Source organism: Vigna umbellata, chromosome 3 (assembly GCF_029865625.1).
Source record: "Vigna umbellata cultivar VRB3 chromosome 3, Vumbellata_1.0, whole genome shotgun sequence".
Classification (NCBI taxonomy): Eukaryota; Viridiplantae; Streptophyta; class Magnoliopsida; order Fabales; family Fabaceae; genus Vigna; species Vigna umbellata.
In genome coordinates this window covers 2,121,471-2,247,548 of record NC_142167.1, presented here as the reverse complement: position 1 = coordinate 2,247,548, position 126,078 = coordinate 2,121,471, and the positions used below count along the sequence as shown (strand labels likewise).

The window sequence follows — 126,078 nt, the reverse complement described above, 5'->3', positions numbered from 1 at the left end:
CCTCAATCTTTAAAAAACATTCATTTTAGTCGAAAAAACGAACGTTTTGAGGACTAAAACGCGGACTAAAAACAAAATTTTGAGGACTAAAACGAACGTTTTTCTAAAGAATGAGGACCAAATTGTATCTTACTTTGGAAGAGGGACGAAATCCAGAAACGGCCAATAGTTTAGGGACTAAAAATATATTTAACCTTTTTTTTTTATTTGGCTGTGTAAAGCTTAGTGGTGAACTTTAACTCGTGATCATGGATTAATTTAATAAGTTTGGTGTGGTAAAATTATGGCTTGAAACCGACCAGCATGATTATAGAAAAAATGACAAAAGAAATTAAATAGTCTTTTATAAACTTTCTTTTTGTACATTTGATTCTTTTATAAAAAAATAATAATTTACTTTTCTGTATAGGTTCGAGATCTACAAAATATTTCTTCAAACTTTTTTTCGGAGTCAATTTAGATTATTTTGAATACTCTTAATTAAAAGGTACCCTTAAGTCAGAAAAATCATTAATTTACAATAAATATAAGGGTGTTACTCCTTCCACCACCACCACCACCATTTCTCCCTCCATCTCTCTTACCTTCTTTAAAAAAATTTTAATTACAAAAATAACTTTTTTTTAATTACAAAAATAACTTTTATTTTATTTTTAATCATATTTATTTACTTTGAATTCAAACCCTATTTTTTTATCCACTCACTCTTCACTTAGTCCCACCACCAACTCTCCTTCTCTTTCTTTTAGATTCCCACCCCCAACTCCACCACATCCATCTTCTCAAAAATAATAGATCAAAACATATAAATTACATTATTAAAATATCTTTAAAATTAATATAAAAAATAAACTAATAAAAATAATTGAAAAATAAACGTATAATCTTTAAACTGATGTGACATCCGTCAACCGATGTTCAACATCTGTTTAAGGCAAAACAGATATCGATATTCGTTTTCCAATTATTTTAAAACAATATTGTAATAATAGAAAATTTTAAAAAATTAATACAATTTACAACATCAACTAATCCACACTTTGATAAGCAAAAGTTACGTGGATCGAACTGTCACACTAAAGAAATAGAAGACTTTTGGGAATGATTTGAGCATTAGTCTCTTTTGTATTCACAAAAGATGACAGTGTTTTTCATAATAAACATTGTTTTTATATTTAATAGTCTCATGTTGAACTCAAAATTTAAACTAGTCTGAGTACTCCTTTCACTTTGAAACATTTTTTATGGACAAAACTTTAATGGAACACTACAAAAAAGTGTTAATTAATGGATGTTATTTTTTTTTTCAATTTGCAGAAGTTTTATCTTCTGTAAATCGATTTTCGATATTTTTTAAACCCGTACGGTTAGAGTCGGTACAATCGATTTGTAAAAGTTTTTTACAATTCTTGGTATCAAAGTTATATTGTAAAAGTTTTTTTTTTGAGGATGTTAACCTCTTCTGTTAACAATTATTATTTTGTGAAGGTTTGAAATCGTTTATAATAGTTCATTTACATACATAATTTTTTAATTTAATAAAGTCTATTTTTTATAATAAAAAATAAATAAAATATAAAATTGTAAAGTACACAAAATCAATCAAAATTAACTTTATTTATAATTTTAAATTAAAATATATTTATTGACAATTATAATGTAAATTCAAAAATACATAATTTAAGAAACATTAATATTGAAGTCTTGTATTTTAGAAAGAATTAATAGAAGGTGACACAAACTTATTGCAATATCTCATAATGCTCTCAGCTTAATATTCTTTCAAAGACCGGAAAAAATCATTGATATCACAAGAAACGACCAAAATTCATATTTTTCATGCATTTTTTGTTCATAATTTGCAGCACCCGTTATTGACTTCATTCTTAATCATAACTAATTTATCATATAAAAATTCTCATAATGTTCAGTATTTATTATCATATAAAAATTTCTCATGCTTATTATACCATTCATTGCTAGAACAAAAGGAGAAAAAAAAGATAGAAAATTTTTTCTTGAAAAAGTACCATTAATATAAACTAAAAACAAAATATCAACTTATTCAAAACAAAAATAATTATATAAGTGTTGTCGTCATCATCAAGCTTTGCAAGACCAAAATCAGATATCTTAGGATTTAGATCTTTGTCTAACAACACATTAGTAGCCTTTATGTCTCTGTGAACAACTTTTAATCTTGATTCTTCATGTAGAAAAGCCAAACCCACTTGCAAATTTAAATGCTTTAACTCTGTCAATAAAATAGAACTAAAGTTAGATACTTCATACATATTAAAAAAATATTGTGTTTTATTGGAATAAAATCTTTTATCCATTAAAAAAAATTATCCTACTAAATGAAAATAAATATTGCTTTTAGTGAATATGTTGTGTAAAATTGTTACGTTATCAGATAATTGAAAATCATATTTACTATGACTTTTAAAATAATTATCATCAAAATGAGAAAATTTATCATTGATAGAACATTATAAAAACGTTTTATATTGTTGTGCATATCCTATTTTCTTGTAAAATTTATTTGAAATCTAGGAGAAAAGAACAAAACAGCCACTTACATTTAACCATTTTATAGTTTGTCACTTTATTCTAGATAATTACCTTTTGCTAATGAATTTTTTTTCCTAATATGAAGTCTCCAAGCAAGTACAACAAGAATGACAAATATTATTGCAGAAACTGCTATCGCAATTGCAACCCCTACAGTCATGCCACCTGAATCTGTTAATGATAATTAGAAAAGAAGTTCGGATGAATTGCAAATGATACAGTTTTATGGTAGATATTTGTCTTTGCAATTTGAGAAAGTAGTTTCATTGTATCTTCGGCAATGAAAAGCAAAGTCAAGAAAATGACTTTGGAATATTAGTAGCTAGGAGTAATCGAAGAAGACCACGTAAGATGAAGCTACTGTTGTAGTCATCTATATATAGAGTGAGAATATAAAATAAAAAGGAAATATACAAAAAGTAGAATTGAACTTTGGGCTATTTAGTCGAAGAAAAATATATGAAATTATTGACTACATATACAAAGAAGAACTTTGGAAAAGGTCCATAAAAATGATAAAAGGGGTTATTTAAACCCTAAGAAATATTTGAATCTAATTGACATTCATAAAAATAAACAAAAAATTATAAATTAAAACTATTTTTTTACATAAATTAAGTTTTTTTAAAAGTATACATATTTATTTTTGAAGTGTTTGTTAAGAAAAATATCCAAACTGGTTCATAAAATGTCAAAGTCTACCATGTCGGCTAATTGTATTTGATTAGAATGGAAACGGAGAAAGTAAAACGATAACGAAGACTTTTCCAATAGCAAGAAATTACACTGAAGTTGGTTTGAGAGTTATGAACAATTATAGAATCAACCTTTAAACGAGCTTGGTGAAGAACTTACGTTTTTCAAGGATCACTTTAAGATTCTCACTGTAGACATCTTTTAACGTGTGATCGAAATCTTATATGTTAATGGTTGTGATGAGATAAATATCTACGTATTTTTAATGATGTTAAATAACTAATTATTTAAATTAAAAATATGAAAATAAAAAATAAGCGAGAAGAATAACTTAAATAGATATTAAATAGTTATAATATTAGTGAAATTAAGCTATGTGTTATGTGTTGCTTGTATGTATGGCAGTAGAGATATGGTTTGAACCTAGCTTTGACCAAAAAGTGGATTTTTATTTTTTGGCTGTATTGTATTTTATTTTATTTTATTTTATTTTTTTCTCTAATTTTTTGGGTTGGGCCGAAAAACCTAAAGCCCAAACAAAAGGCTCAAAAGAAATTTTAAACTACTTAACTTATTATACAATATCCAAAAAAAAACTTATACTATTAAACTCATAATATAAGATCCAAAATAAACATATTCTTGATGAGATGATAAGATTTGAGTCTTCCTTCCAAAGATAACTTTAACTCTTTTTTATCTACTTGGCTATAACGGGGAATATATACCATCATAAGTGGACAAAAAAATTACAACAAAGAAAATATTAGAGGAAGAGATGAACAAAAAATATACATAATAAAAATGAATCAAAGAGAATATTAGAAGGATTCTATTATTAATACATATTACATCGATTACTTTAAATTTGATTTAAATCAAAAAGTCTAAGAGGCTCTATTATTCTATTACATTGATTATTTTAAATTTAATTTATTACATTGAATATTGAATGAATAGATATAATATGATATTAGTTTATCAATGTAATATGTGTTATCAGTTCATTTAACAACTAACAAAATAGGTTACATAAAATTTTAAAATAATTTGTTTAGTATGAAACTCCATCTTATATTTTTTTTATATAGAAAAGCCAATATAATATAGATTATCTAAAATAATTTGGTACAAAAAGTACTTTAGATATAAACTCAATTCAATTCAGGAATTGAATAATATAATTAGATACAGATGATTTTTCATTTGTGAATCCAATCAAAATCGGATCGAGTAACGGAATTATAAAAATCAAAACCAATGATAATAAACTAATTCAACGTAATACATACATACATAATATATATATATATATATATATATATATATATATATATATATATATATATATATATATATATATATATATATATATCATAGTTATGGTTTAGAAAATAGTGTGAAAGAAAAAAAAAACATCCTCCTAATTTCTTTTCTCCCAATAAGAAGAATCAATATGAAAGAGGATATAAATCTGCAGCTGATGAAGACGAAGCAGTCCATGGCCCATCTTTTGATGAACTATTTCCATGGGTTTCACTGCTATCAGTTTCTTCCATTTGAGAGTAATATTGTCTTATAACCTCTTGCTTCTTTTCATCCATTATTTCAGATGAATCTAAAATAAATTCTGGTATCACAGCTTTTCCTTCAAGCATGCTAAGTACTGATGACATGGTAGGTCTAAGGTTTGCAGTGGCATTTGTGCACAGAAGACCCACTTTTATCATCATCATAACCTCTTTTTCATTGAAATTTGATCCTAACCTTCCATCAATAAGCTCCATCAGATTCCCTTTCTCTTTCAACAAACGTGCCTGTCAAACAAAATCCAACATATCAAGCATGTGAAAATACCATAAAAGGAGAAAATTGAAATACAAAAAAGTTATTAAGGACACAAGTTGAATGTAACACAGCATGTAAAATTATCATATCTAAAAGTTGAATTACATGCCAAGTAACACAACATAAATATAGTGTGCAAGGAATAATTTGATTGACACAAACAACTGTAGAAAATAGAAGTTACCCAATCTAAAAGATGCAATGCTTCTTGCTTGGGTCGAGGGATGGTATTATTCTTTCCAGTTACAATTTCCAAGGCAACCACTCCAAAACTATAGACATCTGCTTTATCAGTTAAATAACCATGCATGGCATATTCTGGTGCCATATATCCACTGCATAATTCAAATCCATATTCATATCAAATTTCTTAAATCAAATCATGTTTAAATTTTGTTATCTGAACTATCATAACAATTGTTGTTTGTTTTTTTTAAAAAAAAATCATAAAAAATAACATTTTTAGAAACTGCAATCGACTTACTAAGTCCCAGCTATTCTTGTGCTTATGTGGGTATTATCCTCATCATCAAGCTTTGCAAGACCAAAATCAGATATCTTAGGGTTTAGATCTTTGTCTAACAACACATTAGTAGCCTTTATGTCTCTGTGAACAACTTTTAATCTTGATTCTTCATGTAGGAAAGCCAAACCTCTAGCTATACCAACACAAATCTTGTACCTGGTTGCCCAATCCAATCGCATACAACATTCTTCATTTCCTTCATACATCAATACCATTTAGTCATTTAAATATTAAAACTAAGTTACAGTAAATTAAGGAAGCATATTTGATGATTATGAAAACAAATACTTACTAAATAAAGCATGTGCAAGGCTATTATTTTCCATATATTCGTATATTAGCAACAACTGATCTTCCTCAACACAACAACCGTAAAGTTTAACAAGACAAGGGTGTTGCAAAGCTGAAATCAACCCTATCTCATTTATAAACTCACGGTTCCCTTGCTTAGACTTTGATGAAAGCATCTTAACTGCTATTCTTGTGCCATCTGATAAAGTACCCTGCAATTACGAAATAGTTCAAAAATTTTGTAAGTTTTCTGTATTATGTAATATATTATTTATAAAATTGCAATAGATCAATCAGAGTAGCTGTGAGAAGTTATGTAATATATTGAAGGGTACCTTGTAGACAGGACCAAAGCCTCCTTCCCCGATTTTATTAGAAATATCAAAGTTATTCGTTGCAACTTTGATTTTACGCATAGGAAATAATCCCATTTGCAAATTCAAATGCTTTAACTCTATCAATAGAATAGAAATAAAATTAGATACCTTATACATCTCGAAAAAATGCTTTGTTTTATCAATATGTTGATAAAGATAAATGTTATTTTTAGAGTTTGGTTGTCATACATTGTTATCAAATTATAAATCACTAATACTATAATTATTAAGGCAATGATTATAAAACTCAACACAAGTGTCACACATAAGAGGTTGAGATTGAAAGATAAAAAAAAAAACTATTTTATGCTATTAGTGTACAACTTTTTTTCTCTTATTTTAATCTCCAAAAATCATACCAAACTGGAATATTTGATGCAATTTTTTTAAAACAAATCACAACAAATTGTATTTAGTGAATATGCTGTATAAAATGTTTACATTTTAACCTAATTACGAATGATTTTTACTATAAAAATAGTTATCATTAAAAGAAGAGCTTACACTCAGTAGTTTATGATTTAAGATCATTATAGAAACAGTTTATACTGTTGTGCATATACTATTTTGGTGTAAAGATTTTAATGGAAATGAAATGTCAAAATCTATTTGAAATCTATGAGATAAGAACAAAACTAACACATATTTCACCATTTATAGTTTGTAACTTTATTATAGATAATTACCTTTTGCTAATGAATTTCTTTTGCCAATATGAAGTCTCCAGGCAACTACAACCAGTATGACTAATATTATTGCAGAAACTGCTATCCCAATTGCAACCCCTACAGCCATGCCACCTGAATCTGTTCTGGAACTGTTTACTAATAATTGCAGAAGAGCAATAGGTGTCATTTGATACCTTAAATGGAAAATTGGAAGAAAAAAGTGACAGAGACAAAGTGAGTTACCACGAGTGACAGATATAGCTGATATAAGAGGGCCATATACTGATCTATATGGGATAGCAGTTGTTCCTTTTCCAGCCCAATAAAAACGAATCTCTAAAGTCCTATTAGTAACAGTAGTTGAAATTCTTTTTGTGATGTTCTTCCCAACTCCTCCTGCTTCATTTGCAATATTGAAATCCTTCAATTCTAGCTTTCCCTGCAATAGTTTCAATCCAAACCTTAATGGATTTTGACTTCTGTAGTTCTTAAAACATAGAGTCTAAACTTTGAGTAATTCTACAAGTGAAGTCAAATACACTACAAAGACGGCTATAGTACCTGAATGTAAACATCAAATATACGTCTTCCAAGACTGCTATATGTGTTATCATCAGTGAACATGATCTCTGCAAAATGCAGCAATACCGTGTACTCTCCATTTTCCAGACACGTTCCGTAATAAGTCAAGGAAATGGGAGATACACGTGCTGTCTGATACAATGCGGAATCAGTCATAGAAAGCGTCTTTTGACTTTGCTGAATATAGTCTTCTTTATTATTACCACCCAAGAAATGACCGGTATTGCTAAATGCCCAGTTTTCTTTGGGCATTTTAGATGTTGCTGCCCCTGATGAATCCACGTCATCATCATATAGTATACCCTCACTGCTTGTCTCTTGTCCACCACCACAATTTATATGGAAATAGTCAAAGGCTGTTACAAGACAGACTTAGAAGAATATTTGAAAAAATGGTGTACTGAAACTTAGTATAATATTGTTTAACAGTAAGAAAGCTTGAAGAAAATACTGAAACTTACATCTTGTACAGTTTGCTGTTGTCAGACAAGTAACAGGTCCACTGTAGGAATATTAAGACCAGACCAAACACAAGTTAGCAAAAACATTGAACCACAACCTTAAGCCACTTCTTAGACTGATTTACGGAAAAAGAAATCAATATTTTTCTAAACCTGGACTGGATTTTAATCCAAACCAACTTTAATGGTGCTGCCTTACTCAGAAAATAGGAGTACATATATATATATATATATATATATATATATATATATATATATATATATATATATATATATATATATAACTTACTTTTGGCTCATTGGGAAGCTTGCAAACAAGTTCCTGTAGCATAAAAGACATGATTAACACAATATCTTGATAAATTACAGACAAAAAGGATAAAATATCACAGTTCTTACACTCCTGCAATCTCTTGGCATGCCACGGTGGAGTTTTTATCGGTGAAGTTGTTGTATGAAAGATCTCTATAAATACATGTAAAGTGCAATTCAGAAACTAAGAAAAAACCAATGGGAGGTAAAATAATTAAAGTTGTTGCATAATTAATAAAAGATCTCTATAATAAATATTTTATTTTTGTAATTAAATTAATTTTTTTATAAAATGATTTTAATTAAATAATTTATAATTATAATTATTAAAAATTAAAAAAAATTATATTTCATTATAAATTTATTTATGTTTACTATAATAAATTTATTTAAACAAATATTTATTATAAAAAAATTATTATAATTAATTTATTATAATGAAATAAAATAAGTTTATGCATAAATTTTCCATAAACAAAAATGCTTGAGATGACTCATAGAAACTATCACAAAATACTTTGCACGGGTGATGGTGCCAACAAAAATGTGAAAATATGTCTGACACCAAGGTAGTTGAAAAATATAATTCGTACCTTTAGAATATTATTTATTTACAATAAGAAATTCTTAGGTCGTAACTAACATTATCCATGAATTTTACCGATGAATCTTACTTATAAATAAATTATCTATGAATATTATCTACTAATAGGATCAATAGGTAATTTCTTATCCATCGAATTTGTAGGTAATTTAAGTTCGAATGAGAAAAAGAATGCAAATGAATGAAATAAGGAAAATAAATGTAGAAATAAGATATGTGTGGATGAAAATTTTGAGTGTGGATGAAAGAGACAAATGTGAGTGAAGAGATGAGTATGGATGAAATATGAGTAAGAAATTTATAAATGTGAATAAAAAAAATGAATGTAATAAGACATATATAAAAATATTATGATTGAAGAGATTTATTATCTTTAAATTTGAATCTTTAGATAAAATTAGCAGTCCATGTTCATTATGAAAAATATATATAGTTTTATAATACATAATTTAGTATAACGTTTGTTAAATCCATACTAAATTTTATTTTTTATGATTAGATATGCAAAAGTCAATGTTAACTTAAATAAATAAAATATTAAAAATAAATAAAATTAGTGTTTGTTAAGTAAACATTAATCTTAGTATATATATTTTATATTTAATGTCTGTTTAGCCAATATTTATTTAAATAAATAAAATTAGCATTTAATAAATCGATATTAATATTATTTATTTTTAATATTTTTTCATTTTTTTATTATTGACATTTATTTTGTTAATATGGATTTAAATAAATATATTAAAAGTAAATAACTTTATTTATTTATAATATTTATTTTATTATCTGTATAGTTAATACCTTCATATATTATATTGAATAAATATACATATTATAAATAAATAAATTTAATGTTTACAAAACTGGCACACATATTATTTATTTATAATATTCATTAAATTATACTGATTCAAATATTTATTTAATAAAAAAATTATATATTTTTATTTGTTCTTTAAATTATTTTTTTGTGTCATTTTACAATCAGCTATACCCTCACTAATAATATTATCAGTAATTTGATCATTCTAATATTCGAGAACTAAATTTATATTTTTTCATATGTATATAAATAAATATTTATATCAATGGGAACAAATGTATTCGCATTTAATCTGTGGTGTTGCGTACGGTTTAGAAGTACCCAAATATTTCATTATATATTTCCATTATTCTTTTTTATATAAAAAATATGAGTAACAAAGAATGTTTAAACTGTTTAAATCTATAAAGCATAAAATAGGGTTTGAAATAAAACTCACATAGAATTAACTGCTGCTATCCACGCTGGTAGGGGCCCACTAAATAGGTTTCCAGTGAAATATCTGAGAAATAATTACAAAAGAAAAGTAAACTCTGTAGTAGAAAAATGCTAAGCTAATAATTTCACCCTCTTTTCTTTTCTTCCTTTTCTTAAAACAAGAATAATATTTTCTTGAAAATTATGAAATGGTGTTATTAAAATGCTGTTGCAAATGTCCAAACTGAAATTAGCTCCCAAGGTGCCGCTAACACGTATTATTGTAAAAATAATGTAAAATTTTTTAGACAGTATTGTAAAGAAAATAATGTAAAAATTTATTAGATTTAGAAAAGATAAAAGAATAAAAATCATCAGAAAAATATAACCATTACAAAAATATATTTAACAGTATAAAATATAAGTTTTATCCACACCAAACAACAACTAAAATTAACTTACACGTTGCCCACTTTTGATAGGTTTTCAAAAGTATCTGGAATCTCTCCCCTTAATTTGTTAAAGCTTAGGTCTCTGAAAGAAATATCACTCAAAACAAGTCAAGAAATGATAATAAAATATTGATATATATTTGTTTAGTGAACATTAAGATATTTGACGAATATATTTAATCTGGCTAAAACATAGGTCAACTATTTATGAAGCTAACTTAGCTGAAATTACTTTGATAGACTATTTCAAATAAATAGCTAGGATTTTAGCATATAAATCAATACTAAATTACATTGAAGAGTTCACACTGGAAATAGATTGATTGCATGAATAAACACTCACAAGGTTTGCATATTATGATTGTCAATGTTTGTCATGCTTCCAAGATATGGAGGTAATTCGTCATTAATTTGGCAATTCCTTAGTATCCTACAAAACAATATCAATTTTGTGAATTTTGCAGCAAAAATAGATTAACACTACTGGGAAAAAAAAAAGAAAGAAAAGAGTAATAAAAGGCAATTAATTAACTCACTAACAGTGTTTTCAACTTTGTCATATTATTAATTTGTGGGAAAGTGGAATCTGATCCATTAATCAAATCAGTAATTCTCCTGCATTCAATATTTTGATGAAAATAAGAAAATGGTTTGACAATATTAAATCATGATTACTTTATGAAACATTGTACTTACAAATCATTTAAGTTTTGCAGAAATGAAATTTCAGAAGGAATTGGCCCACTTAAACCACTGCCTTGAATTTCTCTGTACAATAAATATACAATTCAACAAATATTAATTAAAATATGACAAAAATTACATTTTAATTCAAACATCAAAGTGTTCTTACAATATTTCAAGATTTGTCCATCTTTGAATAAAACTGGGTATCCTTCCAGAGAAGTTATTGTCATTAAGACGGCTGCATGTTAACAATGGAAATTGAAAATGAAATAAAATTCAAAGAAGCTAAAAAAGCAACAAAATTCAAATTAACCAATGGCAATAAAATGAAAAATTACAGCTCTCTCAATGATGTAAGCTTAGCCAAAGTTTCAGGAAGTTCTCCAGTGAAGTTGTTAGAAGTAAGATGCCTGTTGGAATAATATAAATGCATTAATGAATTTGTCAATAACATGGTTTTCGAGATAAATAAAAAACTTGGAAAAGATATTTGGATAACTACTTATTAATTTTTATCAAATATATCTTAACAGTTATATTTATTGTAATTTGTATATTAATTAACCATATAGACTTGTGTAGATTATACATAAAAACTACAAACATAATGAAATTTGTTTTTGGATAATGCATGGCTTACAATCTTTCAAGGTGAGAAAGGTTTCCAAGATCCGATGTAATATTTCCAGTGAATTGATTGAATTCAAGGACCCTATATTCAGTAGTATAGTAAGTTATAACGAACAATAAAAATTCAAAAGTTGGAAATTAAGATACTCTTGGATAGCCAAAAGCTTACAAACTTTCGAGGGTTGTGATGTTTCCTATCTCTTTTGGGATAGCACCAGTGAGTCGATTTCCATAAAGAGAACTACCATGGAAATGGAAGATATGAATTAGGTAAATGTTTTCAGAAATAAATACAATATTTATAAATTATATATTAAAAAATACTAAAGAAAAAGTAGAACAACGAAGAAATGTAGAGAAGAGAAAATAAAGGAATACATATTGCGAAGTTTAGAGAAACCCCATGCAACAGGAAATGTGCCACTAAGATAATTGAGAGTGAGGTCACTGTCAAAATAAAGAAAATTAGAAAAAAGTAATTGTATAATATTGTAGTTGGTGACAAATGCATACAGAATTGAGAAAAACTAAAAGAAAAAGTAAGATAGGATAGTGAATGAAGCAAATTTATTGTCATTAAAGGAAATCGAATGTTACATACATTTCTTCAAGGTGAGGTAGCCTTTTCAAATCAGGTGGGAGCGTGCCTGTAAGATTTTGTGATTTCAACAATCTGCCAATTATTCATGCAAAATAAAGAATGGAAATAATTAGAAAACATTTATGAAAAATATTTTTTTTTTCATCATAATTATATAAACTATAATAGATTTTTTTAAAAAATTTAAATAGTAATTTAATTTTTATAATTAAGTCTATGATTTATTTTGATTTTTATATTTTTTTATTTAATTAAGTCATAGTATTTTATTAAATAGAACTAATTTGATCTATTGTGTTATATTGACATTAATGACTTTTTAAGATGTCATATATCAAAATTTTATTGATTTTTTCTTTGAAATCTCTTTGATTTTTTTTATCCATCCACTATCTTACAAAACAATATACAAGTTTAAAGCAACCTCTTGAAAATGGTAAATAATAGGAATAACTCGCATCAGTATATAAATAATCTTACACTAAAAAAATAAAAATCAGAGAAACTACTCTATATATTCACGTATAAGGTTTGATGGTTGAATAAATGAGGTTTTCAAATTTGTTCCAACTAGAGGTTATTTTGGGTTCCATGAATCATGAATAGTAATTTTGTCTCTGAAAATTGAACTCTTTGAAATATCGCTTGTTTCCCTTTCTTTACTTATGTGAAACATCAGACTTTCCACAAAGTGCGTTTGCTAACTTCCCTTTTGAGTTATATCATTAAAAAAATTAACCAAGAAACCCTTATACATTCATCTATATTATACAAATAAAGCTTATAAAACAAAAATTCAAGAACAGTGAAATTCATTTAAGATTCACAACTTCAAAATGGGGATAATACATGAACAAAATATTGTCACAACGCAACCAGTTCTGACACTCTATATGTTTCAAAAAGTTACATATTCCCTTTGAAAATTCCAGTATGACTTCATTGTAAAAGTGTAATTGTCACAATTCTAACAACCAACGTAAGTGTTTATTAGGTTTTTTTAACGTAACTAGACAAATTTAATTGCCTCATGCAAAATGTTAAAAAATTATGTAAATGTGCAAGTCGTTTCGGTGACATGTATCTTGCTTTAGATCTACAAGAGACAAGACAAAACAGTAAAAGGAACAACCCTTCCATCTCCATCATTTGAAGGATTATTAATCAAGGATGTCAAGAAGTGGGGTTCAACATTTCCGTCAAGGAAACACATATCTTTCATCTCAACCACTGTTCAACCCTCTTTTAGTGTTTTCTCTTCACGTGATTCTTTAACAATGATCTCTTTATCCACTACCACTATTCAACCCTTTTCTAGTGTTTTTTCTTCAGGTGGTTCTTCAATAATGATCTCTTTATCCATTAGATATCAACAATGTATTTTTCAGCGACCATTTAAAAGAAGAGAGTTATATAGAGCAACCTCCCTTGTTTTTTGCATAGGAAGAGCCTTTTGGTTGGTTTTATTTCGTCTTCTATGTCGTCTTCATAAATCATTAACAATTTGGTGTCACTCGAGTGTAGAAGCAGATATTTTCACTGTCTTTATTAATTATATTAAGAATAAACTTAGTACATACGATTTGTATGTATCAACTTGAAGGAGAGTCTTAGATATATTATTTTTATCTTTTATCTTTAGTTAGTTTGTTACTATTCCATATTTGTATTTTGGACTTAGCATATTGATGAGGGCATTTTTATGCCCTCCTTTAACCTTTAATATTGAATTCTTAATTGGTTTTTGTACTTTAATAGAATATTTTAATTGAGTGTTATAATTGAATTTGTTTAACATGAGACACAAAAACATGTTAAAAATAGCTTTTTAGTTGCATGAATGTTCTTTGGATATTTTGAGGTGTATTAGTGCAGGTATAGCTAAGTAGAGCTTATTAAGGTGTGAAAATAATTTGGTTAAAGTTTCATGACATCTTAAAGATAAATCCAATAATAGAAAATTATCAAATACCATAAGAAGTCAATCCAAACATATCATGAAAAAGTGAAGAAATTTGGTTATGTAAAAAAGAAACAACATGCAACAAAAATTGGATCTTGCGATTTTCTCTATTTTTTCTACTTAAAAAGCTTTGATAATTGATAAATGTTTATAATTAAAGATAATTTAGGAAAAATATATCTTAAAATATTTTAGTTGATATTGTTAAATAATTACCTTATTTAACTATATAATAAATATCAAAAGATAATATTTGCCAAATTTTTTTTTAATCTAGCAAATATCTTCTCAGATATTTGTAGATCTCCACAACAATCAAATATGTCTTGAAGATATTGGATTATTTATAACATAATTGGAGGAAATTACATTATCATAAAGAAGATTACAACAATAGAAAAACATGAAACAAAGCTCAATCCAATTTTTATATAAAAAGACTTATGAACACACATTAGTGGAGCTTAGGAATCCTTTGGAGGTTCAAATTTTGTCCTCTCTCTTCTCTAATGTTCTTCACCCTCTCTTCTTTTTTTTTTCATGTTATTTCATGGAGTGTTAAGCCTCTAGGTTGATTCTGATGTAATTTCTTAATTGGATTATGAGGTTAGATGAATAAATTGGATTGTTCTTTTTTATTCTTGTGATTTATTTTTATCTGTCTTTTGTTTCTTAATCAAGTAAAAGTAATGATTTTTACATTATGCAAGTTATCATGGTGTGAAATCTACATAACATACCAATCATGAGTCCAAGGGGTTTTATTTTTAATTGAGAATTTACTTTGATTAAAGTTAGAAACTTTCATGTAATTGAATGTGTTTTATCTAATAATTGAGAATGTATTTTGATTAGTGGTAAAAACTTTAACAAAAATTAATGAAGAATGTATTTTGGTTAATTAGCTTTTTACTTGATATAAGAGGTAAAAGAATAAACATGATTAGGCATAGTAATATTTAATTGAGAATGTACTTTGATTAAATTTACTATAATTAATTTACAAAGTTCTTGTTTTTAATTGAGAATGTACTTTGATTAAAAGTGACAATCCCAACAAATTAATTGAGAATTTACATGATTAATTAGAAAATCTAAGATAATAATTAATTAAACAATAATCTTTAGATAACCAATGATGAATCCTATTTTGAAAAAGTAGTGAAATCAACCTCTAATAGATACTGAAATACTAAGAGAGCGAGTATAAAACATAATTACAGGTATACATGTTATCCGGTGGGGATGGGGACGAAATATTTTTCTGGGATAGGTATGAGATAAATGAAATTAATCCTTTCCCACCCTTTTGCCATCCCTATTTATCAATTAGCATTACAAGAAAATCACATATTATCGAATGACCTAATTCTCCGGTAATAGAAAAAATCCATCAATTAATCGAGTTTACCAATGGACTATCGTCCCTCAAAAAATTTGTCGGTAAAGTTTATCGATAGATGGCGAAATTCATCCGTAATTATCAACAACCACAAATTTGTCGGTAAGTGTCCGTTGGTAAATACGTGATAAAATATGTGATTGAGTCGTTTTTTCTCCTCCTCTTCTTTCTCTTTTTTCCTTATTTTTTCATCTTCTTCCTCTTCTCTTCCTCCTTTTCTCCAAGTAAAGTCGTCGCCATTGTCACACCACCAATGACACGTTCAACTCATCATCCTCCTTTTCTTCTTCCTCCACCTTTTTCTTTAACTCTAGCAACCACCATTGCACCTTTCATCATCACATCACCAACACGCTTGTATGTTATCGTTAGGCCGACATCGCTTCACCACCAAGTTGCCAACGCGTTACCACCTAGCCACCAACACATGACCATTGAGTAGTCAATAAGTCACCTTCTCCTCCTCCACTCCACCTCTTACTCTTCTCCTCTTTCTGTTCTTATATTCTTGTTTTCTTCTTCTTCTCACTTATCTCTCTTACAAAAAGCTCTAATAATTGGATAAAAAATTTGTTGTCTAAATTACTAATAAACTTACAAACAAACAAAATACCGTCAGTAATTATAATGATAAGTTATCGATAAAAATATATATTAATAGGGTAAATTGCTACTAACCAAAGTTAGTAAATTAAATAGTGAAATCCCTAAAAAAATGTGTCCATATATTTGAGTTTATCAATGAATACATTGTTGTAAGTAATAATTTGTTAAAATTGTAATGTAATAAACTTTAAATTTATATTTTTTTATAAATGAAATTATTTATTAATTTAATATTTATAATTTATATTTTTAAGACTGTCAAGTTAAATAAATAAAAAATAATTATAATGGTAATCTAATCAAATTGGTTATCGTTTCAAGAAACTCAAAAGAAAACTAAATGATCTTGGTTACGCCTTCATAATCTTATGGACTACTTGTAATCGATTCTTGGACATAACCATACCCATATGCACATAGACGCATAAATCAATGAAAATGGCATAAAGAACGTACACACATGAGAACTTATAGGATGTGTGTAGATAACTTGTCTAGAACTCCTTCCGTAATAAAATAAGTTTTTCTTATAAATTGAAATTTAAAATAAAAATATTTATGCGAAAGAGTTTTTACAAATTAACTTATATATAATACGAAAAAGTTAGTTTATTTATCTTCCTCTGTTTTGCTTTTCTAGAAGTACTTCCAGAAAAATAAGAAGTTGAATATATAATTTAAAATAAAAAATAACTTCGGGACACACACGGGTAAAAAAAAGATTAGAAAACGCTATATAGACTTCGGTTTTATAGAAACCGAAGTGTATAGACCTATATGCTTCGGCTGCCCCGACACCGATGCCTAAAGCCTGCTACTGCCTCGGTTCTAAGCTAAACCGAGGCGTAAAACTCTGCCTAGACCTGCTCCACCTGCCAGATGGGACTGCCCCGCCTTCTAGCTGTTCTGATGTACAACTACTGCTTCGGTTGTACTCAGTTATATATTCTCTCTGATACTGGGACCATGCTAGTGGCTCGTGGTATAGTTTATGAGACAGCCACTATAGTGCATGGTGTACAACTTGCAGAAGATGAGGTCAAGGTCACGATGGATGAAGTTGTCGTACCAGATGTTGTTCTTCTTGTGCCTACAGATGAGTTCTTCATTGTGGAAGAGGCATTTAAGTCCTTTGTCGCCTGGCCTAGACATTTGGTTGGTGATGTATCTGATCCCCCGGTAAACACTCGTACTATATACTTCTCAATTTTAATATTTACTTCTAATTGACGTTATAACATAAACATTTTTTCATGTAACAACAAATAGGTCAAGAGGGAAGTCCTACACTGAACAAGACTCATTTATCTGAGGACGACCCTCTTGGTGCATTAGACGAGCTTGCTAAAATCATTTCAGATGCGCCAATGACCGTACACTGGGATTCTACTACATTTAGAAGAGAAGCTCAGATCCCATTATACTTGCATCAGCAAGATGTTAGGGAGCTTGCGTCGGGGAGAGAAGATATTAATATTACACTCATTTAGCTATGGATGATGTAAGTTTATGAGAACTTTTTTATATAATTATTTTTTTTATCAAGTTACTTATGTCAGATTATTTCTTCATTTTAGGTATATGTTTGATGTTAGTAACAAGAAAGGGTTCAACGATGTATATGGGTTCATTGACCCCTCTATGACTCATGAAAGAAATAAATTTGATGATATCCAAACATACATCACCACCTTGGAATGGGGAAGGAGATATATTTTCTCCCTTATATACTTGGGTAAGTGAAGTTTGTTAACTTTAAAGTTTCATTTATTAATTTTAGTATATGACAATTAAGTTATTACCAATTTCAGGTGTCATTAGCAGCTACTTGTTATCTCCATACCGGAGAACACTACTATCTGGTTTTGTTCATTGCACAAGTCTCCTCCCAACCCTCTTAGACATATAGTAGATTGGAAAGAACCTCAATGTTTCAACTTTCTTTGCTATATAAATGTATGCTAAAGCAAATTTTTTTAATAGTTCCCTTGCAACACATATGACATTATCTGGGAGAACTACTGCTACAGCTAAAAAGCTTGCATGGGTTGTCCTTAAGGTTTGGTATTTTAGTCCATACTTTATTACATTTGGTTCCATTCAAATGATGTTACTTAACATTTTATAATTATGATGATATATTGTAGTGTAATAGACAAATGGGGTCATATGAATGTGTGATTACGGTAATTCTTACCATTATTTAAGCATCATTTTAATAACAAAATGGACTCCTTTCTAGCTTGTAACTTGCTTAATCCTCTAATTTATCTTAGTTTTATGAATAATTGTGTTTTGGGCTACTTTGATGTAATTTCATCTACAATCCCCTATTTTGTAGCTAATAATGTGCTTGGAAGAGTCTCCAACAATGTATAGAGCTGAACCAACCACAAGAAGCTAGTAGATCTACAGAAAAAGTGAAAATGATGCAGTGTTGAAAAGTCAGGTCGGGCCCCCCTGGTTCAGGGGGGCTGAGCGCCACCTGCACAGAAGCCAATTTCTGCGCGCCAGTCGCGCCCGGGCACCCCAGGAGGGGGGCCAGGAGCCACTTTCTGCAAGAAGCTTGCGCCCGGGCGCCCCAGGAGGGGGGCCGGGCGCGACTTTTACTGATGTGGCAGATTTTAGCTTATTTAACTCAAAAACGCAAAGGGGTTTGGGTCTTTTGGTTCTTTGGAGGTGCATCTCACTCAGAGGAGAGCTTGGAGGGCTGCTAGGGCTCGTGGGAACACTCCATTCTTCCTCTTGGGTTCTTCATCTTCTTCCATGGCCATTTTGTAAGCTTAAAGGCTCTCCATGGAAATGGAGAGCCAAACCCATCTTGTTGGGGATAGATGTAGCCTCTGAATTCTTGTGTATTTGTTGAATGATTTGATTATATATATGCCTTTTCTATCAATTGCTAGTATTCTTGTTTCCGATCTTAAAGCTTGCATGTAATAGGAATGTTCATGACTTGATTTTGGGGTTTCATGGATTATGGGGACGTAAGATGAAACCTTGAACTGAAACAAGAGTCTTTGTGGTCATTGATTCTAGGGATGGAAGATGATTCACATGTTGTCTTAAGATCCTAGCTCTTTAATGCGGGTTTGCTTGTTAGATTGTCCAAGGGATTAGAGTTTGATAAGGAAAACCTAGGCTCTTTCACCTAAGGGATTAGGGCTAGAGTGTTTTAGTGGATTGACTTTAGTAAATTGATAGAGAGGAGATGAAATTGGTTATACACAAGAGTGCATTGGTGAAAACTAACTTTAACAATGTCATTTCATACCATTTCTAGTCTTTTCCATTTCCAAGTATCTTCATTACCAAAAGTCCAACCTTGTAATTACTTGTGAATTTATCTTTTTGCACATATTCTTAAATGATGAGTTGTTCTTGAGTCTAGATGAGTTGTTAATCGCACAATTTTCTAGTATTACGAGTCTCTTGGGAAAACGATACCTGGTCTTACCACGGTTTATTACTTGAACGATTTGGTACACTTGCCAAAGAAAATCTTCATCAATGTGGTTATTACGTCATGTTTTGGATTATGACCATTATTCGTGCACATTACACCAGTGGATGGAAAACGGTAATATTTAGGTTTGAATTTTATTTTCTCTATAGTTAAGATTTCATATACACTAATTGAAATCATTGTGTTTTATGCAGAGATTTAATAGGACTGCTCCAATTCCAGAGAAGTCACTTCAACCTGTGAGGAAAACACTCGCTAAATATGTAATTCATTTATATAATAGTATGAGTAGATATTAGGATATAGTAAGTTCTAAGTTTATGTTTCTAAGTTGGTTTATGCTTTTCTACATTATTATTAGTTTAACTTTGTACATTGCATTGATTTATGCTTCAAACTTGATTTATGTTATACATTGGATTGATTTATGCTTCTAAGAAGTTGATTTATGATTACATTAAATGTATTTATGTTTTAATATAATTTTCATTCAAAATATACGCTTTAGGATTATTTTGGACGGTTCTGGCTGTAAAATTATACGCAGGTTTGTTTCTGTAGTTGGGAATGTTGCAGAAACAGACCTGTTCTTAAAAAAAAAAAGACAGGGAAATATGTCTCGGTTGTGGCAATAACTGAAGCATAAAAGCAACCTACGACATCGGTTTAGGACCCAACCGAAGCATAAAGTCAGGCAAAAAAAGAAAAAAAAAGGACCATACTGCCTCGGTTCAGGTCTCAACCGAGGTAGTATGTGCACATCTACTGCTTCGGTTCACAGGAAACTGAGGCATAAAGCCTTGTAAAAAATAATAATAAAAAAAAAGAAGTACTGCATCGGTTGGGTATATATGAACCGAGACGAAATCCTTCAACTTTTTGCCTCGGTTCGTAACTGAGATATATAAGTCTGGACTTTTTGCCTCGCCTATATATGCCTCGGTTGAGGAACCATTGTCAAAGGTGGAAAACAACCATTGTCGCCCTGACTGCACTAGTGACAACAGTACATTCCAATTTCCTTTTTCTTCCTAACAAAATACCTTTATCAGCTCATCATCCATGTTTTTTATTTTATTTCACTTCAACGTAATATGTTTCAACTCTACCTCTTATCATTTCTTCTCTATTCATTTTTATCCCCATACTTCTCTTCCTTCTACCAAATAATGACTTAACATTGATGTTGATATTAGAAACTAATACAAGTGTAAAAGTTGCATAAAGAAATCCAAAACATTACTAAATTTAACTTTTGCATAAATATTTGTCATAATTTCTTTTACATAATTTTCTTGTCCAAATTAGTTTAAGAAAACTATGTAAACCAATTTTTATTTACTATAAAAATATAATTTTATTTTTTTGTTTTATAAATATTTTTATAAAACAATAACGAGCACATATAAGTCTTCTAACTTTTACGCTACATTTATCGTCCCACATTATATTTATAGAAAGCGAGTTGGGATGACACAAGACTTTTGAGTTAATATATTTGTGGGATCGACACGTATAAATTAGAAAAGGTGACAACAAAATTATAAAGTCTTTTGTAATTTAGTAATCCAAATTTGAGTATTTTACAAAACTAAGGATTCATTGCAAGTATAATAATTAAAAAAAAACTTAAAAGACTAATAATTTACTATTTATTATACAAATAAATAAACTACAAAATTTATATTGAAATAAATTATAAAATAAAATATAATAAAAAATGAATAAAAAATGTTTAATCATATCGAACATATACAAACAATATAAAACAATAATAAAAAAATTTAATATAAACTATGGAACAGATTATAATAGCTCACAATTTAGACATACTGCACCTACCCACATTTTTTCCTATACTTCTACGTCTTTTTTAGATTCCAAAACTATTTTGTACATTTAAAAGATTTTACAATTTATTTTTTTTAACGAATTTTGAAATTGGTTAAAAAAGAATTCATTGAAAAATTTTCCAAATTTTTAATAAATTTTAACATTTATTGAAACTTTCAAAAAAAAATTTCAACAGATATTAAAATTTGTTAAAGAATTTTTTAAAAATTTCAATAAATTTTATAATTTATTGAAAAATTTTATTTTCTGAATATGAAGTTACATGAAGAAATGCGTGGAGATGCATAAAAAACCATTCCACTATATAATGTGGGGTTGCAGCCCAACTAGTATATCAATTTATCATAAGTAATTTTTACCATAAAGTATTGCAACTTTAGTTAATTAATGGGTCTTCACTAATTCCTGTTATCCATTGAGCACAAACACAGTTTTCTTCCTAATGAGCGTAAACGAAGATCAACAACGATTGAAGGACCACTTAGTGTCGAAAGAAAGAAACTCATTCACCTTATGAGTCTTACTCAGTTCACAAGATGAGCTTCTGAAGAGGGATTGAATTCAACTTTTTTTTTAAAATAATATTTTTAATTTTTTATATGTGAGAAATTTTCAATATAACTAATTGCACAAACCAATTCAGATGTAAATAGGTCTAAAAGATCAAAGCTGGTGAAAAAGTCTCAAACTTTGACAGGAAAGGGAATAGCTTAAATAAAGAAACTTACATTGAAACAACATGGCAGAAGGTGTCATCGGGGATAGCGCAATTGCATCTGACAGTGTTGGCTTTCTCACCGACCGGAGTTACATTCCAGGGAGGTTTATTACTGCATGGATCTATATTTGTATCCCAGTTCTTGTTACCAAGGATGTTGCCTATATCTTTCAGAGCTTTCACTATAAATAACCAAATTTCAAAGGGCTATCACCAAATAACTTTCTATATATATATATATATACACACACATTTCGTACCTTCGTCTGGGTGAGTGATATTTTGTCCAAAAGCAAGGGATGTGAAGCATAGCAGAAGGAGTGAAAGGAAGAGAAATTGAGAAGGAGTGATCTTCTTCATGCTTATTCACTACAGAATTAGGAACATGGAGTATTTGTCTTCATGCTGATTCAGTACCAAATTGAGAATAGCTGAAAAGAAGTTCGGATGAGTTACAGATGATAAAGTTTCAAGGTAGATAAAACATGGAATATTTGTGTCGGCAATTTGAGAGAGAAAGTAGTTTCATTGTATTTTCTGGCATGAAAGTAAAGTGAAGCAAAATGACTTTGTATTATTTGTAGGAATAATGGAAGACCGCTTATGATGCACTCTTGTAGTCATATTTCATGTTGATGAGAAAAGAAAAGAGACAATTTAAAAATGAAAAATATACAAAAAAACAAAATTGAATATTTAGCTATTTAATAGAAGAAAAAAATAGATTTATCATTATGAGAGATCAAGCTAAGGTTTCAGATACTTTGGAAAGATCCAGAAAAAAAAAAGATCGAAAGGGAAAGAATTTAAATCCAAAAAAATTAATTTGAATATAATTTTAAATAAACTTCTTTATAGACATTTATAAAAATATAAACAATTATAAATTAAAACTATTTTGACATAAATTAAATTTATAAGAAATATACATATTATTTTTGAAGTCTTTGTTAAGAAAAATATCTATACTCATTCAGAAAGAGTCAAAGTCTACCTAGTCGTATTTTCCATGCAATTATTGGAGTGCATTTTTTTGATGTGCAATTATTGACATAAACCAAACTCGTGATTTTCTCACTAGAGTAATAAAAGACAAAAAAGCCTAGTAAAAATATGAGTTTTTAACGCGCCTATTATGTTTCGGTTGAATAAAACCGAAGCATAAACTGATACAGTGATATTTTTGAAATTTTTGCTAACGTGTATGCCGTGGTTCTATTTTAACCGCGACCATAAGTGGTATACGGTCTCGGTTGCCCTCATAACTGAAGCCATAAAGTCTGCAATAATTGACAATAAAAGACTTTTCACCTGCCAAATATCTGTGCAGGGGATTTGACTGTGGTTGTCCACAGAACCGAGGCCAAAAACCCCTGGCCCTATTGACATTCCCGCCTGCACTCTAACGTTTTAAATGACTGATTTTTGTGAAAGGGTATATGGCCTCAGTTGCTTGCAGAAACCGAGGCCATAGACCCACTTCCTAATGTCTTTTCAGATTTCCTAACTTGGTAAAATAATTCAAATATATATATTTTATTGGTTTTTGACCGCGGTTGCTAGGGAACCGAGGTAATAAACCTCTTTTGCCGCAGTTGGGCGCGTAACCGAGGTAAAATGCCTAATCAAATTTTCAAAAATGCCATTTAAAATTAATTTTAAATATTTTTCTGGGGACTATAGACCACGATTGTCTGGAGCACAGAGGTAGTATCCCCCCTACTGCTTCGGTTCATTTAGAACCGAGGTAGTAGCCTTTGTCCAGGGTAAAAATTCGCGAAAGCGCGAACAGTTCTTCTTCTCCTGCGATTTCTCTCTCCAACTTCTTCTTCTACGCCACCACGACCTTTCTTCCTTCTTCCTTACGCCACCGTTGCACCGTCGTCGTCACTGTAGAAGGATTTTCTTCCTCATTTTTCATCACGTACGTTTGTATCTGATCAAATTTGGCTTTGGTTGCCAGAGTTTTTTCGTTTTTTTTTTAGTTTTTGGGTTGGTTTTATAAGTTTTTTTATTGATTATTAGATTATCAAACTTACGTTTTGTTGTATTTTTTTGCAGGTATTGTGTTTTTTCTTTTAAATTTGTTCCGTTTCAGACTACGAGTTGTTCCATCTTCTCCATTATTGTGTGGTTTTTCACGCTCCCAGGTTCGTATTATTCTGTTTATTAATTTTCATTTTGTTAATTTTTAAATTTTTGTAGGTTGAATATGAATAATTATGTATGATTGAATGTTTGAATTGATAATTTGAATGCTTATTAATTGTTTGATTGTACTACAAGAAAAATGTCATTTACATACGGATTATTATATACGGATCTTAATTCATAGATATAGATTCTGTTATATACGGATATTTATATACGGATTATAAAATAAGTAATAATAAAAAATTAAAAAATTAATTAACCTAAGACAAAAGGCAACTACTTTTAGTGTCTTGCTCCAAGCCACATTTTCATTCGTGCATCTTCAACCATGCGTATTTTCACCTCTCCGTTCAACCACATTTCATTTTCATTCACTGCCTCGCGTCTTCTTTGTTTTCTCTCAAGAGCAGTGGTGGCTTTGAGATTTGAGCGAGAGAGAAGAGAGAAGAAGAGGAACTGTGGAGAAGGAATCTGAGCGTTTGAGAAAAAGAGAAGAGTGAGAAGGGTACCTTGAAAGCAAAAGCAACGAAGTTGGCGACGACGGAGCAACGGAGCGGCGGAGCAGCGGATGGGGCTTTGAGATTTGAGCGAGAGAGAGAGAGAAAGAGAACTGAGAAGGAGATATGAGTGAGAGAGAAGAAGAGGAACTGAAACCATTATATTTTTACGGTGCAGTAATAGCGTGTTTAGGCACCGTTTCTGCGTTGAGGCGAAGCGGTATCCCTTCATGACAGTTTTATGTCTCGTGTAGCTTAGACAACCGAGATAGTAGCACTTTCAGGCACCAATTCCCCATTAACCGAAACATATAAGTTTCCATTAATTACAAAACGCCACCGCGTTTGAATATGTTTTGGTTTTTTTAAAACCGAAACGTATTGGACGCGCCTTTAAAAGGTTTTTTTTACTAGTGTATGAATGACTTATTTAAAGATTATTCGACGATTGGTCGTAAGTAATTATGAGATCTAACAATATTCGAGGAATTAATTAAGAGTAGTAATGAATCTAAAAAATACTCAATGAGATTAACGAAAAATTACTATAAACCCAATAAATATTGGCATTATACTTTGCAAGATTAACTTACTTAACAAAACTTAATTTGATGATTGAGATTTAACAGTTATATATATGTGTATAAAAGTACATTCTCTTCCCTTTTTGTGAGTGTGATTAACGGTACTGTAATTGTAAGAAAAAAACATGACTCGTGAAACGTACAAAGTATTAATGAAAGTGTTGTACTGATGTTGTACTGATGTACAAAGTATTCATGACAGTCGGACACCATTAAATTCTGTCGTTGATAATGCAGTAGGTTTCATGTCCCTGTCGCAAAGTTTCCATTTTCCAAGAATTTTCAAATGATGAGTTTTGTTTTTGTTTTTTATTTCTGTAATATTTCAACCAAAAAATATACATATATAAATCATTTAAAAAAATAAGTTCGAAGCTCACAAAAAAAATTCTTTTTTAATTACATTTTATTATTTTATATAACTCAAAAACCGCCAAAATATGAATTTTCTTCACTTAATCAAATATTTACAACTTTTTACTTTAAGTATTTTAGAATTAAATCTATTTTTTATCTTAAAATTATTTCTTTTTAAATTTAATTATAAAATATTTCATCCACACACTTTAAAAATTATATAAACATTTTCTAACTTGTTACATATAACAAGTAGGAAACTATAATAATTAATCTTCACATTTCTTTTATTGAAATAATGTCTTATATGATTTTTATAGAAACTAAATTTTATATGAAAATAGAAAGTATATTTAATTTTTTACTTTATTTTAGAATTCATAATTGTCCAAAATTTTGATTGTTAAATTTGAAAAGTGTATAAATATAATCTTTTTAACTCAATTATGTTAATATTTTTTTTGTGTCAAACATGTTTTAAGCTATTGTTTGAGTTGTTTATATGGTTTGACTTGTTTCTGATTTAATGTTGAAATAACTAGAAAACACTAGAAGGGGTTGAATAATGTTGTGAAAACTTTTTTGTCAAAGGTCGTTTAACAACTTTGTTAACGATTAACTGGTCTAACATAGGTTGTCAGAAACTTGATTTGTAAAGTATTGTTTAAACTGAAAGTTCAGAGATAATTTTTTCAAGCATTTTAGCAAAACTACTATAGTCTTTTGAGAAAGACAACTCTTACGAAGATAATGTTTAGTGACAAGAGTTTTTATAAACGATTATGTTAACAAGTAACCGTAGAGTTTATAAGTAAAATGTTTTCAAAGCTAAAGTAATAAACACAATTATTTTATAACTGGTTCACTTAGTTGAGCTACATCTAATTCTCCTCTAAGACCTCTTAGAGAGTTGCACTATAATATTCAACAAGAGTACAAGTGAGTATTCGCAACATTCTTGGTTACACCTAGTCAATCTCAATAAACCACCATTACACTAACTAGAACCAAGTATCACTCATCCTGGTTGTGCATTATTCTTCACCTCTTTTGGTATCTCTAGACAATCTCAGTATCTTCCTGATACGTTGTCTAGTTAGTTTCATCCGCTCCTAATTTCCCTAGACAATCCTTGTATCAACCTGATACACTGCTTAGCTAGCGTTTAACTCAACTGACTTAATCATCAAGTGTTTGAATTATCTTCAGAATGTGCAATTATCAGATTGCTTATAAGTTTTAGAAAATTACTCTAATGAAGAGGATGCGTATACAATACAATTCAATCTAATAGACTCTGTAGGATTTCTCTTTACTTACAAATGTAAGCTTATAATTCTATGAAGCTTGAGAGTGTGTTTCTTTCACTCAGCAAATCTTTTTTTGGAACATTGTTCATAGCTTTCAGCACATTTTCCAAAGCATCATTTTGTACATTATTTGAAAGATAGAGTGAGAGTTTGTGTAGCATTGTATAGCAATGTATAGCAAGAGTGTTTTAACTAGATTCTCTTATGACATGTTGATGCGTTTACTTTATTGAAATGTCACTTGATAGTGCATTTACTAAGATATCAACACGTGTACTAAAGTTTTACATTAAACATTCAGATTTCATAAGCTTTTTCACAATTTGCTTCCTTTTCAACAATATTTCCAATCATAAAATTCTCTTAGATAGAGTTATCCTGTTCTCAGGACCTTAAGTGCAAACAATAGTTGGTTTTGTGTTCTCTTGAATATGATCTATTGCACCATTAATCACAACTCAAAATTATCAATTGGTTATGTTGGCATAGGCTACATAACATTTATATTATTTTTACTAGGTTGTGCACCTTATTTATTCTAAAAAGATAATTAACACATCTATTATTGTTGTTGTCCTTTTTATTATTACTATATAGTTGGTAAAGAGTGTAACACATTATGTTAACAATCATTGCAATAACTATTAACAACCTTATGATAATTAATATATAAGATCCCAACTATGGTATCGAAAATAGTGTGAAAACAAAATTACACCCTTCTAATTTCTTTTCTCCCAATAAGAAGATCAGTATGGACAGGATATAAATCTGCAGCTGATGAAGAAGAAGCAGTCCATGGCCCATCTTTTGATGAACTATCATATCTATGTGTTTCATTGCTCTCATTTTCTTCCATTTGAGAGTAATATTGTCTCATAGCCTCTTGCTTCTTTTCATCCATTACTTCAGATGAATCTGAAATATATTCTGGAATCACAGTTTTTCCTTCAAGCATGCTAAGAACTGATGACATGGTAGGCCTAAGATTTGCAGTGACATTTGTGCACAAAAGACACACTTTTATCATCACCATAACCTCTTTTTCATTGAAATTTGATCCTAACCTTCTGTCAACAAGCTCCATCAGATTTCCTTTCTCTTTCAGCAAATGGGCCTATTAAACAAAAGCCAACACCAAAGCATTTGAAAATACGGCAACAGGACAAAAATTCAAAAATACAAACAACATTATTAAAGGACACAATTTGAATGTAACATAACATGTAGAATTATCAAATCTAAAGTGGAATGACACATGCAACACAACGTATGCAATGTGTAATTTGATTCACAGAAACAAAAAAATAGAAGTTACCCAATCTAACAGATGCAATGCTTCTTGTTTGGGCCGAGGGATGGTATTACTCTTTCCAGTTACAATTTCCAAGGCAACCACTCCAAAACTATAGACATCTGCTTTATCAGTTAAATAACCATGCATGGCATATTCTGGTGCCATATATCCACTGCATAATTCAATTCCATATTCATATTAAATTTCCTAAATCAAATAATCTTTAAATTTAGTTATTTTGAAGTATCATGACAACTTTACTATGTTAAGAAATTTCATTTACTTACTATGTCCCAGCTATTCTTGTGCTTATGTGAGTGTTGTCTTCATCATCAAGCTTGGCAAGACCAAAATCAGATATCTTAGCGCTTAGATCTTTGTCTAACAACACATTAGTAGCCTTTATGTCTCTGTGAACAACTTTTAATCTTGATTCTTCATGTAGGAAAGCCAAACCTCTAGCTATACCAACACAAATCTTGTGCCTGGTTGCCCAATCCAATCGCATACAAGATTCTTCATTTCCTTCATAAATTAGACATCAATACCATTTAGTCATTTAAATATTAAAAATAAGTTACAATAAATTGAGAATATATTTGGCGATTATTATGAAAACAAATACTTACTAAATAAAGCATGTGCAAGGCTATTGTTTTCCATATATTCATATACCAACAACAATTCATCTCCCTCAACACAACAACCGTAAAGTTTGACAAGACAAGGGTGTTGCAAAGCAGAAATCAACCCTATCTCATTTATAAACTCACGGTTCCCTGCTTAGACTTTGATGAAAGCATTTAACTGCTATTCTTGTGCCATCCGATAAAGTACCCTATAATTACAAAATAATACACAATTTTTTGTGAGTTTTCTGTATTATGTAATAGGTTATTTATAATATTCATAGATCAATCAAAATAGTTATGAGAAGTTATGTAATATGTTGAAGGGTACCTTGTAGACAGGACCAAAGCCTCCTTCTCCAATCTTATTAGCAATATCAAAGTTATTCGTTGCAACTTTTATTTGACGCATAGTAAACAAACCCACTTGCAAATTTAAATGCTTTAACTCTGTCAATAAAATAGAACTAAAGTTAGATACATCATACATCTTGAGAAAATGTTGTGTTTTATTGATATGTTGAAAAAATATTATTTTAAGACTTTAATTATGATACCCTATAGTCCAATTATAGATGACTGTTAACTTGTTAAGGTAATAATTATAAAAGTCAACACACTTGTCACACATAATAGTATAGTTGGGATTGGAAGATGTAAAAAAACTATTTTATGTTGTTAGTATACTATTTTTTTCTCTTGTTTTAATTATCAAAAAATATACCAAGCTGGAATAACGTCTTTTATCCATTAAAAAAGTTATACTACTAAATGACACAACAAAAATTGAATTTAGTGAATATGTAGTGTAAAATTGTTATATTTATCAGATAATTGAAAGTCGTGTTTACTATGACTTTTAAAATAATTATCATCAAAATGAGAGAATTTATCATTGATAGAACAACATTAAAAAAATATTTTATACTGTTGTGCATATATTATTTTCTTGTAAAGATTTTTATGGAGATAAGAACAAAACAAACACATATTTCACCATTTATAGTTTGTCACTTTATTCTAGATATTTACCTTTTGTTAATGAATTTCTTTTGCCAATATGAAGTCTCCAGGCAAGTACAACAAGTATGACAAATATTATTGCAGAAACTGCTATCCCAATTACAACCCCTTAGCCATGTCACGTGGACCTTTGCTGGAACTGTTTACTGATAATTGCAGAAGAGCAATAGGTGTCATTTGATACCTTAAATGCAAAATTGGAAGAATAAAGTGACAGAGACAAAGTGAGTTACCACGAGTGGCAGATATAGCTGATATAAGAGGCCCATATACTGATCTATATGGGATAGCAGTTGTTCCTTTTCCAGCCCAATAAAATCGAATCTCTAAGGAGTTATTACTAACAGTAGTTGAAATCCTTTTTGTGATGTTCTTTCCAACTCCTCCTGCTTCATTTGCAATATTGAAATCCTTCAATTCTAGCTTTCTCTGCAATAGTTTCAATCCAAACCTTAATGGATTTTGACTTCTGTAGTTCTTAATATATAGAGTCGAAACTTTGAGTAATTCTGCAAGTGAAGTCAAATGCACTACAAAGACTGCTAGATGTGTTAATCATACCTGAATGTAAACATCAAATATACGTCTTCCAAGACTGCTATATGTGTTATCATCAGTGAACATGATCTCTGCAAAATGCAGCAATACCGTGTACTCTCCATTTTCCAGACACGTTCCGTAATAAGTCAAAGAAATGGGAGATACACGTGCAGTCTGATACAATGCAGAATCAGTCATAGAAAGCGTATTTTGACTTTGCTGGATATACTCTAGTTCATTATGACCACCCAAGAAATGACCGGTATTGCTAAATGCCCAGTTTTCTCTGGGCATTTTAGATGTTGCTGCCCCTGCATGATCCAAGTCATCATCATACACTATACCCTCACTGCTTGTCTCTTGTCCACCACCACAGTTTATATGAAAATAGTCTAAGACTGTTACAAAAGAATAAAAAAAAAGTCAGATTTTAGGAATGCAATACTTGTTTTTATTTTATTTACGGAATTTAAATTTTATTGTTAAGTATGGGTTGTGTTAAAGAAGATGAGATCTTAATTTTTATTTTTTTTTGATGAGCGGTAAATTATATTTTCTTGATAGAAGGACGAGCTAGATTTGTTAGATAGGTTTTGGAAAGGAATTTGTTGCAAGGGCTGAGTGTAGGAGCTAGAAGGGTCAGGATAGACCTAATAAATATATATATATATATATATATATATATATATATATATATATATATATATATATATATATATATCCCTTGATTTTGTGTACGGTGAAATTGGATAATATTCCAAGTAGAAAAATGTATTGAACATGTGATTTACATTAATCATGTATGTGTTTCAAAAGTAACATAAAAAAATACTTATAAAAAAATAAAGTATAATAAATAATTGTGTTAATAAGGATAAATATTATCTTAAACTCATAATGAATTATTACAGTAATTACTTAAAATTTAATATAGTAAATAACTAAAATTAAGATAGAATATTCAACAGAATATTTGATTCTCTTTTACTATTCCAGCTATTAAATTCATTTTGAGGTTTGTGAAAAATGAATTAGAAGAGATGAGATTTAATAGAAGTCTATTGGATACTTTTGCCTAAATCACGATTTGTAGGTTGATGAACATCCAATTCACCTATTCGAGAATGCCTCTAAGGAATAATCTTAGGAGAAGTAAAATTTAACAAATTTTGGTAAATAAATTATCAAAGAGACCAGAAACGTGGAAAGACAATTTTTTTTTTTATCGTTTGTTAAGTGAGCTTGCTTAGGTCAATTTTAGCTGAGTTAGAGTAAACTTAAATGAGGAAATGTTTAGCAGAGATTTTATTAGTAGTAATATGATTTATTACTAAAAATATGGATAAACTTAAATGTGATCATTTTTACTACTTTTTTATTAATAGTAATATGTGTCACCTCAATGACGAAATATTTAACAAATTTTATGAGTAGTAATATTTGATGTTTTAAGATAGAAAATATCAGTAGATTATCATTTGAGTTATGATTTGGGTTATATTCTCGAGATATTATGACTTGGTGAAAAATCAAAATGTAAGTTGATAAGTTTTTCATATAAAGAGTGTGTTTTGCTAATAAATTGATATCAAGAACCACCTAGCTTGAGTGTCTAAGTGGAAGAAAGAGTCAAAGAGTTTGAGTAAGGTGTTCAACCTTGTAAACAATACCTCCCTCCCTAAGTTGACAAAGGTAGTCAATCATAATAATTAGAGTCTGAAAATGAAGACTCTTCTGGACTCTCAAAAAAATTGAGAAGTGGTTGAAGATGGTTTTCAAGAACCAGTCAACATCATGAATTGATCGAATGTCCAGATAAAATCATTAAAAGATGCGCATGTAAAGGATAAGACATCTTTGTCCTATACCAAGTAGTGAATGAGTCGGCTTTGAAAAGATAGTAAATGTTAAATCTTTAAGAAGCATGAGACATTGTGGAAAAAACGTATAAGAAAAATGATTGTGTAAAGTAGGTTCAGTATCAAAATTCCAAGGAAGAATTGGAGAGCATGAGCATGAAAAAGGTAAAGAGTAAAGAGTAATCAAGTATATATCTCGAATTGAAACAATGGTGAATCAACTCAACAGAAACGGAGAATTATCATGAAATCTAAAGACTTGTCAATGGTATAGATTGAAGAGCTTGTTAGGTCATTATATATATATATATATATATATATATATATATATATATATATATATAAATGACATGTGTAATTGTTTAATAGTAACTTAGCTTGAAGAAAATATTCGAACTTACGTCTTGTACAGTTTGCACTAGTCAGACATGTAACAGGTCCACTGTAGGAATATTAAGAGAAGACCGAAAACGAGTTAGCAGAAACAATCAACCAAACTTTTAGCCACTTTTCGGACTGATTTAAGAAAAAGTATTAATTTTGTTTTTCTAGACATGGAGTGCATTTTAAACCAACTTTAATGGTTTCCAAATTCCCAAACCTTACCCAAAGAAAAAAAATAATATATATTACTTACTTTTGGCTCATTGGGAAGCTTGCAAACCAGTTCCTGTAGCATAAAAGATATTATTAACATTAATACACATATCTTGATAAATTTGGAGATAAAAAAGAAATAAATTATTTGAGTTCTTACACTTCTTTATTCTCTTGACATGCCACGGAGGAGTTTTTATCAGTGAAGTTGTTGTATGAAAGATCTAGATCTCTATAAATACATGTAAAGTGCAATTCAGAAACAAAGATAAAACCAATCGGAGTCTTGCAAATTGGAAGAAATGCATTCTTTGATGTATGTATAAAATATGACTCTATTCAAACAGTAGTAAAGGAAGAAATGTTTATATGCTACAGATTCAGCAAATGGCTGTTTATAACGCCAATCCTCTCTTATCGGTCACTGAAAAGTAATATAACAAGATAATAGAAAAAAGTGGCACAAAGATATGATTGGCTCAATTAATATCTTTCTTTTGAAAAAAATATTAATTAGAATATTATTGAAAATAATTCAATATTGTATTTTTAAATCTCACATCAAATAGAAATATCAAAGTTAAATAGTATGAAAGAAAAGTCTCATAAACTCATTACATTAAGATTTTAAATTAAAGATGTTAGATATATTATATTTATTTTTTATCTTTTAGTTTGTTATTATTTGTTATTTGTATTTTGGACTTAGTCTATATTTCTTCTATTATAAATAGATGTCCCTATGTGTATATTCAACACAAGAAATATTAAACTACTACATAGTTTTCACTGTATTCAACAAAGTAATGTCAAACTTTTCATGTGAATTAGACTTATTAAGTCATAATAGTTCATCATGGTGATCACTTAGATCATTATAACCACTAGTGCAAAATCCACTTTCAACATCACATGTTTAATGTCAAACCCCCAAAACAATCTAACATTTAAAATAACCGATGACATTTTTGTAAATAAAATCATGTCATCGACAACCTCATTTCCGACATCATAACTAAATTTTGGACATTGATGGATCTCTAGGCCGACATCTAAAAGGAAATAGATGTTGGCCAATCAAAGAACATACATCTAAAGTTGTTGAGTCATTAAAAACCTGAGCCGAAAGGATGTTTAACTGCATATCTATATCAATTAGACATTGATGGTAAGAGGTCTAACGTTTATTATTCAAATTAATAAAAATTGAGCAAGAAGTTAGTATAATGGACTCATTAAATGTCAACCGTTTAAGTTATTCGATGAAATGATAGTTAAACCCTAAGTGAAACTTAGTTTCCGATTGAGATTGATGTAGTTTGTTATGAACATAGTACGAATCAAAACTGGATAAATGAACATCCCATCAATGAAGAGTATGAAAAATATATAAGTTTATGAGTTCTTGCAATATGTTCAAGAACATACAACTTTTGTGAACAAAACATATTTTTATCCTTATATTCATTGTTTTAATCAAATACCTTTGGACTTGAACAACATGTATAATCATCTCTTCATCTATGATATAATAAGAACTTGGCATAAAAAAATTAATACACAAACTTATAATGTGACGATGAATAGATTATCTTCACCAATAAATGAATATAATTTAAAGAACATGAACAAATTTTAAGAAGAACTCATTCGTATGATTATCTTAAAAACAATTAAGAGTAATATATTCAATCTAAATAACAAAGAATGTCTAAACTGTTTAAACGAAGAAAGCATAAATTAGGATTTGAAAAATAACTCACATAGATTTACGTCCTCCAGCTACCCACATAGGTAGGGGTCCAGTAAGTTGGTTTCCAGTGAAATATCTAAGAAACAATTTTAAAACTGAATTATGTACAAGTCAAATGCTAATCATCACTAATCTAACCACTGAAAAAATTAAATAAATTTGGAGGTATTTCTTTTAAAAGAAAAAAAAATGAAACAAACATATATGAGAACTTATACAACATTGAGTATCATGAAAAATATATTTAATCCCGAAATTTTAGATCTATATCCTTATTGGCAAATTACATATATACATTTAAACCACCAACATAGTAGAACTCAATAGATAAAACATACTAGCTAATTACACAAATGTCAAACCAAAGAAACAAAATAAATTCGAAGCAATGTCATCCAATAAATTTCAATTTTGCTCATGAAATTCTATCTCGATAGTTTTTTTTTTCAATCTCAAAAATAGTTTATGTAGTATTTAAACAGTAAAATAAAGTTTTTAGATAGTATTTTAGGGAAAATAATAAACACAATTATTAGGTTTAGGAAAAGATAAAAGAAAAACTTATGAAACATCACAAAAGTATAGCCATTGCAAAAAAAAAAATATTTAACCCTATACAATAAATAAAAATATATTTTTCCACACCAAATAGCGACTAATAAAATTAACTTACACGTGTGACAGTTTTGATAAGCTTCCAACGTTCTCTGGAATCTTTCCGCGTAATTTGTTAAAGCTTAGGTCTCTGAAAGAAAAATATCATCCAAAAATACGTTATTAAATGCTAAACACAAGAAATAATAAAACATTAAGATACCTTTTTGGTGAACATTAAGATACGAATATAATAACAATAAAATCTGATGAAAGATTAAATAAACTATTCTCGGAGCTAACTTTGCTCAACTATTTATTTTCAATTACTTTGATATGTTAATTTTCCGAAAGACTGTTTCAAATAAATAGCTAATATTTTAACATATAAATTAATACTAGAAAATTGCATTGAAGAGTTCATATTGGAAATAGATCGCATGAAAAAACACTCACAATGTTTCAATGCCTGTCATGTTCCCAAGATACGGAGGTAATTCGTCGCTAATTTGGCAGTTCCTTAGTATCCTACGAAGCAATATCAAATTTTGTGACTTTTTCATTTAAACGTGTACACCTTATAAATCAATCTCGTACGGCAATGGCAAAAAATTAATATTAATAGTAATGAAAGAAATTAATTAACTCACTCACAGTGTTTCCAACTTTGTTATATTATTAATTTGTGGGAAAGTAGAATCCGATCCATTAATCAAGTCAGTAATTCTCCTGCATTCAATATTTTGATGAAAATAAGAAAATGGTTTGACAATATTAAATCATGATTACTTTATGAATCATTGTACTTACAAATCATTTAAGTTTTGCAGAAATGAAATTTCAGAAGGAATTGGCCCACTTAAACCACTACCTTGAATTTCTCTGTACAATAAATATACAATTAAACAAATATTAATTAAAATATAACAAACATTACATTTTAATTCAAACATCAAATCGTTCTTACAATATTTCAAGATTTGTCCATCTTTGAATAAAACTGGGTATCCTTCCAGAGAAGTTATTGTCATTAAGACGGCTGCATGTTAACAATGGAAATTGAAAATTAAATAAAATTCAAAGTGGCTAAAAAAGCAACAAAATTCAAATTAACTAATGGCAATAAAATGAAAAATTACAGCTCTCTCAATGATGTAAGCTTAGCCAAAGTCTGAGGAAGTTCTCCAGTGAAGTTGTTAGAAGTAAGATGCCTGTTGGAACAATATAAATGCATTAATGAATTTGTTCATAACATCATTCTTGGATAATTAACTATTTATTAATTTTTATCACAAACATCTTAAAAGTTACAATATTTATTAATCATATACACTTGTGTACATTATACATAAAAACATCAAACGTAATGAAATTTGATTTTGGATAGGCTTACAATCTTTGAAGGTGAGAAAGGTTTCCAAGATCCGGTGTAATATTTCCAGTGAACTGATTGAATTCAAGGACCCTATATTCAGTGGTAGTAAGTTATAATGAACAATAAAAATTCAAAAGTTGGAAAGAGAAAATGTATGATCTATTATTGGATAGTAAAAAACTCACAAACTTTCGAGGGTTATGATGTTTCCAATCTCTTTAGGGATGGGACCAGTTAGTCGATTTCCAAGAAAACAACTACCATGAAATTGGAAGACATGAATTAGATAAATGTTTTCAGAAGAAAAAACAATATTTGTAAATTATATATTAAAAGCAGAAAAGCAGAGAAAAAGAAAATACATAATGCGAAGTTTAGAGGAGCCCCATCCAACAGGTATTGTGCCATTAATATAATTGCGAGTGAGGTCACTGTCAAAATAAACAAAATCAAAAGAAAGTAATTTATTGTTCTTAAGAAAAATTGATTGTTACGTACATTTCTTCAAGGTAAGGTAGCCCTGTCAATTCAGGTGGGAGCGTGCCCGTAAGATTTTGTGCTTTCAGCCTTCTACGATTATTTATACAACATAAAAAATGAAAATAATTAGAAAATGTATGAGAAATTATGTTTTTTTTCATCAAGGGTGATCATATTCAGTATAAAAGAGTTCTTTTTTTTTTCAAAACTCATGTTAAACAAAGCACTATGATTCTAAACCTTACTGATATGTCATTACATAAAAATATTATTGAAAAAACTATTATAATTTTTTTAAAGAAAATAGAAGAAATTTTCAATACAAATAATTACGAAAACCATTTCAGATATAGTTTCATAGTTGGTCTAAAAGATCAGAGTTGGTGAAAATATTTCAAAATTTGACAGGAAAGGGAATACCTTAAACAAAGAAACTTACATTGAAACAACATGACAAAAGCCGTCAATGGAGATAGAACAGTTGCATCTGACATAGTTGGCTTTGTCTTTGTCAATACTTACATTCCAGGGAGGTTTATTACTGCATGGATCTATATTTGTGTCCCAGTTCTTATTACCAAGTATGTTGCCGATATCTTTCAGAGCTTTCACTATAAATAACCAAATTTCAAAGGGCTATCACCAAATAACTTTCTACATATATATATATATATACACACACACATTTCGTACCTTCGTCTGGGTGAGTGATATTTTGTCCAAAAGCAAGGGATGTGAAGCATAGCAGAAGGAGTGAAAGGAAGAGAAATTGAGAAGGAGTGATCTTCTTCATGCTTATTCACTACAGAATTAGGAACAAGGAGTATTTGTCTTCATGCTGATTCAGTACCAAATTGAGAATAGCTGAAAAGAAGTTCGGATGAGTTACAGATGATAAAGTTTCAAGGTAGATAAAACATGGAATATTTGTGTCGGCAATTTGAGAGAGAAAGTAGTTTCATTGTATTTTCTGGCATGAAAGTAAAGTGAAGCAAAATGACTTTGTATTATTTGTAGGAATAATGGAAGACCGCTTATGATGCACTCTTGTAGTCATATTTCATGTTGATGAGAAAAGAAAAGTGACAATTTAAAAATGAAAAATATACAAAAAAAACAAAATTGAATATTTAGCTATTTAATAGAAGAAAAAAATAGATTTATCATTTTAGACCATGAGAGATCAAGCTGCGGTTTCAGATACTTTGGAAAAGATCCAGAAAAAAAAAGATCGAAGGGGAAAGAATTTAAATAAAAAATAATAATAAATATAAATATAATTTTAAATAAACTTCTTTATAGACATTTATAAAAATATAAACAATTATAAATTAAAACTATTTTGACATAAATTAAATTTATAAGAAATATACATATTATTTTTGAAGTCTTTGTTAAGAAAAATATCTATACTCATTCAGAAAGAGTCAAAGTCTACCTAGTCGTATTTTCCATGCAATTATTGGAGTGCATTTATTTGATGTGAAACTGGCAATGGAGAAAGCAAAACAAAGCTACCGAAGACTTTTCCACAGCAAAACTAGGTTGGTGATTTTCTCACTAGAGTAATAAAAGACAAAAAAGCATGTGCAAGAACATCGGTTCTTGAATGCCAAAACGAAAGACAGTCCCTTGTCTGTTGTTCTTTTGGCAAAGGACAAGACCGCGGTAGTTTATTTTTTGGTGTCGGTGTTGTCTCAGATTTTAGTAAGTAGTTTTTTTTAGGTGTTGCTGATCCTGTCTTAATTATAGGAGTGAATAGTTATGTTACGTGGACAGTTAAGGTTTTCTAACTTTTTAAAAGTTTTTAATGTTTTTTTTATTTTATTTTATGTAATGAATAAGTAATACTTGTTGAGTCTTATAGAAAAATTACTAAAGATTGCTGTGACATTGTCGAGCGACCTGTCAAGAAAAATCTAAAAAGCATGAAATAAGATTTAAGTTTTATCAAATTTGGGCAGCATGGATGGAAGCTTACTTAGAAGCTCTCAATGTATGGAGGTCACTCGAAGAGGATTATGAAATTCTTGAGTAATCCAACCATGACTCAATGTTATAAAATATATCGACAAAATCACGAGCAGTATTTCCTGAGGCGTATAGAGTCATTATCCTTAAGGACTTATTCATGGTGTATTGCGCAAGTCCTACAACAGGAACTTCTCAGAATATCTCTGAGGATCTCAGAACTAGCAAAGAAGATTATAAAATAAACCCAAAATAATTTTAGAAGAGGAAAAGAAGAAAGTAGAATCAGAAAAGACTGACTTGGGTGTTTTTGGAATGGGAAAAGCTCTCTATTTATAGAGTTAGGAAAGAATAAAATCAATAAAAGACAATAAAAGCCATTAAATATTTTACCGTTAATGAATTTAAACGTTATTGGCAATTAAAGTTTAAAACGTTATTGGCAATTAAAGTTTAAAACGTTATTGGCAATTAAAGTTTTGAACGTTGTAATCCAACGTTTTTCTTTTGCAAAAATCTAACATTATTACAACAATCCCCCACTTATTGCAAAAGAAAAAGATAAGAAACTTTTATTCTGGGTCTCATAGGATGTAATGCATCTGACCTGGTATAACAAGTTATATGAACCAGTCTTAGATTGAAATACTTAGTAGTTGATATAGCAAGCTTTATGAACCAAAGACACTTGACGTGTGTTAGAAGTTTATCAATCACAATACACTCCCACAATCTTTGTTGTTATCGCTGTGTTGCGCTTAATAGGCCATGCACGAGCCCGGTATTCATGAGTGCTCTAGAGATCATGCCAAGATCACATGCAAGCGGCCCCACTCGACACTCATATAGGTGATTTCATCAAGTGTATGCTGCAAATCATACACCACCCGTAAGAGATATGAAAAATCATTAAAAACTTTGTTTAAGCTAAAATTCTTTCACCACATAGAATTTTAACGACAAAGTTTAACCTCTCAATATTGTAGTCTCTAGCACTTTCACACACACCATAGGAAGGGACATAATTGATTAAAATCAATTTAGTGCTATCAGAACTAACAAGTGACTTGTTTTTACCCATATAAACCTTATTCATGGGATCTTCAATCACAAAGGTTGGGTTACCACCACTTGTTTGTTTGCTGGTGGCTTAAGTCTCATTCCCCTTGATGTTTCTAATATCATTTGTCTTCCTAGGGTTTTTGTCAAAGGATCTACTAGATTCCGTTTTGACTTCACATAGTCAATGAAAATAGTTCTTTAGCAACTGCTTCACCAAATTGTGTCTATATTATTTTCATTGTAATTCTTGTTTTTAGTTATAATTATTGCCGATTGGCAATCACAGTGTATTGATACCGATGGGGTTGGTTTCATTCCTAATGGAATTCTCGCTAAGAAGTTTTTCAACCACTCAGCCTCACTATCAGTCATCTCAAGAGCGACAAACTCAAATTCCATTGTTGATCTTGCAATAATTGTTTGTCTGGCTAATCTCCATGTAATCGCACCACCCCAAGTGTGAATACATAACCACTAGTGGATATTCTCATCTGAATCAGAGATCCAGTTAGCATCACTGTACTCTTCTAGTACAGTGGGAAATCCACTATATTTAATTGCATAATCCATTGAACCTCTTAAATATCGCATAAGCCTAGCAAGTACATTCAAATGTTCTTGATTTGGATATTTAGTGTACCTACTCAGTCTACCTACTGCATAAGCAATATCAGGTCTAGAAAAGCTCATCAAGTGCAATAAGCTTCCAATTATCTGGGCATACTGAGGCTGAGACAATGATTCTCCTTTATTTTTTATTAATTTAGAATTAGCATCATAAGGGGTACTCACTAAAACCTAAACTTCTTAAGAAATTCCTCAATATATTGTTCTTGGGATAGTAATATACTATCTTCCTTCTTTATGATTCTAATATCTAAAAACACATTGGCTTCACTCATGTCTTTCATTTTACACATGAAATGACATATTCTCTACTTTCTACCACATCAATTCATAACTCACATGTACCCATTCCAAGATTTATATTTGGACAACCAGGTGTGTATATATATATATATATATATATATTATATATATATATTATATATATATGTATATATATATATATATATATATATAAAATCCAACAACTATTCCATTAACACACTCAAACCAAATTGGACTACATTTAGTCATTCAAATAATATTATACAAATTTAAAATATGCCTTAACCATAATCTGGACACTATAACAACCAAGTAGTTCACATAAGTATGTTCAACAATTTTTATCACATAATATTTGCGCAACAGTAATATAAATTTTAACATAAATAACCAATTTCCACCATTTAAAAAAAACTATCTTTACGGACATTTTGAACATGTTATATAAACTAATATATGAATATGAATAATAATCATATACTAATCAACGTCACCTTCTAGCATGAACGTGAAGCCATAAGCATTTTAAACTAATTCAAATTAATAACAGAATTATCTACTTAAATTATATACTCGTATATGTACATAACAATAACACCCATTCATCCATCCAACTACATCGGCCAAAGATGACACCCATTCTTTTAATTTTTAATAACCCTTGAAAATGTAATTTTACACTTAAAACAGCCACCAAAATAACATAAATCAGAAATATCATTAGCATTCAGCACACTACCTCTGTATCCATTTTATTCTATTTCATGTTACTTTAAATTTACCACCAGCTATCTATTCTACCGTCTCAAAACAGTCCAATAAAGTTGCAAAACAACAGTGTTTTATGAAGCATTTTTATACTAAAACATCAAGGTTTTTTTTTTTGTTTTTGAAATTTACGTTAGCCCAGTGTAGCAAACCAACACAATAATCATATCAATTCTCAATCACCTAACTAAAATTCACATGGCATCTAACTCAAATTCACATGGGTTGCGTACCAACTTATATCAAAACAGATATGTTTCATTAATTCATACTCGTCATTTGAACATCCCCACAAGCATTCAAAGAGTACAATTTCAATTCCTGAATCATACAGCATAGGAAAAACCATAGAAAAACGTAGCCATTTTCAAATAACAACCATCAAACAACGAAAGAGACGGGTAGCTTCCCATACCTTTTTAATTTTGGACCGTAACTGATGTGTAAGTCCTTAAGATTGTTGTATAAAAGTGCTGACAAAATCACGAACAGTATTTCCTGATGCGTGTAGAGATACAACACGAACTTTTCAGAATATCTCTGAGGATCTCAGAACTAGCAAGGATCTCTACAAAAAATATAAAATAAACCCATTAAATATTTTACCCTTGGGACACTTAATAAAATGAATTGAAACGTTATTGGAAATTAAAGTTTTGAAGCATTGCAATCCAACGTTTTTCTTTTGCAATAATCTAACATTATTACAACACTCAAATCATGAATCATGAACACAAAAATAAAATTAGAAAGCCTAAGGCAAAGGCATCTCTTTTATTAACACAACATCATTCAATTTAGATTTGACATATATAAATCATACACAAAAAATTAACGATAATATTTTTAAAATTAAATTATTAGAATTTAAGTCTAATCTTAAGTGATGAACTTTGATTTGTACATGTGACTTTTATAAGTTAAATATAAATTTACATTTATTAACTACATTTTAAATGTTAGATTTACGTATAATTTACATTAAAATTTATTTAATTTTATGTGTAGGCATTGAGTGAACCTTAATTTCTGATTAAGATTTATGTTTGAAAAAAATATTTTTTCATAATTTGTTTATAAGTGTATATTATAAGTTTATGCATAAATTTAATATAATTTCAGTTCAAACAATTTTGCATTGTTGTTTGAACGAGTGACCGATCACTTTCATTTTGTATATTTTAAAGATCAAAGTGAAATATTGTCAGAAGTTTTATCAAATTTATTTGTTAGCAAATTATGACATTTTTTTTCTAATGGGTTGGATCTCACCTTGTGATAATTAAAATTTGATAATAATGAAGCTTGTTACAAGATAGTATGACTCAAAGTTGGATGAATGCATTAGCGTTGTTGAAGAATATGAAAATGCAGTTTATGAGATACTAAAATATGCTCAAAAGCAAACTATCTTTGTGAAAGAGATATATTATTGTTCTTGTGTTCGTTGTTTAAATAAAATACGTCAGGATTTAGAAGAAACATGTGATCACCTATTCATCGGTATAATAAGGAGTTACACAATTTGGACATGGGATGAAGAAGTATTAAACAATCTCATGACATCACAAACAACAAAATATATGAAAGAATAAATGAATTATTATTTAGGGAATATAGTATATGATGTTGGTTCAGTACGTATAATAGTTTGATATTATGTATGCTATTTTGTGAAATTTTTTGTCTTCAAATTGAATGATCACGTTGTTGTTTTGGTGCATCTTAGAATAGTTGTTTTGCATGTTGGTAAAGTAAAAATGTGTTTAACAATGGTCCCGTAGGTGGGTTCAGTGCATATAAATATGGGTTCATGTTTTATAGTCTCAGCACTGGAAAACTCTTAAAAGAAAAAAAAAATGGAGTAATTCTGGGATTCATTTCTTTTTCAATCATCACGTAAGTGACATGATTTGCAGGAATCTATGAGTAATTCTCATATTTGTCCATGTTACATTTCATAATTCCCAGCATACAACCTTTATTCGATTCCAATTTGGTGCTTCTTATTACGATAATACAAACTACATGTTTGCAGGGTTTGAAACAAAGCTACAGAATAAGGCGAAAGCATATGGTGGTGTTCATCCATGACCGTCAAAGTGGTTGAAGACGAAGACCATATCCGGATCCAAGAGGGAACTGTCCGGTTCCATGAAGCATGGGAGAGTGTATTCGGATCCATGAAGGTTGTACCCGAATCCAGGAAGCAATGTATCCAGATCTCTTCACTCACAAGACACACGTATCCTAATCTATGTGTTTGCCGTATCCAAATCCACGTCTTCTCATTTCCAGATCTCTTTATTATTAATTTTAATTTGTTTTCTCTTATTATTATTATAAAAATAATAATAAAATATTTTTTTATATTAAAAAATAATTTTTATTTTTATTCTCTTTATAATAATTTTTACAATTGTATATAATACTAACAATTATCATTTTATATTATTTTTATTACTAAATTTTTTTTGTTAATTTTTAATTTTTAACAATTAAAATATTTTTTATCGGTTTCATCAGTCAAATTCTACACTAATTTTTACAAATTTTACTTAGAAATCCACTCTCGCTTATTTCCAAATCTTTTAACAATCAATTCACTCTCAAATCCCCTCAAATTCATCTACTGCCTCTCTTCTAAGAGTAAATTTGGAAGTAAACACTAGTAAAAAATCGGGTTTTTACAGCGCACATTATGCCACGGTTCAACGAAAACCGCAGCATAATGGTGCGCGGTGGCAGTTTTGTAAATAAAACGAACATATATGCCGCGGTTCTACTGGGAACCGCGGCATATACCCCAGTCAACCATTGCCTTTGACGCCACGTATGAATAAAAAATTAAATAACAGAGTATATGCCGCGGTTCTCTGCACAACCGCGGCATATACCCAGCCAATTTATTGCAGGTGCTGACTGGGTCAGAGAATTTCAGAAGTTACAGGGGGTATATGCCGCGGTTCCCCAGAGAACCGCGGCATATACCCCCTGTAACTTCTGAAATTCTCTGAAAGGCAGTTGGGGAGACAGTTGTGTTGAACACGTTTCAGGGGTATATGCCGCGGTTCTACGAGCAACCGCGGCATATTCTCCTATCTGAAACTAATTTAATGTTTATTTGAAATATTTCGAGGTATATGCCGCGGTTGCCCGCTGAACCGCGGCATATAGTTTGAAAATAATTTCAAAAATGCCATTTCTGATAATTTTTTAAATTAGTATATGCCGCGGTTGGACGTGAAACCGCGACATATTCCCCTTTTATACCGCGGTTAAGTAGTGAACCGCGGTAGATTCCCCCGTTCAGAGTTAAAAATTAAAACTTGGAACAGTGTCGTCTTCCTCGCGCGTTCTCTGTTTTCTTTCGCGTTTCTTCTCCTCCGAACCACCCATCACCTCAGATTTCGCGTTTTTCACCGTTTAAACTCAGAATTGTTCGGTCATTATTCATTTTTGACGATAAAAACGAGTTTTAGCCGATCAAAATCGTGATTTCGTTGCGTTTTTCACCCTCACCGCCGTCGTTCCTCTTCCAGGTATTTATGTCCTTTTGCATTCTTAACGTTATTTCTTCATTAGTTTTGGTAATGTATGAAGTTTCTATAGTTTTGGTAATGTATGGTATAATTTTTGCTTTAATTTTGATAATGCATGAAATTGTTATAGTTTTGGTAATGTATGGTATGGTTTTTGCTATAGTTTTGGTAATGTGTGTTGTAGTTCTTGTATTATTTATAAACCTTAAAATATTATTTATGTAATATTTAGGAATATGGATCGAAATTGGATTAATTTACCACGTATTAGTGCTGAGTACGAGAGAGGTGTAGAGGAATTTATACAATTTGCGCAACGTAATGAGGGGAGAACTGATGATGAAGTGAAGTTTAGATGTCCTTGTGTGAACTGTTTGAATGGGAGAAAGTTGAACGCAACTCAAATTAGAGAACATCTTATATGTGATGGTTTTCTAAGATGCTATACAACATGGATCTGGCACGGCGAAGAAATGGATTTTCCCACTGACTCTCAAAGTGTAAATGTTACTGATTCCACCATGGAAGAAGATCGACCGGATGAAGACAAATTGGAGGACATGATCCGCGATGTTGGAGCAGAAAATTTTGCCAAAGCTCATGTGTATGAGACGATGTCGACTGATGCAGAAACACCTTTGTATGTCGGTTCAACTAAGTTCACACGTTTGTCAGCGGTGTTAAGGCTCATGAATTTGAAGGCGAGCAATGGATGGACTGATAAGAGTTTTACAGAACTGTTGACGTTGTTGAATGAAATGTTGCCAGATGGAAATACACTGCCCACTCGTAATTATGATGCGAAGAAAATTCTTTGTCCAATGGGTATGGAGTATAAAAGGATACATGCTTGTCCCAATGACTGCATTTTGTATAGGAAAGAGTTTGAATTTTTGACAAAGTGTCCAAAATGTGGCTTATCACGATACAAGTCAAAAAACAATAGTGAAGATAATGGTCAGATAGAAAAAAATGGATCTGCTTTGAAAGTAGTTTGGTACCTTCCAATAGTGCCCAGACTTAAGCGTTTGTTTGCGAATCCCAAAGATGCTAAAAATCTTAGATGGCATGCAGATGAGAGAAAAATTGACGGGCTGCTTCGTCATCCAGCTGATTCAAAGCAATGGAAAAATATTGATCGACAATTCCCCGAATTTGGTAAAGAGTGTAGAAATCTTAGGCTTGGTTTAGCCACTGATGGAATGAACCCATTTGGTAATCTGAGTACCAATCACAGTTGTTGGCCAGTTATATTGATAATTTACAACTTATCTCCTGCATTGTGCATGAAGAGGAAGTACATGATGTTATCTATGATGATATCTGGTCCAAAGCAGCCTGGAAATGACATAGATGTTTATCTAAGCCCACTAGTTGAAGACTTGAAGGTTTTGTGGGTTGACGGGGTTGAAATATTTGATGCATTCGCTTCAGAGACTTTTATGATGCGTGCAATGTTATTTTGCACCATTAATGACTTTCCTGCTTATGGTAATTTGTCAGGATACAGTGTCAAGGGTCATAAAGCGTGTCCTATATGTGAAGAAAACACTGCAGCTCATCAATTGAAACATGGAAGAAAGACGGTGTATCTGCGTCATCGGAGATTTCTAAAACGTAATCATCCATATCGAAGGTTAAAAAAAGCATTCAATGGAGATCAAGAGAGGGACGAAGCACCAAATCCACTTACTGGCCTTGAAGTTCTTCAAAAAGTTAATAAAATACATCATGTATTTGGGAAAACATCGAAGAAGTCATCTGTAACGACCCCTTGGAAGAAGAAATCAATATTCTTTGATCTTCCATATTGGTCAAAGTTAGATGTTCGACATTGCATAGATGTGATGCATGTAGAAAAGAATGTGTGTGATAGCTTGATTGGTACATTACTCAACATTCAGGGAAAGACAAAAGATGGAGTGAATGCTCGTTTGGATTTGGTTGACATGAATATCCGAGAAGAGTTGGCACCGAAGGAGATTGGTAAACGTACTTATTTGCCCCCTGCATGTTACACAATGTCTAGACAAGAGAAGATAAGTTTTTGTGTATGTTTAAAGAGTATCAAAGTACCACAAGGATACTCTTCAAATATGAAGAGTTTAGTGTCAATGCAGGACTTAAAGCTTGTTGGCATGAAGTCTCACGATTGTCACGTCTTAATGCAACAGTTGTTACCGGTGGCTATTCGTGGAATTTTGCCCAAAAATGTTAGGCACACCATAAACAGGTTGTGTTCATTTTTCTCGTCAATATGTAGTAAAGCCATCCATCCTACAAAGTTAGATGAACTTCAAGGCGAGATTGTTATCATCTTGTGTCAACTAGAGATGTTTTTCCCTCCATCTTTTTTTGACATCATGGTACATTTACTTGTTCATTTGGTTAGAGAAATCAAGTTGTGCGGACCGGTATACTTAAGATGGATGTATCCTATTGAGCGTTATATGAAGATTTTGAAAGGGTACGTTAAAAATCCATATCATCCTGAAGGTTCGATGATTGAAAGGTATATTGCTGAAGAAAGTATCGAGTTTTGTTCAGATTACATGACATCAACGAATCCAATAGGAGTTCCTCGCACAGCATGGTTGAATAAATTTTCTACAAGTAAAAGCATCCGAGGTGTCAATGTGGTGACAAAAGATCGCGAAGAATTGTTGCAAGCGCATCTTTATATATTGAACAACACAGATGAGGTGATCCCTTTTTTGGAAGCACACAAAGCCATTGTTAAGAATAAAAATCCAAGACAATCAGAGAAATGGCAATTGATGGAGCATAACAAAACATTTATGTCTTGGTTCAAATCTGAAATTGACAAAGAGCCACATTCTTCTGAAACTTTATTGTGGCTTGCAAATGGTTTGAAGTTTGATGTCGTGTGTTGTACAGGTTATGAAGTCAATAATTGCACATTCTATACGAAGACTTTGGATGATAAAAGCACAGTACAAAATAGTGGAGTCAGTTTAGAAGCTGAGTCACTTCAATTTTCCACATCAAAAGATCAATCTCCTGTACTTGGATCAATGAGATATTATGGTATAATAGAAGAGATATGGGAGGTTGATTACACCAAGTTTTCCGTTCCATTGTTCAAGTGTAAGTGGTTTGACAATAAGAGTGGTGTGAAAATAGATGACTCGGGTATGACACTGGTTGATTTTCGCAAGGTGGGTTATCGAGACGAACCGTTTATCATGGTACATCAACCATCTCAAGTTTTTTATGTCAAAGATCCTTCGTCTGACCATTGGTATGTTGCTCTTCAAGGCAAAAAAAAATTGAAGTTAACGAAGACAATCTAATTAATATTGATATTGCTGACAACCATTCATTTCAAACTACAACAAAGTTGGATGACCAATCTGTAGTTGACGATGATGTACATGCAATTCGGTCAGATCATGATGAGGGAATATACATATGATGAATCCATATCTTTATGTATGAATTTTCAATTTGGATACTATTACATGTTTTGTTAATTTATATGATATTACATAAGTCTTGAAAGAAAATTTAATGTTGTTATTTATTTTGACAGATATATGGCTGATCATCCACATTCTTCAGGGGATGAGGCTCCCCCACCCAGATCCACTAGAGGACCCACTAGGATGAAACAACTATTAATCAGGAAAAATAGTGGTGAAAGAACTCCGGTGAATGTGAATGTCACCACGGGTGTGGCAACTGGCCCCTATGCAGATGACTTCCGATCATACCTTGGAGTAGTGGCACGTGATAAGATTAGCATTCTCATTCCATCTTTTGATCATGTGTCCGAGGGTGATCGGAACATTATTTGGCAAGATATATTGGTAAGTTAGTTAATAGCATTTGAATTATAATTTGTTTATATTGATAATTTTGTACTAATACAACTTTATTATGTTTTTTTCAGATGACATTTGACATTCCAAATGTCCCAACACTTAGAAATAAGTGTTTGTCAACTGTTGCAGAAAATTTCAGAAACTTTAAAAGCAAGTTGACATCAAGGTACATCTTTGGACACCTTAAACATAAAACTCCATGTAATGCATATAAGTCCATTGATGAGGAGACTTGGCGGGTTTTTAAAGAGAGTCGGATGTCAGAGGAATGGCAGGTTAGTGTAGTTCATATTATTCAATTCCTCATTAACAAATATATATCATATGAACTCATTAATTAATGTGTATGTGACAGGCAATTAGAAGCAAAGCACAAGGAACAAGTGCTAAGAACAAAAACCCCCACCTATTATCTCGTGGTGGGTATAGGAAGCTTGAGGAGAAAATCCTCAAGCAAAAGGCAGATGCTATACCACCATCTCAGAGTGGTAGCCCTCCTCAGCCTCCTTCTCCACCGTCTAGACATGAGAAATGGAAGTTGGCCCGTATGCGACCATCGGGCACCTACTCTTCCGACACTGCACGAGAGATTTCTGAAAAAATTGTAAGTTATCACTGTTCCTAAAATAATAAATATTGTCATTATACATACTACATTAAACTATTTAAAGAATAATGGTGTTTTGTAATGTTACAGGACGCCTTGGTTGAGCAGAGCTCCCAAGGCCAATTCACTCCAGAGGGTCGCCAGGATATTCTTGCTGCTGCAATTGGACGACCTGAGCACCCTGGACGTGTACGTGCTGCAGGTCCTGGAGTAGGCATTACGGATTATTTTGGGAGCTCTTCTCGTCAGCCTTCATATTCGTACAGCGATACACAAAGGATGACAGAAGAGATCACAAAAAAGGTCCGACAAGACCTTATGCAGGAGATCAGGGCCGAGGTGAGGGCTGAATTCCAGATGCTCTACCAGGAGCAGTTTCAGAGCATGCGCCCGATGCAGTCTCCTATAGAGGAACATGTGGTCCCTCCCCCTCCCACAGGTAAACTTAATAAACATTTATGTGCAATTATTTCTATCTCTTGTATAATCTAACATTTACTCTGACAGGGAGAAGCGGCAAAGGAAGTTGTTCCGCATCAGCCATCCCAGAGGATGACATGGACGATGGTAGTCCATGTCTGCTATACATTTTAGAAGAAGATGAGATGGTGCTGGTAGCTCGTGGAACAGAGTTTAGGTCAGCGACTGTATGTCATGGTATGCAACTATTAGAGGATGAGGTGAAGGTCTCAGTGGATGAAATGATCATGCCAGATGCCTCGGTTCCACTGTCCACGGAAGAGATTTTCACTGTGGAACAAGCATATAAGTCGTTTATCACTTGGCCTAAATTTTTGGTTAAACCAGTTTCTGACCCCTCGGTATGAAATTCTTCTTTACACTTCTCAATTTTAAAGGTTTTTGATGTCAAAACTTATCTTATCTTTTCATGTAACAACAGACGCAGGAACAACAGAAGATTCCTCTATCTGAGGATGACCCTCTTTCTTCATTGCATCTACTTGCTGACATCCTTGATGATAAGCCTTTGGAGGTTCAGTATGATGCTAATGTATTTGGGCATGGCTCTGAGGTCCCAATATACCTTAATAGCCAAGATGTCCGTGAGCTTGCGTCGGGAACACAAGAGTTGAATATTTCAATTATTCAACTATGGACGATGTAAGTCTATGACCAATTATTTATATATAAAATTGATTTATATATCAAGTATCCTTATATCAAAGTTAATTTTTGATTTCAGGTATATGTTTGGGGTCGCTAATAAGTTGGGGCGTTCTGATGATTATGGATTCATTGATCCCCAAGAAATTCATGAATCAAATGATTTTGACCATATCAACATGAGTCTGATAAGAAGTTTTGGAAGGGGCAAGAAAATATACTTTTTGCCTTATATATCCGGGTAAGTGAACTTTGTTAACATAATAATGTTCCATATGTGATTTTAATATTTAATAGTTACGTTATTATGAATTTCAGGCGCCATTGGCAACTTCTTGTTATGTCTGTGCAAGACAACTATGCTTTGTGGTTCTGCTCATTGCACAGGCCTCCTCCCACACAACTCAGACAAGCAATTGATTGGTAAGAACCTCAATGTTTGGACTTTCTTTGTTATATAACTGAATGCTAAAACATTTTTTTATATACAGTTCTATTCCAGCAAGTATGATGATGGACGGGAGATCAATTGCTAAGAGTAGAAAGATTGCTTGGATTTCTCTCAAGGTTTGACATATGCTAAAGTCTGACTTTGTTATAATTGTTTTATAACAAATGTTATTCACTAACTATTATCAACTGTGATGATATATTGTAGTGTAACAGACAAAATGGGTCATATGAGTGTGGATACTATGTAATGTATTGGATGACCCATATTGTTCGTTCTCACATCACAAGAAGCTGGGAAACGGTAATATTTAACTTTAACAAATTTTGATTTTTTAACAAATGTTGAATTCATATACACTAATTAAAATGAATTGTCTTTTGCAGAGATTCAAGACTACTACACCAGTTCCTGAGAAGTCACTACTATTCATTAGGAACGCTGCTGCGAAGTATATAGTTAGATTATACAATAGCTCTTAGATTTAGATTTAAACAATGCATTTGATTAGATAGAATTTTCTTAGACTCTCTACTTTATTTGATGTTGAAATACATTTGAACATGTGTTTGTTATGTTGAAATTGAATTTCTGTAAATGTTTTTATATGCAGGTCTGTTTTTGTGGTAATGGATATCACAAAAACAGACCTGCAATTTTAAAAAACTGCAGGGGAATATGCCGCGGTTCTAACCACAACCGCGGCATATAGTGCTTCGTTTTTTTTTACAAACGAGACATATGGCCGCGGTTTTGACACTAACCGCGGCATATTCGTCGGCCTATATGCCGCGGTTCAACCGCGGCATATAGTGCATTTTTTAATTTTTTTTTTAAATTTTTTTTAGGGTTTAGGCAGCGGTTCCCTAGACAACCGCGGCATATTCCGCAGCCTATATACCGCGGTTCGAACCGCGGTATAAAGTGTCTGACTTACTACCGCGGCTGAATATGCCGCGGTTCAAGAACCGCGACGTATAGTGAAAATGAACCGCGGTAAAAGCCCTTCGCTGCACTAGTGAAATTTTTTTAATCTGTCACATCAATCAAATCCTACACTAATTCTCACAAACGGTACTTCCAAGTTCATTCTTACTTACCTCCAAATTCACTTAAATAAACAACAACAAAATTTATGTTCAAATCCTCTCAAATTCACTCAATCACTCTTCCCCAAATCCATTTAAGTGAACAAAGGGTTAAAGTGAATATAGTCTAGATGATAGTATGAAGTGTTTTGTGTATAGTGAATGAGTTTAATTATTATAAATTATGTGACATTGTTTTGTTAGTTCATTCTTGTTTGTTTGTATTATACGATGATAGTATAACTTGTTGTTATAGATGTTATTATATTCTTATCTTATTTAGTCCTCTTGTTTTCTTTTATTTTTTCTATTTACAATTTTTGATGTTGTTCTTTCTATTTTTTATTTCCGTTTTTTTCTATTTATTCCGTTTCTGTTTGAATTTTTAATCTTGTTTCTATTATATTCTTAATTCAATTTCTGTTTTAAAATTTCTCTAAATTATTCTTCTTGTTTTTAATTTATATATTTTTATGGCTTTCATTTGTGAATATGGGTTTGACTTTAATAACTAATTAATTAGCATATTTCCAAAATAACTATTTATAATCATGTTCATATGAAAATTACTTTTAATTTTAACAGGATCAAAAACACAATTTTCAAATGCAATATGAGACATATTTTCACCAATCCTATGATGAATATGAGCAAGTTTAATAATCCTTTCAACAATATTCAATGGCACAACTTCAACAATTTGTCCAAACTGACAAAGATATCATTCCTCCTTTAACATCCATCTTTAGAGAGGAACCGACAAGGCATGTGACATGAAATTTTAATAGAGAAAAAATATATTATCAGTTGTAATGAATTAAAAAATACTGAATGAGATTAACGCAATAAATATTGGCATTATACTTTGCAAGATTAACTTACTTAACAAAACTTAATTTGATGATTGAGATTTAACAGTTATATATATGGTATAAAAGTACATTCTCTTCCTCTTCATTGTGAGTGTGATTAAATGGTACTGTAATTTTGTAAGAAAAAAAATGACTCGTGAAACGTACAAAGTTATAAAGAAAGAGTTGTACTGATGTAAAATAATATAATGTTCAATGACAGTCGGACACCATTAAATTCTGTCAGTTGAACTAATGCAGTAGGTATCATGTCCCTGTCGCAAAGCTTTCCATTTTCTAAGGAATTTTCAAAATGATGAGTTTGCTTTTGTTTTTTATTTCTGTAATATTTCATACCAAAACTATACATATATAAATCATTTAAAAAATAAGTTCGAAGCTCACAAAAAAAAAGTTCTTTTTTAATTACATTTTATTACTTTATATTAACTCAAAAACCGCCAAAATATTAAACTTTCTTCACTTAATTAAATATTTACAGTTTTTTTACTTTAACTATTTCAGAATTAAATATATTTTTATCTTAAAATTATTTCTTTTTTAAATTTAATAATAAAATATTTCATCCATACACTTTATAAAAATTATATAAAACATTTTTAACAACTCACTAGTAAAAAATTGGGTTTTTACAGCGCACATTATGCCACGGTTCACTAGAAACCGCAGCATAATGGTGCGCGGTGGCAGTTTTGTAAATAAATCGAAGGAATATGCCGCGGTTCAGAGGGGAACCGCGGCATATACGCCAGTCAACCATCCCCTTTGACGCCACGTCTGAAAAAAAAATTAAATAACAGCCTATATGCCGCGGTTCTCTGGAAAACCGCGGCATATACCCCTGCCAATTTATTGCAGGGGCTGACTGAGTCAGAGAATTTCAAAAGTTACAGGGGTATATGCCGCGGTTCTGAGAGTAACCGCAACCTATTCTCCTACCTGAAATAAATTTAAAATGAATTTGAAATATTTAGAGGAATATACCGCGGTTGCCCTCCGAACCGCGGCATATAGTTTAAAAATAATTTCAAAAATGCCATCTTATACCGCGGTTGCCGCCGAACCGCGGCATATAGTTTAAAAATAATTTCAAAAATATCATCTTATACCGCGGTTGCCGCCGAACCGCGGCATATAGTTTAAAAATAATTTCAAAAATGTCATCTTATACCGCGGTTGCCGCCGAACCGCGGCATATAGTTTAAAAATAATTTCAAAAATGTTTTTCACGTGTCAAATACGTTTAATGTTATTATTTGAGTAGTTTATTTGGTTTGACTTGTTCCTTCTCTAATTTGAAATAATTGGAAAACATTAGAAGGGGTTGAATAATGTTGTGAAAAACTTTTTGACAAAAAGTCCTTTAACAATTTTGTTAAGGATTAAACGGTTTACACAAGTTATCAGAAACTTGATTAGTAAAGTACTGTTTAAACTGAAAGTTCAAAGATAAAATATTTTTCAGCATTTTAGCAAGCTACTATAGTCTTTTGAGAAAGACAACTCTTAAGAGAGATAGTGTTTGGTGACAAGAGCTTTATAAACAATTATGTTAATAAGCAATTGTAGAGTTTATAAGTAAAATGTTTTGTAAAGCTGAAATAATAAACACATATTTATTTTATATTGGTTCACATAGCTGAGTTCTCCTTTAAAACTTCTTAGAGGGTTTCACTATAATCTTCAACAAGAGTACAACTGAGTATTCGCAACACTCTTGGTTACACCTAGTCAATCTCAATAAACCACCATTACACTAACTAGAACTGAGTATCACTCACTCATAGTTGTGCAGTATTCTTCACCACTCTTGATATCTTTAGACAATCCCAGTATCTTCCTGATATGTTGTCTTGTTGAGTTTCATCCGCTCTTGATTTCCACTAGACAATCCTTGTATCAACCTGATACACTGCTTATCTAGCGTTTAAAACTCAATCGAGTTAATCATTAAGTGTTTGAATTCTTTTCAGAATGTGCAATTAATCAGAATGCTTACAAGTTTTAGACAATTACTCTCATGCAAAGGATATGTTTACAATACAATTCAATCTAATAGACTTTGTTTGTAGGATCTCTCTACTTAAAAATGTAAGCTTATAATTCTATGAAGCTTGAGAGTGAGAGTGTGTTCTCTCACTCAACACATCTTTTTTTGGAGCGTTATTTATTGATTTTAGTGCATTTATCAAAAACATCATTTTACATATTATTTGCAAGATATAATGAAAGTTTGTGTAGTATTGTTTAACAATGTATATCAAAAATGCGTTTAGCAAAATTATCTTATGACATGTTGATGTGTTTACTGAAATGTCACTTGACAGTGTATTTACTAAGATATCAACATGTTTATTAAAGCTTTTCTTTAAACATTAAGATTTCACAATATTTTTTAAAAATATGCTTCCCTTGATATTTCCAATTATATAGTTGGTAAAGAGTGTAACACATTATGTTAACTAATCATTACAATAACTATTAAAAACCTTATCATAATTAATATATAATATCACAATTATGGTTTGGAAAATAGTGTGAAAACAAAATTACACCCTTCTAATTTCTTTTCTCCCAATAAGAAGAATCAGTATGGACAGGATATAAATCTGCAGCTGATGAAGAAGAAGCAGTCCATGGCCCATCTTTTGATGAACTATCATATCTATGTGTTTCATTGTTCTCATTTTCTTCCATTTGAGAGTAATATTGTCTCATAGCCTCTTGCTTCTTTTCATCCATTACTTCAGATGAATCTGAAACAAATTCTGGAATCACAGTTTTTCCTTCAAGCATGCTAAGAACTGATGACATGGTAGGTCTAAGGTTTGCAGTGGCATTTGTGCACAGAAGACCCACTTTTATCATCATCATAACCTCTTTTTCATTGAAATTTGTTCCTAATCTTCTATCAATAAGCTCCATCAGATTCCCTTTCTCTTTCAATATATGTGCCTGTTGAACAAAAGCCAACATTTCAAGCATGTGAACATAAAATAAAAGGAAAAAACAAAGTACAAAAGTTGAATGACACGCAAGGTAACAAAATAAATATAGTGTGCAATGAATAATTTGATTGACACAAACAACTGCAGAAAATAGAAGTTACCCAATCTAAAAGATGCAATGCTTCTTGCTTGGGTCTCGGGATGGTATTACTCTTTCCAGTCACAATTTCCAAGGCAACCACTCCAAAACTATACACATCTGCTTTATCAGTTAAATAACCATGCATTGCATATTCTGGAGCCATATATCCACTGCATAATTCAAATCCATATTCATATCAAATTTCTTGAATCAAATCATCTTTAAATTTTGTTATTTGAACTATCATAACAACTTTACTATGTAAAGTTTCTTTCCTTTGTTTTTAAACAATATTCTTGGAAAATATTCATTTACTTACTAAGTGCCAGCTATTCTTGTGCTTATGTGAGTGTTGTCTTCATCATCAAGCTTTGCAAGACCAAAATCAGATATCTTAGGGTTTAGATCTTTGTCTAACAACACATTAGTAGCCTTTATGTCTCTGTGAACAACTTTTAATCTTGATTCTTCATGTAGAAAAGCCAAACCTCTTGCAATACCAACACAAATCTTATACCTGGTTGGCCAATCCAATCGCAAACAAGATTCTTCATTTCCTTCATACATCAATACCATTTAGTCATTTAAATATTAAAAATAAGTTACAATAAATTGAGAACTACATTTGACGATTATTATGAAAACAAATACTTACTAAATAAAGCATGTGCAAGACTATTGTTTTCCAGATATTCGTAAACCAGCAACAACTGATTTCCCTCAACACAACAACCGTAAAGTTTGACAAGACAAGGGTGTTGCAAAGCAGAAATCAACCCTATCTCATTTATAAACTCACGGTTCCCTTGCTTAGACTTTGATGAAAGCATCTTAACTGCTATTGTTGTGCCATCCGATAAAGTACCCTATAATTACAAAATAATACACAATTTTTTGTGAGTTTTCTGTATTATGTAATAGGTTATTTATAATATCATAGATCAATCAAAATAGTTATGAGAAGTTATGTAATATGTTGAAGGGTACCTTGTAGACAGGACCAAAGCCTCCTTCTCCAATCTTATTAGCAATATCAAAGTTATTCGTTGCAACTTTTATTTGACGCATAGTAAACAAACCCACTTGCAAATTTAAATGCTTTAACTCTGTCAATAAAATAGAACTAAAGTTAGATACATCATACATCTTGAGAAAATGTTGTGTTTTATTGATATGTTGAAGAAAACAAATATTATTTTAAGAGTTTAATTATGATACCCCTATTGTCCAATTATAGATGACTGTTATATACTTGTTAAGGAAATAATTATAAAAGTCAACACACTTGTCCACATAATAGGTTGGGATTGGAAGATGTAAAAAAACTATTTTATGTTGTTAGTATACAATTTTTTTCTCTTGTTTTAATTATCAAAAAATATACCAAGCTGGAATAACATCTTTTATCCATTAAAAAAAGTTATGCCACTAAATGACACAACAAAAATTGAATTTAGTGAATATGTAGTGTAAAATTGTTATATTTATCAGATAATTGAAAGTCGTGTTTATTATGACTTTTAAAATAATTATCATCAAAATGAGAGAATTTATCATTGATAGAACAACATTATAAAAATATTTTATACTGTTGTGCATATATTAATTTCTTGTAAAGATTTTTATGGAGATAAGAACAAAACAAACACATATTTCATCATTTATAGTTTGTCACTTTATTCTAGATATTTACCTTTTGTTAATGAATTTCTTTTGCCAATATGAAGTCTCCAGGCAAGTACAACAAGTATGACAAATATTATTGCAGAAACTGCTATCCCAATTACAACCCCCATAGCCATGTCACGTGGACCTTTGCTGGAACTGTTTACTGATAATTGCAGAAGAGCAATAGGTGTCATTTGATTCCTTAAATGCAAAATTGGAAGAAATAAAGTGACAGAGACAGAGTGAGTTACCACGAGTGGCAGATATAGCTGATATAAGAGGCCCATATACTGATTTATATGGGATAGCAGTTGTTCCTTTTCCAGCCCAATAAAACCGAATGTTTAAAGTTCCATTACTAACAGTAGTTGAAATTCTTTTTGTGATGTTCTTTCCAACTCCTCCTGCTTCATTTGCAATATTGAAATCCTTCAATTCTAGCTTTTCCTGCAATAGTTTCAATCCAAACCTTAATTGATTTTGACATCTGTAGTTCTTAAAACACAGAGTCTAAACTTTGAGTATTTCTACAAGTGAAGTCAAATACACTACAAAGACGGCTATAGTACCTGAATGTAAACATCAAATATACGTCTTCCAAGACTGCTATATGTGTTATCATCAGTGAACACGATCTCTGCAAAATGCAGTGATACTGTGTACTCTCCATTATTCAGACACATTCCGTAATAAGTCAAGGAAATGGGAGATACACGTGCAGTCCGATACAATGCAGAATCTGTCATAGAAAGCGTATTTTGACTTTTTTGGATATAGACTTTTGCATTATTATTATTAGCATCCAAGAAATGACCAGTATTGCTAAAGGCCCAGTTTTCATATATCTTTTTAGATGTTGCTGCTCCCGATGGATCCGAGTTTTCATCGTATAGTATACCTTCACTGCTTCTCACTTGTTCACCACCACAATTTATATGGAAATAATCAAAGGCTGTTACAAACGAAAAAAGTCAGACTTATAGGAATGCAATACTAATTTTTATTTTATTATAAAGTTTAAATGATATTGTTAAGTATTGGTTGTGTTTAAGAAAATGAGATCTTATTCTTTATTTTACCTTTATAAAGGGGTAAATTATATTTTCATGATAACAAAGAAGTTTCTTTTATTCATGATAACATGTCCAATTGCTTAATAGTAACAACTTAGTTTGAAAGAACTACTCATACTTACTTGTCGTACAGTTTCCACTAGTCAGACAAGTAACAGCTCCCCTGTAACAATATTAAAAGCAGACCAAAAACAGGTTAGCAGATTTCAAACTCATTTATGAAAAAAAGTCCACTTCTTTTCTAAACATGAACTGCGTTTTAATCTCAAACCAATGGTTTCTAAACATCTAAATAGTAAGTCTTCCACAGAGAAAAACGAATACACATATATATTACCTTTGGCTCATTGGGAAGCTTTCAAACAAGTTCCTGTAGCAGAAAAGATATTAATAGTAACATGAATATCTTGATAAATTTACAGATAAAATAAATAAAATATTTCAGTTCTTACATTTCGCCTTCAGTCTCTTGGCATGCTTCGGAGTTTTTATCGGTGAATTTGTTGTATGAAAGATCTCTATCAATACATGTAAAATTCAATTCAGAAACTAAGATAAAAACGAATCGGAGTCCCGAGAAGAAATTCATTCTTTCATTCCAAGATCAAGCATCTAGGTATAAAATATCAATTTATTCAAAAAGTACTAAACCAAGCAATGTTTATATATTCAACAGATTTACATATAAATGGGAGACTTGACAAAGTTAGATTGGAGGAACAGGGAACTAACCTAAAGGATGGAGACTCATGCCAGAGCATCATCATTTTTTTTTTTAGTATTCAGAATATATATATATATATATATATAAAAGTTAGAGGTAATGTATCTTTAATCTTTGTGATTTCTATTATTTAACATATTTAGTTCTATTCTCGATCTTAACCTCTAGGGGGCTGCACTTAAAGTTTTACATTTTCTCACTTTACCCTTCCCTAAATCTGATTCAACATCTTTGCACTCTAAATTTTTAAAACAAAACTCGTTTTTAGTACCACGTGAGATTAATGAATACACTTTTAATGCCACGTAACCCAAACTTAAACGAGTCATTTGTTTAATTTGACGACATGCCTCTGATTACTTCAATTTTACAAAAAAAAATGACTCAATTCAGACGCCAAAAAAAAAAAACCTATTTGAGATTCTAGACTAAAATAGGAATATACCGAAACTAAGCCTTTAGTTTATCATAGTTGAATGGCAAAGGAAATAATAATTAAATATCGATGTGGATAACATAAAACAAATGGTACCAAAGGAATAAAATTATATTTAAAGACGAGGGTCAATTATATTTACACTAGCAAAAATAAGAATGTGTGGGTTTGGATATCTAATAAATATCCTAATGCGACATTTACATATTTTTTATTGGTGTGCACCTAGTAAGATGCATTATATATATATATATATATATATATATATATATATATATATATATAAATTAGTCTTTTACTGATAAAAAAAGTAATCTAATATACACAATCTAATTATCAAAGAATGTGTAAAGTACTTAAATTAAGAAAGCATAAATTAGGGTTTGAAATAGAACTCACATTGATTTCCCAGATTTAACTCCATTAGCTACCCACGAAGGTAGTGTTCCATTAAGTAGATTTCCAGTGAGATATCTAAGAAACAATTAAACAAAGATAAATTATGTAGTAGTCAAACATGAAATAATGCTAAGCTAATCATCTTTAGTCTCACTATATTTCTTTTCTCCTTTCGTTAAAATCACGATTAATATATTTTCTTGAAAATTAAGTAATTGTGTTACTAATTGGATAGCATCACACAGCATAAACAAATGTCTAAATTGGAGGGATGACTTTTGAAATATAGATGAAACATGCTACCTAATTACATAAATGTCAAACCAATAAACAAAATACATTTAAAGTAATGTCATCCAATAAATTTCAATTTTGCTTATGAAATTATATTTCATTAGTTTTTCTTATTTTGTTTTTGAGTCTCAAAAGTTGTTTCGATTTAAACAGTAAAATAAAGTTTTTGAATAGTGTTTTAGGGAAAATAATATAAAATTTTATTAGGTTTAAAAAAAATAAAATAATTAAGAATTATCATAAAAATATAATCATTACTAAAATTATATATAACAGTATAAAATAAATAAATAAAATATTTTTTCCACACCAAACAACAACTAAAAATAACTTACACGCGTGTGGGTATTGATAATAGCTTTTCAAATGTCTCTGGAATCTCTCCGCGTAATTTGTTAAAGCTTAGGTCTCTGAAAGAAAATCACCCAAAACAAGTTAACAAATGCTAAACAATAGAAATAATAAAATATTAAGACATGTTTTAGTGCATTAAGCTATTTGATGAATATAGCAACTCAATAAAATGTGACCAGAAATTAAATAAACTATTCTCGGAGCTATTTAGCTAAAATATTATTCAATTACTTTGAAAGTTGGACTATTAAAATAAATAGCTAGTATTTTAACATATAAATCAATATTAGAAAATTGCATTGAAGAGTTCATATTGGAAATAGATTGCACGAATAAAGACTCACAAGGTTTTCATGTTAATGCTTGTCATNAACTTTGTAATTTAGACATGAATTAAAAACGATGAAACTAATCAATAAATTAAATATAGACAAATTTTCCATTTACACCTAATACGGATGAACGTCATTTGGAAGAAAACATTTTATCACCTAGTGAGCGTGAAAATTTACCAATTCAAGAGGGAATTGAAGCAATAATAGCTTAAGGTTGAAAAGTCAATTATTCATCTGAGATTAAATAAAATACAATGTTCTGGTTTAACTTCACTTATTATATTTTAAATTAATTTGACTTGGTCTAATCTTATATTGTGTTGGGTTTATTTTAAAAAATAATTTTTTTAAATGATTTAAATTTAAAAAAGATAAAAATAAAAATTTTATTTTTAAATTTTAAATCACAACTAAACTTACTTCCAATCTTATTACGACTTGATATCTAAATCTCTCTCTCTCTCTCTCTCTCTCTCTCTCTCTATATATATATATATATATATATATAATATTATATATATATATATATATATATAATATAATAAAATATATTTTTCTTTTTTATCGAGAAATATAATAATAGAATATTTGGAGTGTTTTAACTTTTGTTACAAATATACAATGCTATTGCTCTAAGTAATATGCAATTTCCACAAAATCTGTAGTTTGAAACAAACCTATCAATTTCCAAATTTAATATGACCAAAATACAGTCGTCATAAATGTATTATGTGCTTAAGAAATTTTCCGCATAATATCAACATTACTTTTGTAATTCTTTTTATTTAAAAAAAATTATAATTAAATCAGTGAGCCAAACTTTTTATCCATTAATTCTTAATGGGTCAGACCGAATTCAAATTTTTTTGACTCGCTAATGAGTGAGTTAGATTGGATTGGCACTAAGTGACTAACTGTGATGGACGTCGGGTTTTAACACTTCAATATAAAAGTAATTTTAGTTTTGAAAATCTTTTATCCTAAATTTTTTTTTAATATAATATTTTCTCACTCTTAATTATTAATATTTTATAACTCTTTTACTTTTTGTGTTAATTAACTAATTAATTCATTTAACTCTTTTCGTATTATTATAGTATAAGATTTCTTTTACCGTTAATTATTAAGATTTTATTACTTTTTTAAATTTTAAGTTAATTAATTAATCAATTCATTTAACTTTTATTAATAAAGAAATTAATTATCGGAAAACATTCACCCCAAATTCTTTTTTATATATAGTATAACATTTTCTCACCATTAATTATTGATATACTTTATTATTCTTTTAATTTTAAGGTTAATTAATTCAATAATTTATTAAAATTTTATTTCTAAAAATAATTTTAATTATTATAAGAAAATTTTGTATCATAGATTTTTATCACAATTAATTATTGATATTTTATTGCTTTTTAATTTTTATGTTAATTAATTAATTCATTTACATTTTATTGACAAATGGGAAAACATTTATCCCAAATTTCTTTTTTTATAGTATAATATTTTCACACCACTAATTATTGATGTTTTGTTACTTTTTAATTTTTTTTCTAATTAATTAATTCCTGTTTTGTTTTTCTATTATAGCATTACTATATAAGATTTTTTCACCATTAGTTATTGATATTTTATTATTTTTTTAATTTTTAAGTTAATTAATTAAGTAATTCCTTTAACTTTTATTAGTAAAATATTTTTAATTATAGAAAAACATTTATCCAATTTTATCGTTTTTATAGTATAAATTTTTTTACCATTAATTATAATTGATATTTTATTACTATTTTAATTTTTGTGCTAATTAATTAATTAATTCATTTAAATTTTATGAATAAAAATAATTTTAATTAACGGAAAACATTTATCTTAATTTTTTTTTCACCATTAATTATTGATATTTTTTTATTTTATGTTAATTAATTAATTCATTTAAGTTTTATTGATAAAAATAATTTTATTTATGGAAAAGCACTTGTCTCAATTTTCTTTTTTTTATAGTATATTATATTCACAACATTAATTATTGATATTTTGTTACTTTTTTAATTTTTAATTTAATTAATTAATTAATATAAATTTTATTGATAAAAAAAATTTAATTATAGAAAAATATTTATCTCAGATTTTTTATCATTAGTTATTGATATTTTAATACTTTTTTAATTTTTGTGTTAATTAATTAATTCATTCATTTAACTGTTATTTATAAAAATAATTTTATTTATAAGAAAACATTTATCTCAAAATTTTCATCTTATATTATAATAATATTTCATCATTAATTATATATATATATATTTCATCATTAATTATATATATTTTTAATTTTTGTGGTAATTAAGCTAGATTCAAAAGACAATTCATATAATACATTTGTAGATTAAGCATCATACTTAAATCACATTAAATAAGTAAATCAAACATCCTAAAACATGCCAAGACTTAAATTGGATTATTCGGATTTGGAATGAATGTCGAATTATGGCGAGTTGTGCACTTGTTTTGGCCTCTACTGCTTTGCAAAGTCATTGCCAACGGGTTTCATCCTACCACACTCACAAGATTATAGTTTGTTTCACGCCTTGGATCATACTAGAAGCACTCAAGACTAAGACGTCTTACTACTCTCACCACATATGTTAATCTTCTGTACTTGAGAATGAAAGACCATTACCGTATCAGAATAACCCTCAAGAGTGAGCTACCTACACTCATTCTAACAACACTTGAAATCACACTCAGGAATTCCACCTTGAAACTCATTTCACCACTTTGAAACTAGATACACATCCATTATTTAAAAAATCACAACAAGATACTTGTCAATAAAATAAACATAGATAATAAAATTAATTTTCTAGTATTTTCTTTTCTTATATTATATAGATAATAGATTATTAATATTTATCTATTAATTTTTTTACGAGAAATTTTGCAAAAGGAAAATTTTAAAAATCAACCACTTTTCTTGTGTTTTTAACTCAAACACTAATGAAATAAATGAATAAATAATGAACGTGTGTGCAGAAAAATTGACAGAATTTTTTTCCAAAAACTTTTGGCAAAGCAGCACCAATTTTTTGCAAACTATTATTCATAGAAATATTTACAAGTATTTTTCTAAGAAATTTTTTCCGAAAGAAATCAACAAAAATAATGTGTCTAATTCTAGTAGTGGATATAATGATAATAATAAAAAAAAGGTAGCTAAACTTCATTGACTCGAATGGAATCATCTGGTAGACTGTAATGCAGAAAATGATCTAGAGAAATTTAGAAACATGAAATAAGGTAATGAGTGAAATATTAGAAAGTGATTTTTTAAGCCTAATTCAATCCCACAAAATCGAGGTTTACACATCACTTATATATATTATAAATTTTTCTTATCTCTAGTTGATGTGGAACTTCCAATACACTCCTTTACGCTGAAGTATAAGCATATCGTATGTGATAGTAGAAATTGAATAATCCGATAGCAGTCTGACAACGGGTAGAAACAAAAATATATCATGTATCTACTTATTATACATATTTGTTACCTATCAACATTGGTTAACTTATGCAACAGAGACATTTAAATAGTTGAGTAAGTAATCATGAATTATGCTAGTTTAAATATAAAACAAATTCTATTACAAAGGAAGTACTGTCTTATCAAAGTATTATTACTTCTATTATGATTAGTCAGTACAATGTCATGGTTTTAGAAAAAAGAAGAAGAAAGATATCATATAAATATTCATTTTTTTTAAATTCCATTTTGGACAAGAAAATTAAGAACTTACATGCATCTAATGATAGAAAAAAAAATGACATAAATTAGTGGGTATATGCATGTAGAAGTTAAGAATTGATTGAATTATGAATAGTATTGATGTACATGTAAGTTATATTTGATTAGAGAGGGAATCCCGCCGACAAAAAGGATGAGATAAACTAATTTTGTCAGTTTTAAACTTTGATTGGGGCACTGCAACAACCAACACATACATGCAAGTGTCTTCCGGTGGTTGACACTCAAAAGAATCTTGGACTTAACGTAACAACCTCAACCTCTTCTCCGAAAAACAACTCATCAGATCTAACCAAAACAAAACAATTTTGCTAGGTTGTATGCTATCTTACAAATTACCTTTTGTGGTCCATTTATAACAATTACCCTTATAAATTAATATTAAAAAATTGAATAATATTTAAAATTTATTTTTTGTTAAATGTTTCAAAGCATTCATATACAAAAAATGTGGAATTTCATTCTACCTTTTATATTGCGTATTTGTTTTGATAAGGCTACGAAATTAGTGGTAGGAAATTATCTAGTACTGGACCATTCTACGTAAGATCATGGTCTGACATCTTTTACGGCAGTGTTATTTATATTTTTTTTCCAATTTTATTAATTTTTGTCGATTTTCTCTCTTAATCACACATATCCCTTACCTTACCCTAGGCAGCGTTTCATTATAATACGTATTAATTTAACATAACTTTTATAGGGTAAGAAAGCATGGACGTTTTGGTTGATTTTTCTTCTTCCATGACACTATAATACGCACCCACGAAAGTTGATGGTTTTCATTAAAATTTAATCAATCATAAGTTGAAACTAATTGAAAGCAAAATCAGCATATAGTGAGTGAATTTTTTTGCCAATTAATAATTTATATATTAGAAAAGTTAAACAAACCCAATCTGAATGGAATTGCTTATCTTCGCTTATAGCCACAAATAATTGTTAACGTATTTGAGGCCACTGTCTACGAATTTTATCGTAATATACTTAAAAAATATAAGTGTTGTTTGCTTCAATCTTATTACTTGTGAGACAATAAGTCATTCCGGAAACTAATTAAAATAACAACTTTAATTTTAAAGTCGTGATAAAATAATGACTTTTCAATTTTCTATATAGATTTTTTGACAAGAGAATCGATGTCTATATTTTATTTGACATCGGAAACCTATTTAATCGATTTATATAATGATATTTTATGTATAAAACTGTCACTGATATTTGTTATGTTTGATTTCTTTTCGTTAAAAGTTAAACATGTGTGGACTAAATGCTACTTCAACTTTAGTGATGACTTCATTAATTGAAACACAGTGCATGAACATGAAAATCCACTGTATCTCACGTAATTTTTTTCTAGTTGTTGCATCTGTGATTGAGATGTTATATTGTTATGATGTTACTTTCATGCACATCATCACCTGATTATCCACCACACACGTTCTTTCCTTAGAGACGTAGTGCATTATCATTATGCCATCAAATTTTAGTCGCATTAAATTCACTTTTTCTTTTTCTAATTTTTTGTAATCGACTCTCCACTACTTTTGCACTGAAAGGAAAGTCCCCTTCTCAAATACGTTACATGGTTTGGCTCAAATTGTTGATCAAGTTTGAGATCAGCGTGACTAACAAAAGGATAAGGTACGTTGAAAAATAAAGAGTGTATATGTAGAATTGTAGATATAAATATTAGTAAATTAGTGCTTATAAATATTATAAATTAATAATTATGTTAAATTAATAAACTTGAAGGTGGAAAAATTATAAATAATTATTTCCTATGATGAATAATACGTAGTAATAGAATGATGTAAAAAAAGTAAATAAAGATGAATGATATAATCTTATTAATATTATTCACCTTAATTAGGCATGTTTCAATTAATGAGTGTGGTCATAAGCCAACCCAGTTTTCTTTTGTGTACAATTTTATTTTCTTTTGGTATAAGAATCGACTAACCCCCCAATTAAATGATGAATGAAATCAAATAATAAGGTTGTACAGTATTTCATTCCAAGTGTCTGGAACACCAGGAAGACACCAATGGCTGCAATCCATTCCCGTAGGTCCACCTAGCCCATAAATGGAAGGGTGTCCATCTTTTCTTAGCAGTGATAGGGTTGTGATGTCAAGCAATGTCACCGGTGTTTTGATTGTTCTCAGCACACCCTTCAGCACCGCCACAGCCGGCGGCAATCCGCCGGGGTAGGTTGATCCGGGCACCGGTGTCTGCTGCCGGAGACAGGTCTTTGCACTCGGCTCGTTCCATAGGCTGCCACTGAAAAATCAATGTTCAAATAAAAAAACGTTAATTTGATTAGAATATATACAAATTATAAAATAGATAATAAGGTTAGTGATTTTGCTTACTTGTAGTGAGATGGAGAAATTCCTTGAAAGAAGACCTTCACTTTTGTAGGGTCAACGCTTGAGTCAACCCATTTACCCCAGGTCTTAAGTGCTTCTTCAAAAGCCTTCATCCTATCCATGTCTTTCAAGATTTTATTTCCCAGTTGGATATAATCCCATCTGAGAAATTCATCAATTTGTTACAAACCCATTTCATAATTGACGAAAACTATAAGAAATTCAGATGATTTACAGGCTACAGGCTTGCTAAAAGTGATTTTTAAACGTGATTTGGTGCCCAAAAAGTGATTTAATTAAGAATTAATGAACTTACGGTTGAGTGGGTCCTCTTCTGTACCACCAGTGCCATGTGTTGAAGATAAGCGTATCAATCCCTTGCCACAGTTTGCTTCCTTCTATTGTATCGAGCTTCAACACTCTCCCTATCTTCTCTTTCACAACGTCAACCAGATACACGTTCCTATCTAGCATCACTTTAACCTTATACTCCTGCAAATTGTTTCATAAATTATGAATCAGCATATGAGTAAAACGATCCATGATAACTATCAATTTATCATATGAAATAGCAGTCCAAAGGAGTTGGAAGGGACACGTAAAGACTTAATCAATAGAAAAATATTATCTTATACACCTAAACTTTTTATATTTATTTAATTTTTTGTATTTTTTCTTTTTCTAAAAAATATAAAAAAATTATATTTTTATGATTATTTTATCTTTATACTCTATATCTAAAAATGTAAAAATATGTCAATGTTACCTAATATATAGAAAAAAAAGCTGAGGGCATTTGCTGAAGTAATTTAGGAAAATGAACAAGCAAATCAAAGGGACCACTTCTGACTTGTTCATTGCAAATTTGCACCTTTCTCTTGTGGTTTCACTACAAACAATTTCTTACACATCTGTTTTCTAGCGTAGTTTAGATGCAAAATTTATTGTTTTTGTTGCTACTTAGAATTTATGTACTAGAAGTTTGTCATAGAGTAATAGTAGTTCACCCCAGTTTTGTACTAGTATTTATAACACGTTTATTAACTTTAAAATAATTATTTTAAAATTATATCAACAACAATATAGGATTGAATAAAATTTTATCACCATAAAAAAAGTAATTTAAAATATAATTTTAGTCCCTTTTTTTATTTTCCATCGTGAATTTTATTTATTTTTTATTCTTTTTCTTATATTCCAGGTTATACATTGTCATTCAATTATATCTTAAATATAAGAAAAATAAATTAAATAAAATATAATATGAAAAATTGATGATTGAATTGAAATCATATATATATTTTTATTAGAATAAAAATAAAGTAAACACGCACGTGTTTCCATGAGTTTAACATGTAATGAAGATTAGAAAATCATACCGTTAATGTGAAAATTGAAACATCTCCGACTCTAGTTAAAGTATAATTTGAATTGGGCACTGCTGAATGAAGCAAACAAGTCAAGGACTGCCATTGATTCCTGCTCAGTGAATCTCCCACGAACATGATGCTCTTCCCTCTCATCTTCTCCAGAAAATCTTTCCCATCAAATCTGTAACCAAACATTACAATTTGAAATTTTAAAAAAAAAAAAAAACAACGACACATTTATTAAAATATATCAAATATTTTATTAACTATAGACATTATTATAGTTTATATTGTTTCTATAATAAATAAAAAATACATTAAAATTATTTTTTAAATATTTTAATATCAATTAAATACACTGACATCACTTTTCAGAAAAAAGTTAATGAAACAGCTACATAGAAAACTCAACAACTGTTACAATCTGCCGCTGACTTCACTTTCCAGTTCAAGTTGTTCTCCAAAAAGAGATAAATTTGTATAAAAGGAAAATGGACACATTGGGGATTAGATGAAATGTAAAAGGTGGCAAATGGAAAGTGCAAAAACACAAGCAAGAGTTTCCGACCATGGACGAGAGAACCTGAGTGAATCAACTGACACTGTTTTTTTATGGGGGCAGATGTTTTAGTTTCTACGTTAAAAAAACGGGGAAAGGAAAATGGAAATCTAGTGAAATGTTGGGTTGTTGGTTTGTAACTGACATGTTAAAAAGCACTTTTGCTTAGCAAGTGCAAAAGTGCTTTTATGGGAGCACGTGAAACCGCGTTTTCCACCCCAAGCCAAACAAACATTCGGAACCTCTGTTTCCTCGCTGATGTCTTTCTCGTTTTTTTTTTAAGAATAAAACTCCCATTAGTAAGCATTTTACAGGCTGGATCACATGATAAGAAATGTTGGAAGTTATTTAACTTTACCATTGGTCTATTTGAGAATTAGAAAATATCATTAATTATTATAAAATTAATAATTTTAAAAATATATAATGCGTTTTTAGTATTTTGTCATTAATCGAGGTCAAAATAAACAAGTAACAGAAACGAGGACCACATATATTTAATATAAATATTAATTGAGAGTAATTACTTTCATACGTTTGGAAAAATAAAAGTACTCAATATTTGTCGTTTTATATTAATAAATGTTCAAAACCTAGACCGAAAGTACTAATTAATACATAATTCTCACCTTCAATTTTAAGTACTATATTTGTGAAATTTTAAATAATTTTTTGCTATTTATACTTTAAATATACGATGTAACGCAGAAAAAAAAACATAACTTATAAACATTTTATTAAAGTTAAGAAAATTAATTATCTTTATTTTTTTAAAATAACCTTAAAATACATTTTGAGAAAAACGAGAAAACATTTGGTAATCTTTAAAGAATCTTGAGTAGTCGTACAGCATCAAACTTTGATCATTAGTCAGTGCTCACAAAAATAAAACGGTTACCAGACAATTTTTTTAGGAGCACCACCACACACATAACTCTTCAATTTCAACCTAAATTACGTATAACTGATATCGAAATTCAATAAAAATAAATAAATCTTTCATCAAATTTCAAAATTTAATAAAAAAAATGAAATTTTTTTATTCAAAACTCGATAAATAAAATAAAAATTTTCTTATCAAATTTTAAAACTTCATAAAAAAATTAAAAAATTTATCATCAGATTTGAAATTCAATAAAAAGTGAAAAATTGTTAACCAAATTTTGAAATTGTTAGATTTTTTTAATTATTGAGGATAGTTTTAGAATTTTAAAAAAATTTAGAAATATAAAATAAAATGAATGGAGATGCGAATGAAACACGTATTTTGGTAAAATATAAAATTTGAAGTCAACCAGTCCAAAATTAAAAAACTAATATAACACTAATGAAATCCAAAACGAAAGAGTACAAAATTTGTGAATTAAAGAAGTAGAGAGAACCAAAAGGAAAAGCTGATGAAAGTTATATGTAATGTATAAGAAGGAATTAAACTAGATAATCTAAAAATGATTTAAAATGGTGGTATAAATATAAAATAAAGAGTAAAGAAAAAGGTCTGCGTTTGTGTCAGAAACAGGGAAGCAATTTTCCTTGAAAAGAAAAATGGTAATAAATAAATAATTAGGTTAGTTATCATTCTTAAAAGTGTATGAGAGAAAAAGAGAAAGTAATGATAAAAGGGTACCAACCTGAGTAATTTGCTGGCAAGCGGCTGCCATCGATAATGGGTGTAAATCAGATCAGGCCGTCCATTCCCCTCGCACCTGAACTCGCGCTCGATGAAGGGACACGTGGACGGCTGATAGAGCGGGTACGATTTGTCCAGCATCCATGTGCCCGTGAAAAAATCACCATTCCCATCATAAACTGAACCTCTCACCTTCAACGCAAGAAGAAGCAGGAAGAAGAAGAACAAACAGAAGAAACCACGTTGTACACGCTCGCTCATTTCTCACTTTCTTTCTCTCTGTATCGAAAACGGTCCGAGGAAAGAAAAAACCAGACACAAAGGTGGTAATGCGGAATGAACTAAGGAGAGGTTTCTCTTTCTGCCTCTCTCTCTCTCTCTTACGAATCTGTGTTGTTCTTCGAACTGAGCTCTCTCAATGGATTTATACAATTGTGGCTGCATGTGTTTGTAGCACACTCTGAAGATAGAGACAGAGAGAGGGAGAGATTTATTTTATTTTATTTTATTTTGTTTTGTTTTGTTTTATTTTTCTTTTAGAAAAAGAAATTGAGAAATTGGTTGTTACTACCAAATAATGGAGTGATGAAAGGGGAATTAGGGAAGCTTATGAGATTCGTCTTCTACCTGTGAGTTGAAACTGGATTTTCATGATGTGTAAATTGTTCATTAAGAGTTAAATAGTGTCATATTTAAAAATAATTAATTTCGTATTGAAATGTACACAGCCAAAGTTATTAAATTTTTCTTTTTTACATTAAAAATTTTATTTTCTGAATCATCTTTACTGTTTAAATGCAGTCAGACCATTTAAAGCGTGCTGTGTAATTTATTTTGTTTACTTCAATGTAATGTGTATTAAATTTTATATTTAATTGTTGGCATATATGAAACTTACTTACTCTAAAATGAAATGGAAAACTTACATTTAATGTTATCCTTTTATTTTATTATAAATTTATTATTTAAATTAATTACATAATATTTACATTTAATTCATTATTAAAACTTATTAATATATTTAATAATTTTCAACAGAAAAAACATCGCAATGAAAATCTTCCTTATTCTCCACACAATTCTTCTTTATGTGTGTGTATGTATTAATTATATGTGATTATATTATAAGTATTTTAAAAATTAATTATAATAATATTTTAACTAAGTATATTATAGCATGATACTATTGATAATAATTAAATAAACAAATTTAATATAATATTATGAATTTATTAAAATTACTAACTATTGTGACATTTATTAATATTTTAATTAATCTTTTAATAATCTGATTTTTTTAATAATATAAATTTTAATTATTTAAGATATTGATTCATTTTTTAGATAGTTATATAATAAATATATTTATACCATAAAATTTTAAGTGTATGATTTTATAATTTCTATTTAACATATCTTCAAAATAATATAAATATAGTTAAATATTTATTTCAAATGTAATTTTAGTTAAAATATAAAAAATTTTATAGCCTCAAAATTATAACAGGAATATGTTTAATTTTTAATTTATTTTAATAGAAAATATAAGGTATTATTATTTTTATTAATATTTTTAGTAATTAATAAATATAATATTTTTATTCAATTTCTTTTTGCAAAAAAAATTATTATACTTGTAAAATAATTAAGTAAAAAGGTTATATAAATTTATGTTTTATATTATTATATAATTATCTATAAAGAAACTTATTAATATTTCAAAGTATTAATAGTTAAATTACTAACAAATTAATTAAAATATACAAAAATTATTTAAAACATTAATAATTTAATAAATTCATAATACTATATTAAACTTTAAAAATATGATTGATTGTGCATTTTGAAGAGAATTCAAACACTTGTTGATTAACTCAATTGAATTAAAGGATTACTAGGCAGCATATCAAGTTGATATCAAAATTGTTTAGTGGAAACCAAGAGTGGTTGAAACTCAACTAGATGAGTGTATCAAGTGGATACCAGGAACATCTAAGGATACCAAGAGTGATGAATAATACTATGCAATCAAGAGTAGGTGAAATTCAACTAGTCAGGGTAACAATGGTTACTTTGTGTGACTAGGGATACCAGGAGTGGTGAGAATACTTTGTGTAGCACTTTAACAATAATCTATTTTATCTCACATTCTTCCTAACACAAAATTTTCATCCCCAAAAATTGTACTTACCAAGAAAAAGACATGGATATGCCCTTGATATATCTTCCTCTAACTCCCATGTGATATCTTGAGTCTTTTTCTCCAACTCCCTTATATAACACACACTAGTTAATTCCCTTATGTACTTCCTCCTTATAAATTAGCCTATGAGTTGAATGATTAAGATTAAATCTAAATAAATGAAGAATGATAATTTTAAAATTGTCTGAGAGTTGTATTCCTTAAACTGATTTTGAATAACAACTTTGAAAACTTTTTTATTCTACTCTATGAGGTCACAATATTTTTGTTCAAACAAAAATAAAATAAAAACTAAACCTTACTTTTAGCTTTATTTTTACTTAAATGGAGGGCTTTTTAAAGTGAATATAACACTACAACTCGATCTTTGATTTGGTCATATTCTTGTTAAAATAAGCCAATTTTTACTTAAGCTATAAAAAAAAGTAAATTCTTTGTTTATTTCTTTTTGCTTCTTTTCTTTTTATGGATTATATTTGAATATATGTAATAAATGTAAATTGAATATTAGTTTGTATATTTTTAATTTATTTGTGATTTCATTTAAATGAATTGTGTTGTATAGAATGATTATTAAGAATAATAAGACTTGGATCAATTTGTGGTCATATGTACAAGATAATATGTGAATTATTGTTTGATTATTATAATATATGTCATTTTACTTCGTTGATAATCTAAGCTACATAGATTAAGATATCATGTGATGAGAAGTTGAGAGAAGTGTTCGTGCATACCATGACATGTGTAGATGTGCGGTTTGGATTCTGATGAACTTACCTAATCCCTTATCTTAGGTTAACTTGTTAATCTAAGTAGTATGTGTTTAATCACGCGTTAGTGTTTAGTAGAACATATTTAATACAAATCTTTCAAAAGACATCACTTAATATTTTATTTATTGAATGTATTTGATATTTAGATCCACATGTGGTCTTTATGAATTTTGTATAGGTATTTTGATAAAATTAAATTGTTTTTGGTTTATTAATAATAATGTTTCTTTTTTATATATATTTTCTTAAAATTTTAAATTTATTTCAGTAGCTTTTAAATTAAAATAATTATTAAAATAAATTGTTCTAATCTACATATAATTTATATATTATTTTAATCTAAAAAAATTGAAACTTACTTTAATTATTTTCTTTGTTATTTTGGAGACTAAAGAGATTGTTAGTTAATAATGTTAAATATTACTTTTTGCTTTAACAATTTTAAGAATTGATATATGATTTTATCCGAATTTAGATTGCTAATTTTGTTTGGAGAGGGCTTCCTTCTTGGTGAGAGAGGAAGATCCATCTATAGATTGTGAAGTATCAACTATGAAGTGAGTATCCTTTAAAGGTTACTCATATATTTATAGGATCAACATGGAGCGTGTTGCTCCCTCCACCACCCGAAGTACTTCTGCACCTCTCCACTATTTTCTTTTATTCTAAAAATACTCTATATCTCCCCACTATTTTCTTTTATTTCAAAAATACCATACACCTCCCCACTATATTCAACATTCTTTCTCTTTTTTTCTCCATATTAATGGAGTATTCACATGACTCATATTTAAACTTGTGATATATTGCTTTACACTTTCCCTTAAATAAGTTTGATTCAATCTTATTTTCACTGTTCAATATTTTTTTTTCTTCAAATTACTTAATAAATGGTAAAATTTTGTTCTAAATTTCTAGAATTTTTTTTATATATATGTGTTTTTTTTACATTTAATATCTATAATTTTTAACATTATATTATGTTTTAACTTACCGACATGTTTGACTCAAATAATTTGAATAAAGTATTTAATTTATTAGATAAATAATATAAAAAAATTATTAAATACTTAAAATATAAAAGAAAAGTTATTTGTTAAAGATTTGAAATTTATTTAGTTCTTTCGTCATTATAAAGTTAGTATATAATAATAATAATATATTATTTACTATTAATATTATTATGTTTATTATTTTGTATTTGCATCTAACTTTTAAGTTTATAAAATAGAAGTGTTTAGAAGCACTAATATTTAAGTTTTCTCTGAATTTTATATTTGGCAATATATCACAAGTTTAAATCTAAGCCACATGAATACTCCATTAATGTAGAGAGAGAAAGAAAAAGATTGTTGAGGATAATGGAGAGGTATAGGGTATTTTTGGAATAAAAGAAAATAGTGGAAAGATGTAGAGTATTTTTGGAATAAAAGAAAACAGTGGAGAGGTACATAAACACTTGGGATGGTGGAGGAGCAACACCCCAACACGGATAATTTTAGATCCGTCAATTTAGTCCCTCTTACATGGTTTGACCCTGATTCATGTGAGTTGGGGTTAGAAAAACTCGTAGGACTAAAAAGCCCCCATAGAAAAAGCCTACAAAATCAAATATCTACAAAAATCCTGTGAACTAGGGTCAACCATGAACATTTTTTTTAGAAGTAATAACTTGTTAAACAAATAATAACCCGTTTTTCTCTCTTACTAGTTTAATTTTCTTTTATTAATATACACTTTTAAATCTTATTTTAAGTAATTAAAATAATTTTTTATATTAAAATTATCTGAATATTAAAAAGGATTGTTATATAATAATTCATTTTTTATATAGTCATTATTATTAATATTATATAAAGGCTATTAGTATAAGTAAAGTTATCTGTATACATCTTTCATAATTTTATTTTTTTATTACATTTTAAATTGAAAAATTAAAAAATTATTCACATAGTAAAAGGTAACTAATCACAAATACTTTAACACAGTAAGATATTATAAACCACCCATATTCTATAGCAGCACGATTACTGTAAATTATTATTTATTTAATCATTATTATTACTTTTTTAATTTTTCAAAAATATATAAAAACATGAAGCGTTTTTTCTTGCTTCAATCAACAAATTAGATCAATGTTTTAAAATTTGTACGTTTTCCATTTCTTACCTTAAAATAATAAAAAAAACTCTAATGTTCAAATCCATAATTGTGATTTTCAGATTATTATTTTGAGTGTTATACCTTCTTTAAATATTGATTTAATTTTTCAAGTTAATTTTTTATTGTTTGAATTATTTAATTATATTTTAGAAGAATATTTATTTGAAATTCAATTTAAGATGTTAGATTATTAAAGTTTAAAATAAATAAAAAAACATAATTTAAATTTTTTAAAATATCTGATTATTTAATATTAGTTTTGATTCAATAATGACTACATATTGTTTTTCAGTTACCTCAACAATTATATAATTACATAAAAGCTTTAACGTTATCATTTATAGTCTGAGACCAATTTCATTAGTAAATATAACTTAGTGAAAAATTATTGTTTGAACTTTAACTTAAATATGTTAAATTAATTCTAGAAAATATAATTTAATGTATTCTTAGACTTTATTAGTAAATGCAAAAATCTCACACTAAACGTAATTATATAATATCAATATTTTTTTTTATAAAAGTTAATAATTAATAAAATCAATAAATATTTAACGTAATTATATGACGATATATAAAAAAATATATATGAAATGTTATTATATATTTTATTTAACATAATAATAAGTATGATATATAAATATTGATTTAAATATAATAAAATTATAACATATTAAAATATTTAATATAATATATAGTTTTATATGCATATATAAATGATAATGTTTCTAAAAATTAGTTAAAGTTTTGTAATGAGACTAAACTCACTTAACCCTAATCTTAATTTACTTGAGAAAGAACTTTGGGGATTCAAAATTTTTTTTGGCTTTCACTTAAAGGACTTCCTAAAATGGAGTTTTTTAAGAATGTATTAGAAGTAGCCCATAGAAGATGGGTCAAGTTGACAACTCAAAAAGTTTATGTTCTATTAGAATAATTTTCATCTTGAATAATAATAATAGTATAACAAATAATGATAAAAAATAAAATAACAACTAATATATCAAACTAGTGAGATTTAATAAGAATATGTGATAATAGTCTAAAATAGATGTAAATTTGGACTATTTTTATAAAAAAAATCTTATTGAAGAGTGCTATTAATTATGTCTTTTTGAGCTTGGTGGTATCCATATATTTTTTATAATCTTAAAGAACTGGATAACGAATACCAGTAATTCCAAATATTGTTTTAATGCATTATTCAAAAAAGAAAGAAAGCAAGAAAACGTTCTTTCTTGCAAAATGAACATGCATCATTCTTATCTCTTTCAACATTCTTATCCTATCATCAAATTGTGATTCTAAAGATTCATCATTCAATATTTTCCCTATCAAATATCAACTCAATAAGGATTCATCATTAATGTGTTACGAAACTATTTAATTATTAAAGGAATAAAAGGAATCGTGTATGAGAAATATACTTTAAAGTATTTGGAAATATATATCATGGTGTAATATTTGTGTATAAAAAAATATAATTTTTTTTGTCTTTCAAACCCATGATATGGTATTTTGTAGTTTTAAAGAAAGAAAATTTACACATGAATTTCTACTTTCTTTTGATATCTGATATTTTATTTTTAATTTTAATATTAGATTTTTATGATCGAAAATAATTGTTAGAAGTATTGAGAAGAAGTATTTCCTCAACATATATATATTTTTAAGGAAAAAGGTTTTAGTAGTGAAACACACTAGTGGAAAATATACATTTTATAACAATTTTTTATACCTATTCTAACACTAGTAGTATAAAAGTGAGATTCTTTTATATTTATTGTAGCATCAACAGGTATAGGAAAAAAGTTTCTTTTCTTTCTACACCAGTTCAGGAGCAGATATAAAAAATTGAAAATTTTCTATGTCCCTACTTCTATGCCTGCTCGAAAACAGGTATAAAACACGGTTTTTAAGAGATATAAATTTTTTTTCATTAGTGACGGAATTACTAAACATTGGTTTTGACTGAATGACTTCTACTTTGGTGTGTCATGCCATTCAGGTCAACTCTACAACTATCATTTTACCAATATATATATATATATATAAACTATAGTCATTACTTAGAAATTAGAATAATTATATATATCTTCGTATAAATTTTTTCGAGTGTTTTGTTTTAATTCATAACAATACATCTTATTTTATTTTCAAAAATAATCTCTAACTTTTAAATTTGAATTACCTCTCTGTTTCAGTAATCTGAATTCTATTTTTGAATATATAATAAAAGGTAGGAATAATTGGGCCTTCGAGTTCATTCTATAATTTTTTTATTTAAAATATAAAAAATAATACCTAATTTTTACTTGTGGAATTAATATGCGTAACATTCATTAAATAAAAGTACTTTATTTTCTAATTAGAACCAATCCCTGCTGTCCAAGTTTGAAAGTAATTAATTAACTGCTCCACAATGTTCTAAGTAATTGGACATGAATAGATTAGAAAACAAAAGACATTGACATTATCCTAACTAGGTTAAGTATATCGTATTTAACAGTTTATATAAATTCTAAACGCGTGTTTATATATACGTGTCTTTCAAAAAATTGATATAATTCATAGCTTTTTGCGTAAAATTAATTAACACAGTTGAACGTGATATTTATTTTATATATATATATATATATATATATATATATATATATATATATATATATATATATAAAAAATATATATAAATTAATGTGAAAACGTTTCAACAGAAAAAACAATAATGAAAAAGAAGAATAAGGAACATTAATTCAAACCATCGTGTATGAATATGGATATGTACGAAGGTTTGCCATGTCTACATGGATTGTGACAAAGGTCATAATCATATTTATGTATTGATTAGAATTTTATACTTGCAAGTTGCAATTTCATTTCCACTTTATGAGCTTACGTACGATGCTTTGCTCGCTGCATATGCAAATATTTTATCTATTCCCAACTTATATAAATAAGACGGACTCTAAAATCCAATATTTCTCTCACATTTCACATATGTTATGTTTTATATGTATGTCTAATATCTAATTTTGATCAATATGAAGTATTGATTTATTTTTTTAAGGAGATGATTTTTCTGGATTTTTTTCAAATAAATGATATATTTTATTAATTTTTTCATGAACTTGAAGACTAGTAAGTGTGCATTATTATTGTTTTGATGTCTTTTGAAAGTTTTTTTTTTAATTTTTAATATAGATGATTAGATTGTAAAAATCTCCAATGAGACATATACATTATCTTTCTTTCATGTTTCAATTAATGAGATGCAATCTTTTTTTCACATATACAACATGCTTTATGATCATTGACACTGTACCTTCACAAATTATTGTAAGATGAAAAGTCATTAATGGTGCAAAATAAAATTGCATGCATCAAGATAAAGTTTCAGAAGTGAAGATATGAAATATTTCAATCCTATCAACCTAGAACAACTTCAAGTCTTTAATTAGTGGATTGGAATAAACATTTATGTCATTTTCAGGCTACTTTGGACCATATATCATTATAGACAACATCATGTACTTCTCTCATGCATACTCCAAAGATAAGTTATAAATTATCAATATAACGAGTCAACAACTGTAATTGATACTTAAATTACCAAATAGGTTCATTCCATCAATAGCTAAATAAAACCTAAGATTTCTACATTCTTGACCAAATTAGGGGAATTGTTTATCAATATTTTTCCATTGCTTTGAATCAGCTGGATGACGAAGCAACCTGTTAGTTGTTCTCTCATTTGCATGTCATCTAAGGTTTTTAACGTCTTTTAGATTTGCAAACAAACGCTTAAGTCTAGTCACGATTGGAAGGTACCAAACTATTTTCAAAGCAAAACCCTTTTTTTCTATTTGACCGTTATCTTCACCATTGTTTTTTGACTTGCATCATAATAACACATTTGTCGAGTTTTGGATTTATCAAATACATGCTTAAATGCTCGACGTTATAAATGATTGTAAAAGATAATTACTTTTAACGTGGTATTTAGAATGTACACTACATTGTTTGTAAAGAACTTCCTTAGTTGAACAATAATCGTTTAGTGCAGAAGGTTCTTGTATTTAGAAATAAAAATGTAGTTGCAGGTTTTATAAGAGAAGCGTTTTTAGACAAGAGATAAATAGCAATTGATCATATATTTTTATACTTGTTCACTCCAACTAAGCTACGTTCAATCTCCTCTGGAGTGATTTCTACTATAATCTTCAACAAGATTACAACTGAGTATTCACACCACTTCTAGTCTTCTTAGTCACCGAATAACCTCCTGTTACCTTAGACTAGATGAGTATTCTCACCACTCATGGTCTCCTCAATCAATGAATAATCTCCTGTTATCCTAGACTGGATGAGTATTCGCACCACTCTTGCTCTCCTTAGTCAGTGAATAACCTTTTGTTATCCTAGAGTGGATAGTATTCTCACCACTCCTGGTACTAGACAACATTGCCTAGATTTTCTTAACTCAACCGAGTTCAACAAGTGTTTTAATTCTCTTTAGAATTGTAATCAACGATTGCTACAAGTCGTTTAGACTATTACTCTCACGGAGAGGATGTGATTACAACACAATACAGTCTAAACAATCGCAGGTATTTTTTTTTTTTTCTCTCTCTTTCTTACAACAATAAGCAAATATTACAATGAAGCTCGAGAGTATTGCTTTTCTTCTTTTCTCTTTTTCTGCTCAAATGTATTGCTTTTCTTCTTTTCTGTTTTTCTGCTCAAATGTCTTCTTTTCTTAAGTGTTTTTTGTGCTTTTCTTTCGAATGCTTCTCAATGGATGAATATTTATGTTGTATGCTATCCTCTTGATTCTTCATCTGAATGATATTCTATTTAATGGCTCTTGGATAAATGTCCGTTAGACTAAGCTCTTGGCCTTGATTCTTGTGTCTTCTCTTTCTTCGTGTATAAAATCAACTTGTCAGAGCAGACATGCTTTTTCAGTACTTTACTTGAAGTAGGTTGTACTTTCCTTAGACCGCTTCTTAAGTGAAGAACATTCGTGAATATCTCTTTTGTCTCGTTCGCTTTTAATTGAAGCTTGGAGATGCGTATAAAGTAGGTTATCTACAAAAAATAGAATAGATTGTGCATGCAACATATATGTCTTATCTCTTATCACTTTATTTTTAAACATTGAATTTTTAGTGTCATTTAATGCTTACTCATAATAACATTGCTAATGTGTGTTTTTTATCATTATTATTTAAAGATGTTAGAGACGGGCTATTACTACTGAAACATGTTATGGATCATGGTTGTAATATACCTTGTTTGGTCAGAATGTGATTTGACATTATTCATTCCAATTTTACATAATTTTCCTCTTTTTAGAAAAATTTGAACAAAATATGGCAAGTGTATATGATTATATATTTGTTTCGGTATGAATGTTTTCCGGTGTGTCTTTGTTGCTTCTTAATATCTGGGATGCTCGCTTCTCCTCAATTGTTGTCGTTCGCGCTCCTTCAGCTCGTATCGCTCGTCAACAGAGGGGGAGATACCTGTGAAGATACTCCGACGCTCAAGTCAGATGTGAGTTATGGAGCCTCAGCTCTCAACAAGAGAGTGATTATAATATCACCCTAGAATATTATCTAGAGTCTCTAGACGTAGAGGGTTTGCCCTGTCATTGTATTTATAAGCCAAATAAAAATAACCTTACCTAAAAATCTGGTTAGTTATTCATAAATATCTTAACCACTTAAAATATCTAAGATATTTTATCCAATAAATATCTTACTATACAATATTCATTTATGAATTTTAAATTTTTAGATTTTTCATGAAGGTAATAAGTGAATGGATAAATTTACAAAAACTTGATTTAGAAGAAAGAATTACTTTTAAGAGGATCAATTCCTTTCCTAATCGTATTAAGTTTTAAATTCTTTATGAATGAATTTTATCTACAAATTTTAGGTATATTATTATGAGTCTTAATTGGTTTTTCGTAGTACAGTTGTATTTTTTTTATTTTTTTCTTTTAATATTTTAACATATAACAAATAATTGATAGATTTTGAAATATTATCATTATTAGATTTCTTGGTTCCATAGTAATGCCTTTAACGTTAATCTTTTCGAAAAAATATTAGACATATTATTTAATTTTACCTTTCCGATTGATTTTATTTTATATGTATAAACTAATTAGATTTTCTTTCTTTTAAGAAAAACAACATAGATACTGTAAACTTTGTACAATGACAAAAGGGAACTTTTTACCACCTTATTAAGATTAGTTAACTTACAACATTGTCGGCCATAACAAGATGACAAATAGGTTTTCCTTTTCAATAATATAAAACGCTAATCATCCATCGAATAAATACAAAAGAATGATATACCTAAGTATAATCTATGTATCATGTACTGGGGGATGATTATTATATCTATTAACTTTTGTTTAGGAAGAAGAATCCATGTTGACAGAATATAAATCTGTATCAGACATAAATGCTGAAGTCTCACCCATTGAGATGCTCTCTTCTGGAGTTGCAAGAGTCTTATTTTTCTCTCTCATATTGTAATATTGTTGCATCTCCAACTTCTTTTCATCCAATACTTCTCTTGTATCTAACACCACCTCTTTAACATCAGTTTTTCCTTCAAGCATGCATACAACTGAAGCCATGGTGGGTCTGTGCATTGGAGAAACTTGTGTGCATAAAAGAGCCACATTAATCATTACCACTACTTCTTCTCTTTTAAAATCATTACCCAACCTCTCATCAACTAGGTCCATTAGGTCACCTTCTTCTCTCAAGACATGCACCTATAAAAACAAAATAGAAATTAGCTCTGATATAAATTAAAATTAAATCTCTACAACATATAAACTTATGATTGTTTTGTTCTTCAAATGTTACATATAACATGTGATTAATTAGGTAAAACATGCTTATGAGGTATTAGGCCTTAATTAGGTCACTCATAATCAAAAGTTCATTTCGAAACCTATAAATATAACGGTAAGGTAAAAAGGTAGATGATTGTATTTATTGAACATTTAAGATTTAATTGTAATAACCGATCACTCACTGAACACTAACTTAAACATTGAAGTGTCTTTAACGTATATCTACCCGCTCGGACTTGAATTGAACTCTGAAGGAGAAGATTCCATAAGATATTGGAGGAAGTGAAATGAAATTAAAGAGAAGTAATTGACTTAAATTATGAAGGTGTGGTTCTCCACCCTACGTACCGAAATAAAACTAAATGATGTTTTTAGCAGAGTTTATGAAGCAAAATTTTTCTCAGATATTATACAATACAATTTGGAGATTATGAGAGTAAAAGCTTACCAAATCAACGAGAGAGAAACATCCATCCTTTGGCCAGTTCAAGGTGTTACTCTTTCCGCTAACAATTTCTAGGGCAACAATGCCAAAACTATACACATCTGCTTTGTCAGTTAAATAACCATGCATTGCATATTCTGGAGCCATGTATCCACTGCAGTGTTGAAAACTCATACATTAATACATTTTTCAAATCAAAATAGGTTGACCAAAAGAAATTGGTGATACATTTCACATATTTCAAGTCATGATGCATGTAATCTTAAATATAAAAAGATAAATATAACTAAAAGAATTCATAAAAAACATAATATATATATATATATATATATATATATATATATATATATATATATATATATATATATATATATATATATATAATAACTCACTAGGTGCCAGCTACTCTGGTAGTTATGTGTGTGTAGCCCTCTTCATCAAGTTTGGCCAAACCAAAATCAGATATTTTTGGGTTGAGATCTTTGTCTAATAACACATTAGTGGCCTTTATGTCTCTATGAACTATCTTTAGCCTAGACTCTCCATGAAGGTAAGCCAAACCTCTAGCAATTCCAACACAGATCCTTTGCCTTGTTGACCAATCCAACTTCAATTGAGATTTTTCTGCTGCTGCATTTGCATTTATATCACAAAAAGTAAAACACATAACATACTGTAAACTGAACATATTTCTAGATTGTTGATAGAGTTACCAAACTTAACACAGTTTCAAGAAAATCACCAAATAAAGCACGAGCAAGGCTGTTGTTTTCCATGTATTCATATATCAGCATCAGTTGATCTCCCTCCATACAACAACCATAAAGTTTAACTAGACAAGGATGTTTCAAAGCAGAAATCATGCCAATCTCGTTTATAAACTCACGATTCCCTTGTCTCGATTTAGAAGAAAGTTGTTTCACTGCTATTACCGTGCCATCTGAGAGAACACCCTGCATATTTTCAGCTTTGATATTAAAGTTTTGCTTTATGTTTGGGAAGTTTTAAATAAAGTACAAAATGTTGAAAAATTCATAATACCTTGTAAACAGGACCAAAACCTCCTTCTCCGATCTTGAAGTTAATATCAAAGTTTCTAGTTGCAGCTTTGATTTGTCGTAAGCTAAATAAGCCAGTTTGGAAATCTACACCCATTAGTTCTGTTGAGATATAAGAAAAACATAAATATGTTTTCTGAAATCTTTCTACAATATTATGATTGAAGATGGCAATTATATTACATATGTACTGACACAATTAAAACCAAAATTTCATATATATATTGCCAGTAGGTTTTTGTAAGATGTAAGTTTCGATATATTTTATATTTTATATTTTAGAAACTTAAATTTCGATATATGCTTTTTGACAATATTTATGAAACTAAATATAACACGATTTGACAAAAGTAATATATTTACATAACATGGTATGAGTGGGTGTTGCCATTTTAAGAATAATCATAGAAAATGCTGAATGTGTGAAACATTACTACATCATTCATCAAGTGTAAACATATTTAGTTAGTCAAAAGGCACAAACCATATAAAAGTGTGAGATTTGGTACTTGTTATTTTTTATTATGATCTCAAAACAGAGTATTAATATATAGACAAGATTGCAATTATTTAGCCATATAATCACGTGAATAACTTATGAACTATAGAAATAGTGTCAAGTAATTTGTTTTCATCAAAATGCATTCTTTTGAAGCATTGTTTTAAAGATTCTCAAAAGCATTTAAAAGGGATTTTAAATCATTAATTGATCACCCGCATTCTTTACCTCTAAATCCCCAATTGTTTTATATGCTGGCAAAATGAATCATGCTCAAGAATTTCCTTCTATTAAAAAAAAACCTTATAGTTTATTATAATCTCTTGGTCCTTACCTTTTTCTAACGAAACCTTTCTCCTTAAACATCCTCTCCACCAAGCTATGCCAAATATAATGATGATAACAAGTGCTCCAGTAACTACAATTCCAGCAACATAATGCTTAGGTACACCATCTTTATCTTCCTCTTGTGGTGTAAAATCTGTTTGATTATGAAAAAAATGGATTAGAAGATATATTATATCATATGAGGTGATGACACAAGAAAAATAATGATTAATGTTAAGAAATGGACTTTTAAGCCTAACTCAACCTCAAAATCTATTTTAAAATGAGGTTTGCATCTATTTATATATTATAAATCGGTCTTATCTCTAATTGATATGAGACTTCGAACACACTCTTCACACTGAGGTATATACATCTCGAACATGAGACTAGATATTAATGGATGATTTAGGGTGAAATAATATTTTAAAATGAGGTTTGCATCTATTTATATATTATAAATCGATCTTATCTCTAATTGATATGAGACTTCGAACATACTCCTCACGCTGAGGTATATACATCTTGAACATGAGACTAGATATTAATGGATGAAATAATATATCTACACATATTTCGCTAGGACGAACTATAACTTTACTTTGTGGAAGTGAGTTAAACTTAAGAAGTCCACTCTAAACAATTAGCACTAACCAGGATGAACTGATATAGCTGATATAAGAGGACCATGAACTGATCCAAAAGGTATAGCAGTTGTCCCTTTCCCAGCCCACTGCAACCGAATCTCTAAGGTACTGCTATTCACAGTTGCAGTAAAATTTTTTATGACTGCTTTACCAACTCCTCCTGCTTCTTTTGCAATATTGAAATCCTTCAGCACCAACTTTCTCTGCAATACTTCAATCCAAACACAAATGGTTCACAACGGATTGCAAAGATCAAAAGGAAGTTGTTCAATGTTACAACGTAGAAGACAAAGGTAAAATGCTGAAACCATGCACCTGAACATATATGTCAAATATACGCCTTCCAAGGCTGCTATAGGTTTGATCATCAGTGAACATAATTTCTGCAAAATGAAGGCTTATTGTGTAGCTTCCATTTCCCATGCAGAATGCATAATATGTGAGAGAAAGTGCAGAGACACGTGCATCCATGTACAATTCGCCATTGTTCATATCAAGCTTAGTTGTGTTAGACCAAGTATAGTAGTCTACGCGACCACTATCAAAGAAATGACCAGTGTTGCTGAATACCCAGTTTGATCCTGTTCGACGAAATCTTGCTGGTCCAGCTTCTTGTGAATCATCATCATAGTTTATGTTTCCCTTCGATATTAACTTCCCACCACAATTTACATAGAGAGAGTACCAGGCTGGGACATCCAAGAAAAGGTGAAAAAACAATGTAAGGAATCAACCATACTAAGAAGATTGTTAATATTGTTTTATACAAAAACAAATATATTAAAAACTAGAAAATTGGACAAGTTCAAATAATAAAGCATTAGCTAAATACTAATGTTAGAAACATAGAAGATATAAACTTACTTTTAGGACAGTTGATATTCCCTAGACATGGAATCATTCCCCTGAGAAAATAATAGACATGTTAAATCAGTGTTGTCACAATTAATAATCATAAGATATAAGTATTATGAGATTAATTTAGCAGCGGCAATACAAATCTTACAACTCATTATTTCCCTTCAATGATGATGCAAATAAGTTCCTAAGGCACATAGTAAATGGGAAAGGCTCAGACAATACAGTCAAAATTCTCGAAAATAGAAGCATTATGCAAAGCAAAAGATTCTTACACGCTTCCCTGTTGGCATGTCAATTGCTCTGGCTTTTCGATGCTCAAATTGTTGTATGACAGATCGCTGTGTCAATGTATGCATGTGATCAGTTCAGAGCCAAAGACTAAACTAATAATTTTATCAAACACTTGGTGGCACAGAAACGTAGAAGACATAATTTAGTGTAGAAAATCGTAAGTTGCATATTAAGAATTACTTACGTGTAGTCTGGCCTATCTATCCAGTTGGGTAGTGGTCCATTGAAATGGTTTCCGGTTAAATATCTATGTAAAAACAATTAAAAGAAAAATTAATTTTACAGTAATTATTAATTACAGATAAATTAGTAATTTATATTAATAGAGATAACATCAATTTATAATATAAATAAATATAAATTTTATTTAAGCTTTTAGTGTAAAATTGAATTAAATTTAAAATTTACTTTCTAATGAATAAAAATATTATGAACATATATGGAAGCAACTGGAATATAAAACCCCACTAAACTAAGATACATTTCAGTGATACTACCCAAGTATATGCATAATAAATGAATTCACTATGGGGAAATAATAAATCAATTGAAGCTAAAAAATGTTGCTTACAACATATTTATATCGTTTAGGCCACCCAAGGTTCTTGGAATCGGTCCAGTTAATTTGTTAAAGCTGAGATCTCTGGGAAAGGTATAATGTCATAAGAGAGGAAAATCATTTGTCAGACATCATGGAATGTTTAGCCCTACAATGCAATAGAAAAAACACAATAGACAAGTATAAAAGTGCAACACCTATATGTTTCGAAAACAAGCTAGAAATGTTTTAACTTTAAAAAATAAAGTTTATGGAAAATTTCGATACTTTTAATTGAATTTTTATCAAATTTTTTTGTTCTTCTGAGTACTTAAATATATATATATATATATATATATATATATATATATATATATATATATATATTTGAAGCTTTTTAGTTTGATTTTTTTTGTTAGTTACTTAGCTTGACTGTTATCGTGTCTTAATTTACTTATTTGTCTTTACTTATTAATTACTGTGATGTAGTAGTTAAATGTAAAATATAAAGTGATTTTCATTTTAATTAACTGCAGTCTCTTTATATATATATATATTAATCACAAAATTTAATACATTTTAATGATAAAAACAAGATTTAATCCTTTTCGACATCCCTATTTATGTACGAATGGGGTCCTCGTTTTCTAAAGTGTATCAAAATGGTCCCTTAATTTTGAAAATTGATATCAATTGAGTCCTTTCCGTTAAGTTGGCTGAACGGCGTTAAAAAAATTGATGAGTGGATGGTGAGATGACGAACGAACGCTCGTCCACCAGCGAACGAACGCTCGTCCATCAGCGAACGAACGCTCGTCCATCAGCGAACGAACGCTCGTCGACCACCGAACGAACGGTCGTCCAGTGTGGAACGAACGATCGTCCAACAGTAAGAGGTCGACGAGCGTTCGTTCTCTGGTGGACGAGCGTTCGTTCGCTGGTGGACGAGCGTTCGTTCGTCATCTCAGCATCCACTCATCAATTTTTTTAACGCCGTCCAGCCAACTTAACGGAAAAGACTCAATTGATATCAATTTTCAAAATTAGGGACCATTTTGATACACTTTAAAAAACGAGGACTCAATTGAGACATTCGTACATAAATAGGGATGTCGAAAATGATTAAACCTAAAAGCAAATAAATAAGATAATAGTCACGTTATTTAATAAAAATTAAATTACATAAACTCAACTGAAAAGTAAAATTTAAATACTTAATAAACTAAAAAATAAATAAAAACTTAACAAAAAATATTTAATTTTATAAAAAACATCCAACCAAATTAAGTATTGGACACTTACAGTGATCGTAAGCCAATCAAATCTCCAAGGTATTCAGGAACCATTCCTACGAGATTGCAACTCCTCAGTACTCTAAAAAACCATTTAACAACATGTAAATATGTAGCAATAGAAAGACATTAAAATCCTTTATTAATTATTTTTAATTATAAGAACATTTTATTTTTAACACACCTTATAACACAATGAAAATGATAAATTATAATAGTAATACAAGTATACTCACATTGTCTGCAAATTTGTTAAGTTTTTAAGTTGGGGGAATGAAGAATCTGGTCCTTTCAAGTCGCTAATTCTCCTGCATCACATCTCAAACATGTTGAAAATATAGCAGAGAAAATTAAATTTTTAATATATATATATATATATATATATATATATATATATTGTTTTTTCAAAATTTAATTTTCTATATATATACTTACAAATCAGTGAGATTCTTCAAAAGAGAAATTCCAGAAGGAATTGGACCACTAAAACCACTTCCTTGCATCACCCTATCATAGTTAAAAACAATTACCCTAATAAACCAATAAATAAATAGCCTTAAATTGCAAAAGAAGAAAGGTTCATACAGCCTCTCCAAACTTTTCCATTTCTGAATGAAATCAGGTAAAGTTCCAGAAAATTGATTGTCACCAAGTCGACTGCATAATAATAGTTATAAATTAAAGAAATGTTGATTTTTGCAGTGAAACAAAACATAATTAATGCAATTGAGATTGAGAATAATAAAAGTATAATAAAGGAATGACACTTACATGTGTTTTAGTGTAGTGAGTCTAGCAAATGTTGCAGGTAAATTTCCAGTAAAATAGTTGGATGTAAGAAGCCTATATAAACAACATTGAACATTAAATACATTAATAGTACAATGCACTTTCAAAGCTATTTTACACGAAACAAAAGAAACTCATTGAATCTGGAAATGATTTTCTCAAAATAATTATATATTATATAAGCATTGAAGAAGAAAAATCAAAGGCATGTGAAATTTTTTTTACCAATGAACATAAGTACTGGTCTTAAACAGCTAGGATAGACTCTAACACCATATTAAGAAGTAAACTTTAAACCTAACTCAACCTCACAAAATCAGCTTGTAAAATAAGGTATGCACTCACTTATATATTATAAATTGACCTTATCTCTAGTCAATGTGGAACTTCCAACAAATACTGTTTAATTTTGTTGTGGTAAAAATTAATGAACCAAGGAAAATCAACAAATGGCTTACAATCTTTCAAGTTGAGGGAGATTCCCAAGCTCTAGAGGAAGCTCACCAGATAATTGATTGAACTCGACCACCCTATATATGCATTTCAAGTTTAAAGATAATGAGTTGCCAGAAACTTTTATAAATTCAAATGATTAAATTACTGTATGTGTGGATTATCATAAACTTACAAACTTTTCAGTGTTGTGATGTTTCCTAGTTCTTTTGGTATTGGACCTGTTACCCTATTTCCGAGAATGGATCTGCCATAATTAAGAAACAAGCATAACTGGTTAAATGTTTCAGAAATTAGTAGATGAAATTATGTAAAAAAATATAAATAAATAAATAAATATTTTTAAATTCTTAAAGGTAAATGTTCGATTTGATAAAAAGAAGAAATGCTTCACCAAATTTATTATGTGTAAAAGACCGCACATGCGTATTTATACCTATTCACACAGAAAAGGATTCATCTTATGTCACTGTTTATTTAAATAATTACAATACGTCATACGTTTCCATAAAAACTAATAAAAAAATCAGTTTTTTTTTTTAAGTTGCTCGTATTTAAGTCATAAAATTGTTTTCTCTGACACTAAAAAAAATATAAACCAAATTCATTTTTCAACTATCTTCATTTATAATTACCTTTGGAAGTGAACATAAAAACAAGACCCATTTCACCATTTGTCATAATGACACACTGATACAGAGAAGTAACTGAAAAAAACAACATAGGAAATGGAAGAAAGTACATGTTGACGAGGTTGATGGAGCCCCATTGTGGAGGAATTGTACCATTAAGGTAGTTTCTGGTGAGGTCACTGTGCCACATTTGAAGTGAAAATCAAACAAGTAAATGATGATTATGTCAAAGAGATCAATTTTTAGAATTACATACATTTCTTGGAGGTATGGCAATCTCACTAGTTCACTTGGGAGTGTGCCCGAAAGATTTTGTGACTTCAGAACACTGCATCATAGTAATCGTGTATTCATCAAAAAATGAAATATTTGAAATATTTAATGTACATAATTGAAATATGAACTTGTTTATAATATTTAAGAATCTAATTTGTGCATTTAGAATATGAAAAAAATATATTATACCTATTATATTTCATTAGTTGTAATTTTAATTCATTAGTTGCCGCTATTTTTATTTCAATTTAGTTTTCATATTGTTAAGGCTCCGTCAGTTTTGTACACAACCAATAAATATACTCGGCTAATTTTCATTTCATTGAAGTTTTCATTCCTTATGTACTCGGCCCAGGTCCATAGTACCATTCAATGCAATTATTTGTGTGTTTCGCGACTGTATCTTCAAAGTGGTATTAGAGCTTTCATGCTCTCTGAATGCCAAGTGAGAAAAGGAAGAGAGAGAGTGAAGCAGTATGAGTGAAACAACGTGTGTTTGAGTGTTTTCAAGAAAAAAAAAAGGTGAGTAAGATGGAAGATCAAGTGAAAGGTATGTTCCTAGTACAATTGAAGAAGAAAGTCAATTATGATAATTGAAGTATGCTAATGAAAGGTATCTTCACTGAAATCTTCTTCATTTCCATCCACGTCCTTTCTTCTTCTACTACTAACCTCTCACCTCACGTTCTGTTTTTCTTTTTTTATAAATATTTTTTAAATTATATAATCTAAAATATATATTTTATTTTATTCTGGATATACAGATTCAAGAGACATGAATACCGGACAAATTTCCATTAGGTTTTGTATTAGTAAAATTTATTCAAGTTTTGATAAATTCAAATTTGTACCTATTCAGAGTGATTTAGTTCTTGTTATCTACAGTTCGTGTAATAAGCATTATATATATCTCTACGTATTAAAAGAAAAACCAAATCATAGAAACGCAAACAAACCAATTACAAAACTCATACAAAAGGAATAAAATAGTGCTTTTAACATACATGATAAAAAAAAATACATGCTTAGACTAAGGAATAATGCTATTGTAATATTAATGCATGACTTTCATGTAATGATATTTGGGGAGACAGTGAGACGAAAGGCTTACATGCTGACGACGTGGCAGATAGTGGCATTGGCAAAAAGGCAATTGCAAGTGACAGCATTTTGAATAGACGAAGTCCAATTTCTCTGTCCAGTGCATGGATCTACGTTGAAATCCCAATCCTTCTTCCCAAGTCTCTTACCTATCTCTTTCATTACTTCCACTGTGTATCAAAACCACACACCAAATTACTGTTAACTTTGTAAACACAACTTTCCTATAAGAATTTCTACTAGATAAAAATATGAAAAGCAAAATTAAACATGACTTATTTATATAGTTAAAATTAGGTTATATACTACAAAAACAAAATTCCAAACAATTTTTATAACTTAATTTTGTAATGAAGACAATTTCATTTTTTTTTCTTTTCATTTTCTTTTAAAGTTTTATCCAAAATATATTTCTATATAATGAATGAGTTGTGTACCTTCATCTTGAGGCAGAGTAGCTCCCCAAGCCGAAGAAGAGATGAAAGAAAAGGCAAGAAACCAAAGATGAAAAAGTAGATAGAAACTCATGTTGATGATGATGGCAGGAAAGCCCTAGTTTGAAAGCTCAAAGAAGAGCTTATGAAATGAAGCAGCTAGATATAGAAACTTTAAGGATTATATATAAAGTTGACAGTGTTGAAAATAATATATTCCCACAGAAAGAGAAAAATTCGGCCCCAGCTTTGCTGCCAGGTTTATGACTGAAAGACTTTATTTGCCAACTTGTGTCTAAACAAGAGAAAATACAAAGTGTTGAATAGAAAAGTTGAAGGTTGCTTTGAAACTCTGGCTAAGTTGTTACTACTTGAATTAAATATATGAATGTTGATGAAGTATGAAGGAGGCTTCACGTGCATACCTTGAAATGTGCGTCAAGTCAGAATTTTGTTTCAATTTATGATAATTTTTTCAGCAAGTTGCTAGTTATGATAATTTGATACCCGTTATGGTGTTTCTAGTTATAAAAGTCTTGTTTGTTGGTTAACAAAGTCAATGAAGTGAGAAATAAAACAAATGAAATAAAAAAAGAAGGTTAATGATAGAATTTATTATATATTCACTACAAGTTACAACGATGTTTCTCACGAAACTGGCTTCTTTTTCTATAGCAATATAAGATTGATTTTGTAGTGTTTCGTCATTTTTTTTTTATTTGGCTGGGTAAAGCTTAGTGGTGAACTTTAACTCGTGATCATGGATTAATTTAATAAGTTTGGTGTGGTAAAATTATGGCTTGAAACCGACCAGCATGATTATAGAAAAAATGACAAAAGAAATTAAATAGTCTTTTATAAACTTTCTTTTTGTACATTTGATTCTTTTATAAAAAAAATAATAATTTACTGTTCTGTATAGGTTCGAGATCTACAAAATATTTCTTCAAACTTTTTTTCGGAGTCAATTTAGATTATTCTGAATACTCTTAATTAAAAGGTACCCTTAAGTTAGAAAAATCATTAATTTACAATAAATATAAGGGTCTTACTCCTTCCACCACCACCACCATCACCATTTCTCCCTCCATCTCTCTTACCTTCTTTAAAAAAATTTTAATTACAAAAATAACTTTTTTTTAATTACAAAAATAACTTTTATTTTATTTTTAATCATATTTATTTACTTTGAATTCAAACTCTATTTTTTTATCCACTCACTTTTCACTTAGTCCCACCACCAACTCTCCTTCTCTTTCTTTTAGATTCCCACCCCCAACTCCACCACATCCATCTTCTCAAAAATAATAGATCAAAACATATAAATTACATTATTAAAATATCTTTAAAATTAATATAAAAAATAAACTAATAAAAATAATTGAAAAATAAACGTATAATCTTTAAACTGATGTGACATCCGTCAACCGATGTTTTAACATCTGTTTAAGGCAAAACGGATATCGACATTCGTTTTCCAATTATTTTAAAACAATATTGTAATAATAGAAAATTTTAAAAAATTAATACAATTTACAACATCAACTAATCCACACTTTGATAAGCAAAAGTTACGTGGATCGAACTGTCACACTAAAGAAATAGAAGACTTTTGGGAATGATTTGAGCATTAGTCTCTTTTGTATTCACAAAAGATGACAGTGTTTTTCATAATAAACATTGTTTTTATATTTAATAGTCTCATGTTGAACTCAAAATTTAAACTAGTCTGAGTACTCCTTTCACTTTGAAACATTTTTTATGGACAAAACTTTAATGGAACACTACAAAAAAGTGTTAATTAATGGATGTTATTTTTTTTTTCAATTTGCAGAAGTTTTATCTTCTGTAAATCGATTTTCGATATTTTTTAAACCCGTACGGTTAGAGTCGGTACAATCGATTTGTAAAAGTTTTTTACAATTCTTGGTATCAAAGTTATATTGTAAAAGTTTTTTTTTTGAGGATGTTAACCTCTTCTGTTAACAATTATTATTTTGTGAAGGTTTGAAATCGTTTATAATAGTTCATTTACATACATAATTTTTTAATTTAATAAAGTCTATTTTTTATAATAAAAAATAAATAAAATATAAAATTGTAAAGTACACAAAATCAATCAAAATTAACTTTATTTATAATTTTAAATTAAAATATATTTATTGACAATTATAATATAAATTCAAAAATACATAATTTAAGAAACATTAATATTGAAGTCTTGTATTTTAGAAAGAATTAATAGAAGGTGACACAAACTTATTGCAATATCTCATAATGCTCTCAGCTTAATACTCTTTCAAAGACCGGAAAAAATCATTGATATCACAAGAAACGACCAAAATTCATATTTCATGCATTTTTTGTTCATAATTTGCAGCACCCGTTATTGACTTCATTCTTAATCATAACTAATTTATCATATAAAAATTCTCATAATGTTCAGTATTTATTATCATATAAAAATTTCTCATGCTTATTATACCATTCATTGCTAGAACAAAAGGAGAAAAAAAAGATAGAAAATTTTTTCTTGAAAAAGTACCATTAATATAAACTAAAAACAAAATATCAACTTATTCAAAACAAAAATAATTATATAAGTGTTGTCGTCATCATCAAGCTTTGCAAGACCAAAATCAGTATCTTAGGATTTAGATCTTTGTCTAACAACACATTAGTAGCCTTTATGTCTCTGTGAACAACTTTTAATCTTGATTCTTCATGTAGAAAAGCCAAACCCACTTGCAAATTTAAATGCTTTAACTCTGTCAATAAAATAGAACTAAAGTTAGATACTTCATACATATTAAAAAAATATTGTGTTTTATTGGAATAAAATCTTTTATCCATTAAAAAAAATTATCCTACTAAATGAAAATAAATATTGCTTTTAGTGAATATGTTGTGTAAAATTGTTACGTTATCAGATAATTGAAAATCATATTTACTATGACTTTTAAAATAATTATCATCAAAATGAGAAAATTTATCATTGATAGAACATTATAAAAACGTTTTATATTGTTGTGCATATCCTATTTTCTTGTAAAATTTATTTGAAATCTAGGAGAAAAGAACAAAACAGCCACTTACATTTAACCATTTTATAGTTTGTCACTTTATTCTAGATAATTACCTTTTGCTAATGAATTTTTTTTCCTAATATGAAGTCTCCAAGCAAGTACAACAAGAATGACAAATATTATTGCAGAAACTGCTATCGCAATTGCAACCCCTACAGTCATGCCACCTGAATCTGTTAATGATAATTAGAAAAGAAGTTCGGATGAATTGCAAATGATACAGTTTTATGGTAGATATTTGTCTTTGCAATTTGAGAAAGTAGTTTCATTGTATCTTCGGCAATGAAAAGCAAAGTCAAGAAAATGACTTTGGAATATTAGTAGCTAGGAGTAATCGAAGAAGACCACGTAAGATGAAGCTACTGTTGTAGTCATCTATATATAGAGTGAGAATATAAAATAAAAAGGAAATATACAAAAAGTAGAATTGAACTTTGGGCTATTTAGTCGAAGAAAAATATATGAAATTATTGACTACATATACAAAGAAGAACTTTGGAAAAGGTCCATAAAAATGATAAAAGGGGTTATTTAAACCCTAAGAAATATTTGAATCTAATTGACATTCATAAAAATAAACAAAAAATTATAAATTAAAACTATTTTTTTACATAAATTAAGTTTTTTTAAAAGTATACATATTTATTTTTGAAGTGTTTGTTAAGAAAAATATCCAAACTGGTTCATAAAATGTCAAAGTCTACCATGTCGGCTAATTGTATTTGATTAGAATGGAAACGGAGAAAGTAAAACGATAACGAAGACTTTTCCAATAGCAAGAAATTACACTGAAGTTGGTTTGAGAGTTATGAACAATTATAGAATCAACCTTTAAACGAGCTTGGTGAAGAACTTACGTTTTTCAAGGATCACTTTAAGATTCTCACTGTAGACATCTTTTAACGTGTGATCGAAATCTTATATGTTAATGGTTGTGATGAGATAAATATCTACGTATTTTTAATGATGTTAAATAACTAATTATTTAAATTAAAAATATGAAAATAAAAAATAAGCGAGAAGAATAACTTAAATAGATATTAAATAGTTATAATATTAGTGAAATTAAGCTATGTGTTATGTGTTGCTTGTATGTATGGCAGTAGAGATATGGTTTGAACCTAGCTTTGACCAAAAAGTGGATTTTTATTTTTTCGCTGTATTGTATTGTATTTTATTTTATTTTATTTTATTTTTTTCTCTAATTTTTTGGGTTGGGCCGAAAAACCTAAAGCCCAAACAAAAGGCTCAAAAGAAATTTTAAACTACTTAACTTATTATACAATATCCAAAAAAAAACTTATACTATTAAACTCATAATATAAGATCCAAAATAAACATATTCTTGATGAGATGATAAGATTTGAGTCTTCCTTCCAAAGATAACTTTAACTCTTTTTTATCTACTTGGCTATAACGGGGAATATATACCATCATAAGTGGACAAAAAAATTACAACAAAGAAAATATTAGAGGAAGAGATGAACAAAAAATATACATAATAAAAATGAATCAAAGAGAATATTAGAAGGATTCTATTATTAATACATATTACATCGATTACTTTAAATTTGATTTAAATCAAAAAGTCTAAAAGGCTCTATTATTCTATTACATTGATTATTTTAAATTTAATTTATTACATTGAATATTGAATGAATAGATATAATATGATATTAGTTTATCAATGTAATATGTGTTATCAGTTCATTTAACAACTAACAAAATAGGTTACATAAAATTTTAAAATAATTTGTTTAGTATGACACTCCATCTTATACTTTTTTTTTTATATAGAAAAGCCAATATAATATAGATTATCTAAAATAATTTGGTACAAAAAGTACTTTAGATATAAACTCAATTCAATTCAGGAATTGAATAATATAATTACATACAGATGATTTTTCATTTGTGAATCCAATCAAAATCGGATCGAGTAACGGAATTATAAAAATCAAAACCAATGATAATAAACTAATTCAACGTAATACATACATACATAATATATATATATATATATATATATATAATATATATATATATATATATATATATATATATATATATATCATAGTTATGGTTTAGAAAATAGTGTGAAAGAAAAAAAAAACATCCTCCTAATTTCTTTTCTCCCAATAAGAAGAATCAATATGAAAGAGGATATAAATCTGCAGCTGATGAAGACGAAGCAGTCCATGGCCCATCTTTTGATGAACTATTTCCATGGGTTTCACTGCTATCAGTTTCTTCCATTTGAGAGTAATATTGTCTTATAACCTCTTGCTTCTTTTCATCCATTATTTCAGATGAATCTAAAATAAATTCTGGTATCACAGCTTTTCCTTCAAGCATGCTAAGTACTGATGACATGGTAGGTCTAAGGTTTGCAGTGGCATTTGTGCACAGAAGACCCACTTTTATCATCATCATAACCTCTTTTTCATTGAAATTTGATCCTAACCTTCCATCAATAAGCTCCATCAGATTCCCTTTCTCTTTCAACAAACGTGCCTGTCAAACAAAATCCAACATATCAAGCATGTGAAAATACAATAAAAGGAGAAAATTGAAATACAAAAAAGTTATTAAGGACACAAGTTGAATGTAACACAACATGTAAAATTATCATATCTAAAAGTTGAATTACATGCCAAGTAACACAACATAAATATAGTGTGCAAGGAATAATTTGATTGACACAAACAACTGTAGAAAATAGAAGTTACCCAATCTAAAAGATGCAATGCTTCTTGCTTGGGTCGAGGGATGGTATTATTCTTTCCAGTTACAATTTCCAAGGCAACCACTCCAAAACTATAGACATCTGCTTTATCAGTTAAATAACCATGCATTGCATATTCTGGTGCCATATATCCACTGCATAATTCAATTCCATATTCATATCAAATTTCTTAAATCAAATCATGTTTAAATTTTGTTATCTGAACTATCATAACAATTGTTGTTTGTTTTTTTTAAAAAAAAAAAATCATAAAAAATAACATTTTTAGAAACTGCAATCGACTTACTAAGTCCCAGCTATTCTTGTGCTTATGTGGGTATTATCCTCATCATCAAGCTTTGCAAGACCAAAATCAGATATCTTAGGGTTTAGATCTTTGTCTAACAACACATTAGTAGCCTTTATGTCTCTGTGAACAACTTTTAATCTTGATTCTTCATGTAGGAAAGCCAAACCTCTAGCTATACCAACACAAATCTTGTACCTGGTTGCCCAATCCAATCGCATACAACATTCTTCATTTCCTTCATACATCAATACCATTTAGTCATTTAAATATTAAAACTAAGTTACAGTAAATTAAGGAACCATATTTGATGATTATGAAAACAAATACTTACTAAATAAAGCATGTGCAAGGCTATTATTTTCCATATATTCGTATATTAGCAACAACTGATCTTCCTCAACACAACAACCGTAAAGTTTAACAAGACAAGGGTGTTGCAAAGCTGAAATCAACCCTATCTCATTTATAAACTCACGGTTCCCTTGCTTAGACTTTGATGAAAGCATCTTAACTGCTATTCTTGTGCCATCTGATAAAGTACCCTGCAATTACGAAATAGTTCAAAAATTTTGTAAGTTTTCTGTATTATGTAATATATTATTTATAAAATTGCAATAGATCAATCAGAGTAGTTATGAGAAGTTATGTAATATATTGAAGGGTACCTTGTAGACAGGACCAAAGCCTCCTTCCCCGATTTTATTAGAAATATCAAAGTTATTCGTTGCAACTTTGATTTTACGCATAGGAAATAATCCCATTTGCAAATTCAAATGCTTTAACTCTATAATAGAATAGAAATAAAATTAGATACCTTATACATCTCGAAAAAATGCTTTGTTTTATCAATATGTTGATAAAGATAAGTGTTATTTTTAGAGTTTGGTTGCCATACATTGTTATCAAATTATAAATCACTAATACTATAATTATTAAGGCAATGATTATAAAACTCATCACAAGTGTCACACATAAGAGGTTGAGATTGAAAGATAAAAAAAAAAACTATTTTATGCTATTAGTGTACAACTTTTTTTCTCTTATTTTAATCTCCAAAAATCATACCAAACTGGAATATTCGATGCAATTTTTTTAAAACAAATCACAACAAATTGTATTTAGTGAATATGCTGTATAAAATGTTTACATTTTAACCTAATTACGAATGATTTTTACTATAAAAATAGTTATCATTAAAAGAAGAGCTTACACTCAGTAGTTTATGATTTAAGATCATTATAAAAACAGTTTATACTGTTGTGCATATACTATTTTGGTGTAAAGATTTTAATGGAAATGAAATGTCAAAATCTATTTGAAATCTGAGATAAGAACAAAACTAACACATATTTCACCATTTATAGTTTGTAACTTTATTATAGATAATTACCTTTTGCTAATGAATTTCTTTTGCCAATATGAAGTCTCCAGGCAAGTACAACCAGTATGACTAATATTATTGCAGAAACTGCTATCCCAATTGCAACCCCTATAGCCATGCCACCTGAATCTGTTCTGGAACTGTTTACTAATAATTGCAGAAGAGCAATAGGTGTCATTTGATAGCTTAAATGGAAAATTGGAAGAAAAAAGTGACAGAGACAAAGTGGGTTACCACGAGTGACAGATATAGCTGATATAAGAGGCCCATATACTGATCTATATGGGATAGCAGTTGTTCCTTTTCCAGCCCAATAAAATCGAATCTCTAAAGAGTTATTACTAACAGTAGTTGAAATTCTTTTTGTGATGTTCTTCCCAACTCCTCCTGCTTCATTTGCAATATTGAAATCCTTCAATTCTAGCTTTCCCTGCAATAGTTTCATGAAAAACCTTAATGGATTTTGACTTCTGTAGTTCTTAATATACAGAGTCTGAACGTTGAATAATTCTACAAGTGAAGGCAAATGCACTAGAAATACTGCTATAGTACCTGAATGTAAACATCAAATATACGTCTTCCAAGACTGCTATATGTGTTATCATCAGTGAACATGATCTCTGCAAAATGCAGTGATACTGTGTACTCTCCATTTTCCAGACACATTCCGTAATAAGTCAAGGAAATGGGAGATACACGTGCTGTCTGATACAATGCGGAATCAGTCATAGAAAGCGTCTTTTGACTTTGCTGAATATAGTCTTCTTTATTATTACCACCCAAGAAATGACCGGTATTGCTAAATGCCCAGTTTTCTTTGAGCTTTATAGATGTTGCTGCCCCTGATCTTGCTGCCCCTGATGAATCCACGTCATCATCATATAGTATACCCTCACTGCTTGTCTCTTGTCCACCACCACAATTTATATGGAAATAGTCAAAGGCTGTTACAAGACAGACTTAGAAGAATATTTGAAAAAATGGTGTACTGAAACTTAGTATAATATTGTTTAACAGTAAGAAAGCTTGAAGAAAATACTGAAACTTACATCTTGTACAGTTTGCTGTTGTCAGACAAGTAACAGGTCCACTGTAGGAATATTAAGACCAGACCAAACACAAGTTAGCAAAAACATTGAACCACAACCTTAAGCCACTTCTTAGACTGATTTACGGAAAAAGAAATCAATATTTTTCTAAACCTGGACTGGATTTTAATCCAAACCAACTTTAATGGTGCTGCCTTACTCAGAAAATAGGAGTACATATATATATATATATAACTTACTTTTGGCTCATTGGGAAGCTTGCAAACAAGTTCCTGTGGCATAAAAGACATGATTAACACAATATCTTGATAAATTACAGACAAAAAGGATAAAATATCACAGTTCTTACACTCCTGCAATCTCTTGGCATGCCACGGTGGAGTTTTTATCGGTGAAGTTGTTGTATGAAAGATCTCTATAAATACATGTAAAGTGCAATTCAGAAACTAAGAAAAAACCAATGGGAGGTAAAATAATTAAAGTTGTTGCATAATTAATAAAAGATCTCTATAATAAATATTTTATTTTTGTAATTAAATTAATTTTTTTATAAAATGATTTTAATTAAATAATTTATAATTATAATTATTAAAAATTAAAAAAAATTATATTTCATTATAAATTAATTTTTGTTTACTATAATAAATTTATTTAAACAAATATTTATTATAAAAAAATTATTATAATTAATTTATTATAATGAAATAAAATAAGTTTATGCATAAATTTTCCATAAACAAAAATGCTTGAGATGACTCATAGAAACTATCACAAAATACTTTGCACGGGTGATGGTAGTCGCCAACAAAAATGTGAAAATATGTCTGACACCAAGGTAGTTGAAAAATATAATTCGTACCTTTAGAATATTATTTATTTACAATAAGAAATTCTTAGGTCCTAACTAACATTATCCATGAATTTTACCGATGAATCTTACTTATAAATAAATTATCTATGAATATTATCTACTAATAGGATCAATAGGTAATTTCTTATCCATCGAATTTGTAGGTAATTTAAGTTCGAATGAGAAGAAGAATGCAAATGAATGAAATAAGGAAAATAAATGTAGAAATAAGATATGTGTGGATGAAAATTTTGAGTGTGGATGAAAGAGACAAATGTGAGTGAAGAGATGAGTATGGATGAAATATGAGTAAGAAATTTATAAATGTGAATAAAAAAAATGAATGTAATAAGACATATATAAAAAAATTATGATTGAGGAGATTTATTATCTTTAAATTTGAATCTTTACATTAAAATTAATTTGCAGTCCATGTTCTGGAAAATATATATAGTTTTATAATACATAATTTAGTATAACGTTTGTTAAATCCATACTAAATTTTATTTTTTATGATTAGATATGCAAAAGTCAATGTTAACTTAAATAAATAAAATATTAAAAATAAATAAAATTAGTGTTTGTTAAGTAAACATTAATCTTAGTATATATATTTTATATTTAATGTCTGTTTAGCCAATATTTATTTAAATAAATAAAATTAGCATTTAATAAATCGATATTAATATTATTTATTTTTAATATTTTTTCATTTTTTTTATTATTGACATTTATTTTGTTAATATGGATTTAAATAAATATATTAAAAGTAAATAACTTTATTTATTTAGAATATTTATTTTATTATTTGTATAGTTAATACCTTCATATATTATATTGAATAAATGTACATATTATAAATAAATAAATTTAATGTTTACAAAACTGGCACACATATTATTTATTTATAATATTCATTAAATTATACTGATTCAAATATTTATTTAATAAAAAAATTATATATTTTTATTTGTTCTTTAAATTATTTTTTGTGTCATTTTACAATCAGCTATACCCTCACTAATAATATTATCAGTAATTTGATCATTCTAATATTCGAGAACTAAATTTATATTTTTTCATATGTATATAAATAAATATTTATATCAATGGGAACAAATGTATTCGCATTTAATCTGTGGTGTTGCGTACGGTTTAGAAGTACCCAAATATTTCATTATATATTTCCATTATTCTTTTTTATATAAAAAAAAAAGTAAGCTAATACACTATATGAGTAACAAAGAATGTTTAAACTGTTTAAATCTATAAAGCATAAAATAGGGTTTGAAATAAAACTCACATAGAATTAACTGCTGCTATCCACGCTGGTAGGGGCCCACTAAGTAGGTTTCCAGTGAAATATCTGAGAAATAATTACAAAAGAAAAGTAAACTCTGTAGTAGAAAAATGCTAAGCTAATAATTTCACCCTCTTTTCTTTTCTTCCTTTTCTTAAAACAAGAATAATATTTTCTTGAAAATTAAGAAATGGTGTTATTAAAATGCTGTTGCAAATGTCCAAACTGAAATTAGCTCCCTAGGTGCCGCTAACACGTATTATTGTAAAAATAATGTAAAATTTTTTAGACAGTATTGTAAAGAAAATAATGTAAAAATTTATTAGATTTAGAAAAGATAAAAGAATAAAAATCATCAGAAAAATATAACCATTACAAAAATATATTTAACAGTATATAATATAAGTTTTATCCACACCAAACAACAACTAAAATTAACTTACACGTTGCCCACTTTTGATAGGTTTTCAAAAGTCTCTGGAATCTCTCCCCTTAATTTGTTAAAGCTTAGGTCTCTGAAAGAAATATCACTCAAAACAAGTCAAGAAAATGATAATAAAATATTGATATATATTTGTTTAGTGAACATTAAGATATTTGACGAATATATTTAATCTGGCTAAAACATAGGTCAACTATTTATGAAGCTAACTTAGCTGAAATTACTTTGATAGACTATTTCAAATAAATAGCTAGGATTTTAGCATATAAATCAATACTAAATTACATTGAAGAGTTCACACTGGAAATAGATTGATTGCATGAATAAACACTCACAAGGTTTGCATATTATGATTGTCAATGTTTGTCATGCTTCCAAGATATGGAGGTAATTCGTCATTAATTTGGCAATTCCTTAGTATCCTACAAAACAATATCAATTTTGTGAATTTTGCAGCAAAAATAGATTAACACTACTGGGGAAAAAAAGAAAGAAAAGAGTAATAAAAGGCAATTAATTAACTCACTAACAGTGTTTTCAACTTTGTCATATTATTAATTTGTGGGAAAGTGGAATCTGATCCATTAATCAAATCAGTAATTCTCCTGCATTCAATATTTTGATGAAAATAAGAAAATGGTTTGACAATATTAAATCATGATTACTTTATGAAACATTGTACTTACAAATCATTTAAGTTTTGCAGAAATGAAATTTCAGAAGGAATTGGCCCACTTAAACCACTGCCTTGAATTTCTCTGTACAATAAATATACAATTCAACAAATATTAATTAAAATATGACAAAAATTACATTTTAATTCAAACATCAAAGTGTTCTTACAATATTTCAAGATTTGTCCATCTTTGAATAAAACTGGGTATCCTTCCAGAGAAGTTATTGTCATTAAGACGGCTGCATGTTAACAATGGAAATTGAAAATGAAATAAAATTCAAAGAAGCTAAAAAAGCAACAAAATTCAAATTAACCAATGGCAATAAAATGAAAAATTACAGCTCTCTCAATGATGTAAGCTTAGCCAAAGTTTCAGGAAGTTCTCCAGTGAAGTTGTTAGAAGTAAGATGCCTGTTGGAATAATATAAATGCATTAATGAATTTGTCAATAACATGGTTTTCGAGATAAATAAAAAACTTGGAAAAGATATTTGGATAACTACTTATTAATTTTTATCAAATATATCTTAACAGTTATATTTATTGTAATTTGTATATTAATTAACCATATAGACTTGTGTAGATTATACATAAAAACTACAAACATAATGAAATTTGTTTTTGGATAATGCATGGCTTACAATCTTTCAAGGTGAGAAAGGTTTCCAAGATCCGATGTAATATTTCCAGTGAATTGATTGAATTCAAGGACCCTATATTCAGTAGTAGTAAGTTATAATGAACAATAAAAATTCAAAAGTTGGAAATTAAGATACTCTTGGATAGCCAAAAGCTTACAAACTTTCGAGGGTTGTGATGTTTCCTATCTCTTTTGGGATAGCACCAGTGAGTCGATTTCCATAAAGAGAACTACCATGGAAATGGAAGATATGAATTAGGTAAATGTTTTCAGAAATAAATACAATATTTATAAATTATATATTAAAAAATACTAAAGAAAAAGTAGAACAACGAAGAAATGTAGAGAAGAGAAAATAAAGGAATACATATTGCGAAGTTTAGAGAAACCCCATGCAACAGGAAATGTGCCACTAAGATAATTGAGAGTGAGGTCACTGTCAAAATAAAGAAAATTAGAAAAAAGTAATTGTATAATATTGTAGTTGGTGACAAATGCATACAGAATTGAGAAAAACTAAGAAAAAGTAAGATAGGAGAGTGAATGAAGCAAATTTATTGTCATTAAAGGAAATCGAATGTTACATACATTTCTTCAAGGTGAGGTAGCCTTTTCAAATCAGGTGGGAGCGTGCCTGTAAGATTTTGTGATTTCAACAATCTGCCAATTATTCATGCAAAATAAAGAATGGAAATAATTAGAAAACATTTATGAAAAATATTTTTTTTTCATCATAATTATATAAACTATAATATATTTTTTTAAAAAATTTAAATAGTAATTTAATTTTTATAATTAAGTCTATGATTTATTTTGATTTTTATATATTTTTTATTTAATTAAGTCATAGTATTTTATTAAATAGAACTAATTTGATCTATTGTGTTATATTGACATTAATGACTTTTTAAGATGTCATATATCAAAATTTTATTGATTTTTTCTTTGAAATCTCTTTGATTTTTTTTATCCATACACTATCTTACAAAACAATATACAAGTTTAAAGCAACCTCTTGAAAATGGTAAATAATAGGAATAACTCGCATCAGTATATAAATAATCTTACACTAAAAAAATAAAAATCAGAGAAACTACTCTATATATTCACGTATAAGGTTTGATGGTTGAATAAATGAGGTTTTCAAATTTGTTCCAACTAGAGGTTATTTTGGGTTCCATGAATCATGAATAGTAATTTTGTCTCTGAAAATTGAACTCTTTGAAATATCGCTTGTTTCCCTTTCTTTACTTATGTGAAACATCAGACTTTCCACAAAGTGCGTTTGCTAACTTCCCTTTTGAGTTATATCATTAAAAAAATTAACCAAAAAACCCTTATACATTCATGTATATTATACAAATAAAGCTTATAAAACAAAAATTCAAGAACAGTGAAATTCATTTAAGATTCACAACTTCAAAATGGGGATAATACATGAACAAAATATTGTCACAACGCAACCAGTTCTGACACTCTATATGTTCCAAAAAGTTACATATTCCCTTTGAAAATTCCAGTATGACTTCATTGTAAAAGTGTAATTGTCACAATTCTAACAACCAACGTAAGTGTTTATTAGGTTTTTTTAACGTAACTAGACAAATTTAATTGCCTCATGCAAAATGTTAAAAAATTATGTAAATGTGCAAGTCGTTTCGGTGACATGTATCTTGCTTTAGATCTACAAGAGACAAGACAAAACAGTAAAAGGAACAACCCTTCCATCTCCATCATTTGAAGGATTATTAATCAAGGATGTCAAGAAGTGGGGTTCAACATTTCCGACAAGGAAACACATATCTTTCATCTCAACCACTGTTCAACCCTCTTCTAGTGTTTTCTCTTCACGTGATTCTTTAACAATGATCTCTTTATCCACTACCACTATTCAACCCTTTTCTAGTGTTTTTTCTTCAGGTGGTTCTTCAATAATGATCTCTTTATCCATTAGATATCAACAATGTATTTTTCAGCGACCATTTAAAAGAAGAGAGTTATATAGAGCAACCTCCCTTGTTTTTTGCATAGGAAGAGCCTTTTGGTTGGTTTTATTTCGTCTTCTATGTCGTCTTCATAAATCATTAACAATTTGGTGTCACTCGAGTGTAGAAGCAGATATTTTCACTGTCTTTATTAATTATATTAAGAATAAACTTAGTACATACGATTTGTATGTATCAACTTGAAGGAGAGTCTTAGATATATTATTTTTATCTTTTATCTTTAGTTAGTTTGTTACTATTCCATATTTGTATTTTGGACTTAGCATATTGATGAGGGCATTTTTATGCCCTCCTTTAACCTTTAATATTGAATTCTTAATTGGTTTTTGTACTTTAATAGAATATTTTAATTGAGTGTTATAATTGAGTTTGTTTAACATGAGACACAAAAACATGTTAAAAATAGCTTTTTAGTTGCATGAATGTTCTTTGGATATTTTGAGGTGTATTAGTGCAGGTATAGCTAAGTAGAGCTTATTAAGGTGTGAAAATAATTTGGTTAAAGTTTCATGACATCTTAAAGATAAATCCAATAATAGAAAATTATCAAATACCATAAGAAGTCAATCCAAACATATCATGAAAAAGTGAAGAAATTTGGTTAAGTAAAAAAGAAACAACATGCAACAAAAATTGGATCTTGCGATTTTCTCTATTTTTTCTACTTAAAAAGCTTTGATAATTGATAAATGTTTATAATTAAAGATAATTTAGGAAAAATATATCTTAAAATATTTTAGTTGATATTGTTAAATAATTACCTTATTTAACTATATAATAAATATCAAAAGATAATATTTGCCAAATTTTTTTTTAATCTAGCAAATATCTTCTCAGATATTTGTAGATCTCCACAACAATCAAATATGTCTTGAAGATATTGGATTATTTATAACATAATTGGAGGAAATTACATTATCATAAAGAAGATTACAACAATAGAAAAACATGAAACAAAGCTCAATCCAATTTTTATATAAAAAGACTTATGAACACACATTAGTGGAGCTTAGGAATCCTTTGGAGGTTCAAATTTTGTCCTCTCTCTTCTCTAATGTTCTTCACCCTCTCTTCTTTTTTTTTCATGTTATTTCATGGAGTGTTAAGCCTCTAGGTTGATTCTGATGTAATTTCTTAATTGGATTATGAGGTTAGATGAATAAATTGGATTGTTCTTTTTTATTCTTGTGATTTATTTTTATCTGTCTTTTGTTTCTTAATCAAGTAAAAGTAATGATTTTTACATTATGCAAGTTATCATGGTGTGAAATCTACATAACATACCAATCATGAGTCCAAGGGGTTTTATTTTTAATTGAGAATTTACTTTGATTAAAGTTAGAAACTTTCATGTAATTGAATGTGTTTTATCTAATAATTGAGAATGTATTTTGATTAGTGGTAAAAACTTTAACAAAAATTAATGAAGAATGTATTTTGGTTAATTAGCTTTTTACTTGATATAAGAGGTAAAAGAATAAACATGATTAGGCATAGTAATATTTAATTGAGAATGTACTTTGATTAAATTTACTATAATTAATCTACAAAGTTCTTGTTTTTAATTGAGAATGTACTTTGATTAAAAGTGACAATCCCAACAAATTAATTGAGAATTTACATGATTAATTAGAAAATCTAAGATAATAATTAATTAAACAATAATCTTTAGATAACCAATGATGAATCCTATTTTGAAAAAGTAGTGAAATCAACCTCTAATAGATACTGAAATACTAAGAGAGCGAGTATAAAACATAATTACAGGTATACATGTTATCCGGTGGGGATGGGGACGAAATATTTTTCTGGGATAGGTATGAGATAAATGAAATTAATCCTTTCCCACCCTTTTGCCATCCCTATTTATCAATTAGCATTACAAGAAAATCACATATTATCGAATGACCTAATTCTCCGGTAATAGAAAAAATCCATCAATTAATCGAGTTTACCAATGGACTATCGTCCCTCAAAAAATTTGTCGGTAAAGTTTATCGATAGATGGCGAAATTCATCCGTAATTATCAACAACCACAAATTTGTCGGTAAGTGTCCGTTGGTAAATACGTGATAAAATATGTGATTGAGTCGTTTTTTCTCCTCCTCTTCTTTCTCTTTTTTCCTTATTTTTTCATCTTCTTCCTCTTCTCTTCCTCCTTTTCTCCAAGTAAAGTCGTCGCCATTGTCACACCACCAATGACACCTTCAACTCATCATCCTCCTTTTCTTCTTCCTCCACCTTTTTCTTTAACTCTAGCAACCACCATTGCACCTTTCATCATCACATCACCAACACGCTTGTATGTTATCGTTAGGCCGACATCGCTTCACCACCAAGTTGCCAACGCGTTACCACCTAGCCACCAACACATGACCATTGAGTAGTCAATAAGTCACCTTCTCCTCCTCCACTCCACCTCTTACTCTTCTCCTCTTTCTGTTCTTATATTCTTGTTTTCTTCTTCTTCTCACTTATCTCTCTTACAAAAAGCTCTAATAATTGGATAAAAAATTTGTTGTCTAAATTACTAATAAACTTACAAACAAACAAAATACAGTCAGTAATTATAATGATAAGTTATCGATAAAAATATATATTAATAGGGTAAATTGCTACTAACCAAAGTTAGTAAATTAAATAGTGAAATCCCTAAAAAAATGTGTCCATATATTTGAGTTTATCAATGAATACATTGTTGTAAGTAATAATTTGTTAAAATTGTAATGTAATAAACTTTAAATTTATATTTTTTTATAAATGAAATTATTTATTAATTTAATATTTATAATTTATATTTTTAAGACTGTCAAGTTAAATAAATAAAAAATAATTATAATGGTAATCTAATCAAATTGGTTATCGTTTCAAGAAACTCAAAAGAAAACTAAATGATCTTGGTTACGCCTTCATAATCTTATGGACTACTTGTAATCGATTCTTGGACATAACCATACCCATATGCACATAGACGCATAAATCAATGAAAATGGCATAAAGAACGTACACACATGAGAACTTATAGGATGTGTGTAGATAACTTGTCTAGAACTCCTTCCGTAATAGAACAATAAAAGAGAGAAAAATAAAATAAGTTTTTCTTATAAATTGAAATTTAAAATAAAAATATTTATGCGAAAGAGTTTTTACAAATTAACTTATATATAATACGAAAAAGTTAGTTTATTTATCTTCCTCTGTTTTGCTTTTCTAGAAGTACTTCCAGAAAAATAAGAAGTTGAATATATAATTTAAAATAAAAAATAACTTTGGGACACACACGGGTAAAAAAAAGATTAGAAAACGCTATATAGGCTTCGGTTTTATAGAAACCGAAGTGTATAGACCTATATGCTTCGGCTGCCCCGACACCGATGCCTAAAGCCTGCTACTGCCTCGGTTCTAAGCTAAACCGAGGCGTAAAACTCTGCCTAGACCTGCTCCACCTGCCAGATGGGACTGCCCCGCCTTCTAGCTGTTCTGATGTACAACTACTGCTTCGGTTGTACTCAGTTATATATTCTCTCTGATACTGGGACCATGCTAGTGGCTCGTGGTATAGTTTATGAGACAACCACTATAGTGCATGGTGTACAACTTGCAGAAGATGAGGTCAAGGTCACGGTGGATGAAGTTGTCGTACCAGATGTTGTTCTTCTTGTGCCTACAGATGAGTTCTTCATTGTGGAAGAGGCATTTAAGTCCTTTGTCGCCTGGCCTAGACATTTGGTTGGTGATGTATCTGATCCCCCGGTAAACACTCGTACTATATACTTCTCAATTTTAATATTTACTTCTAATTGACGTTATAACATAAACATTTTTTCATGTAACAACAAATAGGTCAAGAGGGAAGTCCTACACTGAACAAGACTCATTTATCTGAGGATGACCCTCTTGGTACATTAGACGAGCTTGCTAAAATCATTTCAGATGCGCCAATGACCGTACACTGGGATTCTACTACATTTAGAAGAGAAGCTCAGATCCCATTATACTTGCATCAGCAAGATGTTAGGGAGCTTGCGTCGGGGAGAGAAGTTATTAATATTACACTCATTTAGCTATGGATGATGTAAGTTTATGAGAACTTTTTTATATAATTATTTTTTTTATCAAGTTACTTATGTCAGATTATTTCTTCATTTTAGGTATATGTTTGATGTTAGTAACAAGAAAGGGTTCAACGATGTATATGGGTTCATTGACCCCTCTATGACTCATGAAAGAAATAAATTTGATGATATCCAAACATACATCACCACCTTGGAATGGGGAAGGAGATATATTTTCTCCCTTATATACTTGGGTAAGTGAAGTTTGTTAACTTTAAAGTTTCATTTATTAATTTTGGTATATGACAATTAAGTTATTACCAATTTCAGGTGTCATTAGCAGCTACTTGTTATCTCCATACCGGAGAACACTACTATCTGGTTTTGTTCATTGCACAAGTCTCCTCCCAACCCTCTTAGACATATAGTAGATTGGTAAGAACCTCAATGTTTCAACTTTCTTTGCTATATAAATGTATGCTAAAGCAAATTTTTTTAATAGTTCCCTTGCAACACATATGACATTACCTGGGAGAACTACTGCTACAGCTAAAAAGCTTGCATGGGTTGTCCTTAAGGTTTGGTATTTTAGTCCATACTTTATTACATTTGGTTCCATTCAAATGATGTTACTTAACATTTTATAATTATGATGATATATTGTAGTGTAATAGACAAATGGGGTCATATGAATGTGTGATTACGGTAATTCTTACCATTATTTAAGCATCATTTTAATAGCAAAATGGACTCCTTTCTAGCTTGTAACTTGCTTAATCCTCTAATTTATCTTAGTTTTATGAATAATTGTGTTTTTGGGCTACTTTGATGTAATTTCATCTACAATCCCCTATTTTGTAGCTAATAATGTGCTTGGAAGAGTCTCCAACAATGTATAGAGCTGAACCAACCACAAGAAGCTAGCAGATCTACAGAAAAAGTGAAAATGATGCAGTGTTGAAAAGTCAGGTCGGGCCCTCCTGGTTCAGGGGGGCTGAGCGCCACCTGCACAGAAGCCAATTTCTGCGCGCCAGTCGCGCCCGGGCACCCCAGGAGGGGGGCCAGGAGCCACTTTCTGCAAGAAGCTTGCGCCCAGGCGCCCCAGGAGGGGGACCGGGCGCGACTTTTACTGATGTGGCAGATTTTAGCTTATTTAACTCAAAAACGCGAAGGGGTTTGGGTCTTTTGGTTATTTGGAGGTGCATCTCACTCAGAGGAGAGCTTGGAGGGCTGCTAGGGCTCGTGGGAACACTCCATTCTTCCTCTTGGGTTCTTCATCTTCTTCCATGGCCATTTTGTAAGCTTAAAGGCTCTCCATGGAAATGGAGAGCCAAACCCATCTTGTTGGGGATAGATGTAGCCTCTGAATTCTTGTGTATTTGTTGAATGATTTGATTATATATATGCCTTTTCTATCAATTGCTAGTATTCTTGTTTCCGATCTTAAAGCTTGCATGTAATAGGAATGTTCATGACTTGATTTTGGGGTTTCATGGATTATGGGGACGTAAGATGAAACCTTGAACTGAAACAAGAGTCTTTGTGGTCATTGATTCTAGGGATGGAAGATGATTCACATGTTGTCTTAAGATCCTAGCTCTTTAATGCGGGTTTGCTTGTTAGATTGCCCAAGGGATTGGAGTTTGATAAGGAAAACCTAGGCTCTTTCACCTAAGGGATTAGGGCTAGAGTGTTTTAGTGGATTGACTTTAGTAAATTGATAGAGAGGAGATGAAATTGGTTATACACAAGAGTGCATTGGTGAAAACTAACTTTAACAATGTCATTTCATACCATTTCTAGTCTTTTCCATTTCCAAGTATCTTCATTACCAAAAGTCCAACCTTGTAATTACTTGTGAATTTATCTTTTTGCACATATTCTTAAATGATGAGTTGTTCTTGAGTCTAGATGAGTTGTTAATCGCACAATTTTCTAGTATTACGAGTCTCTTGGGAAAACGATACCTGGTCTTACCACGGTTTATTACTTGAACGATTTGGTACACTTGCCAAAGAAAATCTTCATCAATGTGGTTATTACGTCATGTTTTGGATTATGACCATTATTCGTGCACATTACACCAGTGGATGGAAAACGGTAATATTTAGGTTTGAATTTTATTTTCTCTATAGTTAAGATTTCATATACACTAATTGAAATCATTGTGTTTTATGCAGAGATTTAATAGGACTGCTCCAATTCCAGAGAAGTCACTTCAACCTGTGAGGAAAACACTCGCTAAATATGTAATTCATTTATATAATAGTATGAGTAGATATTAGGATATAGTAAGTTCTAAGTTTATGTTTCTAAGTTGGTTTATGCTTTTCTACATTATTATTAGTTTAACTTTGTACATTGCATTGATTTATGCTTCAAACTTGATTTATGTTATACATTGGATTGATTTATGCTTCTAAGAAGTTGATTTATGATTACATTAAATGTATTTATGTTTTAATATAATTTTCATTCAAAATATACGCTTTAGGATTATTTTGGACTGTTCTGGCTGTAAAATTATACGCAGGTCTGTTTCTGTAGTTGGGAATGTTGCAGAAACAGACCTGTTCTTAAAAAAAAAAAGACAGGGAAATATGTCTCGGTTGTGGCAATAACTGAAGCATAAAAGCAACCTACGACATCGGTTTAGGACCCAACCGAAGCATAAAGTCAGGCAAAAAAAGAAAAAAAAAGGACCATACTGCCTCGGTTCAGGTCTCAACCGAGGTAGTATGTGCACATCTACTGCTTCGGTTCACAGGAAACTGAGGCATAAAGCCTTGTAAAAAATAATAAAAAAAAAAGAAGTACTGCATCGGTTGGGTATATATGAACCGAGACGAAATCCTTCAACTTTTTGCCTCGGTTCGTAACCGAGATATATAAGTCTGGACTTTTTGCCTCGCCTATATATGCCTCGGTTGAGGAACCATTGTCAAAGGTGGAAAACAACCACTGTCGTTATCCCTGACTGCACTAGTGACAACAGTACATTCCAATTTCCTTTTTCTTCCTAACAAAATACCTTTATCAGCTCATCATCCATGCTTTTTATTTTATTTCACTTCAACGTAATATGTTTCAACTCTACCTCTTATCATTTCTTCTCTATTCATTTTTATCCCCACACTTCTCTTCCTTCTACCAAATAATGACTTAACATTGATGTTGATATTAGAAACTAATACAAGTGTAAAAGTTGCATAAAGAAATCCAAAACATTACTAAATTTAACTTTTGCATAAATATTTGTCATAATTTCTTTTACATAATTTTCTTGTCCAAATTAGTTTAAGAAAACTATGTAAACCAATTTTTATTTACTATAAAAATATAATTTTATTTTTTGTTTTATAAATATTTTTATAAAACAATAACGAGCACATATAAGTCTTCTAACTTTTACGCTACATTTATCGTCCCACATTATATTTATAGAAAGCGAGTTGGGATGACACAAGACTTTTGAGTTAATATATTTGTGGGATCGACACGTATAAATTAGAAAAGGTGACAACAAAATTATAAAGTCTTTTGTAATTTAGTAATCCAAATTTGAGTATTTTACAAAACTAAGGATTCATTGCAAGTATAATAATTAAAAAAAAACTTAAAAGACTAATAATTTACTATTTATTATACAAATAAATAAACTACAAAATTTATATTGAAATAAATTATAAAATAAAATATAATAAAAAATGAATAAAAAATGTTTAATCATATCGAACATATACAAACAATATAAAACAATAATAAAAAAATTTAATATAAACTATGGAACAGATTATAATAGCTCACAATTTAGTCATACTGCACCTACCCACATTTTTTCCTATACTTCTACGTCTTTTTTGATTCCAAAACTATTTTGTACATTTAAAAGATTTTACAATTTATTTTTTTTAACGAATTTTGAAATTGGTTAAAAAAGAATTCATTGAAAAATTTTCCAAATTTTTAATAAATTTTAACATTTATTGAAACTTTCAAAAAAAAATTTTAACAGATTTTAAAATTTGTTAAAGAATTTTTTAAAAATTTCAATAAATTTTATAATTTATTGAAAAATTTTATTTTCTGAATATGAAGTTACATGAAGAAATGCGTGGAGATGCATAAAAAACCATTCCACTATATAATGTGGGGTTGCAGCCCAACTAGTATATCAATTTATCATAAGTAATTTTTACCATAAAGTATTGCAACTTTAGTTGATTAATGGGTCTTCACTAATTCCTGTTATCCATTGAGCACAAACACAGTTTTCTTCCTAATGAGCGTAAACGAAGATCAACAACGATTGAAGGACCACTTAGTGTCGAAAGAAAGAAACTCATTCACCTTATGAGTCTTACTCAGTTCACAAGATGAGCTTCTGAAGAGGGATTGAATTCAACTTTTTTTTTTAAAATAATATTTTTAATTTTTTATATGTGAGAAATTTTCAATATAACTAATTGCACAAACCAATTCAGATGTAAATAGGTCTAAAAGATCAAAGCTGGTGAAAAAGTCTCAAACTTTGACAGGAAAGGGAATAGCTTAAATAAAGAAACTTACATTGAAACAACATGGCAGAAGGTGTCATCGGGGATAGCGCAATTGCATCTGACAGTGTTGGCTTTCTCACCGACCGGAGTTACATTCCAGGGAGGTTTATTACTGCATGGATCTATATTTGTATCCCAGTTCTTGTTACCAAGGATGTTGCCTATATCTTTCAGAGCTTTCACTATAAATAACCAAATTTCAAAGGGCTATCACCAAATAACTTTCTACATATATATATATATATATACACACACATTTCGTACCTTCGTCTGGGTGAGTGATATTTTGTCCAAAAGCAAGGGATGTGAAGCATAGCAGAAGGAGTGAAAGGAAGAGAAATTGAGAAGGAGTGATCTTCTTCATGCTTATTCACTACAGAATTAGGAACATGGAGTATTTGTCTTCATGCTGATTCAGTACCAAATTGAGAATAGCTGAAAAGAAGTTCGGATGAGTTACAGATGATAAAGTTTCAAGGTAGATAAAACATGGAATATTTGTGTCGGCAATTTGAGAGAGAAAGTAGTTTCATTGTATTTTCTGGCATGAAAGTAAAGTGAAGCAAAATGACTTTGTATTATTTGTAGGAATAATGGAAGACCGCTTATGATGCACTCTTGTAGTCATATTTCATGTTGATGAGAAAAGAAAAGAGACAATTTAAAAATGAAAAATATACAAAAAAACAAAATTGAATATTTAGCTATTTAATAGAAGAAAAAAATAGATTTATCATTATGAGAGATCAAGCTAAGGTTTCAGATACTTTGGAAAGATCCAGAAAAAAAAAAGATCGAAAGGGAAAGAATTTAAATCCAAAAAAATTAATTTGAATATAATTTTAAATAAACTTCTTTATAGACATTTATAAAAATATAAACAATTATAAATTAAAACTATTTTGACATAAATTAAATTTATAAGAAATATACATATTATTTTTGAAGTCTTTGTTAAGAAAAATATCTATACTCATTCAGAAAGAGTCAAAGTCTACCTAGTCGTATTTTCCATGCAATTATTGGAGTGCATTTTTTTGATGTGCAATTATTGACATAAACCAAACTCGTGATTTTCTCACTAGAGTAATAAAAGACAAAAAAGCCTAGTAAAAATATGAGTTTTTAACGCGCCTATTATGTTTCGGTTGAATAAAACCGAAGCATAAACTGATACAGTGATATTTTTGAAATTTTTGCTAACGTGTATGCCGTGGTTCTATTTTAACCGCGACCATAAGTGGTATACGGTCTCGGTTGCCCTCATAACTGAAGCCATAAAGTCTGCAATAATTGACAATAAAAGACTTTTCACCTGCCAAATATCTGTGCAGGGGATTTGACTGTGGTTGTCCACAGAACCGAGGCCAAAAACCCCTGGCCCTATTGACATTCCCGCCTGCACTCTAACGTTTTAAATGACTGATTTTTGTGAAAGGGTATATGGCCTCAGTTGCTTGCAGAACCGAGGCCATAGACCCACTTCCTAATGTCTTTTCAGATTTCCTAACTTGGTAAAATAATTCAAATATATATATTTTATTGGTTTTTGACCGCGGTTGCTAGGGAACCGAGGTAATAAACCTCTTTTGCCGCAGTTGGGCGCGTAACCGAGGTAAAATGCCTAATCAAATTTTCAAAAATGCCATTTAAAATTAATTTTAAATATTTTTCTGGGGACTATAGACCACGATTGTCTGGAGCACAGAGGTAGTATCCCCCCTACTGCTTCGGTTCATTTAGAACCGAGGTAGTAGCCTTTGTCCAGGGTAAAAATTCGCGAAAGCGCGAACAGTTCTTCTTCTCCTGCGATTTCTCTCTCCAACTTCTTCTTCTACGCCACCGCGACCTTTCTTCCTTCTTCCTTACGCCACCTTGCACCGCCGTTGTCACTGTAGAAGGATTTTCTTCCTCATTTTTCATCATGTACGTTTGTATCCGATCAAATTTGGCTTTGGTTGTCGGAGTTTTTTCGTTTTTTTTTTTAGTTTATGGGTTTGTTTTATAAGTTTTTTCATTGATTCAGATTATGAAACTTACATTTTGTTGTATTTTTTTTACAGGTATTGTGCTTTTTCTTTTAAATTTGTTCCGTTTCAGACTACAAGTTGTTCCATCTTCTCCATTATTGTGGTTTTTCACGCTCCCAGGTTCGTATTATTTTGTTTATTAATTTTCATTTTGTTAATTTTTAATTTTTTGTAGGTTGAATATGAATAATTATGTATGATTGAATGTTTGAATTGATAATTTAATGCTTATTAATTATTTGATTGCACTACAAGAAAAATGTCATTTACATACAAATTATTATATACGGATCTTAATTCGTAGATATAGATTCTGTTATATACGGATATTATATACGGATTATAAAATAAGTAATAATAAAAAATTAAAAAATTAATTAACATAAGACAAGAGGCAACTACTTTATAGTGTCTTGCTAGCCACATTTTCATTCGTGCATTTTCAACCATGCGCATTTTCACCTCTCCGTTCAACCACATTTCCTTTTCATTCACTGCCTCGCGTCTTCTTTGTTTTCTCTCGAGAGCACCTCTCAACCATCCACAGGTTTGTTCATCAAAGAATCACTTCATCCTCATAAATCTTCATTTCTTCCTTTTATTTTCACTTTCATATACATAACCACCTCTGAATCCTAGGGTTTTGTCCTCCTCTTTACTTTTCCTTCATTTTTAATCGATTAAAAACACTTTTCTACTGATTAAAACCCTTTCTACCGTTTGTTTTTCGATTTCCATCGATTAAACCTGCATTTGCGCCGTTTAAACACTTTTGTACCGATCAATCTTGCGTTTGAACTGATTAATCAGTTCATATTGAGTTTCTCCCCATTTTTAGGGTTCTTTCGGTCTAGATTAGGGTTCGTTCTTCCTTTTAGAGTTTTTCCCCAATCGTTCTGGCTTCTATTCGTTTGTTTAGGGTTTTCAAATATTTTCTTCTGTTCATTCTTTGTTTTGCTCTCGATCTCGAGTTCGTCTCATTATTCTGCTGCGTTTGCTCAACAAGGAAGCTAAGAAGGAGTTCGAGTCGAGTCCACGTCACTCTTTTGGTCATCTCCCTTTAGGCTCTTCCATGAAGCACGATCGAGCATGCTACACGAGATAAGTATTGCTTTCCTTGTTTCTATTTGTTTGTCTTCAATTGATTCAAGTTGATTGTTCTTTGTTTTGATTTTTGCGTATCTGCTTGTTGAGTTTTCTTCAATTTTTCCGTGTTGTTAATGTTACTTTTCCTTTTATGTTTTGATCTGTTGTAAGATGCATTTTGTTTTCATTCATTATTGTCTTGAGTTCTATTTTGTGATTTTGTTCATAAACTGTTTGTTTAAATGTCTAAGAGAGCTAATATGAGATTGTTCATTCTTGAATCTCAAGTTGTGTCTAGGTTTCAAAGTTGAGTGTTCCTCTTTTCCTTTTTCTTATTCTCTCTTCTCATTTCTTCTTCCTCGCCTAGAAGCCATCAAATCCTGGAATCCATTGCGCAATGGGATGTGAGAGGAAGCAATTATGTCCGGAGAGCAGGATAGTTAAGAAGGGAATGAGTGGGAGAAGAAGTGGGAATCACATAAAGGAAAGAGAGAAAAAAAGTCTCAAGAGCTAACGAAAATAGGAAAGGAAAACAAAGGCCAAGGTATGGGAGTGTTAAATTGCTTTTGATCTTGTATCTTGTTGTTCTATGAATTGTAATGATGTCTTTGGATTCTGGAAATTTTATAATATTGTTGATAATAACTGAAATAATTGTATGAATATATTTATTCTGAGAATTTGCTTGGGTTGCAGTTAGTGACATGTATGAGTTTGAAAAAGTAAGTATATGATATGCTCTGTTTTGGGAATGAAATATTAGAATGGGTTTTCTTTATGGGATGGTTATATGTCAAGAATAAAGGAGTGTATGAACGTGTATATGTTTGATCTGAATTAGTTAGACTGGGGATTCCCACCAAATCGATGAGCTACGTCACTAGTAAAAAATGTGGTTTTTAATTCGCTATATAGGCTTCGGTTATGTGAAAACCGAAACGTATAAAGTTATATACATCGATTAATCTAAGACCCGAGATATAATAGTGATATTGCACCGGTTAATTCAAGACACGAGGCATATACCACTACCCAATTCAGAAAAAAGGCCTTATTGCCTCGGGTGGCTAGGCAACCGATGCCTATACCTCTCCACTTTATTCAGACTTAACCTATTTCCGCGCTTTTCTTTCATTTGCTCTCCTATTTTTTCTCTGCGTAGCGTGCTTCTCCTTCCTCCTGCTCTCTGCGTGCTAGTGCTCGGCCCATTGGTGCCCCGCCTCGTCGCTGCTGCCTGTGATGCTTCCTCCAACGACTCTACTCTTTTGTCGCCGCTGTAGCCTCCGCCGGTGCTGCCTTCAGAATTGCTGCCTCTGCCACTACTGCCTCCTCCGTTGCTGCTTCTGCAACTGCTGCCTCCGTTGGAAATAGAAAAGGGCCAAGCCGTTCCAGATCCGCCGCTCCAAATCGCCAAGCCACTCCAGATCCACCGCTCCAGATCGCCAAGCCGCTCCAGATCGGCGAGCCCTCCGTCGTCTACGCCGCGATGCTTGTCGTCAAACTCCTCACCGTGAGTCGCCGCTACCGTCTCACCCCTTCGAATGTCGCCACCGCCCTAGACAGTAGTGTTTGCAGTTGCTCTAACGGTTCTAGGTGGCAATAAAAATGACTGGTTCGTTGTCTTCTTCATCACAAATGCAGTGGTTGTGGCTTTCTCTACAACATCTTTTCTAATATTTGAAGACACAAGCAAGTGGGTTTCTCTGGTTTGGATCGGTGTTCTATACTCCTTCTTGGTCATTGGTGGGAGGTGCTGCTTCATCTCTGCTTCTGAGTTTCTTCTCCTTAGTTTTAGATGTTGCTATTATCACTTTGGTTTTTTGAGTTGTACTTTTGACATTGGTTGTTTATATGTATGTTGTTCCTCGAATTGCTGCTTCTCTAAACAAAAACAGAGAACCTTGTCAAACTCTGTTCAAACTTGTTTATGTTAATGGTTTAACATTGTTGTAATATTCTGTCTTGTTTCTTGTTTGATTCCTGTATGGTTTTCTTTTGATTGTCTTAGATTCTTTAGCTGGGAAATCTTGGTTCTGTTTGACATGATGAACTGAGTCCTAAATCTGAACAAATAAAAAAAAACGCCTACTTCCTCGGTTATCTAAGAACCGAGGCATATTTCTATCTCGTTTTATTTTGGGTCCGTAACCGAGTCATGAAGCTTGGCCTCTTTACCTCGCTCACATACGCCTCGGTTGTAGAATTGATGCCTATAACCAAATCTAACTGGTGCCTTTTCTCGTTTTTGTACTAGTGCGTTGATCTGGGTTGGAGTAATTGATGACTGATTATGTAAGTATTGTGCCTTGATATTGCTATGTATACTATCTCATAATTCTGCATAAACTGTTGTTGTTTCAGAATAAAAATCTGCTGAAAACTGTTTTGATTCAAATGCTGCAGAAAATTATTTGCTCTTTGGGTATAAAAATGCTGCAGAAAATTCTTTGCTGTTTTGATAAAAATGTTGCAGGAAATTATTTGTTGTTTGGATATAAAAATGCTGCAGAAAATTGTTTGTTGTGTTGATTCAAATGCTACATAAATATTTTTGTATTAGTTGGTTGAAATCTTGTTTAATATATATTTGTATATTTGGATGCAGGGCATATATATTTATTGTATGGGATGTTAGTCATGATTGATATATTGTTATATATATTACATTTATTACGTTATATATTATATAGTTATATATTATATAGCAATCTAAGATAAGTTTTCGTTTGAGATTTTGGGTATAAAATATTATAATATATATATATATATATATATATATATATATATATATATATATATATATATATATTAGATAGTTTGTAATAAACTTTTTCCTTTGGGATTATTAGTATATTATATTAAAAGTATTAACTCGATTGATGCAAAATTAATTATATTTGGATGTATGAACGTGTGAATGTACCAAGAGATTTGAACTAATATTATGTACTATCATACCTTGTGATTTTAGTATAATCTTGTTGCAGATTTGGATTCAATTGTTATTAATTAGTTGACTTATTTTTCATAAAATTTTAGATAAAAGCTCTTAAGAAAAGTTATATATAGACTTATTTGGTGAGTTAATATATCAGTAAAGAGAAAAGTTATGTAAAATTATAAAATGATGTATAGACTCATACAAAAAGTGACATTTAATAAATTTCTATTAATTTAATGAGTTAAGTGTAGAATCTTTTAATTAATTTCTTAAAACTATTAATTGTATTTCTTTTTTTCCTTATTATCGTAGGTCGGGGCAATTGCTTTTGTTGCTTTAACAGGATTGATAGTATTAGAGCAGTTGAAGGTTGTTGCTTTGACAACTATTGACACGGTGATAGCTTTTTGTCCTATAACATTTCACATTATGGGAAACTGAGCAATGAGTTAGACATCTTGTTTTGAAAAGAATAGCTCAAGGCGACATCTTTTTCTATTTAGAGAAGATACTGTAGTTGTTGTAAACATCTTTCTCTGCCGTTAGACTTTGATATTTTACTATTCTAGACAAATATTTTATTTATTCATTCAAGTATAGGATCCTTATATATTTTCTTGTGCTGAACGTTTTCAGTGAATTATATCTTCTATTAAATAGTTGTAAATATATATCTATATTAGATGGTTTTTTGGAAATTTGTTAGTTATGTTGACTTTTACTAGCTATCGAAACTCGTAACTATTAAACACAGATGTAGAATCACCTATTTTTTTATAAAATCATAACTTACATACGGCTTTTTCTGTATATAATTACATACAAATTTTATATACGAATTTTATATTTCTGATTAGCATTTTGAAAATATGATTTACAGCTTTTTATATGAACATAATAGACTGAAAATGTTTCGATTTTTGTTTACTCTAACAATCTCAACCTCGCTTTAATCGTGCACCACTGAGATGAACTGAAACTATATCAAAAGAACAAAATAGGAAAGCCAGGGAGGACCACTTCCACTCTGGCAATTGCATCTCTGTCTGTGTTTATGTCTCTCTCCTCTCTCAACACTTCTTTGTGTCTCTTCTCTTTCACATGTTTGTCTCCTAATACCTCTTAACTAAATTTGAAAATTAAGTAAATAATTTCCTGCAATTTTGTTTCGGAGGTGAGGGTGCAAGGTGAGAGCGCAGAGGTATGAAGAAATGGTGGAGTTTGAGAAAGTGTAGAGAAAAAGTTTTTCCACCAAAGAGAGGTTTTCAGAATAGGAGGAGAAAGGTGTGGAAGAGTGAGGAAAATGCAAAGTAATGCCACGTAATAAAATACTGTATACCTCATCCAAGTTTCGCTAGGTAGGCAACTCTGTCGTTAATTGTTTTAACGTTGTAAGCAAAAAGGACTAAGGTGAACCGTTTTTAAAAATATAGAACGATGACGAACTTTTGAAAAAAAGGAAGGACAACTCTGAACACACCTTACAAACCGAGAAACCAAAATAGGCATTAAACCAATAAAATACTTATGTCTTATGAATGACTTATTTAAAGATTGTTCTGCTATTGGTCATATGTAATTATTTATGAGATCTAATAATATTCAAGGAATTAATTAAGAGTAGTAATGAATCTAAAAAATACTCAATGAGATTATCGCAATAAATATTGGCATTATACTTTGCAAGATTAACTTACTTAACAAAACTAATTTGATGATTGAGATTTAACCGCTTTATATGGTTAAAGGAACCGGTATAAAAGTACGTTCGTTTCCTCTTTATTGTGAGTGTGATTAAATGGTACTGTAATTGTAAGAAAAAAACATGACTCGTGAAACGTACAAAGTATTAATGAAAGAGTTGTACTGATGTAAAATAAAAAAACATAATGTTCATGACAGTTGGATACCAGTAAATTCTGTCGGTTGAACTAATGCAGTAGGTTTCATGTCCCTGTCGGCAAAGCTTTCCATTTTACAAGGAATTTTCACAATGATGAGTTTTTTTGTTTTTTACTTCTGTAATATTTCATACCAAATATATATATATATATATATATATATATATATATATATATATATATATATATATATATATCATTTAAAGAAATAAGTTCGAAGCTCACAAAAAAAGTTCTTTTTTAATTACATTTTATTATTTTATATTAACTCAAAAACCGCCAAAATATGAATTTTCTTCACTTAATCAAATATTTACAAATTTTTTACTTTAACTATTTTAGAATTAAATATATTTTTATCTTAAAACTATTTCTTTTTTAAATTTAATTATAGAATATTTCATCCATACACTTTATAAAAATTATATAAAACATTTTCTAACAATTTTTGTTTTCATATAACAAATAGGAAACTAAGAATGTCTTATATGATTTTGTCTAACATTTTCTAATAATTAATCTTCACTGTCTTTTATTGAAATAATGTCTTATATGATTTTTAGAGAAACTAAGAAAATTAAAAGTATATTTAACTTTTTATTTTATTTTAGAATTTATAATTGTTCACCTGATACATTTTGTTAAATTTTAAAAGTGAATCCGTGTTAAACACGTTTTATGTTATTATTTGAGTAGTCTATATGGTTTTGTTCTCGCTTTAACGTTGAAATAACTCGAAAATATTAGAAGGAGTTGAGTAATTGTGGAAATTTTTTGTCAAAAGTTTGTTTTTAACAACTTTAACAAGGATAAAACATAGAGCTTTTATAAACGATTATGTTAATAAGCAATTATAGAGTTTATAAGTAAAATGTTGGTTTAATCCTTTTCGACATCTCTATTTATGTACGAATGTCTCAGATGGGTCCTCGTTTTCTAAAGTGTATCAAAATGGTCCTTAATTTTGAAAATTGATATCAATTGAGTCCTTTTCGTTAAGTTGGCTGGACGGCGTTAAAAAAATTGATGAGTGGATGCTGAGATGACGAACGAACGCTCGTCCACCCGCGAACGAACGCTCGTCCATCAGCAAACGAACCCTGGTCGACCACCGAACGAACGGTCGTCCAGTGTGGAACGAACGCTCGTCCATCAGCAAACGAACCCTGGTCGACCACCGAACGAACGGTCGTCCAGTGTGGAACGAACGGTCGTCCAGTAAGAGGTCGACGAGCGTTCGTTCTCTGGTGGACGAGCGTTCGTTCGTCATCTCAGCATCCACTCATCAATTTTTTTAACGCCGTCCAGCCAACTTAATGGAAAGGACTCAATTGATATCAATTTTCAAAATTAAGGACCATTTTGATACACTTTAAAAAACGAGGACCCATCTGAGACGTACATAAATAGGGATGTCGAAAAGGATTAAACCTATAATGTT

The 126,078-nt window shown here is 29.6% G+C and overlaps 3 protein-coding genes and 3 pseudogenes across 6 annotated transcripts; all 6 read right to left on the bottom strand.

Moving 5' to 3' along the window:
- Nucleotides 1–4,693: 4,693 nt before the first annotated feature.
- Nucleotides 4,694–23,167, bottom strand: LOC124835551 (putative LRR receptor-like serine/threonine-protein kinase At1g07650; annotated as a pseudogene). The gene is made up of 24 exons (XR_015784667.1): nucleotides 22,819–23,167; nucleotides 22,569–22,740; nucleotides 12,550–12,621; nucleotides 12,327–12,395; nucleotides 12,118–12,189; nucleotides 11,959–12,030; nucleotides 11,657–11,728; nucleotides 11,485–11,556; nucleotides 11,328–11,399; nucleotides 11,172–11,246; nucleotides 10,975–11,061; nucleotides 10,642–10,713; nucleotides 10,202–10,264; nucleotides 8,423–8,488; nucleotides 8,313–8,345; nucleotides 8,024–8,064; nucleotides 7,542–7,918; nucleotides 7,224–7,419; nucleotides 6,999–7,136; nucleotides 6,271–6,389; nucleotides 5,937–6,147; nucleotides 5,603–5,840; nucleotides 5,303–5,453; nucleotides 4,694–5,087 (listed from the first exon to the last, which is right to left on the bottom strand). The product of XR_015784667.1 is annotated as a putative LRR receptor-like serine/threonine-protein kinase At1g07650 (transcript).
- Nucleotides 23,168–28,098: 4,931 nt separating this feature from the next.
- LOC124841430 (putative LRR receptor-like serine/threonine-protein kinase At1g53430) lies at nucleotides 28,099–38,668 on the bottom strand (annotated as a pseudogene). Its single transcript, XR_015784668.1, has 24 exons — nucleotides 38,301–38,668; nucleotides 38,047–38,218; nucleotides 37,626–37,697; nucleotides 37,490–37,558; nucleotides 37,313–37,384; nucleotides 37,146–37,217; nucleotides 36,892–36,963; nucleotides 36,720–36,791; nucleotides 36,563–36,634; nucleotides 36,407–36,481; nucleotides 36,209–36,280; nucleotides 35,832–35,903; nucleotides 35,169–35,234; nucleotides 33,566–33,637; nucleotides 33,446–33,478; nucleotides 33,210–33,250; nucleotides 30,971–31,347; nucleotides 30,625–30,838; nucleotides 30,419–30,517; nucleotides 29,718–29,836; nucleotides 29,387–29,595; nucleotides 29,045–29,282; nucleotides 28,779–28,929; nucleotides 28,099–28,577 (listed from the first exon to the last, which is right to left on the bottom strand). The product of XR_015784668.1 is annotated as a putative LRR receptor-like serine/threonine-protein kinase At1g53430 (transcript).
- Nucleotides 38,669–56,282: 17,614 nt separating this feature from the next.
- LOC148201396 (putative leucine-rich repeat receptor-like serine/threonine-protein kinase At3g14840) lies at nucleotides 56,283–62,237 on the bottom strand. Its single transcript, XM_088108355.1, has 14 exons — nucleotides 62,212–62,237; nucleotides 61,849–61,923; nucleotides 61,220–61,294; nucleotides 60,113–60,178; nucleotides 59,998–60,030; nucleotides 59,783–59,823; nucleotides 59,157–59,539; nucleotides 58,839–59,034; nucleotides 58,613–58,750; nucleotides 57,907–58,025; nucleotides 57,575–57,785; nucleotides 57,239–57,476; nucleotides 56,939–57,089; nucleotides 56,283–56,784 (listed from the first exon to the last, which is right to left on the bottom strand). Exons 1-14 carry the CDS (start codon nucleotides 62,235–62,237, stop codon nucleotides 56,389–56,391), a joined length of 2,148 nt encoding a protein of 715 aa, XP_087964481.1. The 3' UTR covers nucleotides 56,283–56,388.
- Nucleotides 62,238–67,828: 5,591 nt separating this feature from the next.
- LOC124845804 (protein trichome birefringence-like 41) lies at nucleotides 67,829–72,343 on the bottom strand. The gene is made up of 5 exons (XM_047322983.2): nucleotides 71,933–72,343; nucleotides 69,752–69,923; nucleotides 68,689–68,864; nucleotides 68,376–68,534; nucleotides 67,829–68,283 (listed from the first exon to the last, which is right to left on the bottom strand). The coding sequence occupies exons 1-5, from the start codon at nucleotides 72,190–72,192 to the stop codon at nucleotides 67,989–67,991; spliced, it is 1,062 nt and encodes a 353-aa protein (XP_047178939.2). The 5' UTR covers nucleotides 72,193–72,343; the 3' UTR covers nucleotides 67,829–67,988.
- Nucleotides 72,344–83,362: 11,019 nt separating this feature from the next.
- On the bottom strand, nucleotides 83,363–93,811 carry LOC124835552 (putative LRR receptor-like serine/threonine-protein kinase At1g53420). Its single transcript, XM_088108361.1, has 24 exons — nucleotides 93,603–93,811; nucleotides 93,176–93,335; nucleotides 92,045–92,116; nucleotides 91,899–91,967; nucleotides 91,332–91,403; nucleotides 91,162–91,233; nucleotides 90,686–90,757; nucleotides 90,500–90,571; nucleotides 90,350–90,421; nucleotides 90,151–90,222; nucleotides 89,925–89,996; nucleotides 88,656–88,727; nucleotides 88,269–88,331; nucleotides 88,066–88,131; nucleotides 87,942–87,977; nucleotides 87,797–87,837; nucleotides 87,248–87,621; nucleotides 86,940–87,135; nucleotides 86,293–86,439; nucleotides 85,443–85,561; nucleotides 85,144–85,354; nucleotides 84,794–85,031; nucleotides 84,405–84,555; nucleotides 83,363–83,872 (listed from the first exon to the last, which is right to left on the bottom strand). The coding sequence occupies exons 1-24, from the start codon at nucleotides 93,691–93,693 to the stop codon at nucleotides 83,504–83,506; spliced, it is 2,979 nt and encodes a 992-aa protein (XP_087964487.1). The 5' UTR covers nucleotides 93,694–93,811; the 3' UTR covers nucleotides 83,363–83,503.
- A 4,994-nt stretch (nucleotides 93,812–98,805) lies between these two features.
- Nucleotides 98,806–117,287, bottom strand: LOC124835554 (putative LRR receptor-like serine/threonine-protein kinase At1g07650; annotated as a pseudogene). Its single transcript, XR_015784666.1, has 24 exons — nucleotides 116,944–117,287; nucleotides 116,690–116,861; nucleotides 106,647–106,718; nucleotides 106,426–106,494; nucleotides 106,217–106,288; nucleotides 106,060–106,131; nucleotides 105,758–105,829; nucleotides 105,586–105,657; nucleotides 105,429–105,500; nucleotides 105,273–105,347; nucleotides 105,078–105,164; nucleotides 104,744–104,815; nucleotides 104,304–104,366; nucleotides 102,500–102,565; nucleotides 102,390–102,422; nucleotides 102,151–102,191; nucleotides 101,654–102,045; nucleotides 101,336–101,531; nucleotides 101,111–101,248; nucleotides 100,386–100,504; nucleotides 100,052–100,262; nucleotides 99,718–99,955; nucleotides 99,415–99,565; nucleotides 98,806–99,199 (listed from the first exon to the last, which is right to left on the bottom strand). The product of XR_015784666.1 is annotated as a putative LRR receptor-like serine/threonine-protein kinase At1g07650 (transcript).
- Between the last annotated feature and the right edge of the window lie 8,791 nt (nucleotides 117,288–126,078).

Excerpts from the sequence above, each read along its gene's own strand:
- LOC124835552 (XM_088108361.1), bottom strand. The coding sequence starts at position 93,693 with ATGAGTTTCTATCTACTTTTTCATCTTTGGTTTCTTGCCTTTTCTTTC. Across the intron at positions 87,622-87,796 it reads GAATATCAACTGTCCTAAAA|CCTGGTACTCTCTCTATGTA; the intron begins GTAAGTTTATAT and ends TGGATGTCCCAG. Across the intron at positions 87,136-87,247 it reads TATTTGACATATATGTTCAG|AGAAAGTTGGTGCTGAAGGA; the intron begins GTGCATGGTTTC and ends GAAGTATTGCAG.
- LOC148201396 (XM_088108355.1), bottom strand. The coding sequence starts at position 62,237 with ATGACAAGCATTAACATGAAAACCTT. Across the intron at positions 59,035-59,156 it reads TATTTGATGTTTACATTCAG|GAAAAGCTAGAATTGAAGGA; the intron begins GTACTATAGCCG and ends AAACTATTGCAG. Across the intron at positions 58,751-58,838 it reads AGCTATATCTGCCACTCGTG|TAAACAGTTCCAGCAAAGGT; the intron begins GTAACTCACTCT and ends TGCAATTATCAG.
- LOC124845804 (XM_047322983.2), bottom strand. The coding sequence starts at position 72,192 with ATGAGCGAGCGTGTACAACGTGGTTTCTTCTGTTTGTTCTTCTTCTTC. Across the intron at positions 68,865-69,751 it reads TTTCAATTTTCACATTAACG|GAGTATAAGGTTAAAGTGAT; the intron begins GTATGATTTTCT and ends AACAATTTGCAG. Across the intron at positions 68,284-68,375 it reads ATTTCTCCATCTCACTACAA|TGGCAGCCTATGGAACGAGC; the intron begins GTAAGCAAAATC and ends TTGATTTTTCAG.